The sequence below is a fragment of the Excalfactoria chinensis genome, chromosome 20, assembly GCF_039878825.1.
Source record: "Excalfactoria chinensis isolate bCotChi1 chromosome 20, bCotChi1.hap2, whole genome shotgun sequence".
NCBI lineage: Eukaryota > Metazoa > Chordata > Aves > Galliformes > Phasianidae > Excalfactoria > Excalfactoria chinensis.
Window position 1 is genome coordinate 4,060,452 of NC_092844.1, and position 124,160 is coordinate 4,184,611.

General features: G+C 46.0%; 5 protein-coding genes and 1 long non-coding RNA gene across 8 annotated transcripts; 2 read left to right on the plus strand and 4 right to left on the minus strand.

The window, feature by feature from the left end:
• Positions 1-7,633: 7,633 nt before the first annotated feature.
• LOC140261090 (uncharacterized) lies at positions 7,634-8,302 on the minus strand. Its single transcript, XR_011905667.1, has 3 exons — positions 8,194-8,302; positions 7,816-7,855; positions 7,634-7,725 (listed from the first exon to the last, which is right to left on the minus strand). It is a non-coding gene; the product is annotated as an uncharacterized lncRNA (long non-coding RNA).
• Positions 8,303-32,685: 24,383 nt separating this feature from the next.
• TTLL10 (tubulin tyrosine ligase like 10) lies at positions 32,686-62,309 on the plus strand. The gene is given in 15 exon segments (XM_072354600.1): positions 32,686-32,788; positions 43,894-44,079; positions 44,082-44,205; positions 52,708-52,814; positions 52,973-53,153; positions 53,925-54,043; positions 54,559-54,679; positions 54,861-54,946; positions 55,211-55,382; positions 56,217-56,388; positions 57,559-57,699; positions 58,101-58,217; positions 61,681-61,774; positions 62,012-62,230; positions 62,233-62,309. Coding segments are annotated over 15 exon segments (2,019 nt in total).
• An 11,637-nt stretch (positions 62,310-73,946) lies between these two features.
• On the minus strand, positions 73,947-78,175 carry TNFRSF18 (TNF receptor superfamily member 18). The gene is given in 7 exon segments (XM_072354601.1): positions 73,947-74,284; positions 74,286-74,404; positions 74,674-74,814; positions 75,712-75,800; positions 76,266-76,353; positions 76,666-76,797; positions 78,001-78,175. Coding segments are annotated over 7 exon segments (786 nt in total). The 3' UTR covers positions 73,947-74,242.
• Positions 78,176-83,971: 5,796 nt separating this feature from the next.
• Positions 83,972-90,953, minus strand: TNFRSF4 (TNF receptor superfamily member 4). 2 transcript variants are annotated; one of them, XM_072354132.1, is made up of 7 exons: positions 90,663-90,953; positions 88,928-89,050; positions 88,474-88,575; positions 88,009-88,075; positions 87,291-87,523; positions 86,830-86,955; positions 83,972-86,056 (listed from the first exon to the last, which is right to left on the minus strand). In XM_072354132.1, exons 1-7 carry the CDS (start codon positions 90,805-90,807, stop codon positions 85,989-85,991), a joined length of 864 nt encoding a protein of 287 aa, XP_072210233.1. In that variant the 5' UTR covers positions 90,808-90,953; the 3' UTR covers positions 83,972-85,988. The 2 variants fall into 2 exon arrangements, with proteins under 2 accessions (XP_072210233.1, XP_072210234.1); XM_072354133.1 differs by having other exon boundaries at positions 84,464-86,056; positions 87,291-87,388.
• A 356-nt stretch (positions 90,954-91,309) lies between these two features.
• On the minus strand, positions 91,310-103,348 carry SDF4 (stromal cell derived factor 4). 2 transcript variants are annotated; one of them, XR_011905665.1, is made up of 8 exons: positions 103,195-103,348; positions 102,303-102,651; positions 98,616-98,752; positions 98,300-98,413; positions 95,871-96,029; positions 94,871-95,046; positions 92,402-94,257; positions 91,310-91,633 (listed from the first exon to the last, which is right to left on the minus strand). XR_011905665.1 is itself a non-coding variant. In XM_072354136.1 (7 exons), the coding sequence occupies exons 2-7, from the start codon at positions 102,608-102,610 to the stop codon at positions 94,081-94,083; spliced, it is 1,071 nt and encodes a 356-aa protein (XP_072210237.1). In that variant the 5' UTR covers positions 102,611-102,651; positions 103,195-103,348; the 3' UTR covers positions 91,739-94,080. The 2 variants fall into 2 exon arrangements, 1 of the variants encoding a protein (XP_072210237.1); XM_072354136.1 differs by lacking the exon at positions 91,310-91,633 and having other exon boundaries at positions 91,739-94,257.
• Positions 103,349-103,730: 382 nt separating this feature from the next.
• B3GALT6 (beta-1,3-galactosyltransferase 6) lies at positions 103,731-108,857 on the plus strand. Its single transcript, XM_072354137.1, has one exon. The coding sequence runs from the start codon at positions 103,998-104,000 to the stop codon at positions 105,030-105,032; it is 1,035 nt and encodes a 344-aa protein (XP_072210238.1). The 5' UTR covers positions 103,731-103,997; the 3' UTR covers positions 105,033-108,857.
• Positions 108,858-124,160: the final 15,303 nt, after the last annotated feature.

Below are 124,160 nucleotides of genomic sequence, written 5' to 3' on the forward strand. Positions count from 1 at the left end.
TACCAGTTGCAGGCACTTCAGCAGGCCGGTGTGATACATTTTAAGAGCAAAACAGAAATGCTGTTGCATACAGATACCCTGACGTATTGTGTTTTCTGGCTGGTAGATACAAACTGAACGCATGTGCTTTCTGTAACCATAATGACCTAAGGAAGCCCCACTTGCCTTCACTCAAGTGTTAATTGAAGCTCAGGGATGAGGATTCTTTTTCTCCCCTTTAGCTTTGTAGTTGCTGAGAGGTGAGATACATCCACATATGACAATGTGGAAACACTGCCTGAGCTCAGCAGGGAAGCCTGGCTGTGTTAGGGGAACTTGGTGCCGGCAGAGATGTGAGAGTAGCTTCAGTCGGTTTGATTCCTTAAAAAGAGTTGTGCTTACATCTCTGCTTGTGCCAGACGGTGTACTGCTGTGGCTAATACAGTGCTGGTGATGGGGAGACATGGGGGGACAGACACCTGCAATCCACACATTGTCTTACTATACCTTTTCTCTAGCAGGAGAACCGCATCGTGTCTGGAATCTGAGGAGATATGTCTCGTGTTCCCCATCAGCATCCCCTGGTTTCTGCGTGAAAACCGAGAGCGCATCACAGCTGGCAAACGAGGCAAAAGAAGGTAGGAGAAGCCAATAATGGCATGTAGTTGTATTTTGGTGGCGGGCTGTGATATTTGATGTTTGAACCAAATCACGAATCAGCTGTGGTGGCGCAAGATGTTAGAGATGAGACAGAAGAGTTGTCAGCTCCAGGGACCCCCATCAGTGTAGAATGTGTTTTAGCACAGCCTTGTCTGATATGGGCATGATTACACAGTCAGATGCAAACATTCCTTTGGTGGCTTTGTCATTGTATTTGTTTTTAGAAGTTAGCAGGACTCGATTTTCTTTGCAAAAACCCCGTGGCCTTGATGGCAGGGCAGCGTGCCCACGGTCATGTGTCCACCTGCAAGGCGTGAGTCCTCATTAGCTCTGGGTGTAAACAATTGCTCTGTCAGCACAGACTGTTGTCCTGCCAGGTGGGAGTGAAGTTGATGAGGGTTCAAGGTCTGCATGTTGGCAGAAGAACCAGTTGGTCGTGGCGAGGCTGGACGTGGCTCCGGGCAGGCCGGTTTGGTGTCGGTGGACTCTGCACGTAGCGGGGGGTTTGAAGCTAGATGAGCATCGTGGTCCCTTTCAACCCAGGCTGTTGTGTCCTCCCTGCGCGAGCGGGGGAGGACAGGTATTGCTCAGGCCACGTAGTGTGTTTGGTGTCTGTTGTTTTAGTGTTAGAGAGAGTCATCTAGATGGAGTTTGGTGTTACATGCTGCGGTTTTCAATGAGATGGAAAGTCAGATCCTGGCTCTGATGTTACCCAGGTGTCTAATAAGGTTCCTTTATGTCGGTGGCTGTAGTCATAAGACTAGCAGTGATCTCTCAGTAGGTGTTTGTCAGTGTCATTAACATGGTATTAATTTCTGTAGGGTGTTGAGTGATGTACTCGAGTGAGGTTTTGTTTTGTTTGTACCCTTTGGGTCGTTGTCTCGTAGATCCCTGAGCAGGATAAACCGGAGAAATAGTTTATTTTTCTCGTGAGTTTCCGCAGGCTGAACTGAGCCTTGGAAGGACCAGAGATTTCTTTGTGTAGAATCAGAATTCTGTTAGCGTGTGGCAGGGAGTGACTCTGAGTTTGTCTGGATTTGAGCATAATCTGTTGTTCTCTGTATTTACTTTGGTGGTCTTTAATCTGAAAGGGTCATTGTTTGTTGTGTACTTAGATTTTTTTTGTATAGAGAATGAGGAAGGTTGTTGTTATGGTATGTGAATAGGTGGTCATTCTGTAAAGATACTGTGTTGGAAATGCAGTCAGCTCCGTGTCAGCAATCATATTGTGGTAGAAGGACAAGTCTGAGTCTAAGGGTGAGGATTTGCGTCCAGGTGTAACATTCCCTCTCTTAGAGGCAGGAAGCAAAGGAAAGGGGGAGGAGATGTGTGTCTTTTAAAGTTATGGCTACAGGAGAGCTCTGTGTTTATTGTAATGGCTGAAGCTCATTGCGGTCAGGCAGAAATCAGCTCAGCTCCCCGGTGCAGGCGGTGTTATCGGTCAGCACTTCAGGCATTAGTTTCCTAGCTGTTCAATTCGGATGAGGATGAGGTGGATAGGGAAAGGGTATATAATTTAATGCCTTCTAAGTATAAAAGGGGATGAAAAAAGCACCCAACCCCATGGGTGTTTGGGATGTCACAGGTTTCTTCTGTAGCTGGGATGTGTAGTCCTGATACATCGGGCAGATGGTGTTAATAATTTTTTTGTCTTGTGGGCATCGGTTTGAGTGGCATCGGTCGTGCCTGCCGTGTTATGAGGTGGAAACGTGGGGTAGACAGGAGCAGTTAGTCTCATTTTTTACATGAGACAGTGTTGGACGGTGTGAAGTTGCGGCCCAAATTCTCACTGCTTTCCAGGCTGTCTTTCGTTGTGGCAGATTCTAGGAACTGCAAGTGAGCATTGTTTATGTGTTTTTGTTTTTATCATATTGCAAGGAGGATGGCAGTGATACTAAGTTAACTTTGATTAGGTAGAGCGCTGAACCGCACAGTTTTTTGTCTGACAGCATTTTGATCACCAGCTTCTATTTTTTTTTTTTGTGGCATTAGAAGAGAAGAAGTTGGTTAAGTTCATGAAGTCAAACTTGAGCACAGTGTAAGAAAGGTGGTTTTTTTGTTGTTTATTTTTTAGAACATTAAGTTTAAAAAATAGGGTTTTGTCAGAGAATCCTCTAGTTGACAAATGGAAGTAAGGTAATGTTCAGCCTAAGAGCACTATTGCCTCTTTGCTTTTGTAATGGGGGAGAGGCTTTGTTATTTCTGAATAGGCATCAGCTGAGCTGCATTTCAATCAATGTTTTTGTTGCTGTTGTTGGTATCAGTGTTTTGTTATAACTTTATCAACTGTATCTTAGTAAGGATTTTGGTTGGGCAACAAGTTTACTTGGAAGTAACAAATAGCACCAAATTTGGATGTGTGTACTCTTTAGCTTCAGTGGAAGTTAAGTTTCCATTGGCTTTTATCAGAGTCAGTACATGTCTGTTGATATGAATGCTGTGTTGTAATGGATGTCCATAGGCCGGCGCCTGGAAACGTGGCTGTGCAATTTTAGCCTTCTGTTGTTCCATCCCGTGTGTTGCACTTTGGTGTTTGAACCCACGTCACACTCGGGTTACCTGGAAAGTGTGAGGTAAGGGACTGCGGTGCGATGCGAGAGGCTTTTCTTCAGGCTTTGTTTATTGACCATTGATGTGTAAGTGTGTGGTATGGGATATGGACTGTATAGTGAGTCCTTGTTAGAAGGAGTAGTGTAAATATAGCATTCAAGTATCACTTTAGAACTCTGGGTGGAAGTGAATGGGAAATAGTTTGGGCAGATACATATGGTCACGTATCTATGATTCAAGAGCTGGGTGTTTACAATGGTTCTTTTGGATATAGCTGAGTAGTGTTTGTTCTGTGTCGGAATGCTGGAATTCCATTGCAGAAGGATTGCTAGAGCATAATTAATTCCCAGAGCCAGTCAGAGCATGGCTTGCGATGTACTTGTGTTTGTATGGAGATAATGTAAGGACGTAGTCTTAGAGACATATTGCAACAGTGGCTGTATACTGCAACAAATTAGTATGGTTTTGTACGTGTTAGGAGTTAATAGCCCCCAATACAAGTTTGTGTGTTTCAAAGTGGTGTTTGATGCAGCTTCTTGTTTTTTTCTATGTGTTGAAGGGTATCTGCTTTGAGGCAGCTTGAACGGAGCTGAGAATTGTGTGAGCAGGTTTTTTAGCGTTAGAGTCTAAGTACCCATTTTCATTTTTCTCTTTTAGTCGGACTTTTTGAGTTGTCTTGTGCTAAAGAGAAGGTGTTTTTTGTAATAAGCAATTAATGATAGATGTGCATTGTGTTGTCAGTATTTAGTTATTAGATGTGTTTGTCAACATAGCTTGTTTTCCTTTTAAGTGGTATTTTGTTGCATTTGGGTGTTAAGGAATCTGAGAAGACTTCACTTCTGCTGGTTTTGTTCAGGATTAGTAGAGTGTCGATGTTAGTCTCTGCTAGCTGAGAAGGTGGACCTGTTCACCAAGTGAGAAGCCCTGCTGCTTTGGAGAGTAGCCTTGAATGAAGGTACTTAGAGAGAAGTTCCAAGTAAAGAAAAGGACATGTTAGAGGGTGAAGATCATAATATAAAGTATAAGTCAGAATGTGAGTGCTTTCTAACTTAGGCCACACTAGTTTTGGTGCACAATTGTATTGTTGCATTATTGCAGAGGCACAGAAGGAGATGCAATGTGGGGATATTAATACATTTTATTTCTTCCTGCAGCTCTTCAGATGAGGTAAGGAAGTGTATTATAATGTTTATTTTCTGATGTTATACTGACTTATTGTTTATTTTGTCTTTTTCTGTTTTAATAGAGTCAAGCAGCAGACTTCCCCATTCAAGCACAGGGTCGCAAGCTCTATCACCTCAAACAGAGCGACTGTACAGGGAAGCCAAGGTCCTCAAGGTGCTTTTGTGTAGAAGCACTTTGCATTCAATATGTTCTCTTGCAGGTCTTAGCTGAGTTGTTTCACTTATGCCTCCACATCAAGCTTTCCACGGTCAGAAGGAGCATCGCATCACTGACAGCAGCGGCTGGAATCTTTGGTCACACTGGGAGACCTGCACAAAAGGATCAGCAGTTAAACATTTGCAACATGTTAAGTGTGATCAAATAATAAAGGATATGGTCAGCAGACATAATATGCTAGCATAACAGTTACTTCTGTATCTACTTGTTATTTTTGGTTATTCATAGAAGAATGTGTCTTTTTGGCCAGCTAGACCTACGCTTTTAAACTAAGTGACTTGTCTCTTTATGCAGATCATGGGGCCCCAGTCTAAGTTCCATCTCATGCACTGCAGCCTGGGACTAAGGCCACTATCACAGCTCAGGAGCCATAAGTTATAGTCAGGAGGTATTCCCCTCAGGCCCCTCCTTAAGAGGGGCTGATCCCCCCACCATCCCCACTGAGGGGATTCTCCCATAGGTGGGTTTCCCCCTCAGTCCCCTGGGGGAGACTTATGTCCTGTTAGGGGCTGACCCCCACTCAGGGGGACTGCAATAGTTGGGAGGTCCCTTAAGTCCCCCCCAGGGGATGTGTATCCTCTGGGAGGGGAGTAGCCCCCACCCTATGGGCACTTCCATAGGGAGTCATGAGCCTGCACCTCAGTAATGCAGCAATGCATTGCATCAGCATGGTCCAACTACCCTGCGTGCCAGTCTCAGCACAGCTCACATATTCCCTAGTAGTGTGGAGGGTGCTGACAGGGCCCTCAGCCACAGTCATTATAACCCTAACCGGCCCTCCAAAATAAAATCTATTATCTCTTTAGAGATAGTGCACACCCTGGAGACCAGGTTTCAAGAAAAATATATAATATATATAAGTCCAAACAAAAATTTTCAACAAAAAAAACCTACCACTACTCTAAACTACAGCCAAAAAAACTAAACCGTCTAAAAACTAAACCAAACTAACTTCAAAACCTAACAACACCAAAACTAACCACACAACCAGTAATCAACCAACTAAAAAAGCCTTCCCTTACTACCAAAAACAACTAAGCTCACACAAACTCCCAAACTAAAAACCAAACCCATCCTCAAACTTCCTTACTCTACCACACTCCAAATACTTCTACCTCTACACCAAAAAAATACACAGGCACTCAACTGCTAAACTACTCTCCACACCAACAACGCCATCAATACATTACCTCACAACCATTCACTCCGACTACAAAAATCAATACAAATACATCCAAAAAACACTAAAGCCCTCACTAAACACAGAAAAAACCTCTTCGAGACCAAACCCAATGCCAACAATAACACCTACCACAAAAACTAAGCCCGCAACTGCTCCGCTTCCTATCCTCACAACAGCCTCCCTTGGTTGCCGCTGAAAAGCTCAACAACACACACTAAAACAACTCTGAAAAAGCAAATTCCTGACGTATAACAAACACCAAAGTCAAACTGCCACGCTCCAAAGACTTCTAATCCCACTCGACTCAAAGCCAATGTCCAGCCAGCTAACAACCTCCTAAAACACCCTCCATAACAACAGCTCTGCTCAAAAACTAAACTCCAGCCATCTACTTCCATCAAAAACACTTACAAAAAACAAATCCTCGACAACACTCAAAGACAACGCTAAATGCACCCCTAACCCTACCCTCCGGCAACACCAAAGCACACCAACACAACCACCGGACACCAAAACTAAGGGCACAACAACTTTGCCACCTGCTGCCCTTAAAAACACCCTCCCTGCACCACCACTAACAAAGCTCACGACAAACATCAACTACAATCACCCTGCCAAAGCACTGTCCTCAAATGGACGCAGCAGCCAACTCCAACCGCTTCCCTAACGTTGACCGGCACAGCTCTGACACCAGCAGCCAACTACAATTACTGCCTCACTCTAAACTCAAAACTCACACCAAGTGCCCTATAAGAAAAAAAACCACACACTCACCCTGCCGCGGGACTCCACCGCTCCACAGCCGTCAAGATGCGGGGTCCACCTTGCAGGACTGATGCCAGTCACAGGAGCTGCTGGTCATATCAGGAGCTGCGAGGAAAACAAAGAACTCAACGTCATGCCATACCGACTCTGGGGAGCTGGGGCTCCCCTCCACCGACACTCTGCATCACATAAACCTCAACCCTAGCTATCACATCCTCTCACCTCACCATCAAATCAATGCATGCTCAGCTACCTCCTGCTACATCACAGCTGACGCTCCACCTCCCAAACGAGGGGTGAGAACCACGGCTGCCGGCCTTCATCCTCCACACGGACCGTATCGGGATCTGGGGAGAAACGACGACCGGGGGTCGCCCCGCAGAGGGAAGCCCCTCGACCCCCGTCTCCGCCCGGAGGGTGGCGCCCGCGGCCCGGAAAAGACGCTCGCTTCGCTCCGCGTCGCTCCTCCGACGATCGGCTGCGTTCGGATCGGCGCGACGACGCTGAAAGACAAAAAGGTTATTGAAGCGCTCGCCGTACGCTCGCCGAGGCTAAGGCGTGCTCTGACACCCTCGTAACCTCCTGTGACACCATCAACGGCTACATACATTGAGGGGAAAAGCACCAGATGCCATTTACCTTGTATCAAAAACCCTGCACAATTCCTCCTGCAGTACCCCGCATATGAAGGCACACAGTTGAGCTGAGGGCGGCCCGACCGGCAGCACCGAGCCCGGCTGCAGAGCTCTGCCTGTCCGTAACGGGCCCCACCTCATTCAGTTCTTAATCTTCATCGGTGACCTTGATGAGGGGCAGCTCCCACCCTCGGCAAGAGCACCTGTGATGCAACGCTAACGAGAGCAGCTGGTAGATGAGAATGCTGCGCTGCCGTGTGGCAAGACCACGATGGGATGGAGAGCTGGGCAACCTGAAAACAAATAACCACTAGGATAAGGACAAACCACATTAATAGCTATTAAAGGGGCTGAAATAGCCAACAGGATCTTGCAGGGCATGGAAATGGGTATTGAAAAAGAATTAGCCAGCAGGTCCGAGGAGGGGATCCTCCCCTTCACCTCCGCCCTGGTCTGGCCTCACCTGCGCTACTGCATTCCTTCTGTGACAAAAGCCTTGGCAGAGGGGTCAGGCTTCACGGTCTCCAGAGGACCCGTCCGACACCTACAATCCTGGGATAAAAACAAAACAAAAAATCTACACGCTCACACCACCACAACACAGCGCTCGCCTCTGCCCTCCCAATACTGAGGGAACCTCACAGCTTCAGGCCGATCTCTGCTGCAAACCACCTGCAAAAGACTGAAAATGAAAAGGCAAATCAAGCCAAATCAAGCACGTGCACCTCAGTCACTGCTTTCACCTTCACTTCCCTTGGTGTCGCTCTTTACCCCCAAGCACCTACAGAGCCGCAGGTGGGGGACCCGTGGTCCCATCCTGCTTCCCCTGCAACCAGAAGGGGCTGTGGGCACACCCAGGGTTGTGAACGGCACTGGGGGGGGCAGCCCTGTTGAAACACCCCAGAAAATTAAGACTGAGAGCCCAGCAGCAACACCACGCTGACCCCCCAAAAAAAAGCAGAGGGATTGTCCTGCTGCAAAAGCAAGGAGCGCCTGGCTCTGGGGAATTAAATAACTCACCTCTGCGCTCCCATTGCTGCCACGGCTGCCCTGTGCTGTGGGCTGACCCATGCTGGAACTCTTACCCTGCCAGAACTAACAAAACAAGAGAGAGAACAAACACAATTAAATGGATACCTCCAGCATTTCCTTTCCCGAAAGCAGCCCAGTGCAATGCTTCTACCCCCAGGCCCCACCAACACCAGGATGAGGGACACGGTTCCCTCTTGCTCACCTCCATTGCTGCGATGCCTGAAAACTGCCCTCAAATAGCCCCAAAAAGGGCACGGTGAGAGCTGCTCTGCACAGGCTCTAAAAGCAGCAGAATCAACCCAGCAGCAGTGCTGGATCCGAAGCAAGCAGGGGAAGAGCGTGGCAGCAAAAACTTCCCAGCAACAGCAACCCCACGCCACCTGCAAAAAGAAGAAAAACAAGGTCAAAGCCCAGCAGCGTGACCCCACGCAGACTCCAAAAGAGCAGAGGAGCCCGGCAGAAAGCAGAGCCCAAAAAAGCCCAGCACTTACCCCAAACAGAGAGAGAGCAGCGTGGCAGTCCTGCAGCGTGCTGGAGCAGCCACCGAATGAGCCCAACGAGCTCCCAGGAGCCCTCCCAGGCTCCCGGCAAGCTCCAGTGGGGGGTTTATAAGGCGTTAAGGGCAAGCCCTGCCCCAGGCTGCGGATGAGGTGCAGCTGTGCTGGGGGGGCCTGGCCCCGTTGCACCTGGGAGCCTCGTTAGGGCCGGCCTGGGGATGGCCTGGCTCCGATATGCCCCTCTATTACTGTATGCGTTCCTCTCTCTGTGAGCTGTCAGAAAGAGAGGGATCGTCAAAGCCCCTCTGCTGCTCTGCTCTTTGTAGATGTCAGAACAAAGCTATTAAATACATCCATCACTGCAAATTAAGTGTGATTCCTTCAAATGAGTTTACAAACAATGCTCAAACTCTCCTCTCTGAAAGCAGCAAACGGGAGCTAATTAGATTCTCTGCTAACCGGCACCTCCGGTCCCGTACCTTCGCCTGGTGGAACCCAGCTTGGACGGGGAGCGGGAGGGCTCCGTGACGGTGCTCCCCTTCCCCCCGGCACAAAGTGGCTGGACCGATCTTCTGCACGGTCCTAGCATCCCCTAGAGGTTGCACGTGTATTCACATTAACACATTTTGCCGTAAGACGCCACAGATTTGGGGCCTGATCCTAATACCAAAAACTTGAGCGAAGAGGAAAAGACAGCACTGACGTAGAGGATCCCCAAAGTCGGCTTAAACAACACGCTAAGGATTTGCAACAATGAGGTGCTTAGGGTGCCTCAATTATGCCGTACACGGCACAATTAACTGCCTGCAATTAGGATGAGTGCCTTAATTACTGTGTTTACGTTCCAAAACATCCCCGCTCTGATCGTGCGAAGCCTCGCTCCGCTCCCGAAGCCGGGCGGAAACGTTTCGCCCTTCCCTGTTGTTTCCCCACCGTATGCTCATTTAAAGAGCCGAGATGGAGTTTCTGCAAATGATGAGCTCAAATAACATAAAGGAGCAAAGGGAGCCATTCTGACGCCTATTTTGGTCTGTTTATTTCATTTTATGCCTAATAGATGGGGATGTTTGCTAATCGCTTCGCATACCTTCATAATGATTCCTCCTATTTGCAAGCAGACATCAAATGGACTTTAAAGCCTCAAAAGGGATGCTTTCTTTGGCTCTGCCTCCTTTTCCCAGGCACGTGCATTGCTTCTCCCAAAGCCGCTTTCTGTATCAGTACTGAACTCCGTATTTGCAGCTGTGGCATTTCTCTATACCCCATCTCTCTGCAGAAGTTGCCCGTAAGAACCCCCTACAGGTGCCTCCGTTCTCCAGGTGCCGGGTTGCCCCGAGGACCTCGCCGCCAGGTGTCAGCAAACGTTCGCCACGCTCCAGCTGTGGGGTTTTGTTCCGGATCCGCCGGCTGTTCCTCTTTCTCCTTAATGGAGTGCCCTCCTACAGACCCAACACTTGGGATGGCTTTGGCCATACGACCGCCTTGCCCTGAAAAGGTTCGCCTATGCATTGCTTCTTGGAAGAAGGACTGCCCCTTTAAATGATAGCAATAACAGAAAGCAGCTCTTCCTCCTCCATTCTCCTTGAAAGTGGGGGCTTTGTTGACCCCAGACCGGTGGGATGGGGAAAGCTGGTCGTAAGAGCTCCGCTGACAGCTGTGCTTGTTTGATCCTCGGTGGATAAATAGAGAGACACGGGAGGCCAATGGGGTAGACGGGCGGCCGTGGCACGGGGGGGGGGGGGTTGGGAACGAGAAAGGGGAGCTGCGGGTGTAAAACGCATCTCACGCTCGGGGCATTGGGTGCCACATTGCCGCCATCCCTACGTATGGGCAGGTGCCTTCCTCGAAGACTCCTGGCCTTGGTGCTTAACGTTTCCGGCTGGGGAATTCCCCGTGTGCTCGGGTCACCGGCACCCTGTGCCGTCATTTCTCTCCTGATGACCTCTGTGATGCCTGTCCATTGGCAGGCCGCTTTTAAATGAACACGCAATGAAAAGTGATCTGCTTCCCGATGCCTGCCGTGTCCGTCTCCGCCGCCCGGCTAGTGGGAGCTACGGCCGGGCAAATATTGACTTGATGCAGTTAAAGGGGATGGAGAAACTCAGGCCTTTTGTGCTCTAATTGGAGTAAACGTTCTGATTATGCGAGTTAATCTCTGTGGGAGAGATCGTTTATCTGTTTGCCTTATCTTAACACACGCTCAAAAATAGGAAGAGGACGATAAGGACAGCCTCGTCGAGGCAGGGGAAAGGGCAGGGGGCGGAAGTCAGAGGGCGCGGGGATAAAAGCGAAGCAGCTTAGGAGGGGACGTCCCGAACCTGAAGGACGTCACTCAGCCTTCTGTTGGTTCCGGAGGGGCTCGGAGGCCGAAAGCTTTGCACGCTGAGGACTGTGAGGCTGCGTGCCGCGAAACACTCTACTCACAGAGCTCGCCCGGCTACCGGCCCCACATGGTTTAGTACTACTTTGCGTGAGGCCTTCGCTATCAATATCGCCGGGTCCGCCTTCGAGCCCGGCTTTTCTGCCCCGCAAACCTCCCCCTGACAAACGAGCGCCGCTTCGGGGCTCTCCTAGAGGAGGAAAAACTCCTAACATCCTCCCATTACACTTTGAACCAGAAAAAACATACGGACGGGAGGAGCCCGGCGAGCTCTTCGTACACACGGGAGCTCTGGAATAAATCACACTCGTAACACAAGTGGGCTTCTCAAAGGTAGAAGTGATGGCGTCACCGCGGCCCTCGTTCTCCCGGCACGCCCCCTCCTGCGAGCTGTTCCTTTATACCGGTTGCTTCTTTGCTAATAAGCTTTGAAAAGCAAGTTCGTTACTGTGCTGGCTGCCAGACTACGCTTTAACGAGCCTTTCTCAATGCCTCCTATCTTATCTCCAGCCCGATAAGGACAAAACGTTCCAGTGACAATGCTATAAATCACATTTTATTGATGCATCTCAATATGGGATAGCTGCCACGGTTTGATGGTGTCTGTTTGCTTTAAAAGCGGCCGTGTTGTACAAACACGACCCTGGGAGGCTTGTCGGTGACGGAGGGGGGTCCGAGGAAAGGTTTCTCTCGAGGCGATAGGGAGGATTTGCACGCGTTTGGCGAGGAGGGCGTCGCTGGTGGGGAGCCTTTACCTGTGCGTGTGCCGAGAGAGTCTTTCAAGTCACGCATCAATAAAGACACGCACACACAAACCCTGTGTAAATGGTGTTGAATGCGTTCCTCGCTGCTCCCTTTCCAGACCTGCCCCGTCATCATCCACCTGTATGGTTCGGTGGGGTTTCCCTTCCTCTCAAATCTTGCTTTTTTGCTTTTGCTGCCGGTGAAGGCACCTGTGTGACAACCACACGCATGGTCGTTTGTATATCCTAGAGATGTATGTGACAGCTAGGTTCGGGACGCAGCCTTTTGCTACCTCTATGGCTTCAGGCAGCCTCTCCTGTTTCTCGAGGCGTCCCCCATTTCAGCCGGCCCCTTAGCAAGGGAACACAACGCAGACAACAACGTGGTTCGTTAAAATTACTAACCGTGGGTTAGATGGATCTGCGGTTCTTGCGAGGCTGCCTCTCGGCCCTTTCGTTCCCCGTGAAAAGCCCCCCGGCTTTGCAGTGCCCCCGTCCCCCTGAGCCCCCCACCCCGGGTAGCCGCGCGCCCGTCCCCGTCCCCCCGCCTCCCCCGCAAAATTAGGAGCCCTGCTTCCGTGCGATACATAGACAAAGCCTACTCAAGCGGGCAGAATGTGCCGCGCTCTGTTTTTCCTCCCGGACCCGAAGTTAAAAATTATTCAGCGCAGAATTCCTGGCCTGTGAACCAGAGGCTCCGCACTGTACCAGGCAAAGATTTTCACCGGCATTCCGCTTAGCCGAGGCGGAGATAACAGCTCTGAGAAGCGCTTGGAATAAATCCGCTCTTTTTAGATTCCTCCGGGGTGCTCCTCTTCCGCCCTGTTCTCCCCGAGCTTCGAAAGGTATTGGGTGAACTCGGGGCCGGTGTTTACCCTGACTTTTATTTTACTTAACGTGAATGAGGCCAAACGAACCCAGGAGTTGCTTTTGGGGTTGTTGTTTTTGTGTGTGTGTGTTTCATAGATGGGAACGGTAGGAGAGAGCGAGTAAGTGATTGACTTTATCTTTTCTTAAGGAAGGGCTTTCTCAAGGGATAGCGATAGCTGCGCTCGGCGATGTTCTGAGGGTGCTTGGCAAACGGTTGAGGAACAAAAGGCGCTGCGGTCATTTGAAATAAGGCTGAGCGGTAGCGGGGTGGCTCCCGTTGCTGCCCTTTGCGCGTTAAAAGCTGTGGCTGCAGGTGACTTCCCACCTTCCCGAGTGCTAAGACAGCGGTACTGTCGCTCGAGAAGCAGGAGATAAATTGCCAGAGGAAAAAAAGGACAAGCATTTATTTTCTGCTTCTTTCAAAACATTAGGGTCTGCGGTCCAAGATCATCCTCTGGCAGCCAGAGGATGGACCTGCTGACGTGAACCCCCTACTGCTGCTTCCAGCTCTGCTGGCGGCCGAGTGGGGAGATCTCCGTCTCTGCGGGACGGATACGCTCTGACTCTCTCAGCAAAAGAAGGCTAATGTAAAGTCTGTGTGTTCTGTTGAGCGTGCGGTGAGAAAAAGGGGCTGTACGAAGGGGTGCTGTTCTGAGATGAGATGGAAAACTCACACGCAGGTTGAGCTGTGGGAGTACGTGCAGTCTGAAAGTGAAAAGGCTCTCCTCTTGTTTTATGGGATGCTTTCGTACGCGTGTGAGTGTCCGACAGCTGTAGGGGAGGGGAGTGATATACAGGAAGGAAATGAACTCCTAGTGAAGCCAGGCACGGTGCTGCACATTCAGATGATTGCTGCAGTGGGGCAATGGGGGGCAAACAACTTCAAATAGGGTCGTCGAAAAGAATATGGCCCCTCTGACACCGTGGCAAGCGTTTGGGGCGATGTGAACACAAAAAGGTTATATTAGGCCTATTTCGGACCCTTCCGGGTCACACGACTGTGACAGGTGTGCTGGGAGAAGAGGGAGGGCTGCGTTACGAAAGGTAACGCCGCGGAACTTGCCGTCAGCTTAACAGAACCCTAACAAAGCAACTGGAAACCAGGATGAAAGTGGAAAGAAAAGCATTAGAATTGGTACTGTTCAATTCCCTTATTTGGGACGTGTTGATGGCATCCGAGGTCTAAAGGTCTCGGGGTCAGAACACACGTTCTGCCAGGGAGTTTGGGAACCTTAAAAATTACAGTAATTCTTCTGTGGGGTGCTCGTGTTAAGAACAGGGATCGAGAGACTGTGTGTGACCTCGCTGTTACAAAGGTGTGGGCAGGGTATGTAAACAAGAATGGGAGTCACATTCGTGCAGGCTTTCAGGAACCGTCGGCTTAAACACTTCCTGGAGCGAGAGCAGGGGACGCGGAGGATCCACGCGCCTCTCCCCACTAATGCTGTTTTAGTGCCATTAGAATTCCACAGGTTTCTGTTAATATGCTTACTCATCGGTGCTTATGACCTTCCTTGGTGGGTCAAAACTCCTGTCAGACTTACTCCCCCAGCATCTACCTCCTTCCGCTCTTCCCAGTCCTGATGCTCCATCGCCGCTCCCACCCGAGCCTCACGCTGACCTTCGGGCCCCGCTCGGCCCCAGGATCGGCCTTCTACCTTCACTGAGCATGGACGGTCCCTACGTGTGGGTGTGGGTCTGGGGTAAGAAATCCATTCTGCAGAGTCACAGCCAGTGGGTAGAGTCGGTAATTGTAGGACCGACGCTTCCAAACGGGTGACGTAGCAAAGTGAGGGGTTAATGTGCCGCGGGTCGACTTCGCTCCGGCTCGACCCAAACGGCCAGCGGATCCGGTTCCAAGGCTCCGCCGAGTTCCTGCGCAACCCCTGATTAAACAGGAAAAACCTGTGAATTGTTGGTTTGGAATCCCGGGCTGGGGACGGAGTGTATTTGAATAACACGCATGCTTCGGGATCGCATTTAAATTTCTCAAGCCTCGGAGGAAAGGGAAGAAACCTAGGCCTTTCTACGAGAAGGGGGAAAAAGATCCGATCTGCTTACACCCCGCATTCCTTACGTTCCTTTGATAGTCTGCTACTATAAAAGCCCTCGGTCCCACCTATGGCACAAGGTTAGTTTTGCTGTGGCCCCACTAAATCTTTCTGAAAAGGCAGAGGTGACCCGACGTAACCGGAGGTCCTGCTTCGTTCGGACACCACTGCAGCCGAGTTGTTTGTGATTACGTATAGACCTGAGCAGATCCTTTTTTTCCCCTTGTTTCAAACGGGCTCCTTTTCCTGGTAAGAACTTAAAAGTGCCCTGGTATGGGAATGCCCTTCTTGGAAAACGAAGCTCTTTCCCCCCCCCCGCTCCCTCCCCGCTGTTTGAACGTGATGACTCAAGCTTGGTGCAAATCCAAGGCAAATAGAAGGTGCGGGCGCCGGCGGTCGGTTAACTCCTGAGCTGCTGTGAATGGAGATCGCCCAGCAGACCCGAGCCGCTTGCCAGGGCGTGGGCTCCGTCCCTCTCTTCCCGATCCCTTCTGAGATTCTCTGGTCTGCATGCTTTCCAGCCACGATGCTAAAGGAGTAGGTGGGAGCTGGAGGTTATGTATCTTCTGCTGCGTTGGTTATCAAGCAGCGGTCACAGCAGCGGAGTTAACGGCACCTGGCTCGCCGAGGTTTACCTTCCCGTGTGTGTGCTCAGAACGGGGCCAGATGTTGGGTTATTTTTGTTCCTGCAGTGCCGTTGCGTCAAACCTTTGGAATCCGTCGGTGGCAACGTGCCGGTGGAAGTTGGGTCGGGACCCGCAAAGCCTGAGCAAAGTGGGGCAACTATTCTTCCGCGTCCGAGCCGTGACGGTCCTCCAAAGACCGAAGCGGAGCAGTAGGAAACTGTGTTGGCGTGGGGGGAAAGGGCAGAGGAACCTACGGCTGACCCACGTGCGGCCGGGGTCCACAGAACAGAAGTGAAGGGCTTTGGAGTGAAGCTGAAGGGGGAACGCGTGGCAAGGCTGGGTCTTGCTAGCAGGTGGTGAGGATGCTGAACACGGATGGGCTTCTTCCCTTTTGGACTCGATAGCGTTAGCGGCAGAGGGAGGCTTTCCTTTGGGTGCTGGGAGGAAAACAGAACAGAACCGAAACCCCTCTGTATGGCGGGGCCATAAATGCCAAGGGAAATGTCTGCAGGGGATGCGGTGCGGCCCCGGCGCTCTGCGGTATTTAACTCCTTGCTTTCAAAGTGCATTTGGCCCGTCATGAACTCGGGGGGCGAGGAGATTAACTTCTGCCTTCAACGGAAGGCCAAAAATGTCATGCGCTTCGCTTATCTTCCCCCGAACACATTTCTCTAGCTCTGCTTTGAGAAGTCGTTGAACAAAAATACATCGGCAGCTCTGATGATTAACGTTGAAAATAAGGGTACGTTTTGCATATCTACCCATTAATATCCTGTCAGGTGTCTCTGAAACAAAGACAAAATGAGGAAGAAAGGCCACCTGAATACCGACGGCTTCCGTCGGAGCTGATCTAGGCTCGGCGATAGGCATTTCATAACCAAAAAGTGATTTGAATGGTACGGCTCCGATCACGGCTTCCTCCCTCGATTTGCCACAGCTCTGATTTATATTTGCAAACGAAGGCACGAAGGCGGCAACATCTGTTTGAATATGAAAATATCTCTGGAAAACAGCCTGAATGCAATGGAACAAATCCTGAAAAGGGCTCCAAAGAAATGTAATCGGCCGTGGAAACAATTCGAATGCTCCCCGAGGGGACGCGGGTGGCAAATCGAGTTGTTACGGTCATCTGTGAAAGGAAGAGAGAAGAAGCAAATCGAGTGCCCTACAAAGCTCAGTATAAAGGCACGAGGAGAGCTTATATTCCTCAAGCGGGTTATAAGTACTTCCTTCCGATAGGAGTGCTTCAATGGGCTTCTTTAAGGATAACGTACGAAACCAATCTCAGCCCTTAAGTGTCGCCTAACTTCGTACGGCTTTTTGTTTCATAGTTTGCATCCCTCGGCTTCCATTTGTCATTTGTTTTGCTGCTTCTGTTTCCCCGGAGGTACCTCATCTCTAAGGAATGAAATGTTTTGAGCCGATGCCCGGAGGCCCCGCGTTAATTTGTTTTATGGCCCTTTTCTCCGAACTCTTCCCTCCCGTTTTCCGCAAGCTGAAATTCCTTTTTCATCTAGAGTAGCCATTTGAATCGGCGAGCTGAAAACATCGCCATCAATCACGATCGTGCTCCGGTCTAATTTTCAAGTGTCCGAGTGATTTAGAAACTGGATTTCCATTTGTAGAAGCGATCAAAGCCCCTCTGCCGGATTGGAACGCATTTCGGAGTTTATGTCCATTTATCTGAAGCAGAGTTTGGTTCCTAAGCGCGTGCCATAACGATGTTCTGCCTTGGGGCCGCCGTCCTCAAAGGCGTGTCGCTTTCCAGCCTCTGCTGAAATCACAGGTTCTATAAGGAAAAAAATCAGGTGTTCCGAGATATGTTTTGCAACATTATGCTCTAAACTCAGCCGCAGACCGATCCGGTATCTGCAAGAAAAAAAGGCACAAATATCAGTGCTAAATGAAATTTAGCATCTCCTTCTCCTCCTGTGGTCTCTTTCCTTTCTCCTTCCCCCCACCTTCCCTTATCTAGGCAGCTCTCGAAGTGCTTGGAGGAATACCATCCTCTAAGCCCTTATTTCAGGCACTGACTGGAGCGGGTTTCTCTTTAAAAGAATTCAAGGCCGCTGGAGAAGCAGCTGCTGCTCCAAATTCACGCTCATATAAATGCTGTGGATACAAACGACGTGGCCCCGTCCAACCTCGGACCGCCGTGTCCCTACCAGAAGAGTTGGATCAGCCATGCCACGTGGCATCTCGAACTCCCATCCTTCCTTTGCCTTTAACAAACTTTGTTTTCAACAAACTTTTTACTCTTCTGATTCCCCCAGAGACAAAGAAACAACAGCGCCTGTAGGCAGATGTCACCCGAGCGGACTTAGGGCCGCCATTGGGATCTTGCCACCCTGCATCCAAGCTGCTGACCCGGCTCCTTGGGCTACACTCATACTAAGATTCAATAACAGACCTATTAAAAAAGGACAGCACATTCAACTGCACCGAGCCCTCATCGGTCATGCCTTCAATGATTGATAGAATAAAGCATTCTCCCGCAGCTCTGCGCTGCTGATTAGCTCATCTGTCATCTGGAGCCTCCTTTTGTTTCTGTCGATAAGCTACAGGTTAGATAAAAGGAGAGGTTGAACCCAGCAAAAGTCTTCTGTCTGATATAAATAAGGCTTTCACCCTTCCGGCAGCAGAAAAATGTATGAGCAGAACAAGTTACGCTCCACGAGACCTTCATCTGTTTGCTCCTTTAAGTTCACGGGGATTCGGGTGAGGTTGCACAAGAGAAATTGTGTATTCCTTGGTGTTTCAATAGCCTTGCAGCCTGACTCTTGCTTTACAGATACAACATCATAATCCCAGCGTGTAGCACAGACAGCATCCAGAGAAGGATGCGGTCTCCTCGGTGACCCCGTTTACCGCCAGTGCTGCAGTGGGAATCCTGCGTGCTGCGGCGTCGAATCGTGTCTGGGTTGCTTTGCGGCACCTTGCCGTAAGCGGCAAAAGAAGCGTTGGATGGAAAGCCACGAGATGAGTGATGGCTCTGGGCAGGTTCGTTCGTCATCAGCGTTATTACTCATTTCATACGTTGCCACCAGCTAACGTGGTGAAAACTCGGCAAGCAAAACGTGCCTAACAGATGGTTGCTTCATTGATTGAAAGGTGCAATCAGCTTTTACAAAACAGCACCTCGTTGCAGGAAAACGATCAGAAAGCCGTGGAATCGGTGACGAAAAGGACAGGAGGGCCCTGACAGGTTGCCAAGCCTGTTCGCCTGTCCTAAGTAAAATGAACTTTCCCATATCTTACTGCCATGCTTTAAGATGTACAGTGATTAACTGTGAGAAAACTGGTGTTCCTGGGGCTAGTCAAACAGCACGTTGAACCTACGAAAGGTTAATATTGCACCAGTCATGTTTTCCATTCAATACTTGCTAATTAACAAATATCACAGCCGAGACATCTCAGATGAAGCACTCAAAAAGCAGTAAAGAGATACCTGGAAACTAGAAGTATCACTGGAAGAACATTTCCTGTAGAGCTTTTTCTTCCCTTACATATATACATACAAACAAAATAAAAAACAATGGCAAATTTGGGCCACGACCCCTGGTTATGGCAGAGTTCTGCTCTCTTCACTGTGCTGATATCTTCCTATCAGTTCCAAAGACACACGTTCGTGTTTAGCCTGCAAACCCAGGGCCTGCAGTATTAAGGCTGAGCACCCCGTGCTCGTGATGCTCCACCTGCTTCACCACTGCTTCGTGCTGGAGCGGGTAGGAACCGGCCTTGTTTAGAAAAGCTCACACTAAGAGTACTTCGGTTAGGAACCATCAAACAGCTTGAAGAGAACTGCCCAAATCTGATTTCGTGAAACTGGGTGGCAAGAAGGTGGTTTTTCTGTCACTCTTCCTTCTTTTCCTTATTGCATTTGCTTTCGCTGTAACTATCCTTTCCTCCCCCCTGGCCAGCCTTCAACAAGAAGACTGACGGGAGGAGTAAGAGCTCAAAGCACTCTGCTGCCAAGTTCCTCTCCGTGCGGCTGTTGGTGGGTGACTCACGGGAGCTTTCCAGCCGCCGCCACCCCTTCCTGCCCGCTCCGGGCTCGGGGTGACTCAGGTGTGCTGGGAACTGCTCTCCCTGCCCCTTCTGTGGGGGCAACGTGGAGGGTGCCGGCAGGGAAAGGGACGTGTTGGAACTAGCTGCTTTGCCGGCAGCGAGGCTCCTTTTACATAGAGATTGCTTTGTTTGGAGCTGGAAGGTAAAGCAGGAAATTCAGAGTCTCTCGATCACCCCGAACAGCACCGCACGTTCCCAGTAGGGTCCAGTGAAAATCTCTCCTTGTCCCGCTGGGTATTAGCAAGCCAACTGCAAGGAAAGGGAAGTTTCTCTTCCCTTTGCACTTCCCCTGGATTCACGCCACGCAGCCGCAGCTGAGCGCTGCCTGCCTGGATACGCAGAGGGCGACGCACCCCGACCGGCACGGGTCTGTCTGTGCTGCCAGCAGTGGGGTGTTGGGACTGAAGGGCGGCGGCACGCGACCTTCTGGCCAAAGGAACCTTGTCCCGCAGGAAAAAATAGCAGCTTTCAGACAAGCCTTTTGCACGCCTGTTCCGGCATGCCGGCATCACTTGTGGTTATGCTCTGCCTTCCTCTTCCCTAGATCTTTAATTTTAGCCATTTTTCACATGGCGGTGCTGATGACTTAAGAAACATTTCCTTTAACTCGTCGGCAAAAGCTGCTGTGAGGTGCGCTTGCGTCGGGCAGGCTGTGGACGTAATGGTCTCCCCATCTGCTTGCTTCAAAAGAAAGGGGAAAAAAAGGTTCAACCCCGCCTGACAGCTGATGTGAGGCTCAGCCCTTCTCCCCTCCTCAGTAATCACATTATTCACTGGGATGGAAAACCAGAGCCGGTGTTAATTTCCTCCATTCCCACACCTTGCAACGCAGCCCGAGCTCCTGCCGCCTCTCGCCCTTTGGGGACCAATTACTGCAGGTGAAACCGAACGCAGGAGCAGTGTTGCTAGGGGTGGGAGATGGGGACTGGGACTTAACGCGACTTCGGGAGCCCGGCGAGAAATCTGGATGGGCAACTGTAAGCCTCATAGAAAGGAAAGCAGGAGGTGATTTGGAAATGGAATGTATGGCACCTGCCGGGATCGTCCCCAGGGTCTGTGATAGGCGGCTTTGAGGAGAGATGCTGCCTCCGGGGGAGCGGTGCGGCACTGGGGGGCTTCCAAGGTTTATTCCTGTGGACTTTGCAGTATTCTTTCCCATCCATACGGTGGTACTGTCAGAATCCAACCTGTTACTGGAGGTGGATGGAGGGCGAGCCTGAAGAAATGCCTGAAAAATTCAAACTAGGTACATTTAGGCTTCTGTGGATAGGCCTAAGGAGCGATGGAGTGGCCTGTGCTCTCCTCTCGTGCCTCTGACCCTTCCATTCCCTCCGACTTAGAGGGAGAAATGAGCCACAAACAGCTTTACAAACCTCAGTACAAGCAAAATCAGCTACCGTGGAGGCGATGCGGGATGGCACCGCGCTTTCCCTGCTCCTTTATTTCCCTGTTTTCCTCTCTCAGCTCAGAACACGTGGGCGCAGCTCCCGCTGCCTGCAAACATCTTGGATCTCGCTCGAGAAACAGCCCCTTCCCAGCTTTGTTCCTGTAATTACAGCATGACGCAGGATAGACGGGGGAGAGAAGGGCCGTAATTAGGATCCGTTCAAAGAAGCATTTCCTGCGCTGAGTGCAGATCTCCTGCCAATGCTGCTGCTGATGCCTCCCGACTGCTCGTCCTGCGTGCGGTGCCAGCTGTCACCGAGGCACGTTTTGCCTCCTTTTGGCTTTGTGCAAAACTTGTATTTTCTCTCATTCCCTCTCCCCATCCCTTTCCCTGATGGCGCCGTCAAGCGAAGCTCGCCGTACAACGGCACCGCTCTGTGCTGCTCTGGCATCTTTCATATCAAGGTTCAATGCTCGTATTCACACATTCCCTGTGAACTATCTGCATGTTAATTACTCTTCATTTTGTGGCTGGGCGTGCTCGTGTTTCTTAGGTTATTTTGACACATTCAGTCTAAAGCCGCGCCATTGGAGATTGCTGGATGCATTTCTCTCAGTGAAGGGATTTTCCACATTGGCAGACAAAGGACCGCTATCATTTCTGCAGCAAGGCTGTGGCTTCCAGTGCAGTGTAGGACCACACCTACGATGGAGATATGAGGACAATTCGTTTCCCAGATCGCTACGTTGAGGGTTCCTGGAATGACAAATCTCTGTTACAAGAAACATAGGCCAGGTTTTCCTTCAGTGTAGCGCCTTTGGGACAGGCTGACATCTGAGATTCATACAGCCAATACACTATTTCCTTTATAATAATAAACTGCTCCTATGGGAAAGATCAGCATCGGCCTCCTGCTGGAGAGCTGAGAAGTGTAACTTTGCTCAGCACATCTCTAATACTGAACGTGCAATTTGTAAAAGGTTACGGTTTCCTAACATCCAATGGGTTGGAGAAGCTATTTTGTGTTTTTATTGTTTTTTGCTATTTGGCAATCAAATGTGCACAGTCAGTGAAGCACCGCTTGGTTTTCTCATTTGAATGATCCATGCAAAGTTGATCTCTGCTTTACAAGTGGCTTTCTGCTCGCTCAGGGCTGGCCGTGTTGGTTCCGGGAGCTCCTGCAGAACTGCAGTGCTGCAGTGCGTGCTATCCGCCTACCTCCGGTATTGCCCACCAAACCGTGCCCCTCGTATTATGTCCACCCTTCCCTCAGACACCTCCATGGCAATGATTCCCCACCTCCCTGGGCAGCTCCTGCCAATGCATTACTATTCTCTCAGAGAAGAAATTCTTCCTAACGTCCCACCTGATGACACACTCCCTGTTTAAAGACTGTATAACATAGACCTCAAAGGCACCCTATCAGGTAACATGCCTGTCCCGCTGTATACCTGCCTGGCTAAAGCTGCTCCGTGTCAACAGACAAGTCTCTGTCAAAGATAAATGATCAAGATAATTGATCATCCTCCCCTGTCACACAAGCAAAGGGATTTGGCAACCGGGCCCTTGGACTGAGACACAGCTGGTCCCTGGGCACGGAGCGGTGGCTGCACGCTGTGATGCTGAGCCGGGCAGTGCCGGAGCAGTGGGATGCTCTGAGCCAAACGGGTTCGCGTCGCTCGGCGAGATGACCTGCGACTGACCCCTCCAGACATCGTCTCTGCTCTGCATGCTCGCAGACTAATGTTGTTTAGAGATTGGCCGAGCTCATGAGCTCATCTCATTTTTACAGATGCTCTTTGACTGCTGCGTGTGGCACTATAGCGAATTGGCTTCGAAATACCCCTCACGTCCCGCTTCCATCATGAAGACTCCAGTCCCGAGGCTGAGTTCTCTGCACTGCTCTGAGGGTTCTCTTGCTGGCGGCGGCTGCTCCGTGGCTGCTTGCCCACCCAGATGACTCCGTGGACGTGGATCTGTACTGACCTCTGCCTCAGCAAGCAGGTGAGTGCTGCAGCTTCTGCAGATGAGAAGGATAAGGTCTACTCTACTCTCGTGGCTCTAGAAATCCCCACGTGGCTCAGGAGGCCCGGATCGGGCCACTCACTATTCCAGCAGAGCCCTCCTGCCCTCGCCACGCAAACCACAGCTCAGCATGACAGCACCTTTCTTCACCCCAGACTGGTAATCAAACAATCCATGTGCATATCCAGCCCAACCCAGAGAAATAATTTGCACAAAACAAAGCAGCAGAGTTGCCTGCCCGCTAAGGCACGGCAGGCTGTTTGGATTTCTCCACTTTTAAAGCGTTTCTTAGCAGCTAGGGCTGAATGCAGCTGATTTTTTTTGATCGAAACAGGAGGTAGGTCAGGGTGTTAGGTCTGTTTTTGCCACGTAGTGGTCTGTTGTTTTAAACAGCGGCCTGTTGCATCAGACCTGAGTGAAAAAAAAAACACACAAGGAAACAAGAGGTTTAAAGCTGCTCAGGAAGGCGGTGTGTTTGTTCAGCATTGCACAGATTTCTGTGCCAGAGGAGATGGTTGCACGCATCAAGCCAGAAATTAGATGAGGTTTTGTTTCTTTTGCTGCATCGTTTTATCATCGTTACAAATAGCAGGGTCAGAGCTTTGCAACTGCTTAGTTGCGTTATTGTTGCGAGGGACAGGAGGGAGGTGTGTTTCTGTCAGGTAATGCTGCTGGTTTCTGCACCTGGTGCTGCAGAGTCGGGAGCGGGTATCCCGGCAGCGCTGGAAAACAGCAGCAGCTCTGCGGGCACATCTAAGTGTGATGCAGGCATCGCCTTCTGCTGTGGCTTGGCATGTCAAAGCAGCACAGCCAGAATCCTGGCGACATAAACCAGCAGCTTAGAGATAATCCTCAAGGACCCCGTCTTTAACAAGGGTCCATTTTTCCTCTCAGTTGGTTTCTGCAGGTAGGAAGTGCAGGGAATGGCTTATCGATGACAGTCATCTGTGCTGTGGGTGTGAATCAAGGTTCAACTGTGCCCAGGACGTTTGCTTAACCGCAGCTATTTGAACAGGGAAAAGAGCAGGCAACTCCTCCGAACCCAGCTTGGCAGACTCGTTGAGGACCCATCTCAGTGCAGCTGCCAGGACCCTTCCTGCACGTTCAGAGCTGCTCTGAAGAGAGGAGAGAGCTTCTGTGTGTGGTCCGAAGAAACCTCAGCGAGGAAGGTGCAAAAAGGCTTTGAACTTCATGGGAAAGATCTGGAAAAATGCTACGAAGGATTGAGCAATGCCACGGCCACAGACCAAACTGCACAGTGCAGGGAAGGAAGTGACCGGCCTAAGTTGTACCCAAGTTGGCCATCCCTAGACGTGCTTTCCTAAAGGCAATGACCAAACTCCTGCAGTGCTTGGCTTGAGCAGGTTTGAGTGTAATATCGTAGCCAACAATGTTCTAAGTAAGATTTCAGGAGGGTAGGTTTTTTTTCCTGCTGATCCCAACAACATACAGCTTTTTAGGGTCTTCTTGGTACATTTTGGGTCTTGCAGTCGGCTCTGCATTGCAAGATTCTGCTCCCTCTGCTCTTGCTGCAATCTGCACCTTGCGTGCGCCTGGGAGTGAAAATTATGCCCATTGTTCTACATTTGTGGGCACTCGCGCTGCAGTTCACTGACTTGATCTGCAGCAAACCTGTTTTTAACTGCAGATCTCAAGTGGAAGATTGTTCAGAAGGAAAGGTGTGTCTCCCTGATTAGCTGAGTTGAAGTCACCTGACCCTGAACAAATAGTTCCTGACCTGAATTTTATGTCGACTTTATTTACTTAATATAGAAACGTTAAAATTGGGCTGCAGTGAACTGCGTGTCTTTAACCATTTCTCTTCTTTGAATTGCTTGTAGACTGGCAGAGGATCGAGCAACATGGCGCCCTGCTGGGGATGTGGCGAGGTTGCTGCCGCATCAGTTTTCCTCCACGGATTCATCAGCTCGCCAGGTGGAGGGTTTCAAGAAAGCAGGTACACGCAAAGCTGTTGCAACACGTAATGGAAGCCCAATGGGAGGGAGACGCTTACTCACGGAGCCGTACCGCGGACTGATGATTCAGAAGCCTGCGTGCCACCAGCTCTGCACAGCCAGCTTGCTTGGGAGGCAGCGTGTGAGCAGGAGGAAGGTGCTGACTCTCCTGGTAGCGCTCACCCCTGGCACGAGGCGGTGGTGAAGTCAGGGCTCTATTTGCACTGTCACGCGATGCAATTAGGGAAGATCTGCGCCTTCTGTGACTGCTGTCTCGACCAGTGAGTGTATAATGGAATGGAAACCGTCTCCGTGTGGGCAGAGATGTTGACGGTGCCACTTGGTTGCCCAATAGGTTCCTGATTACACATTAAGCTGGTGCAAAGGGAAAAGGAATACTGTTTGCTCTAACGAAAAGATACAGTTTGTGGGTGAGGAGAAGGAAACCAGATCAATGTTCAGAGTTTCTTTGCTGGACTGTGACAGCCGGATGAGCTTGGCTGCTGCTGCTGCTGCTAATTCTTGATAGGCGTGTATAGACAAATAGCGTGTGAGCCATTCTTCCTCCTCGTGTGATCTTAGCTGTGTTTTCTCTCAGCCTCCCTTTACCTGTAATACAGGCGATAGTCTTTGAGGAAGTCAATCCGTCATCCTAACAGTAGTTGCATGGGGTTTGCAGCCGTTACCTGCATTTAGGCCGTGGCACTGGGGCATGCCCACGTGCCCTCTGCTCACCCAGCCTTGCCAGACTTGGCCTGTCCACTTGAGCAGTTCACAGTCTCACTTGCTTCTAGAAATCCATATCTGAAGTGCAAAGGTCCGAGCGAGGAGGGAGAGCTATGAGGGAGACAGTGCAAAATGGAAGTGCGAGCAGAAGGGAGAACGTTTGTCAGGGCTGCTTGCGGAGACATCGCCGTGGCCACCAGCGCCGGGCTCCGTTTACCTGCCCAGTTGCAGGGCCTGCCTGAATGTACTGGAGATTAGCAGGGCAGGAAAACACCTGCTTCCACTTAACCGATCCGAGAGGAAACAAAAGGCAAGAAAAGCTATGGCCTGAACAACGCGGGACTGGATGAAAGGTAATATGCAGCTTCAGATTGGCAGTTGGCAGCCATAACCCTCAATTTAAAGCAGCTGAGAGTCCTAGCTCTTTAGATCTGAAATCTTGCTGCCATGAAGATGAAAGACTTTGTTTTCCCTCCTTTTTCTTTTTTTCTTCCCCTCCTCCCTTTTTTTCTTCTTCTTTTCATTCAACTGTGGCCAAATGATGAATAGGCAGATGGGAGTCCGGGCAAACCCAGGTGCCAGGCTGCTGTGCTGGATAATAGGCGGCAAGGAGGGGCAGGTAACTGCCAGAAGGAAGGACAGAAACGTTCAGATCCTCATACGTGAGCTTAGGGATCCCCTTCCTCTTTCCCCTGGGGGAAGATGAAATCGGTTGGATGACCGCAGAAAAGGCTTCACAGTAGGCACAGGGCTGACGCTCTGGTGATAGAAAAGGCATGGGTTACTGCTCGGCACTCTGCAAGCAAGGCTTTGAGGAAGGCCTTTAAAGTTTCATTCTCAAAAATTCATGTGTTGAACTGACTGTTTAAGAAGGTGAGCAAACCCGGGCTCAGCATCGCTTGAAGTACGCTGTCAGCAGGCTCCTGGTTTTCCTCTGTTTGCTTTGACTGGAGCCAGAAAGCTTCTTCTGGCTGTTAACAAACTGGTTACACCGGGGATACCCACCACAACGCCGCAGACCGGGCCCCTTGAAGTGATTAAAGGAAGAGCCCATGGGGTTCTCTTTGGTGCCAGGGTAAGGTTTTTATGCTTGCGTACAGGGTAGGGCAGGGAGGATGCTTTACCTTTCCCTCCTTCACCGGCTTGTGCCCCGCGGAAGCGTAATTTAAGCCCGGCAGATCGGACGGTTGGCCCTAAGTTGGCGTGTTTACAAAGAGGGGGCAAACAGAAGGTAAGGGTTGCGAGATTATAAAACTTTCTTTCCGCGTTCAAATAAACTCGCGTTAGCCCGACTCGCCTGCCCACCTCTTGTGTCATCTCTGGGGCAGTAAAGAAGCAGTGAAACCTGTGACCTTACACACCACCACTGGCAAAACGTGTTTTTGCTGCAGCGTTCGGCTGCGTGCAAGCTGTCCCTCCAGGTTATTGTACCGCTGCAAAAAGCAATGTGCTTCTCCCCTCCTCCTCTGCTTGCTTAACTTGTTAAGACATGGAAGGTTCCTCCTGCTATGACTCCTATTCCTGACCTGACAGGTGGTGCCTTGAGCTGAACTTTGCTCTCGCAAACACGGCTGAGTTTCACGTATCAGCCTCCCGTGGAGCAGACTCGCCCATCTGCCCAGCATTTAGTAATTCCAGCAAGGTGTGCTGCCACAACCATCCCCAGTGCCGGGCCGAGCGCGGCCGCTCACTGCACAAGCGAACGAGGCGCATGGATTCCGTGTGCTTAATCTCCTGCCTCTAACTCTATAGATTGTGCAACGAGCTGCTGCCGAGCGCAGGTATGGAGATGAAAGAGGTGGAGGCGATGCAGGAAGTGATACTGCTGTCTACAGCCCTCACATGAAAAGAGTGAACACCTGTATGGATCTGCCCCGGGGTGACCTCTTCCTGCAGAGCTGCGCTAGGAACAAAGAGCTGTAATATTGGATCAGAAGTCCAGTGAGCTTGGCTGCCTGTTTTCCACTAGTACATAATAGGGACTTATCGAGAAGAAAGAGGAATGTGCCGCTAAGAAGAATGGCTGTGAGATGGTTTGTTGACAGGAGATGTTTCTTCCCAGAGCAAGCACTGCTCCATTTGAACCTTGTGGTGAAGAGCCTTTGCATCTTTTCATTATCTGGTCCAAAGCCATTCTATGCAGCAGTGGTTTGCCTTTTCATATGAGCGTCCGCTTCCTACCAAACTCTTGGTGTCAGTGACATCCTGTGGCGTAGGGCTGCATGGATGCGTATCTGAGTTTGGGGTGATTTCTGGAGCGGGGTTCCTGTCTGCTTTAGCTAACCTGCATTTATCCCAGGAGGAATTATTATTGTGAGTATTTAGCGTGCTTGCTGCCCTGTTCTCGTGGCCCAGATGCAGCCCATTTGTTCCAATAACCACAGAAACAAACGTTTCATCAGCAGGTGTAACGAGCTGCACATTAATCTTTTTTAAAGATGAAAAATACGTGATAAGGTCTTATCCTCTGTACTTCACGGAGATTCATAAAGTGCGGAGCCAACACCTTCAGCAGAAATACACCATTACGGCGTGCCAGGAATTAAATCTCATGTCTTAGGTAGCCTATATTTCTGGCAAGGGTTTGTCCAGCCTGGTGCTGTCACCTTGTCACCTCTTGCGTTGCAACTTGACTTTCTGAGGCCATAAAGCCGTGGTGAAACCTCATTTCAGCATACATGGCAAACCATTTGTTTACTATTGCTGCATCGGAAAAGAATAGGAGAGGCTCAGCTGGCCGGATCATTAAAAGGCACCAGTGGGTATTGAATGGCTTAGCCCTCTGCTTCATGTTCTTATGCTGTAAATCATTCATTGGGAACTTGGGTACGTCTGAATCCAGCCGGTACGTAACTATTTCTGATACAGATGGACTGTTTGGAGTTAAACAACTTTTGAAGAATAGAAATGAAAACTGTTTTCAGTTCCGCAGGCTTATATGGCAGTGTAATCCTCCGGCTGTAAATAGCTGTACTGATGGATATAAGAAGGTATGAAAAATCAAGGCACTGGGCTGGAACCTAATCGCGCGGATGTTCTGGCTCTACCTCAGATATTTTCTGTGTGATGTTAAGCGAGTCACTTCAGCTCTGTTAATCTCTCTGGTTCAGTTCCTCCCATACAGAACAGGATGCTTATTCTTCACAGCCATCTTCAAGCCAACATCGTGACTTCTGTAAGGTACGCAGGCACGGTGCCGATGGGCTGAATAATATCCCAGACTCTAAGCTGAGACGCATCCCAAAGACTGATCAGAGGTTCGTTGCATTAACACACATGAGATTGTCAAGGGGGATCTTCAGCGATGTCAAGGAACAAAATCAGCATCGCTCTCATTACAGTGCCAGATGAAAGTCTCCCCAGCGTGCGGCTTCTAGTGTGCAAAAGATGAGAGAATAACCAGCCTGAAGCAAGGTACAACAGACACACTCGGGTAGGACTGAGATGATAGAGAAAGGTTTAGGATTACCATCAAACAAGTATGTCATATGTAAATATTCCCTGTTTGCAAACAAATGGCTCTTGTGTACAAACCAAGGCCGGGGTGTAGATTATTCCTGATAAAAAGGTTTTTTGCTGTTGTTGTTGTGATAACAGAGAGGCTCATTTGCAGGCATTTCTGCAGAAAGATAAGGTTGACTTTTTCCATCGCAAAACTCAGTCTTCTGCATTGCCCCTGAAAGCCAGGTAGAAAGTAATAAATGAACAGAGGACAGAAAAATGCAACTGTGGGGAAGTGAGGTTTGGAAGGCAGAGCTGCCAAGCATCCCATTCTCTTGGGTTGGAACCGAGTGGAGCTCACTGACCGTTACTCAAACCTTGTGTTGCCCTTGATAGGACCCTGAAAAACAAAAAGGAGCGGTTCCCAGGATGCTAAACAGATAGGATGGAGATGAAAGAGGCAGTACGGAGGGGGAAAGATGTGAATTTGGTTTGGTTGGCCTGGGGGAGGCGAGATCCAGGTTTGCAGCACACCTGCTTACAGAGCTCGGCCACGGCCCCGGGGGCTGCGTCCCACCTCCCAGTCACGGTGCATTTATCCCATTGGGGAACAGTGCTGAGGAGGCTGGTAGTTTCCTATAGATTATAGATGCTATCTATGCTAACTACGCCTGACAACCAATCGGATGCTGAAATGCTGTATTTGGAAAGCTATTTATTAACTTTGGCTTTTAAATTCTTCCGAGAACGCACAAAAGCAGGATCAGATACTGCAGGCATAAATTTCCCCTCCAGATGCTGTGGGCTCGACTTGTCCCAGGCGAAAACCTGTGTCTGGAAGCTACAGCTCTAGCAAGGGAGAGAAGAAAAGGAAAAAGGCAGCATGCTCAGAAGCACGGCCGAGGGCATAAGCAAACTGCAGAAACCCTTGCAGGAGAAATCAGTCTTCTGCAACTAAAGGTTTCCAAGGTTTCTCTTGAGTTAGCTGTGAGGATAAGTCATTTCTTAGGGGAATTCTTCTGCCGGTTGGGTTAATTAACATGATAATGTGTTGTTTCATTAGCTACATCTTTCATGGGAAATAGGAGCGCTTCCTTCATAACAAGGAGAAAACATTTCACTTGTTTTTCTTTCTTCATGACACTGCTGAGAATTTAAGGAAAACTTCCTTTGAAAGGGGCTAAAAATGCTACGTAGAAAGTGACTGTTTGACTTTGCTTTAATTTACATGCTGATACCAATCACGATTAGCACTGAGCACCAGTAAACCCTTTTTGCACATCCCTCAACACTTTCAAAACAAGGATATGTCGTGGAAGAGACTCCACTTGTCAGCATCCCAGTAGCACTCTGTGCAGGGAAGGGGAAACGGGGATTTTTGTCAACATTGAGAATGGAATTTCTATCTGACAGGTCTAGGAATGAATACCAGCAGTCTGAGCTAACCTGTGCTGAGATTGATGGATTTCCAGTCACGGTACCCCTGAAAGGGCATAGGAATCCAGGGATAGGTTGCATGGGGTCCTGGGCAGCCTGATCTGGTAGCTGTCATCCTCGGTTAGAGCTGCATGATCATTAAGGTCCCTACCGACCAAAGCCATTCTATGATTTTATGAGTCCAGCTGTAGGTCTCTGCTATTTCTATCCTGCATAGCAGGGCAGTGGAGTTCTGGTGGGATTCTTTGCTAGTTCCTGAAATTATTCCTTGTGTCAAGACCAGACGATGGTGGGATCCAAGCTGCTGCTTTCAAAGATAAAGAAAGAATCAGCTCTTGTGGATTCACCAGCAAAATCATGCAGAAAGTCCCTGCATCTCTTTGTGCCTTAAGCTGCCCCTGTGTGCATGCTACGCCCTTCACCCGGGGAAAGCGATCACCCACCGATGCGCTGCAGCCGCAGGTGAGGTCAGCCAGGTGGATTTCAGCTAAATAATCACATTTCTCATCCAACAGGTTGACCGACAACAACCTGAGCAGTATTTCTCAGCACCGAACCGACAGCTCCGCATCACGCCAACATTCGGGGCGCCTGGGAGGAGCTCGAGGTGGAGCAGGAGCACCAGATCGGAGCCCATGCTTGGTAAATAATCAATTCTTTGTTCAAGACAGCAGCAGGGAGGCTGAATGCCCCGGAGAGGCCGCCTCGGCACAGGGCTGAGGCCCGGCCAGCCGCTCCCCATGGAGGACACACCTGTTGGGGGCCAGCGGCCGCAGATTGGCTGGGCGCGAGGAATGCACCTGCGCAGGGAGGGGTGAAGGACTACATGTAAGACGAGCCTGTAGACACTCGCCGTCTCTTCTCAATTCCAGCTTAAACAAGCAGCAGAGCTCTGGGCTGCGAAGAAAGCCGCGCGTGGTTTCATCTTTTTTTGCTTTCCTATTTTTATTATTATTTCTTTTTAATTCGGTTAGGTTTCAGTAGGCTGATACCACTTTGAGTTGGAGGTTTTGGTTTTGTTTTTTTTTTTTTCAGGTTTAGTTCTTTTTTTTTCATATTATTTTATGATTATTTTTCTCCTCCCTTCGCTGCGAACGCCTCTCGCTTCGAGTTCGTCTTTTCCAGGACACGGGAAGATCAGAAGATGAAAGCCCTGCCGTGCACCCGCGATGCTCGCTGCGTCCCTTTGGTTGCCCTCTCAAAGGCTGGCGATCTCGGTTTGGGAAAAGGTGCTGTGCATTCAGCACTGAAGTTGCATGAATGGTGTGTGTGTTCACGGTACTGGTAAGCCACGGCGTACAGGTACTGTGGTAGCAATGATCTGAGTAGCACGCGGCACGACTTCTTCAGTGCTTTTCATACCTGTGTTTCTCCTCTCCACTTTTTCGCAGGGTTCTGTCCTCTTTTCTCTTCCTCCTTTTCTCCCCAGGTGGATTAAAGAGGGTTTTGTTGTCGGGATCAGGTTTTGTCTGCTCAGTTCTGGGGGAGGGGGAGCGGCGCATGAATCCAGCGTTCATTTTCCAACCAGCCAAACCAGTCAGGGCAGGCAGAGCAGAACCAAGAAACCAAATAGGAGGGAGCCATGGGGGAAAGCCAGTTTCACCCAGGTGTCCTGGAGAGCTTGGAAAAAAGACTCCATCTGAGAAGGCTTACGGCAGCTGAAAAGCGATGGTATAAAACTAGGGAGATCCATACGAGCAGAATCATTGCATTTCAACGAGGACCCAGCTTGGGCAGTGCTAATGGTGACCTTTGAAATGCAGCAGGCTACAAACTCCTTTTCCTTTCCTTTATGGTGACTGCCATTTTTTCCACTTTGATTCTAAATCAACTGCCATCTTAACGTATTTTATGGCAATTACAAAATGCCCGGCCCTCTCGTTTTAGCCACATGTTTGTGGGTCCTCGGCAGCCAGAATTAATTCCTCAGCTTCTGCGCTGCAACTGAAGGAAGGAGATTTGGAACCCTCCAGACCACCTCGCTGAGGTGGAAGAGAAGGGAAGGTCTCTCTCTGCCTCACCCATCAGTTTCCGCTCATGGCACCGAGGAGCCATTTTGGGTTCGTTTTGTTTATTCTTTCCTTACCCGAGGCTTTTTCGTGCACGACCAAACGAGCACCATCAGGGCTCCTCGCTCTTGCTGCAGAGGGCCTGGTGCCAGCCCAACCAGCTCCTGCTTGCACTGCCTGCTCGGACACCGGGGAGACAAAACAAAGCACTTGGCTGCCTGGTGAAGTGCAAGCCTGCTCGTGGGCTGCTCCCACAGATGGGAAGATGGAGGCACCCAAAAAGCTCCCTTTTGGCTCCTCGTTGGGCTGGCAGCTGGCGGGCGACGCTGTTGACGTGGTAAATTTGGATGAGGAGAGGGAGGTGTTTTGTAAGCAAGCCGGCTCCGTGTGCAGTGCAGCCACCCTGATCAGGAAGAGGCGCTGGGCTGGCTTTGCAGACACTTTGCAGTCAGCAGAAAATGTTTGCTCACGCGGTCCCTCCACCCCTCCAGTCAAACGGCCTTCGAGAAGGTTCTGTGAGGCACTGAGCTGGGCTAGACAGTGCCAGGGAATGGGGCTCATCCGAGCCAGGGAGCCGAGCCTGCCCTGATTGAACGCTGCCGGATTTGATTGGTTTCTAAAACACCCTTAATTTCTGAAAAATGTTGTCAAAATTGCAGGAAATGCTGCTAGATTACTTACCCCTCCGTTTCACTGAGGCTAATTCTTGACTTCTGTCTTTTATTCTTGCCTGTATCTTCTCCCTGTAATTGCAAATATTACCGAAATCATATTCCTTTCAAAGAAAAAGTTAGAGGGCTTTGCTTTGTTCCAGACTCCTCCGACAGGAGATTAGTTTGTGCTTGCTGGACTCTCAGGGAACAGCATTATGACTGAAAAAAACCATGCCATATTTATGCACAAATACCAAGCCAGATATGAGCTTTTTATCCATTTCCCTTTGACTTTTCACATTCGGTCCCAGTCTCAGTCCTTTTCATTGGTTTTGATCCCCTTTTTTAATATAGCTGGCATTGCAGCTGTGAGCGTCTGGCGCTCGGTGCCCACGCGGAGCTGGAGGTGGTATGTGCAAGACTTCTGCAAGCACCTCTTCAAGGGCTCTCAAAATTAATTAATCTAATCACTGAATTATTAGAACTCATTACTGAATGAGAATCTGAGCTCTTAAAAGGCACCGTTTGACAGACGGGCGACTAAATTGAAGCAACCAAAAGAAAAGCGCAGGGCTTCGGAAAATAATAGCTAAATTCTGGATTCTGTCTCCTCCCCCAATTCTGCCCTGCAAGCAACGAGCCTGGTGAAGGCACAGTAGGTTCACATAATAATTATATTACTTGCCATTACCATCGTGGCTCTATAAGTACATTTCAGGAATGCTAGCAGTCAGAACGTACAAATCTGGCACCTGAGAGATGGGGCTGGCCAGCAGCAAACTCTATCTGCTAGATACCGTGATACCATCCAGTATTGCCAATGGATCGGGGGCTCAGTGCTTCTCCTGCCCTTGTTAACACCAACTGCAATGCTGCTTCATGCATGAAATGAGCTTAGAGGGCTGTGGGTCCTGGAGCTGGCCTGACCTGCTGACACAGATTTACGAATGCAGGCTGCTGTATGAAAACAGAGCTAAGCTTCATTTCAGAATGAAAAGAAAAATCCTCCCCAGAACAATGCTTTTAATTTAATGGGTCCCAAAGTGAATGAAAGGGCACGTTAAAATAGACTTAAATGACCACATACCAGCTGATGGTAGCTTTTGGAAGTTGCTTCCATTAGGCAGCCATAACACTGAAAGAACTCTCCTCTTTTGCGTGGAGGTTTGCTCATGTAGGAAACAGGGTTTTCTTCCCGTCCTTAATCTGGAAGAAAACAAAACAAAACCAATGTAGAAAGGCTGAAGTGCTAATTTTCCACATCTCTAACAAAATAAAGAGCATCGTGGGATTTCAAATTGAAAAAAAAAAAAATAATAATATTAATGGCGAATTGGAGGTAAAATATGAGCGCAATCGGATGTTAATTCATTAGAATGTCCTTACCATATTTTGGGCAGGGGAAAGTGGCCTGAGGAAATCACCTTTTACAATCGGGACGTGTATTTCGCATTAATCAGCTTTTCTTTTAAGGGCTCTGAGTCTGATAAGTCGTCATGAGAGGCTTTACTTTTGTATTTTAATCTTTGGTGGTGGCAGAAGGAGTGGTGATCAATAAGCCAAGTGAACTCCTGAAACAACTCGGACCGCGCTGATGCGTTTAAGCTCCCAGCTAAGCCTGGCTGTCCTTTCCAGCTCCAGGTACAGCTTTTATCTGATGGAGCTCGAGATATAAAGGCTTAAGTTTCACATGCTTTGTTCTTTTCATCGTCCGTGCCTATTGATTAAGGCTCACCCTGCAGGTTAACCAACAAGTAATTTTTCCCCCCACTGGAGCTGCATTCCTTTCCGGACCTGCAGCTGCCCGGGCAAAGCTGGGCACCTCCATGTCCCCCAACCCCCCCTCAGGCATATCTGATACCCGATTAATGGATACCCCATTGTTTTAGGGCTGGGGGAACTTTGAGAAGCAAGTGGGGGAGGCGATAGGAAGCAGAAAAGGGGAGGAGAAATAAAGGTAATGCAGGTACAAACCTAATTGCTCCTGATGTGTAAAAAAAAAAAAAGAGGGGGTGGGGTTCGCTTAAGTTCCTTGTTTTCCACTCCTCTTCAGTCATTCTTTCCTTTTTTTCTCAAGGCCTGAACATTGGTAATAGTGGTGATGATTAACTAAATGAAGTCGGTAACCTGGGCGACCATTAGGGTGGTTTTATATTTCATGGGTACCGCGTAGCCTGAGAAAAGCATTCTATTGAGGACTCAGAAAAACAAGATGGGACGTTTGGGGTTGTTCGGTGCCGGTTCGGATTTTGGTTTTGGGTTCCTCTTTGGATCACGCCGCGTTGCTTTGCTTTTTGCGCCCGGCTGTTTCACAACGGTAAGGCTCCGACCGCACTTCCCTTCCGCTCCCACCTTTCTCCTTCCTTCTCTTCATGACCTGTTGCTTCTGAAAGATCCCGGGTATGACCAAAGTGCTCAGGCCCAGCTGGAAAATACTATTCAGGGGAGAAGGAGGGAGGATTTATTTCTCAATATATCAGGCACATGGCAGATTAATCGCCTTGGAGATGTATTTATTTTTGACGATGCATCTCAGGCTTGTTCTGCTTCTGCTGCTATAAGTCAGTGCTATTCTCTCGAGACAAAGCATTTCATTTCGTGCTGTCACCACATTGCCTTGAGTGCACTAAAGGCAGGTGCCGTCTTCTGCAGAACAAGAAGTTCTCCTGACTCTCAGGAATTGCTCGTGGCACCGGCAGTGAAAATGTGAGCAGCGAGCTGCTGGGATGGCTCGCACCATTTTTTGGTAAACGTCAATAATTTATGTGCTCCATAGGTACTAAATAAGTCTTGCTAAAGAGCAGACTAGAAAAACGAGCTGGAATTTATTAGCTGATTAGTACGGTGTGGCAGAAGTAGGCTATCAGTTCCTAACTATTTTTATGGCGTGAACCAGACAGAAAAAACGCATGGGATTTTGTATTTTGAGCTGGCCACAGAATCCTTAATTCCTCCGAAATTTGGGCTGTGCCTTTTGTGGGCTCTGGCCCCAATAGCTGCTCATTGTGAGCGCCGTGTTGGCTGTGGTGTGCATTCCAACCACAGCCAACTCCTGGCAGGTCCTGTGGTAAAGAAAAAGAACCGTGAGCGTTCTCTCTTGTCCTGCAGACAGGCTGGCACATGCCAAAGCGAAGATCCGAATGCATTTATCAGAATATCACACAAAACTGCATCAAACCAATTCAGCCAGTTTTTTATAAGATCATTTTCCTGACTCGTGCTTGTTGCTATTAAACTTCTGCAGTAGCAGCTACTCCAGGTATTAAACCCACAGTTAATTCTTGGGTCTCAGATTTAGGATGATAAGAACTGTGTAACCTCTGTAGCTGGTTTTGGTATTATGGACATACATTGTCTTGAGTTTGATGCTGGTCCTTTGACTGCCAATGCAGCCACAAACCCCCCCCCATATTTCCTTGGAATTTGTTCTCTACAACTCACTTCTGAAACTCATTTCCCATATAAACTTTCTCCAATGGAGGAGAAGGAGTGAAATAGATGCAGTATTGGGTAGAAGAAAACACAGAGGTTCCTTCTTTTCCTCTGCATCCCATTAGTGGCAGCTCTTAGGCAAACCGAGCAGACTACTGTTATTTTAATAGGTGGTCTTGGAGATTATTTTGCATTTTTTGTCTTCTACAGCATTAGATTTTCTTTTTCCACCCCACAAAACCTCCCATTTCCGTCACACAGTGCCGATGGGTAGGTCACAAACGATAAGGAGTTTTAACAAGAAAATTCACCAACCGTTGTTGGGTCGATTAATGATTAATACCAGAGCAAGGCTTGAGGATTGTATATTAGAACTACATTATGCAGCTAAGAAAACCGTACCTTTGTAGTAGTCATCTTGGCATGCTACCGTTGCCCAGCTTGTAGGTGAACACTGCGCAGGGCTGCAGAACGTTGTGGTCTGAGTTCTTGTATTGTGTTTAACTCCAGGTATGTTCTGCTGGTGGCTCAATCTGCAGGTGTTTGGTTGTGGTGGAAGTGATGCCGAGGACGTTGGTGTAGCATGGGTTGATGCATGGTGAAAGCGTTGTCTGCTGCTCCATTGGAAGTGCCACGTTGGCACAGTGTGCCAACAACACATTCTGTTGCTACGCTGTGCACCAATACAGTCCGTGTTTTTAGTGGAAGCTGAACTGGAAGACATTACAAAGAATAGATTTAAATGCCAGGGAAGGGCTGAATGGCTTCACAGGTCTAGTCCAAGTTCTGGCTGCATAATATTGCTCCTTAGTAGTAATACGCTGGGAGTCGAATCCTGCTCTGGGCTGACATTCCTGAAGTGGCATGAATGAATAGCAGAAGAGCTGGCATGTCAAGAAAAGGATTTAAATTAAATATTTTTCCATTCTTAAACGGAGAAGTAGGAAATCAAATAACGGACTGGGGCTTTTCACTCTCCCATGGCAATTCAGACTGGTATTTATGTCTTTTAGCATGTGTGAAGGGAATTGGTTGATCCAGTTGTGTTTCTTTAAGGGCATGTAAAGTGCAGCAGCACTGCCCTCATCGATTTCATAGATTTCTTATCCTTTTGTTCACAACTGCAAATAGGAGGGTAAGAAATGAGGGAGCTCTGAACGAAGGGGGAAAGCCACAGCTCTCCCCAAGTCCTTGGAGAAGTGCCTGAACACTGCTATCTATCTCTGCTGATGAAACACAGCCAGTGCCCCTTTTACACACCTTGCTCCCGTGGCCCTGAACACATCCACTGCACTCACCTTGCTTTATGGAAGAAACTTTGACCTTCTGAGCAGCATTAGTGAAAGGGCAGCTCCAGTGAGAGCTGGAGATAAGCTCAGAGCTAGTTTGGCCTCAAGGAGTTTTTTTTTTCCTTACTGGGAAACGTGTCAAATTAAGAAGGGTTCAAAAGGCTTTAAAAGAAGAGGCCCTGAAAATATTCCTCTTTTTCAGCCCCTTCTGACTTTCCTCTTTGCTTACACACGTTGTGGAGAGAACCATCCCTCTTCATTCTGGATGTTCTCCATCTCTGGCGAGCAGGAGGGAGGAGAGAGCTGACATGATGCCGCTCCTCGGGTACCATCAGCACCAGTTTGTACATCTGGGTACACAAAGAGGCGTCCTGTTGAATCTCTTGGCAAGATTTGGACTTTATACCTTTTGAGGAACTCGTTCGTGGCATTTATGTGCAAGTCCAATGTCTTGAGCACGTCTCTTACTCAGCATAACATCTCTGAGATTGCTGAAGGGTCTCAGTTGTAAGAAATGGGCCTAGGGGAGATCCACCGAGCCCAGGAACATTGAGTTGTTAGCTCAGGATTTCTGGTATAGCTCTCACGTAGTTTTGCTCTTGGAATTGCAATATGTTACCTTATAGCTGGGCCACAGACAAAAATCTTCTGGCTGATTCCCAGAGCATCATAAATGAAATGCTGATTGACTTGAGTTGTCCCAATGGCATCTTCTGATGGCATCAGAAACATCAAGCAGGGCTGGTAAAGGCCAGGTAGGCTGATGCAGAGTGAGAAGGGTGGATTGGGGCCTTTTCCAGCTGAGCTCAGACAATCTGCAAGGGTGCAGCTTTTGCCACCTCTCATCTCACCGCAGGTGTGTAGCTTCAAATATGCAATCCCATCACTCCCTCTGAAATGATAAGACACATCACACAATAGTGCGTATCCATCCTTGCTACGAGCTTTGAGCCTGATAATCGATCCCCTTCCTTCTCTGAGCAGTTCATGAAATCAGTGCAGTTGAGGTGGTTTTTTTTCCCCCTGATTATAACCAAACGTCACGTAAATTCTCTAAATTGCAGCCATTCAAGAACATTTTTGCTCTCATATCAAACCAGCACAGTTCTGATTCACAGCAACCAGACCTGTTAAACACAGCCGAAGGTTCTGTTGTCTGGAAATCCTCCATTCTAACTATGACATCTAGGCTACTTCAGACAAAGAGCTATTGTTCAGCTCTTCTTGTTGACTTTCTCCATGCCGTGTTATTGAAGCAGAAAAGACACTTTCTTTTGTAATGGTTAAGAGGAGCACGTCTGTTTGCTGGCTGCCGCAGGGAAGCTTTACCTTTCCTGACACTTACCTAATAGCAAGGGGCCAATGGGGTCCAGTGCTGTCCTGTTAGAAGGGACAGAAAGAAAATCAGCACAAAATGCAAAGGCGATCCCAACCTTCCTCCATTCCCCACATTCTCCAGCAGCAATCTTTTTAGCTATTCCTAGTCAAAATGGAAGAGGGAACCCCTGGTGTAATTATATTCAAATGCCAATTAACAAAGGGACACAGCCCACAGTACAAGACTTGAGAAGCTGTGCAGGGCAGTCTCAGGTTAAATTTCTTGTAATGCAACTTGTTTGCACCAGACTTTGACTTGGCTTTCGCTTAAAAGCACCTTGAGGAGGTGTTAAAGGATCTACAGTGTAGTGACCCACCTGTAACATCAGGTAATGTACAGAAAGAAGTGACAGATGAACACAAGCTGGTGAGATTCCAGTTGCAACAGTGGCTTCCTCTATCATGTCATCACGTTTTGGTCCAGCTGTTTTTCTCTTCATCACCTTTCAGTTCTGATGTTTGGCGGCTGCAGTGCTGCTGAGATGCTGGGAATGGCTCTCACCTTCCTGAGGCTTTGAGATCTCCAGCAGGCATCAAAACGCAATGGAAGGTGCATTTGTCTTGGCTTTGCAAAGGTATTCAATGCCATTGCTGAGCCTCTTTGTGCTGAAGAAGCCGTAGTAATGTGTTTGATTGCATAATAAAAACGTAGCTAAAGCTTGCACAGTTGGAGGTACTGGAAGAAAGGTAAGAGTTATAGATACCTAAGTCTGTAAAGTCTTCTTGGTAAGTGACAGCATATGATCACTGAGGAGATCCCAAAGGAAGGACAGATGTAGGTTGTATTCTCTTTTTAGTTTGTTTGTTTTTCTTTCTCTTTTTTCTTCTCCGAACAGCGAGGCTTTCTAGCTTGTGCTATATCTGCTGCTTGTAGACCATGATCCTGAGATGCCATTACCATCTTACTGGGCAGCATTGGATGTTCTCTGTTTTTCTAATACTGCCTGGTAATGATGATTATGGTGTCTCACGTACAACGTGGAAACATTCGACAGCGAATTTGGAAGCGGAGGTCAGTGGCCAATAGAGAAACCCAAGCCTGATTGATGCCCACAGCTGGGGAGACTTGATGAAATGCTTCAGGTTATAGAATAAGGGGTAAAAGCAAATATAAGAAAGCCACCTTCCTGTAGAATCATCTCGCAGTGAGCCTGGGAACAGAAAACCGTGCAGAGAACAGAGCACAGCACGTGTTTGATATTGCAATGAATGAATACATTCACATGAAAATGCTGAGTATTGTAGCATGCAGCGAAATGCAAGTGCTCTTCTCCAATTATATTCTATTTACTTTCCAGCCATGTTAGCTTTCCAGAGAACAAAAGCAAACACTTCACTGAAAATTAGCATTGGAGTTTTCTAGTTTATAATTTTCCCTGCAAATCAGTATGTTTTTCTAATCTAAATATGAGATAATTTAAGGAACAGACAGCTGAAATCAATGGCAGAGTTTAGTTTTTCAGCATTGCTGTTATCGTTTGCTCTGTCTTTTCCACATCAGCTCCTCTGGACTTCTCTCCTCCAATAGCAAAACCATTTTGTTTTAAAACCTTCCATTTTATACAGATGGGGTTTTTTAATGCCAATTTCTCGCTTCTTAAGAACATTCTCTCTCCTTATTTTCATGATTTTGATGGACTGACACCACAGTGTGCTACAAGGTGGGATGGACCTGACTCTTACTCCCTCAGGTTTCTTTCCATTAATTGACGATGCTGCTCAAAGTCATTTGGAAAGAACTATCTCAGTCTAAAAGGCCTTACAGTGAGGATGCTGTCTTTAATGGTTCACAGATGCTTTTTGTTTCTTTCTGACAACTGAGGCAATACGGGAAGCTTTACTCCTCCACTTATCAGATATTGGAGGCACAGCATGAAAGCTATCCCCAAGAAAGGATATTACTGCTGATAGGTGCTTTTAGCAGACACAGGGTGCTGCAGGCAGGTGTGTCAGTGTCCCTGGCAGGTAGGAAGCACTCCAGAACACAGCAGCCCCACACACATACCCAGGTTCCTTTCAGCTCCTGTTGTGCCGTGGTGTTTAGTTCGTAGCACAGAGGGCTGCTTGGTGAACACCTATCAGAGTGCAAAGCCAGACACACAGCCTGGGTGAGATGTGCTGTGTGACAGCTTAGATCTATACAAAGCTTGCACGTACTGTGTGAAACACAGAGCCAGGGCCACAAAGACTTACAGGTACCTCAAGGCTATGATAAATATGCATGCAGCAGAGCAGCACGGCTCAAAGCAGAGCGCTCCCTGCTACTGAACCACAGTGCCTGAGAGGTATAGCCAGCTCCAAGGGAACAGGGAAGGAACAAACCCTGCTGCCCCTCCTGCATGGGGAGAGGGTCAGCAACAGCCAGAACCCCAGCATCCCTACCATGACACAGAGCTCTTAGGTGTAAGGGAACACTTCGTGGCTCAGAGCTGGGATAGATTTCTGCTACAGCAAACTTATGGAAAAAAAAACATAACATGAAGCAAAGAAGGCAGCTACCCTTCATCTTCATCATTAGCATTCATTATGCTTAATTACACCACCAAACAACTGCACGCCTAAGTCTCCTGTCTCCTCCTGTCACTTTAAGATTCAAATTTGTCTGCATCCCTCCGAGTCGCACCATACAATAAAGTAGCATCAATGGACTGTATTGAACACTAGGCCATCTCTGACACAATTTTGTGCCCTTCTCAGTGCTGATTTGTTTGTACGCCAGGTTTAGGTTTGTCATTTTAACTGATCGGAATGACTCGGAGTGCTGTGAACCAAAGGGGAGAAGGGAGCAAGGAAACCAAAGAAACCAAAGGAAAGGAATCTTCCTGCTCTTACACTGTACTGAAATAGGACCTCATCTTGTGTTTCTATTCTAGATCTGCACCATCTTTGTCTCCTGAAATCCACCACGACCTTCAAATTATCTTTTAGTACCAAACGTCTTCCTTCTGCCTATCTCCTTACCCGGTAGATCATTGACGTGCCTGGTGACATAAGGCAATCTTTCTGCTCCATAGATGCTCCATTTCTCCAGCTGCTGGACAGAACGTGGTCCTCTGTGGGCATCTTACTAGACAGTGCTGGATTTCTTGGATCTATTCTAACACTGTCTGGTAACGATGTTTAAAGGGTGAACCAAACAACACCATGCATCAGGAGGAGTTCTCGCAGAAAGACGCTGTGCCACAATTTAGGCCACACCGGAACACTTGGCCAAGAGGGTAAGGATGTTGGCTATTATACTAATGAGTATCTTTAGAGGTAGCAAATGGTTGCGATCATAAATACTTATAACAAAGAAGCTGCTTGAAACCACCATCCTTCTAGGTGCTCCTGCTGCAGTAAAAGAGGTGAGAAGCGCACACCAGCTCTAGCACACAAATGCATGCTTCCTTAGAGGCACAGCACCCTCCAAACAGTGGGGTTAGAGCTATTGAGTATTTGCATGGCCCAGCTCTTGTCCAGGGGGCTGACAGGTTTGCTAGTAGCCAGCCGTGCTTGGCTGTGAGAGGTGCTCGGGGCAGGATGCTGGTGGTAAAGGTCGTTCTTCCCAATTACAGTTCAATTACCTCCATGGCTGAACAGCCTGTGAACTTTCAACCTTCTAACCTGCCCCAACGCTGGCAGCATATGGAGCAGGTGGGTTAATCACTCTAATCATCCCATTAAGAAACAAAGCTATTTCACCCAGGCAAGGAACAAGTACTGAATGCTTACCCTGCTCTACCTAACCAAGCAGAGGGACCTGAACGTACCAGCCAATGTGAGTTAATGGTACTCCATGATTCAAATCCTGGTGAACATTTGGGATGGTTTACCTCCAGAGAATAAGAATTCACATCAGGACTCATTAACAGGCCACTGTAGGAGCTGAGACTCACCCTTTCATGAGGATCATTGGTGCCTTTCAACTGCTGGGGTTCCTGGGGACCCGCTTTGGTGTGGGAGAGTGCACAGACCTCATGCTGGTTTATCACAATTGCACCCATTGGTTTTCAGCTCCTTTCTGTAAGAAACATAGGGCAGCATTACGCATAAGCTTGGAGCTTCTCTCCCCAGTTCTTTACATAGGCTCACAGGACTGCTCTGTGCTTGAATTACAGCACTAAAACCTTTTCCTCACCCTCAGCTTAGTGCTAATCCCCTCCCTCCCTCCTGGATAAAACAGCTACAGCAGCCCAGGGGCACGCAAGCAAGAAACTCTCTATGCCTTTTCAACCCTGTCCAGTGTGATGCCATACCAAAACTGCCGTGTAATACAGGAACAGCAGAAAACCAAACCAAAGGCAGCTCCCACAGAGGTGCTCTTGCCTTTGCACGTTGCAGTTCTCAGGAACAGGAGAGCAGGAGGGAGCAGAGGAGCATTCTTTGGTGATTAGCCTCTGTGTGACTTATTAACTGGCTCACAAGGGACTGAGGAAATGGTGTGAAATTTGAGTGATTCCGCAAATTGGCTTTTAACGAGCATTTAAATAAGATGAATCGGAGCGCGCACCCAACTCCCATCCATCTTCTCAGAGCTCAATATGGATGCTAACCTTGGATGGATTAAAATAAAATGAAGATAACAATAATTGGGCATCCCTGGCATGCGCAGGGATGTCACCTTCAGTTAATGAAAAAGGAATGGAACCAAGGAAATTCCCCTGCCCTCCCTCAGGCTGATTTATGCCTAGGAAAGAGTCCGCTCAGCCTTATCTGGGCAAGAACAGTGAGTCACGGGAGTCAGGAGCAACCCAGCGAAATCCCCTCAGCCTCAATATCTTCCCCTCCCTCCTCTTCTCCCACCAGTGTTCAGCTTGCTTAGCTCAGTTCCACAGCTGGGTGATTCCACGGGCAGTACTGAAGCTCACTGCAGTAGAAGAGCAAAGACCCGGCCTGCATTAGGCTCAACTCTGTCTGGGGGTTTAGTATGATGAGTGCACAGCTGTGGGGTGCAGCTGAACCACATCTGCATCCCTGCTGGGTGATGGAGCTGCAGGACACGGGGATGGTGAGCACTTCACAGCAACGTGGATGCGGAGGATGGAGCCGGTGGTAAGTTCAGCAAGTCCTTTACAGTAATTTTTAATTCTCGTGCCAGAGAACTGCAAACAGTTGGGTTCTCACGATTGAACTGCCTGTACTTCAAGTTAAATATTTACTGGTTACTGATGTGCCCATGGGAGAGGCCCTCAGCCTTTTCCCCACCCCATCACTTTAGCCCTGGAGCTGGAAGAAGTGCTCTCACGTTGGTTTCCTTTAGCCTGAGTGCCTGCTGATTGCTGTCTTACCAGGCAAAGTTAGATCTAGCTATTTCTGTCTAATACTGTCTGGTAATGCCGTCAATCGCATTGGCAAAAGTCTTCGCCTTGACAGAAACACGGGGAGAAAAGCTTGCTTTGGTTGGAAGAACCAAGGAGGTTCGGTACCTGGGCTGGAAGCTCATTCACTCACACTGTGACACACATGTAGGGAGATGAGGAAAGTCAAAGAGCTCGCAGTTAGCACGTCGGCAGGGCAGGCTGATAGGGAAGGCTCCTGTACAGCTAATTGTACGTTGGTGACTTTTGGACCTGTTATCAGATCTCTCTGAAACATGATGGGCAGAGCTGTACCAACCCTGCAGCACTGAGAAAAGCCTTTCTTCAGGAAGGACAACCTGTCAGAGGCCAGCATTGCTTGAGAACACAGTGAGCACAGCTGGGCTGAGCACCAGGTCTGCAAAGCCCCCAGTTCAGCACATCTTCTGTCTGGGATGTGGTTAAGTGATAAGGTGGACTTCCTGAAGCGTGCTCTGGTTCTCTACCAGCTGAAATTTGCTCTGACCCACAATGAGAGCAGCGATAAGCTGTGCCAGCAGCAGCATTTCAGAGCAGCACAGCAGGGATGTATTCCCAGCCTCACCTGAGCAGCACCCTGAGGCACGAGAACGACGATGGCGCAGCTCTCTCAGCCAGCTCAGTCTCACTCAATGGTCAGGAATTTCCCATTAGGAAATCTCCTTGCCCCAAACTGCTCAGACAGTGCAGATGGTATCTGTGTCCTGCTTACCGTGACTCATGCTGGCAAGTCTCATTTCGCAGGGTACAAGGCGATAGCCCTTTCCATAGCTCAGCTCTTTCGCGGGAGACTTGTTGCTTCCTTTGATATATTGCAGCATCTCCTCAAAGCCAATTCCATACGATTGCAAGTGCTATCCCTGAACTGCAGCTGCTGGATTCGTTTTCCTTTCCTCTGTGTGCACTCCTCATCCAACACCTCTACGTTCCTGTTTCTCTCTGGTGCTCTAGTGTCCTTTTGGAGTGAAGGCATTTTCCTTGACATGAAACAAGCCTGACCTTTCAGCAGCGCTGCCCTTTGCTGGTTATCTTTAAGAGAAGTGAAAACAGGAACTACCTCCTTCTTCAAACGGGTTCTTGGTAAGTGGTAATAACAAGAAACAAGCGAGCAATGCTGTGTCCTGGTTAGCTGGTTTCAAAGGGTGAGTATGGACAACACGCTCTCAAAGAGCCAACATACTACTGAACTTGCTCTTTCAATGCCTTAGAGCTTATGCTATGTTTTTAACCTCTATGTTTAATAAAAGAGTTATTTGGAAACAACACAGAATTGTGCTTGCCTCCCACCATATACACAACATTAGTAATGCTTCCTAGTGTTGCTCATCATCATGAGCTCCAGAATGGGCTGTGTTTGCTGTCACAATACCATACAGAATGCCACCATCCATTAATGCTGCACCCTTCGTCTCACCAGACCAACACATTGAATACATTGCAATCCAGCTGCCAAGCATTACCTGCATGTTTCATTGGGAAAACTCAGACGCACGCAGAAAGTAACTTGTTCAGACAATGGCAGGAGAAAAGAACCAGGAGACTTTGTTGTAGTCTCCAAGTATTCAGGCGTCTCATTTGGCTTTAACTTGCCAACATTAATGTTTAACGTACTGCCATGGCAATGTATGCGCTTAAAAGAAAGTCCAGCATCTCCTTCCCCCTCCTGTAATTAAGGATTTTATAAACAAGCGAAAGCAAAACAAGGATTTCTAAGAGGCAGCTGAGAAAAGGCAAAGAAAAAAAGCGTTAATTACCCCCAACATTTTGTGTGAATCAAAACATTTAACTGGAGAAACAGCTTGAACTCTGCTAAATACTCGGTGACTCATCACGGAGCAATAAAAAAGTTCAGTTCGTTCAAAACAGCTCCTATAAGCACAGGGAAAGCCCAACCGACACCAAGCACTGCTCTCAGTATGGCACGGGTATTTCACAGCCCAGAAGCAGCCCTGGGCTCCCTGCAGAACGTTATTTGGATGCTGGGTGCCATTCAGAAGCTGTGCTGGGAGAAGTGCTTTTCTCTTTGTCAGTTTATTCCTGTAGAGGTGGGTGGGGTGAGCTGCCAGGGCTGTAAATTTAACGAGCACCTCTTGGCACAACGGCTGCAATCTGAACTGATTGGGGAGCAAAGTTCAGGACATTTACACTACAGAAACCCCGAGTGCTTCATATGATTTTTTCGCTCCATTCAAGTAGATTCAAGGGCAGGTTCCTTAAGAAATAACATACTTGTACCAAACCTTTTTCAAGACAACAGTGGTTTCTTTCCCCCCCCTCCATTGGATAGCACACAGGATCACTACTCCTCAATTCAGGTTACTGTGCCCCAGAGGCCAGCAGGGCACTCAGGGTGGGTCTGGAGGAACCAAAGGGTCTGATATGGAGAAAGGTTCCCCTTTAATCTCCGTGTCCGAAGGCAAATCACTTAATGGGCTGTGTTAAACCATTACCTGGATCCCTGCAATTGGGAGCCAACGCCAGGGAGAGGCTGAGCAAACATTCTGGGGAGAGAAGCAGCCTCATTTGGATTGCTAATTTTATTTGCATACCAAACACCACTTTAAACAAACCCATTTGGATTTCTGTGTGCGAGCCTAACTCATTATTCACTATCTGCTATTTGATGACTGGGAGCCTACCCTTTCAATAAACACTTGCAGCGTGTGAGAAAGAGCTCTGGCTGTAAGGAGCCATGAACAAAAGTGGGACGTAAAGTTAAAAACACAGCAGCTCAACTCGCTGCCTCCTCCTTGGCCTTTATCTCCTTAAAGCAGGGCTTGGAATCAGGGCTGCTCTAGAATTGCTAGGAACAAAGGCACTGCCTATAAACGCGGACAACAGGCAAAAGACAAGAGGAAGCTTGAGCTGACTACAGTAGTATGCTCAACAAAGGGAGTTAGCATGTGTTTAACTCTTACCTGACAGCAACCAAGAAGCTGGGAGCTCTTGGGTCAATGGAAATAAATGCTGAAAGTCATTTTTCCCCCTAACTCGGGGGTGAACAGCCATTTGTGAAGCCCAACAGCCACTCCACGTTGAGGCTACCCGCTCCCTTTGGCCTTTTTATGGCTATTTAGTCACCCTGGCCATCAACACGTCCAGCTGAGTTGATGGGGGCTAACTGAGCATCTTATTAAGATGCACAACAAGGGGATCGTCCTCATCTGAAGCTGCAAGAGGCAGGGTGAGCAGTTCCAAATGGCCATCTATGCCAAACAAATGCTCTCCGTGGTGAGAAAATATAAATAGCTCTCAGGATGGCCCGTGGGATGTTCCTTGTGGTTTGTGCAAGGGGTGATTGACAACATGCAGGAAAATTTGGCCCCGTCTGATGGTGCGAAGCAACTGCTTCTGTAGCCTGCTTTGCAAGGAACTCACAGCGAACAGATGGGGCCCTGTCAGGGTTTGAAGAGCTCACAAGGCAAAGAGAGAAATAACCGGGCTGATACAGAGCCAACAGCAATCAGGTTGCCCCAACACTCTGCTTTAAGGCTTGCTTCTTCTCTCCTCCTCGTGTCCATCTCGAATTCTGTAGGAATTCTGGAAGTCATCTCTCCTGGCATTAAACCAGCGCTGTGTTTCTGGGATGGTTTCCTCCAGCTCCCACTGGTTTCTGTGAGTTATTGCCTGCTGCTGTTTCCTGGCTTTTCTTCTGGCACAATATAACACAGGTAAAGCAAACAGGTGGCAGGTAAAAGGCTGATCGTTACTGGGTGGCACAGAACAAAGGCTGGGCTCACAAAGGCTCCTATCCCTGGCACATAGCGTCACCCAGCCTCAGGCTTTCAGTGGTTCTGTGGCCATCCTGGGAGATAGGAAGAAGTGCTGGAGGCTGGCACAAGTCAATGCTGTGTTGCTGCATCACTGGGATAATACATTGGTTTGATGCGGCAACAGTGCGATGCTCTGCAATGCAATGCATTGCTGCTCAGCAGCAATGGTGCAGAGCAGAAAGTAGTTGTGTTATCAGAGTCCAATGGGCAGGAAAGCAAAATGCTGTTCCGTCTGCCTGCACCATTCCTGCTTTTCTTGAAGCATTCACAGGGCTTACGTGCAGCCTGGTGTCACTTCTATCCCATAGCTACCAAATGCAGAGGTTCTGCAGCGTTACCAGCTGGTTCCCTTGAGCTGCAGAGCAAACATCCTGCACTCAGCCAAAGCACACTCCTCCTTCATTGCAAGCAGCCCTCTGCTTTGTTCTTCACAAAGCCATCTGCTGCAACAGAGCTCCTACAGAAGTGCATTTTGTGTGCCGCTTGCAGCCAAGCACCTGCAGCACCAAAGAGCCATCCAAAGCACGGCCAACTCATGCAGGTCTTTTGCAAGCCTCAGGACCAGGGTGGGTTGCAGGGCCTACCTCAAATGCTGTGCTGAAAACAGGTCATGGCAATAAGTGGGAAAAGCCAGGGAAACGGGAAAAGAGTTCATGGTCATCTGGGTGGGAGATGGAGGGACGCAGAGGTGGCAGGAGAGGGAAATGGCTGGAACGTGCTCAGGTGGAGCCCTCAGTCTGTTTGTGGAAAAGGTGAGCAGACTGTTCCCTGTCCTCCTTGACGCCTACCAGCAGGTAATTGGCCAAAGTCACACACAAAAGCTGTTTGCTTTCTCTCTTTCCCACCTTTCTTTCTGCCGCTGCCACACCTGAGGGGCTGGGTTTGGCTGGAGCCACTCGTCCCTTCTTAAATCACAGCCCTGAATCAGAACAGGAGCAAAATGCGAGGCATGGGTCAGCACCAGCACAAAGCAATAGCAAGAAAGCAGGAGAGATGCCCAACCATCAGCGCTGAAAGATGGCCCCTGCTAGAAACCCATAGAACCATTTAGACTGGGGAAAAAAACCTTTTGATTATGAATTCCAACCATCAACTTAACGCTGTGATAAATCTGGAACCACGCAAAACGAGCTCCCATTCAGCAGCCAGCACCAGAGCTTGGATCGTCTTCTCCCACCTCCACAGCTCTGTTCAGAATTCAGGCTGGGGTTAATCATTAATTCCCCCAAGTCTGCAGCCCACATGCCTGCTGTGCTGGGAGCAGGGCAGGGCGCAGCCCCACCTGTGCTTTGGTTTGGGGTGGGAGGCACAAAGATGCATTATTTAATAAACACAGCTCAGTAACTCACAGTTATTGATTACTGTGAAAGTTCACAATACAGAAACAACTTTCCATCGTGCAGGTAAGGAGACCAAAAGCTTGGAAGAGTTGTAATGCATTTCTCACACCTCTCATTGGCTCCTCCTTTCCTGATGGTGCTGTGGCTCCTTGGACAAGCACACCGCCGTTGCTGCTCAAAAATAGCAATGCAACAGATATCAATGCAACACAATAAAACCCACTCAGATCAACCACATTTTGGCTCCATGGATACTCTGGGAATTGTTTTGTGTGCAAGAGCTGGGGGGCAGCAGCCTCCCAAATGCCGTTTGCTATTCTGACCCTCAGCGTGCAGCCAAAAAGGGCACTCTGTGCACACACAGCGGTGCATGAGTCACTCCCCAGGCAGCTCCAAAGGCAGGAGATCGTCCTGATAGCGCCCACTCCCACAGCTCAGCACCTTCCCAGCAGGACAACCTCAGGCCTGAACACCACAACCAGGAGCCAGGGGAGCTCCAAAAGCCTTCCCTGCTCAGCTAGCTGTAGCTTTCCATCCTCAGACTGCATCCATTTATAGCAAGAAGTGCTGAAAAGCCCACAGCAGATGGTAGGAACGGAGTGATCTTTAAGATCCCTTCCAATCCATGCCAACCTATGGGTCTATGACAAGCGTGATATTACTGCAGTAACACTCACTGCCACATGTTTGTGCATCGTGCGCTCTGATAGATCCAGCCATTGGATGGTGAGGAGAGGAAGATGCAAAACCTCCAAGCTCTGCATTTGCCAGGGTTGGTTCCTTGTCCTTCATATGGTGCCCACAGAGCTTACAGAAACCTAATTCCCAAAACCAAGGTCTCAATACTGTTTATATAGCAAACCATGGCAAAGAAACTCCTTTGGCAGAAGAACTACCTTGAATTAAACATGCACAGTCTTAGCATAGCTAGAACCGTGCCCGTGCCAGCAACACGCATTCTTTGCTATTGCACATTAATTTTTTGAGAGTAGTTTTCCAACATCATAAGGATTGTGCAGTCACTTTGGCTGTCATTGCTGGGCAAGTTGTTTGAAACTCAGCAGATTTTGGAAGCACTGCATTCCTGCAGGCTGAGTGACAGCAGGACTGAATGCCTCCAGCCTGCCCAAAGAAGCAGCTACAACTCCCCCTGCGCTACGGTTAGCACTCTGATCCAAACAAAAAAAAGAGCAGGAAAAGTGCATTTAAAATCATCTGCGTTAAGCTCACAAAATGCAGGGTATAAATAAATCCTTCAGGTTCCTCTGGTTATAACCTCTTAGCTCAGTGCCTCCTTCACTGCAGCCTCTCCCCTCCAACGATGAGGCAACAATTTCCTAGAGGGTGTTAACGCTGGTTGGAAGCATTGCAACACGTCCACTCTCTTCCTGCACGTTGCTCCTTGGGTGACCGAGCTGGGTTGGATGCCAGAGGGAATGCAGGAAGGTGGAAGAGACAGCCAGGACAGAACCCTGCCCTGCTCTGCAGGAGCTCCATTGTGTGCAAGAGCAGGAAAATACAGAGAACGTTCCCGAAGGTCACAGTGACACCAGGACGAGTGCCAGTGTATTCAGGCTGCTTGGAGAGAGGCTGACGCTGAGCCAAACCTCACCTGCCAGCCTCTTTCTTCACCCCTTTTCTTACTGGGGCAAAGGGAGGCGTCCATACATGGAAACACTTTTCTTTTGCCCCTCTTTTGCTTTTGGTGGCATTGCAGGTGCTGCTGTTCCACGGGAGCCCAGGAGCAGAGCTGTTGTGTCTGCATTCACCGAGATGACTCCTGCTGAAACGGATCTGCCAAAGTCACAAAATCAGGTCATTCCATCTTAAAACTGGCAACTGCGTTTGGCCAGGACTTGGAGGAGGAGCCAAACCCATGGGGCTGTTGCTTTTCTTTACTTAACCAAGCATTCCCAGACTCCTTGAACCATGCAGAGGGGTTTGGGATGATGTGGGACTGCAGGGCTACGCTCCTCCTGCCTTTCTCTCCTCTTCCTTCCCTTCTCATCCATCCCATCAATCCCCACTTACTGGTGGCTGCAGCTCAGTGACAGAGTACAACTTCCACAGGGAATCAGTGACCAATTCTTGGCAATCCTTGGGGAGAAATGTCCACATTTTGCCTCCGGGATGCTCCTTAGAAGTTTGCAGAAGGATTTGCCCCCCCCCCCGTTCATTACAGAAGCAAAAAGCCTTAAGAGGACTTAGAGCACTGATTTCACCCTGCTGGCAGCTTTGATCATTTGACTTAAGTCCTGACAAATTAAACAGCACGTGGCACACTCCAGTATTTGTAGAACCCCCAGGCATTCCAGCAGCAGAACCCCTCCCCAGGCAGCTGTTGCTAGGAGCCGGGCTGTGTTTTGTAGGCTGCAGGATGGCAGAGCAACGTAGGTGCCTGAGTCGCTCATGGGGCCCCAGCACCCCTCCATCAACGCTAACAGGCCACCTGCACTCCACTCCACAACCTGCTCCATCCCAGGGCGCTTTTGTGCTTCCCAAGCTGCTCACGACCTGTCCAGAAGTCAAATGTACGTCCTCCAAGCTGAAGAAAGGACAGGGAGCAATTAAAGCTCTCTTAAAATATTTAGAAACGGCTGAGAGCAGGTTAGCATTTCCATTCACTCTGTTAGCACGGGGTGTGGGTTTGGCCCTCTGTAGGAAGGCAGCAAGGTGAGGCTGTGCAGAATGGCTCCCTGATCTCCATGCAGCCCTTTGGACACTCGTCCTTGTGTCAAACAGTTGCCAGCCCTGTATCCAACACCTTTCCTGGGTTATGGCTTCTGTCTCCATAAGGAACAGCTCATTTTCTGTTTTCACATCAATTGCAAAGACCAAGAAAACAGGTTTTTAAGCTTCAAAGCTTCCTATCATTTATCCCAAGGCTGAACAGAGTCCCAGAGCTGCAGGTTGCACCCACAGCCTAAGCCTGCAGCTCAGGGCCACCCAAAAGCTGTAGGCAAAAGCTGGAGACAGCGCAATCCCAGCTAAACACCAATAGCGAAATAAGGGGAAAAAAAATCTGCCAGGGGTGAGGAAATGGATCAAAAGACAAGGACCCCTCACACACTTCCCAAGCGCTGACCAGGATCTTTCCTCTTGCAGTCCAAGCTCTCCAGTGGCCTCTGTGCCATCCAAGAGGAAGAAGAAGACCAGAGCTAAAGGACGGGGCCATCAACAACAGCAGGCACGGTCCTTACCAGCTGACAGAGGTAAATCTTGTGCCCTCAGTTTTCACCCTTAGCCATGCCAGGTCTTACAGCCAAGGTCTGAGTTGATACGGAGATCAACAGGGTTACGTTTTCTACACCTGGCCACCAACTTACAGTGTTCTTGCAGGCAGACTGCACACAACTTAGACCTTTTTCAGGTAAACCCCGTGGATGTATTTTTCCTACCTCTGCAGCGGAGCTTGACAAAGCCAGACCTTGTGAGAACAGAACGTGTGGAAAGGCAAACCTTCCAGAAAAGCAGCCAGAAGAACTGATACGAGAAGTGCCAATGGCATCAGGACCATACTTTTATATCAGTGGATCTAACGGAGAAGGACTGTAAGTAGATTCTCAGCAATGTATGACAGCACATTAAACTGCACTACAACAGCCACTGGCATGGAATCTTTTCCCTTTGACTTTACGTGTGGTCAGAATGAAACATTCAAACAATAGCTTAAGAACAATTCAAATGGCAAGTGCTTAATGGAAGACCAACTATAGTAACGTAGCTGTTAAGCAAGAAACTAAACACTTATTTAATGAGAGTTCTCTAGGTTTCACATAGCAAATCTGCCAGCATCATCCCAAGCTCTAGGCACCACTGCAGTTAATCAACCTTTCATTGCCATAAATGCATTAAAAGCGAAAAATAAGAAGACTTTTATGCCCAAGAAAAATAGTCAGATCAGAAATTCCATCATTTACTTCCCGAGTTCTACAAATGGCTTTTCCTATTGCTATCTGTCATCTCTTCCTGCACTCCTAAGCAGAGAGGCTCCTTACTGACTCCGGACCATAATGCACAACATTCCTATTCCACGGGTACCACTTCCATCCTAATTGAAACAACCCCGCTGAAACGGTACAGGTTCTCATTAATGCTGCAGAATTACAACATCCTGAACATCGTCAGTCATGAGTTCAGAGCAGCAGGTCCACTTGCAGCCACTCTAATTAATGTTTCCCACCTTATTCCCCCACCCAGGGGTTCTTGGGGGTGTTAAGTCAAACTCCCAGGGAAACCGATAGGAGTCGAGGGGATGTGAGCTAATTCAGTCTTCATTGCTGGAAAGGAGGCTATTTTGCTATTTTGTTTTCTACACGCAGTGTGAGCATCTATTGCCAGAGCAAAGGCTGGCAGCGTATCTATGACAACAGAAGACAGGATTACGCACTGAAATGGTGTGAGATCAAGTGCCGAGAGACCTATTACCATTTCAAAGAAGGTAGAGGTGCCATTGGGCCTCGAGTGGGAGAGGGCAGTGGGGAAAAGGAGAGAATGCTGGACTTGTGGCTCTCGGGGCAGAGGTCACCTGCGGGGTAGGAGAAGCAGGTAACTTCAACTTCTTGGCAGACCTCAGTGGGGATATTGGAGCTGGATTGCCATGGTGATTAAAGAAAGGGTTTTAGACAAGAGAATGGCTTGGGGAGAAAAGATACCATTGAAATGAACTGCACACAAAGCATCATAATCACTTCTGAAATGCAGCCCTCCCTCTGTGGGTTGGAGCTCGCAGGCGGCAATAGGACCGACACTGTTCTGCTGCACAGCAGCAGCTGGCACCTCACCAGCCTGGGCAAGACTTTGCATACATATAGAGGGTGCCCCACATACACAAGCACCCCCTGCTACTGCCTTCAAGTGAATTGGTGAGAGTCAGCAGCGCCCAGATCAGCATCATATCCTCCAGGTTCTGCTGCATGGGACAACGAGGGCAAGCTCTCTTTTCCCATCGTACAGGCGAACAGCTGCTCTACCAGATTCCCAACAACAGAGTCCTCACCAGCAAGACTGGGCTTTTATCCTGCCTGCGAGAGCAAGAGCGAGTGATGAGCAAGATCAGCAGGAGCTCTTATCCCAAGTAAGAACTCTCACCTCATTGCACCTTGAGCAGAAACACGCGCCGAGCAAAAGTGAGAGCGCGTAAAAAAAGAGGGCACAAAATATAGGGGGATTTGTTTCTTATTGCCTAGAAAAATCATTTCCCCAGAGGAATGAATGTGTCAGACAGGGTTTTCAGCTTGTATTTGACTCTCACGTAGGTTACTGAAGATGGAAGAATTCTTTCCAGAATCTTTTCGCTTGGACTTAAAAGAAGAGAGAAATGCCTTTTTTGAGCATTGTAAAGGTGAGCGGGCCTCATCAAGGTAGCAACCACCTCAAACAACTCTATATCCCTCTAAGCTCATAAATATCATAGGATCACTAAGGTTGGAAAAGACCTAAAAGATCATCCAGCCCAACCATTCACCTATAATAGCTCCCAATATACACAGTGATACTCCTTGATACGAGATGTGGCTATCGATGATGTACATACAAAGCCCACTAACTTGGCACACCAGCGTTTCACACCCCACACGTCGCTGTAACAGACTCATTCTCTTTGCAGAAGAAGAGATTTGGATCTGCAAACCAAGTTTCTCTAACCAAGGGAGAGGAATTTTCCTGCTGAAAAATCCCAGCGCTGTCACCACCCTGCAAGCCAAGCTCTGCAGCTCTGAGGGAGACCTACCCAGTAAGAGGGTGCCCTGCAAGGCTCCCCAGGCAAGAATAGTGCAAAGGTAGACCTTGAAGCCAGGCAAATGTATGAGTAGCGTGCTTAATTAAGCCATTAAGCCTCAGTGTATTATATTGTTCCATAGGTACTTAATGTGTTTACACCACATCATCAACCTGTAAGGTTTTGTTTAGTGGGAGATGCCATTTCTCTGGTTAGTCTGTCCTGTACCCACACTTCAGCCACTTCAGGGTGGATCTTTGCCATCAGATTTGTTTACCTTTGTCTGGCAGTTTAAGCGTGACTTCAAAAGGCCAGGTGCTACTGATCCGTGCATGACAAAAGCCTTGTGCAAAGTTATTTAAACTAGGCACTATCCCACCTTCTCAGACAATGCAGGCATTTTACAAACTGTGCAGCTGTTCAATCTATTCCGCACAATTTAATGATACCTCTCAAATACCTTCTGAAATATGCTATGGAAGCCTCAATCGGTGGCTTGCAGTCATTAAAACACTGGGTTTGGATTGTTTGCTTGGGTGTCCCTTGCAGGAATGAAAGAACCATCCAGGTTCTTCTTGGTAGAGCATGACATCACTGTGGCCATAAAAGCAGTGGTGCCACAAAGGGCTCTTTGAGTTCTGACATAAACTACGTATATTCCCCAGTAAATATTAGTAAATCTTTAATTACCTTCCACTCCAGAGGCTCAGCACCGTTTCTCTGCCTCTAGCCCATCTTCTGGCCTCTCCCCTGGGTTCCGTCTGCACCTGAAAGAAGGACAAACAGCTTTGTTCTATGGTGCAAAACCAACTGGCTGCATGCAGGGTTTTGTGTGAGCTTTGAGTCGCCGTGTGTGACAGCTGCCTGTTGGTGACGTGTCTTGATACCCTCACAGGTACATTGACCAACCTCTGCTCCTGGAAGGGAAGAAGTTTGACGTCCGGTCCTACCTCCTCATTGCCTGCACAGCACCCTATGTGTTATTTTTTGCCCAGGGCTATGTCCGGCTGACCTGTAGCAATTATGATGCCACATCTGATGATCTGACTGTTCATCTCACCAACCAGGTAAACGCAGAGCACCTAGGCTGAAGATATCCCTCGTGTAGTCAGAATCCATGCAGCCAGGAAACGGAGATGGGCTTATGGTCGGGCATGGCACCAAGGCTGAGCAGAAGCAATACTGCAGGAGGGGGTTCATTCTCTGCAATGGACCAGTTCTCTCCCTATGCTGTTTCTGTCCCTGGACCGTTTTTCCTCCAATATTCTCTCATAGATTATGAGTCTTTTAGGAGAAACCCCTGACTGTGGCCTACCTAGAACAAACGACCCTTAGTCTTGGCTAAAGATTTGGATGTTCCTGTTGTGCTAAATGTGATAATCACAAAGATTTAAGGCGCAGATGCATTCCTCAAGAGCCATCAATCTTAAATCTCTGCCTTGACTTCCCTTCCTTCTCAAATGAGGTCTATGCAACAAAACCGTTCTGGCTTATATTCCCATCCTACTTCTGAAGAAGCCTTTCTTTTTTACATCTACCTGAGTTTTTTTCCCCTTCCTGTGAGGCTCTGCGGCAGTTGGGATCAGACAGGAAAAATGGCTTGCTCTTACAGCCCCTCTCCCAGTATAACGCTGTGTCTGGGAACTGGCAAAATACATCTAAGGGCAAGATATGCTTCAAACAAACCCACTTCATTTCTTGTCGGAGTTTTATGGTTCCTGTACAAGTGCAGTTCAGCACAGCAGATTACAGCTGCTTCCTGCAATATACGCTTTTATCACTATGCTGCTTGTTTTCCTGGAATCGTTTGTTTGCTCAGGTAGAGAGCTATCCACATGGGAATTCAGGTGCTCGGGTAGGATCCCAAGGCACAAGCAATATTAAACAAAGGACAGGTGTTTATCAGCAGCACACGAATTATCTGGGAGGAGGGAAACAAAATCTACAGGAGCAGTTGGTAAGAGGCCAGGCTTCAAGTGTCACAGTTGATTCTGCCCCCTGTTCCCTTCCTACCCCAGCAGTGATAAGTTCCAGCTGACCTAGGGGTTAATGAGACAGAAGAACGGGCACCTGCTCAGGGTTAGGTTTGCTGCTGCTTCCCTCCATGTCAATAACGTGATCCTGGCTCTCCACCCCAGGAACATGGCAGGGTAGAGGGATGTCTGCCATGCATGTTTCCTGTTGCACCTTACTGCCAGAAACATAGTCCTACCCTCACTCTGTTCCCCACCTTGCAGTACATGCAGAAGAAGAACTCCCTCTACAGCCAGCTGAAGGATGAGACAGTTTGGAAGATGGAGCACTTCAACAGCTACATTAATGAGAAGTTTGGGAAAAGCAATGGCCTCCCACGGGACTGGGTTTTCACTGTGTTTACTGTGAGTACAAGCAACCCCGTGGTGTGCTAGTCTGCCTAGCCTAATTAGGGTGATGGGAATAGGGACAAAAGCCTCCAGTTCAAGGGAGTCCCCAAGGAAACATATGTACCAAATGAGAAGGCATCGACAGTCCCATGATAACGATTTGCCTGCAGGCGATAAGTAGAAGTCAAGACAGAGTTTAATTTCAATGGTTAATAAAATGGGCAAACTGCTGATAAAGGGAGGGGGCTTCCTTCTACTCAAAGTGGACAGACACACAGCTTCCAAAGCACAGCCTCTGTCCAAGTCTAGAGGGGATGAAAAAGCATCCCTAAGCCAAGAGGAGACCGATGGCTTGAAGTGACTCCCGTGCCCTTGGCATTGGCAATGATTAGTTATCCCTGATCCCTATCTTTCAGAAAAGGATGCAGCAGATCATGTTGCAGTGCTTCCTGGCAGCCAAGCACAAACTGGATCGTAAACTGGGCTACTTTGATCTCATTGGCTGTGACTTTTTGATTGATGAAAACTTTAAGGTATGAATAACGTATTGCCAAATACTAAGTACGATATTGGCCAGATGTGTAATGCCAGCAATGTAGGATGGTTGACACAGAACTCTGGCACTAGGAATTAAACAGGGCGTTCACTCAGCCAGCCGTGAAGGGCAGGATTCATTTCTTTCTCCAGTTCCATTGTCCCAGCATCCAGATGTGGCACCTATGCAGCCCGGTATTGCACAAAGAAATGCCGGCATTAACAGCTCAAGAGGGGAAGAAAAGTATTTACTGCAGCAGAAACTGCTCTGTGCAGAATTGCCACAGGAAAGTGGAGTAGTGAAAAATACAGGAATCTTAATATCTCCTCAGTTCCTAGCGAAAGGAAGGGAATTTTAGTGCCATTCAGTATTATTCGCTCTAGAAACCAAACATGACAGATAATCAGCCAGCATAAATCAGTTTGCAACACCTCTAAATGCCACACGAAGAATACTGATTTACACGAGATGAGAATCCAAGAATGAATTTGCCATCACCACCCCGCAGAATCAGTTATCGATTCAGATGTCAGCATCAGCACCTCCCCATTCACTGTGGGTTTACCATTTAGCAATAGGTGAGCCTGTCGAGTCTATGAAACCTGCTAGAATTACAGCTCACACTCATGAAGAGTGAGTGAAATGCGGAGAAGGAAAGCCAGAAGAAAGAGAGATGTTAAGTACAGGGATTGGGCTGCTTTCAGAGCAGGCGGTCCTTCAAAACCACCTGGTCTAAGCATAACAGAAAGCCATCTGGCAGATTTTGCTGTTGCTAAAGCAGAAAGGAACTCGAACTTATTCCAGCAAAGTGCAGGGGGAACAGCAAACCCAATGAAAGAATGGAATTAATGTATGCAGCACTGGGCAAGGCACCCAGACAATGGCCTCCTTTGTATGGGGAAGTCAACGGCAAGGGGGAGCAAACGGGAAAGACACAGAAACTGGTGCTTCTCAAATTTCAGAAGCAATTGTCTTTGGCAATGTTGGCATGCAGAGCACTGGCTGTGCAAACTTGAAGTAGAATGGAAGATCCAATATCGCTCTGTTGTGGCAATCCCTACGTGGCCAGTTAAAGACCACGGTGATTAAAGACCATTACGTCACCACGCATCTCACATATAGAGAGAAGAAAAAACAATACAATGCATTTCTTGACAGGTATTCTCTATAAAAGCGATGAGGATTTCAGGACACTTAGTGCTGATGTGGTCAGTTGGGACTGCCATCCTATTTGACAACACGAGTAGAATTTGCTTTGCGTTAACACGGCCTCGTGTTTGGTTCTAGGCCTCATCGTGCTATTCCCTCTGCTTTCTTTTCCTGCTATAGAAATGCCCCCCAGTGTCACTCCTGATCATTTCTGAAGGCCCCGCAGCATCCCCAATCTAGTTCTTGAAGGCGTTTTCCTGCCTCTCAGTTCTTAGGAGCATGGACCATGAAAAGCAGAGCCTGCAGAGACACTAAAGCTTTCAGCAGAGCTTTGTGACTTCATGTGCAGGATGAGAAGGAGAGGAAAGAGAGCAAAAGTGATGGATGTAGTTTTACTGACACTTGTTTTTCCCCACCTTTCTGGTTTCTGGGGCTTTCCTGTGCTGTATTGTAAATGCCAAAGTTAATACACAGCTTAGGACGCAGCCATTTAAGTGCCCAAGGAACCTGCCTTCAGAAAGCATTGCATCAGCTGTGCAAAAGGGCTTTGCAAAGGAATGCTGGGAAGATAGATGCCTAAATTTTTTATCAGCCATAAAGGGATTCAGCTGTCTATCAGCAGAGAGCAGATTTGAACGCAGATAAGCCATTTGCCACTTTGTGACAGGTATATATAAAATAAGATAACCCTTGCTAAAGTAGAGACGGTCCCTTTGATGGGGACGACGCAGCTTTCCCCTCACCCCAGCACTATTAGTGATACCACATGACTGCAGGTCACCATCATGGAAAATCTGACAAAAACCAGAGAAAACAGAACCCATTGGCTACATACCAGATGCAGGGAGGAGGTTCAGGTGCTCAAGTTCTACATGAAATCCCCATGAGTGACACGATATGCTGGATCTCGGCTTTATTCTCACTGTCCTTCCTGAAACAGAACAAAAGAGGTTTAAGTGCATTTTAAACAACTGTGACACGCTCTGGTACGGTAATAGGGAGTGTAGGAGACAGACAGTATAATAGATGTGAACGCCTCCTCCTGTTTGTTTTGAAGGAGAAGAAACCAAAACCTAGTCAAGACAATTACAAAGGTTCATTGAGTTTGTCTGTCAGCAGAAAACCTTATGAACTTTTAATAGGAAAGAGGAAATTTGCTCAGAAATAAAAGAGAGTTTGCCAAGAAAAATAAACGTAACGTCGGTGCCCTCTGTTGGCATTTGCAGAGCAGGTTATTTCTCAGCAGCTGTCCCAGTTCCTCTCTGGAAAGAAAGAAAGAAACCACAGACCTTTCAGCAGCCTCACTTAGCAGCCTTCTCTGAAATACCGCACTGAAACAAATGCGCATATTATTGTTGCATTTTATTCTCAGCAAAACGAAGTGCAAAAGTGAAAGCTATCGTGGTGCCAAAGCTTGCCACCCACATCTCACAAGTCACTTGCAGGCAAACTCACTGCTGCTTCAGGAAAGGAACGACAACATAAGCACGACTGCAGCATATATGGTTTTAGACATCAATTAAAAGAGAGTAAAATTCACTTGGGGCTCTTGAATGATTAAACATCCTTCCTGATAAAAAACAGACCTCAAATAGTTCCTATACGTCCTCTATGGTTCCTATACGTCCTCTATGCAAGATGCAGGACCATATGGTAAAGGCAGGAAGCAAACAGATGAGTTTCTTTCATGGCAGGAAAAAGAAATAGTAAACAGAATCCCATTGAATTCAACTGTTTGCTTTCACTTAGACTTGCAACTAGAAGTGCCACAGCTCAGCACTGCAGACTCCAGCGTATCAAAGAGAAGTAGAGTCGAAGTTGGTATAGATGTGCTCTATGGCTTCTACCTAAAACCAAAGCTTATCCAGGAAATCAAGGCCAGGGGTTAATTGAGAGCTTGGTGCTGTGTTTGCTTGGTCTTGACCCCCATGTCCACCCCAAAGCAAGGACATGATTATTAGATTCCTTGTAACTTCCTTCCATGGTACTCAAAAAACTTGAAACCACTACAGAAATTGCTATGTTAAGAGACAAAACAATGCCTTTGCACACCCACAGAGCAGCAGCTTAACCTCAAGAACATCAGCTAGAAACATAAAATAATATGTAGAGTCATTCTAAGGTAATGAAACGCAATGGTTCCTCCAGTCCTTGTGAAAATGCTGCCTTACCTGCACTCTGTGCTCAAGGATCATGGTGGGATTTATGAGTACTTCTGCACTTTCAGATGCTCATTAAGTCAGTAAAAAGGCATCGCTGCAGCTCTGAGGAGATCCCATCCTGATTTCCTGGTTGCCATTCACCTTTCCTAGGTCTGGCTTCTGGAGATGAATGCAAACCCTGCATTGCACACCAACTGCAAAGTCTTGAGAGACATCATCCCCAGCATCATCTACGAGAGTCTCGGTAAGCAAAGAAGTCACAGGGCGGCCGGTAACAAGCAATCACATCACACCATTGGTGGGCAGAGGAAAGGCTGCTGCTGATAGCATTTGTAGCTCCAAAATACCCCTGGAATAAAGAGAGATGTTGCTGCTGAGATTGTAGCTCATACAAAGGGAAGGGAAAATTCTACCCGGTGTAGATGATGAGTTTGGGTGCGTGTTGCCACCAGCCCACTTTGTAACTGCACATCTCTTCCAGATCTGGTTCTCGAGATCTTCACCAAGTGCCTCAAGGGACAGAACGTGATGCCCTTGAAGACACTCTGCCACTTCGTGCTTCTCTACAATGAGGATGCTACAGACCTAGGCCAGAAGCAACCTTGGAAGCTCAACACTAGGTTGTACACAGGAAGGTACCTGAGGCCACAGACAGACAGCACTGCTCACTGCAGGTACAGCCCTACCAGAGCTGCACGCCTGTCCCCAGGAGCTCAGCTGCTCCAGAAGAAAGGGTGCCTCCTTGCTGCATGCAAAGGGCTGTCAGCAAGCTGTCCTAACCATACCACACATGCAACAGTTTGATCACCGCAGATAACCACACTGAGTCACAGCGCAAGAGGGTTTTCACAGCTTCAGAGGGATTAGAAAGAAAATAAAACTTAGGTTTTATGTGCTGTGCGTGTCAGGCTCTTTTTCACCTGGTAGATACAGATGGGTGTCAACCTCAGCTAGAAAACCAGTAGCTTATAATGCTTATCGTTCTGCAGAAAGCAGTGCTTTCATCAGTCAAGGAGAGCTGCTGAAAGACCAAACCCAAGGCTGAATGTGGAACCCCCTCAGCTGGCCCTGCAGCTCCCCATAGCTTGTTGCTGTCTGCACACCCTCCTTCACCAGAGGTGCATTTAACCTCACTTCACTAAGAACCTCTTTCGGTTTTCGTTTGGCTGAGGTGACAGCGACGCGTTTATCACATCAGGCCATCAGCTCTAAAGGAAGCGATGACGCCTTGGGGGACCTAGGAGACAAGAAAGGGGGAAAGAGCTTTGAAACCCACAGGAAATGCTTTCACATCTCGGGTGCTGCCACTTGTAAGCCAAGAAGAATCTAAATGAACAGCAAGTGCAGGGTTGCGTGCGTGCTTCCTTCCCGTGCTCACCCCGACCGACTGCCATTCATGCGATCCCTGCGTTGCTGCTGCTGCAGCAGCAGCTTTGAAGACGGTGCCGGAGGACGCTGAGCCAGCATGGGATGCTGCAGCCTGAGAGCCAGGCATGCTGGTTCTGCAGGAGAAAGCCAGGATGAGGTGGAGCTGTTGAAGACAGGCAGGACCAGGTAGGGAGCAGTTCTTTGAGGGGTGAGAAACACCGACGGCCTTTGCTCAAACAGAAAGGCATTTAGCACTGGCAAAACTGTGACACAGAGGCTGTTTTCTGCTTGCTAAATATGACTCCCCCCCGCCCTGAGAGCTTTTTCTTCCCCTTTTCTAGCCAGAATTTACAGTAACGCTAAATGTCAGATGCTTCTTCTAAACAGAGCCTGCTTACTTCCTCTTAATAGGCCCCATTAGGTGACAGCCTCATCTCCTCCTGCCATGGAGGTAACCCTCCTACTGGGGGCAACCACCTCCTGCTCAGCTTGTGCTCTGTTGGAAGCAGATGGTTTTGGATCCCATTGCAGCCTGCAGGCCTGGCAGGAGGCTCAGAGCCATCAGCAGCCTCAGCCCTTCCCACATCTTGCTTGGCAGATGCCTTGACCCTCCAGTCATGAAGGTTCAGCATCATCCCAAATGAGCCATGGTTTCTCCCCTTTAGCTAACCCCCAAGGTTGTTGTCTGTACCTCCTTACCTGCCACGAACTGAAACAAAATGCATTTCCCCTCCACTTTCTTGTGGTCTTTTCGATCTACGTTGAGCTTCATTTCCTTCCATAATTTCAACAGGAACTGCAGTTATTCTTTCCCTATCTACTAAGGCACACAGAGTGCCCTCATCATCTCTACAAGTTCTTCCCACTCAATGCCAGGGAAAAACTGAAAGTCTAAACGCTATGATGAATTTTAGGCCGTGATATCTGCTTAAAGTAAAAGGATCTTTGGCAGTATCTTCATCATAGCTTCAGCTTTGCTATCCCTTGACGTGCCTGTTTTCTGCATCTGCTGCATATTTTTTCCCCTGGAGTTCACTGAGCTGCACCCAGCCGGTATTCCAGCTTAAAATAGAATACTCTAAAATACACAAAATTCATGCCAGGAATCCAGAAACGTGTCTGCTGACTGAGCATGAGTTATTCTCTCTCTTTCAAAACAACCCATGTAAATGCTTTCCTATGCCTTCCCACCATCTCTTCCATTACAGAAAATGGTCCATTTCAGACGGACAGAGTGAGGGATCCCTCCAACCTAAGGACCCTGCAACTCCCACGCAGACAGAAGGGGTGAGTATGAGCAGGGTCATGCAAGCAAAGATTCACATGGAGTACACCAGGGAAGAAACCAGTTTTTGCTCTATAAATTCACATGCAATAAAGTCCATCACCACAATCAGTGCAGGAATATTTCCTGGGACCACGCTTCATCCCCATTGCTGAGAGAGGGGAAATGATCTATACAAGCCATATATATATATCAACATCCAAATCTCCTGTGGTCTGGACCACAAAATTACCCGCTCTCTCTTCTACCTTATTTATCAGCATTGCTTGACTCTAGATTTCACTATTTTTTTTCCTCTTCTAATTCTTACAGGATATTCCTAGCATGAATTTAGGAAGAAACACTCACTATTTTGTCTCTTATTTCGTTCCCAGGCAGAAGCACTGTGGGGAAGAACACAGGAAGAGCTGCTGAACTTGTTGATCACTCAACCCATCGCTGGCTGGGAAGGAAGGAACATCCTTTCTCTTGGGGAGATTGTTTGGTCCTCCTGGGTTTTCCTGAGGAGTTATCACATGGAGGTAATCATCATCACACCATGACCGTAATACACAAGGGATTTTTCCCTTGGGAGACAAAAGATGGGCTAAATTTGAATCTCAAGCATCCTCTGCCCAAACTACTGTCAAACCAGTGCTTGACCGAAGCCACAATTTGCCCTGTCTTCCCCCCCATCCCACCAGGAGTTAATGCCATTACATTCAACTTCTATTCCACCAGTGGCAGCAAGAGCTGAAAGGATTTCACAGCCACTCGCTTGAGCAGCATGACTTTTTGTTCATTCATTCTGACAAAGATAGCCTTTTTGTCAGAGGCTTTTTTTTCATCCTTTTCCCCTAAGAGATAACATTGTAAGGGTTGCAAATTCGTAGGTGTGTGACGTTCAAGCCCTCTCCACGGGAACTGGAGCTGAGTGGTGTAACCACTGAGGTGTGACAGTCATTACAGTGGGGCTGACGAAAGCAGAAGAGGGAAATGAGACCTGTTCTATCTTTGCCGTGGGTTCACGCCTCTTCAAGCACACGCTCATTTATCTGGAAAGATAAAATAAAATCACAAAGTAGAGTCTACGACACAGTAGAGTCTACGACACAGTAGAGTCTACGACACAGTAGAGTCTACGACACAGTAGAGTCTACGACACAGTAGAGTCTACGACACAGTAGAGTCTACGACACAGTAGAGTCAATCATTTTGAGCTGGAAGGGACCTTTGAAAGCCATGCAGTCCCCACTCCCCTGCAATGGATAGGGATAGCCACTCACAGTCAGCACGGCACATGGTGATGCACCACTATTGCATGGGGAGAGAGGAAGGCAAAGCAGAGAGCTTAGAAGAGGAAGGCAAAGCAGAGAGCTTAGAAGAGACGTAATCCCCTTTTCCTTCAAAAACAAATTGAAATGTTGTGGAGGAAAGACATGACTGGTCTTATTTCAACAGGAGATGTCCGAACGCTGCCTTGTGCTGACCTCCTTGCACTTGCTGATTCTTTCTGTGGATCAGACAAAGAAGGCATTTGTTTATGAGGTAAAGCACAAGAACCATTCGGTGTCTTGCATTCACGCTGGCTTGCAAGGTTTCCCAAACATCTCTTTGCTCACAGCTCTAGCCTATATGCACGGCAAAAGGAAAGCTTACTCCTCAGTTCCAGGCCAGGAGCTCAGGATGGAGCTCACATGTTCTGACCCCACCAGCCAAGGCAGACACTTCACTAATTTCAGTGGGGCTTTGGCATATTTTCTAGGACAGCAGCTCAAAATTCTCTATTTTTCTTTTTTTTTTCCAGCTTATTTTGAATAGGAAAGAGCGTCTGCTCCAGAGATTGAAGAGGAAGTGCCAGCTTCTATTTATATTATGTTCTATAATTTTAGCTGGCCTCTTATCACAGCCGCTTTGCTTTCCCAAGGAGAGGGAGTGCAGCTCCCTACCAGCAAGCTAAGCATCAACCAGAAGGCATCAAGAGAAGGTGATAAGAACAGGAGGTGACAGGAGAAGGAGAGTTAGGAAAGGTACAGCAGTGAGCAGGCACAGGGTACAAAGGAGATGCATCCAGGAGAGCTGCCATCAGCACTGCAGTGCCTCCTGATGGCTTTGGTACCCATCTGTGGATCCTAAATGTGATGTGGGAAAGAAAAGACAAATTAAGAGACATCCAGCTGTATGAACTGAGCTGTATAACATCGCATCCCGTTCTACGTCATTCTTGGTTATTCTCACCCATTGACTTTTATACTCATTCCCCACCACGCCAGGGTCTCGTTCCTCTTGCTGGGATGCACCTGAGGGAGGTTGTGACTGCTATCAGCTACACCTTTGAGATTTCTGGTAAGCCTGTTGGACAGCTTCTGTATGGGCTGCAACAGTCATAGAATTCACTCACCAGGTTCAAATGCCATCCTTCTTCAGAGCCAGGCCATGTTGTGTCTTTGCATAGGGCCCATGTTGGAGTCCCGGCTCATTTGCTGTCAGAATTCAGCCGACTTTGACAAATGGATTCAGCACCTCCAGAGCCAAATCAAGATGGCAAATGCTGACTATTCAACCAGCCCCACCAATAATATCTCTTTCCTGGTAAGTCGGTGGGGAATAGATGTAAAGAGAAGGGGCCGAAAACAGGAAACAGTGGCAGCTTTGGGAATGGATTTTCAGGGATCTTTAGAATAGAGGCTGGAACTGAACAGTAACTTTATTCATGAATGCTGTAGATTCTGTCTAGGCTAAAATAAACTTGCTACGCACAACACTTTTATCACTGAACACTTACTTGAAGTTCATGAGAGGTTTTCAGCACGCTGCTGATTGTTTTCCTCCATTAGATGTAGCTGCTACACTGCTAAAAAAATACATCGTTTTTCCTCTTAGTTGGAGCCAAAAAACACTTTTCAATCCACACTGTCACACGGTCCTATAAATACAGACAAAACACACTGCAACATCCACAAGAGTCACAAGATGGCAGGATTACGCTGCTAGCACAGCGTGGATGTGGCTTGGGGCATCCTCCCCAAAGCTTTCCATCCACATTGTTGTTCCTAAAGCGTAATAATTAATTGGAAAGCCAACTTGCCTTTCTCCCCCTCCCTAGTGCTATCTTTTAACCGTGCAATTGAGCTTTCTCTCTTTGTCTTTAAACATCCACACAGCTGCCCTTCATGTCTAGCATGGCACAGTCTCTAGGGTAGCACTGTACTTTAGCCAAACCTATCTTGTGTTTTGGATAACCTAAGCACTTATACCACCCTGTAATCCTAATAAACATCAGACTTTGTCCTTTTATCTCCCTTTGCTTCATCTTAATAAATAAACAACAAAGGTGCCGTGTGATGAGCAGTGGAAGAAAAGGGAGCTGATGAGACATCTCTTGTGTAACACCATTCTGAAATGGGAAGGCAAACCAATCCAGCACCTGGGAAGGATTCGGTATCTGACCATGGTGCAAATGGCTACTGGCTGCACGGGGGTAACGTATTCTGCTCTGATATTTGGATGGGTTTCACCAGGTTCCAAACCAATGAGGTTTCAATAAGGGCTCACGTGAGAATGGTGCCAAAGAACTCTCTGAAGTTTAGTTCCCCCAAGGAACGTTTTTCAGCATTATGACTGTTGTCCCTGGTGTTATTTTACCTTTGGCGGGCTACAGAAAAGGTAGCGTAAGGTTAATGATGCTGAAAGTCCCTCAGCATTAAACAGACAAAAGGAAATACAAAAGGGTGTTGTTTTTTTTTCCCTAAGAGCCACTTCTGAGAACTCAGTCCAGACACTTGCACTCAACTTCCAAAGAAGCTGGGAGGGGGAGTCCATCATCCCCTTCCTATAACACAGGAAGGACCACGTTTTCTAAGCGCTCTATTAAAGGAAAATGCCTGACCTATTTCTAAAAACAACTAAAACAACACAGCTCATCTTGTGATATCTTATCCAAGCTAAGAAATACAAAGAACAGTCTCTGCGGCTGGCACAGTACCTAAGGTGCTGCAGGCAGCTCCGTATTAGAGGCGCTGTCATGACGTCTCACATCACCCCTTCTCCACAGGACCCCAAGGAAAGGCTGCTGATCCTGTTCCCAGAAGACCTGCTTTTCCTCTCTGTGGATGAGGAGAGAACTACCATCTCCTATGAGGTAATGGGAAACAGTAGAGACGGTCAAATAATACAGGACTAAGATCTGGTGAACGGCTTTGGGTGATGAAAATAAATAGCAAGGAGAAAAAGGAAGAACACACGGAAAAACAGTGTTTTCCTTTTGGTTTTTTGAAGGGAAAACTCCCCTTGACTGGAATCCAGGCAAAGGAGAAATCCACTCTGCAGGGGAGGTTGCAGCTTGAAATTACAGGTAAGCCCAAGAAAGGAGAGAACAACAGACACAGGTTCCCTCCAAACATCAGAAGACACATCTTTACCTGGAGGGTGATGCAGCATAAGTTGCTCAGAGAAACTATCCTTTCAAAAACCCTTTCCAGTAGCAGTTTCTGGAAGGAAAGACTGCTTTTATAAGAAACAAAGAGCTTTCCAATGCCCACGGATTCAGCACTGAATCCTTCTCACCACCGTGACATTTGGATCTACCGCAAGAGATGGTATCTAGTTAACATCAGGTTCCACTTCTGCTTGCAACCAGACAGATGCTCTGTAGGGACCTTCTTGTGTTTCTCACTGCTAAGCTGTAATAGCTCTCTATATTTCCCTGCTCAGTCCAGCAGCCAGCCCAGTCCCAGACCTCCATCTTTTCCATCATGGGGAATCTCAGCCTACATGTGGTTAGAAGCCAAATGAATTTGACAGTCAGATGCTGGCTGTAGGGAGAAGATCTAACCTTGTGTGGGAGATGCCCTTGTGACTTCCCTTGCTATAGGCATTTGCATCCAGCTCCTAACTGCTCCCTGCTCATGTCTTGCAGGAAACCTGACAGAACCAATCCTTATCAGTTGTTCCACGGCAGAAGACTATGAAAAATTACTTTTCCACCTACAGAAGGTATTTTTTTTTCAGGCATGTTTGTGACTCTCCAGTGTATAAATATTTGGCAGAGAATATTCACATTAAAAACCAGTACATTTGCATGATAAAAAACATGTTCTGGCTATCTGTTCCAGCCAGAGGAAAACCTCGCTACTGTGACACTCCAGCCGCCACCAATCATCCCTAAGAAATCCAGGCAACATCATTAGGACCTCGGCAAACACTGACATGAAGAGGCTGCATGAATAGGATCCCAATAGAAAGTGAAGAAGCTGCAAAACTGAATAAGAGGGGATTAGAAATTGGAAACCAAGCTTCTTTCAGACCGAGAGGTGAATAAGGACCTGCAGATGAATTATTCTATGCTGGCTGCTGTTCTGAATGAGCCTTTGCAATTGATGTAGGACCTTGTGATTCTGACCTCAGCTGTATATATGCCTCAGTGAGAAATCTTTCTCAATTTGCTCGCTGTATTTATTGCCTGATCCCTTTCAGACACTGTAAAATACTCCGTAATACAAATAAAACCATTAACTTGTGCTTAAAACCATGCATAGAAAGCAGCATTCACATGTAACAACCTCCCAGCCTCATGCAGGTAGCCATTGCTTTGAAAAACCATCGCTTTTCTTTGAATGGCAGCACAGAGCAATACTCTATTGCGAATAATAGGGTGAATAATCCCCTTTCCAATTGCTTTTCTTCCTTACCCAAACCAAGGACACGTCCCCATAGCCTCCTATGGGGCCTTCTACCCTCCAAGAGGAACAACCCAAACACACTGCCAAGTCAAATGAAATCTATCCATTTTCATGCTTTCATAGTATTTGATTTGGACTTTTGAACACCTTCAGAATCATCTTTATAACTCTGCATCAACGTGGCAATGAAAACAAAGCATTGCTGCAAACTACAGTAATTAAGCATTTCATCTCATACGTGCCTTCTCAGCTGCCTGGAGGTTAATCATCTAAGTGATGATGCCTGCAAAGTCACCTGAAAAAGCTTTGCATGGTCCTACGGTCCCTATTTTATCCCAGCTTCCCATCCACACAGCCACCTGTAAATCAAGAAAACGAAAAGCTTGGTATAGTGTAAAACCAGATAAATCAACAATTCTGGAAGAAAAAAAAAAAAAACCCCAAAGAAAAGTTCCTTTGAGAAGGAAACAAAAAGCAAAAAGAACAAAGAGGAAGGAAGCCCCGTGAAAATACTTTTACCTTCTCCAGTTTCAAAATCCCAACAACCTGCAGCAAACACGAGCAGGCAAATCAGCATAACAAAACTCCACCTGCACGAATCCTCCCTGACTTTCTTTTTGAGCAAAACCTGTGCTATGAGAACGTGGTTCTGTACCGCAGGCAATTCTCTCATCCTGTTGCTTTTTCACTAAAATACTTAGAAATTCCCAAGGCTTGGTAGGGCCCCAAACACCTCTGATCATTTATCAGCAAATCTTTTCAAGCCTGCATGTGTAATACGCGCAGCAGTTTGAGATGAAGCAAATGACTACATTAAGGGCTATTACCTTATTCTCCTAACTGCTACGCCTGCGCTTCCTAAAGCTGTGTGGGAAGGTCTTCAAGCCACTTCTAAGTATCAAACTTGGTCATAGTGGAGGTTTAAAAGCTTTTTGCTTTAACGGGGATAAGCGTGTTCCATGTTCACACAGAGAAAGTCCTGAAGTATAGATTCAAGCAAAGAAAATCTAGCTGTAGACACTTTGTGGATGTGAATGACTGGAGGGAAAAACTTCTCATAGCCAAAGCCCACATCAAGTGAGCAAGGTGAAGCTGAACCGAGAACTGGAGAAAATAGAAACATTGGGATTGAGCTGAAAATGAGGCCACGGTTCAACCCAAATGTTGCCCAAATGCTGTAAGTGAGCACTGATAAAATAAACCTATGGCTCTTTCTGGATGGAAACTGAAACAGAGGTTTCTCACAAGCTCGCTCTTCTGAGCAGATAGCTTTCATTTTCTTTGATGCAAAGTACAGCTCCTTTACTGGAACGCTCCAAGGCTCAAATGATTCACACTTTGGGTTTTTCCCTTTTAATTTGAGCTCTAAGAAGTCAGGAAATCGGTTGCTTTTTCCATCAATTACCAGCCATAAAGGCAGGTGGTTAGGTAAGTATGAAGCAGAACTGCTCTTCAAGGTAGGCATATAGAAATCTGAGAGGCAGCTGTGCAAATTTCCCGTGGGTATTATGGCTCCATTCATCATCATTCAGTATTAACTGGCAGTAATTGTTGGCTGTTCAACACCCACAACCCAGGAAGTCTTTCCACTCCTCGCCAGAATTTGCCCAACGTGTTGCCATAGGCAGGGCCTTCATCTAGATGCTTCAATCTTTCTTCCTCCAAAAGTATCTTCTGCCATTTGTTTGCTTGGCCCAAAACGTTGCTGTTTCTCTGCCATTGCCAGCAACAGAAGAAGTGGTCAGCGGAGCTTCCTGTGACTTTGGTAGCTGAAATTCTGGCTTAGCCACCAGTCAGGAAATGCAAAGCCACTTATTCAGAAAGGAGAAAACACACAAAGGCACCAACCAGAAACGTAGCAGAAGAGTTTGAGGGCAGGTTATTGAAACAGCCACAGTTCCGCAAGACAGAAATGAGCTGGAAAAGTAAAACCGAATTACTCTCAGGAACTCTGAAGTGACCTGAAGATTAAAACCCTTTCTTTCCAGTTTGCTTAATTATATCAAATAAACGCTTAATTCAATTGTCGAGTTTATTTTACCTTTGCAAAGGGTCGCGGCCCAAGTTCTAATTAATTACATTAAAAAATGAAGGGTCCATACAGAGCAGAGAATAAACATGGCCAGCACAGGAGCAATTAAGAAGAGCCTTCACCAGCGGGAGTTCAGACTTCTGAGTATATCAGATCCCACAGTGCACCTGCTTGTAAGGCAGAACCAATCTTGCACTTCAAGTGTAAAACTCACACATCAGACCTTATAAGTCCTGTTTCATCCAGTCCGATGCTTGGCTCCTTTCCCTGAATGGATCTCCAGTTGACCTCAGTTAAAAACCTGCATATTTCTCAAGGCAAAGGAAGAAAATTCTTTTGAAATGACTTTTACATGGCAATACCTATGGGGAAAATTATCAGCAATGCGCTAATTAACAACAGAAGGATCAAAGAAGGCAAAAAATACACTGGAAGTACTAATGAAGTTTCACAATACGCTTTCGAGGTTGAGAACCGATACTCTTTAAATGACAGGAAAGCTAAGGTACAAGGACATAGCAGTCCTACATGCAATAACAGGGAAGCCAAAAGATTAAAACTGGAGCTAAGAAGGAATGTGTTACAGTGGATAAGGATTCATGCTTCATTTTCCCCCTACAACTATTTCATCCCGTCTTAAGATTTCATGGTGCACAACACCAACAAAAAGCAACAGCAATGAGATAATTCCTCTTGATATAATCGCTGAGGAAATGTTCAGCAACAAAAGAACATCCATAAATCATGAAATTAATCCTTTAGGTCTATTCAAGCTTGCCAAGAAGCTCCTCCTTTTGAAGAAGGCTTCAAGAAAGGCCAACTGGAAATAAACAGCCTTGGAGCACAGAGCTACATGACTAGGTTAGAAAGGAAATATTCCACTTTTCAAGACCCTCCTTATCAAGAGGTTGTGCAACTCACATCAACAGAGACAACACCTTGTATGGGGTGCAATATGAGATATCTACAAGCTTTTACAGGAAGGCTGACTCAAACTCCTTATTGTCCAGAACTGGATTAGTCACAAGCTTACTCCAGGTAGCTTTCTCCAGAGTATATTAAGTCTTGTCTTTCTCTAAACAACACTATTCTCACTGGAGTCTTTCAGAAGCCTCTTTCATTTAATTCATTATTCCAGGTACCAAAGTTTATAGGGCTATTGAGCTACAGGGGAGAACAGGGATAAAAGTTACTTCTGTCGCAACTGGAGAGTGGTCCATGGATTAATATTAATGGACCTCTGCTGCCTAACAAGGAGGGGCCTATGGGTAATACTGTATTTCCTGTAGCCCTGGGGGGACTCATGGTGGAACATCAGTCTTTTATGTACCTATCAGCATGTGGAAGCACCAAACAAGGGTGTGCAGAAGATGCAAAGTGAAATAATAATGACAGAAAGGGTCCCTGGTTCCAATGAACATTAAAAAGAGTTAAATTAAAATCAACAAAAGATTAAAAAAAAAAACAAACAACCCAAACAATAAAACCCACAGCTCAGATAAACTGTACAAAGCAGTGCAGCTGAACAGAACGTCAGCCTGAGTTAGCAGGTTCTTTGTTTCTAAATGCTAGGTTTGGTAAGAAGAATCAAAGCGAAACACCGCATCCTTATCTCTAAATTGGAGAAAGACAGACCTGAAGGGCAGACTATACAAGGGATAAGGTGGGATGGTTGCAGCCAGAAGGCTGTGGTCAGTGGCTTTATATCCAGGTGAAGGCTGGCAATGAGTGGTGTCCCCCCAGGGGTCTATGCTGGGAACCTCAACATCTTTATCAGTGACATGGACGGTAGGATTGAGTTCACTCTCAGCAAGTTTACAGATGACACCAAGCTGAGCAGTGCAGTTGATACGGCGGAAGGAAGGAATGCCATCCATAGGGACCTGGACAGGTTTGACAAGTGAGCCCCATGAGAACTCAATGAGGTTCAACAAGGCCAAACGCAAAGTGTTGCATTTAGATCGGGGCAATCCCTGCTATGTGTACAGACTGAGAGAAGAACTCAATGAGAACAGCCCTCTGCAGAAAAGGACTCAATGGTTCTAGTGGATGAAAAGCTGGACACAAATCAGCAGTGGGTGCTTGCAGCACAGAAGGCCCCATTTCCCTAGAGGTGTTCCAGGCTAGGATGGATGGGGCCCTGGGTAGCCTGACCTAGTGCCTAATATAGTGGTTGGCAACCCATTGTAGGGTAGCTAGACTAGATGATCTCTCGGGTCCCTTCCAACCCAAGCCATCCTAGGATTCTGTGAAAACTGTCCCAAAACCCATTCCTTATTTCTATGTACATAATGATGCTTATGCATCCAGTCCCTCCCTTCTGTTTGTTTTACAGCTCAGCTCCTCATCCTCACAACGCGTTGCAGTTTATCTGTTCTCAGTGGAGACTCGGAGGTTGGAAGTAGTAAGGTTTATCTTCCAGTATTTTGTCTCCATGTTCTTCTTCTGGAAACTGGCAGCTGTAAGTCTCTTCTCTGTGGTGGGGTGTTTGTGGAGACAACAGCAGCTTCGGGTATATACTTTCCACATCTGCAGTGAGAAAAAGCAAAAGCATTGCACATGCAAGAGGCCTTCATACAGCACAGTTGCCCCATTACCTTTTCCAGCAAAGATCTACTCTGAGAGGGGCAAAGATACAGGTGAAGCACTGCATCTTAGTGAAACCAAGTAGCTAATCCAAAAAAATCATACAACAAATCAGCATTTTACTCTACTTATTCAATTTGCTCCCTTCTGAATCTGGAGCACACACTGTTCTCCAATGAAGAACCACAGGGAGGCCCACAAAGTGCACTTACTGTCAGCTGCGGGGTGTTTTTCTTTCTTCAGCGACCATATGCAGAGATGCAAGAAGAAAGTCAGCAAGATGAGAACAAAGAGACCCACCGCTGTCAGGATGGCCAGGATAGTGGTGTACAGAGAATCACGGGTAACACTGTCTGCAATTAAACACGCAATACGGAACTAAGAAAACACGTGCCCAGACAGATGTCAAAGGAAAGGCAGTGCTTCCAAGGAAATTTCAAGGTTAATTTCATCTTTCTGCAGAAATTCGTTTGCCTGGGATAAAAGCAGTACAGTTGTTAGCAATAACACTGAGGTGCTCGCAGGCAAAGGTGCAGTGGATCGCTATCTGTGGTACAAAGCATTGACGCAAAAAGCAGCACTCTCCTTTGCTCTATCTGCTCTGTTTCCATTTTTGCTCTTCAGGGGGATTCGCCTTCAATGTGTTCTTGAAAAGCAGTACAGCAAGCCAAATTTTCACACTTCTGTCAGCCTCACAGAAATTAAAAGTAGCACCTTTCAGCAGTTCCTCTCAGCAGAACTAAGAGTTTCTCTGAATGAAGGGCCCGGATCTGAAAGGTACCTCCAGGGGTAAGGGAAAGGTAGAGGCAGAAGCTTTCTCTGATATTCAGTACCTGCAAAGCTTGCAATCCTGTGCAGTTTGATCCACAAAGAGACGCACAGTTTCAGTTCTGAGTGTTGTGGACTGAATACTTATAAAGGAAGTGAACGACCCACTAAACTATTGTCTTTCTGAGGAAAATCTAGCAAAGCAGCAACAGAGGTTCAGTGGAAAACTGAAAGTTCCCTAGTTGTGCTCTCTATTCAAGGACAACTGCTGGTCATCACCCTCTCTTTATTGCTGACAGTGTTCCCACAGCGTAATCTTTGCCTGGGTCAACAATCCTACCTGCATTAATACTGGTAACAGTCATTTTCAAAGCAAGCTGGCATGACAGCAAGCTCTGGGTAGTACCCATGCAGGGGGTTAACAACTGCAGACATTGAAAGAAAGAGGAGGTTCAAACAAACAAAGCACTGTAAGCTGATACCTTGTTCCAAATATTTCACGAGGTAGCCACATAATGAATTGTGTGTGCTGTTGCCTTCCTTGATTGTTAGAAGGCCAGAACTTTCACAACTAAAAGAAGAAAGAGGATAATATTTAGAATGCAGCTGCCTTTTCTTTTGTTCCTCCCCAGCCTTTTTCCTTGGCTTCCTTTCTTCCTTCCCAAGGCTCTTTTCATAGCTCATTTCCTTTGTTTCTCTTTTATAGCATTGCAGGTAAAATTATGGCTGCCCCCTAAGACAACACCAGATCAAAATTGCTTACATGCATGTTTCTTCTAATCTTTGGTACAACTGATGTCCATATTTGGCGTTATTTCGCATCAGTTTGTGCTGGACTTAAAAGCAAGCTCAATACACAGCAGCTTACTTTAAGGTTTGCTTTGAGATTGGCTAAAAAGCCAGAAGATAAATTTTAAAAGCCCAGTCATTTAATCTCATTGGTGATCTCTTCTTTGATTCAATTTACCCATCTAATTATTAGTATTTGACATAGTTGGCGTGCGTATCACCATGGAACAAAAATATCAATACTTACTCAGTCCAGCTCTGGCACCAGCTGTTCTTACCATTAGAATAGGTTCCTTTCTCACAAGGTTTACATGAATATTTATAGTAAATTGTGCCTATAAGAAAAGAGAACATAAATTAATAGTGGTCAGTGCCTTTAACAAAGACACTGAGGTACAAGAGCTTGGAGGACTCTTCCTGCTTTATGAATCACACTCCTGGAGAGATGTACAAGCAGCTCTCGCCAGTTTTGTATCTTTGGACACATAGGAGTGTTAGTCACTGAGACCACGATATAAACACCATTTCTCCTTTTTATATCACAAGCATTCACAAAAGTGGATTGAAATAAGTGAATGAAACTGTGGCTCAGCAAGCTACTGATATTAAGCTTTGTCTCTCAGAGACATTTGTGTTTCTCTAGTTACCTCGCTTAACCAGCTCCTCGCCCTCTGGACATTCAGTTTTCTTGCAGGAAGTACAGGGCCTATCAGCACAACTGAATCCTTGAGGACACTTGCAGTCTACGTCATCTATTCCTTCACATAGGCTGTTGTCCCCTGTAAAGAAGAGAGAATTTAGAGTTGCTTTTGTAACTGAAATGCATTTCACTGCGCATGAAACACATTAGTAGCCCATCCAGCCAACTCTCAGAATGCTGCCAGAGCTCTTCTCAGCCAAGCTCAACATCATTAGAGCAGAGATGCTCAAAAGACCCTTGGCCAGTGAAGCTCAAGTTTCCTTGCTGTGCCTTTACTTAGGCCTTAGGGCGCCTAAATCTGAGCCACAAATCCAACATGCTTCCTATTCTCTGTTTCCAGAGGAATTCTACTGTGAACTTTGCTTGCTCTCCACAAACGTCAGCTCTAATTCTGAGGCTCCTGGGTTCATGAAAGCAAAGGAGCGATTACATCTACTGATCCCGCTAGCAAACAGTTCTATCAAGCAGTTCTTTCAACAGTGGGAGACCAGCTAAAGGAAAATACTATTCAACTCAAAGTTTTTTTGTGACCCCTAAAGAAAAGAAAGAAATAAATGAGGGAAACGTATGAAAACCCACAGCAAGTCGCAAAGATCGTTTCCTGAGATTGGAGATGGAACGTACGAGGTCTACCAGGAACTGCCCACAGTTTCCTCTGCTCACCTCTGGCCTCCTCTTATTGGTTTTGATAACGTAATGAAAGTAGACGAGAAGAAAAAGCTTCAGGATGCTTCTCTCTGTGTATTGCTAATGGGGGATTCTGGAGCAGATCCCACTGAGCAACGACTCTCCTACTGCACCCTATATAATTTGATGCCAGTTGGAGTAGAAACACATTGAGGTCTTGATGGAACCTCTGGCAAGGGATATGTGAGAAGAAACAGCCTTTCTGTCTGCATGGAACAAGCAACTCTCCAGCTACTGAGCAGAAGCAGCCCATAAAGCAGAAGGGATCCTCTTCTTCACTGCGCACACGCAGCTTATTCTGCATCCCTGAAGAAGTCTCAATAAGGAACTGAATGACATTGCTTCTAAAAGCTCATTCGGTCCCTATTCTCCAGAGTCCTACTTGTGATAATGAACACACTGCCTCCTACAATCCCTTTCCTACTACAAAGCAAGAAGCACAGGCACATAAATCTTCAACACACGTCCACTCTGAAGCTAAAGCACATTCTGAATTCAGTGCGGCAGGAAGGAAATCCTCGTGGTTTTGTTTTGCATACACAGTTAATCAAAGCACATACACACATGAAAGAAAACAAACGCATCGTTCCCTTACCTGTGCTGGAAAGGCATTTGGGGCAACATTTCTTGACATCCTTAGCAATTGCTCTCAGCTCACCATCAGGGCACGATGTTGCCTGAGTCTGTTGTGCCCAGTGCCACAGGTACATTGCCAGCAGCAAGCAAGCTTGAGTATTAAGGAGACGGGCTTCTCTTCCACGTACAGTCATGTCTCAAGCTCAACAGCCCCAAAAGCAAGCGAGGGTGGGTTTCTATCAGGACTTCCCCTGCAAAAATTCTCTTCCACCTGAGTCTATGGGAAGGTAGTACCGCGGTTTTTGTAGTTGTGCTTGCTCTTCCTGGTTCTTTAAGGGGCGGGGAAAAGATTTTGCTTTGCACCACCAGATGCTGAGGGCTAAGCAATCATGCACCAGTAACTCGAATAGGGATAGGAGTAAGATGCAGAATCACATCATTTGATTTGATAATTCACACTAGTTCGGCAGATTCTTATTTCCCGTGGCTGATGTAACTCCATACAAACACCATGAAACTAAGAGGAAATAATACTGCTCCAAGATCAGCCAAAACAGAACAGAGTTGCAGCAGGCCTTGCAGGGACCCATGCAGCTCCTCCACCCTCACTTTCCTGGGATGCAAGTAGCAGAAAACAGCTCCTCAATAAAATCACACCAAAATTACACATAGGTACAGATACATTGCCTGTAATCATGACTTGCTGCTTGTCTCATACAAACACAGACGCACACGCTTCCATCACTGCTTTATGCTTAGATAGCTTGCTTTTCTGTGGTTACACTTATGTGAACAGCAAGTATAGCAATAGCAACATTCAAAATCCAACCTTGTTCTCAACTGAACTGATGAATTCAGACACAAAGAGCTCTGAACGGATTCTTTTCCACACTGCATATGATGACACATAGGTCATGGCAAAAGAGAACCAGACTTGAGAGATGAGTTCCTGTGGAAAATACCATGCCTTGGCATTTAACTTTCTCTTCATAGGGCTTGTTATATTGTTTCTTTAGTTGAATACAAGCCAACGATGCCTAAATTAGTTCCCCACACAGATACTATTGTTGTTCCTTTGCTGTGTTCTATGCTTCCTTCCTGAAGACACATCCATAGGTCTCAAAGTGTGGTCAAGCAACACATGCTTCACTTAGTCCTTGGTCTATTCAGGCATCTATCTGCCTGTGTCCCTGTCATGAGCTGGAAGCAATCAGATAAATCTGGCACGCAATAGATCCTTCTAGGTGGAACCTTTCTGCCAAGAGCTTGCATCCCCTCTAGCTGCTGCCAGCCTAAAGGCCAAGAACATATGGTTTGGTGGTTTTCTTTTTTCCTCCAGAAAACACCCTCAAAAGGCCAACTGTGGTTCTTCTGAAACTGCAAACCTGCTAATTCGTATGCCAGCCATGCAGGAGATCCCCTCTTGTTCCCTCACAGTTCTGACAGTCTGTGCCACCCATGCTACATGGAAACCCAGAGACACTCAGCCTGCTGCTGCCCAGCTTGGCTACCCAGACACTGGAAGGCACCATTTTTGGGTTCAGTTACCCAAATTAGGGTTCCTGCCACCAGCTCGTTCAGACAGCATCACAAGTGTTGGGCAACACACAGAAAGCTGCTGGTAGTGGTCAGAGGGCTTCTCATGGCCAGAAAACAAGATGCAGTCAGCAGAACACAGGCCTCTACCTCATCCTCTTATGGCAAAGGCCATAAGAGTCTGCAGTCCTACAATCAAGTCAAATTATTAGGCTAAAGCACTGAGTGCTGCAATATGTTCTACAGGCTAATCGGTTATGACCACCTCTGCAGGTATTTATATTACCCCTATGTGTCAGAATAAGATGGAAATAAAGAGAATTTCTGTCAGATTCCTGACCATGGTTACGTTAAGATTTATCCCAGGGCATTCTAAGTGCAATACTGCTGGTCTGTAACACACATCAGTCACTTGTTTTCCTCCATATTGTTTTGCAATAGTGGTGCTTTATGAATTGGTCTTCACACGTCTTCATTCTTGCTGAACTACGACAGTTGTGTACAAGCACTGCCAGATGATGGAACATTACAGTCAGAAAACTGACAAACACAGCAAGAGTAAAACAGTAGTGTCAGCAGTGACCTTTCAGAGACAACTCAATTGACCGCCTTCAGAACCTTCGGGGTTTTCTCTGAAGCTAATCTTACCTGTCTCTGAGGTACTGACATTTCATCTGTTGACTCCTTTCTTGCTCAGTCCCATACGTGACACATGTCAATGCTGCCAGGCCTCACGCCGTTGCCTGAGCTGGATCCACACCTATAGACAGAACAAATATCCACTTCAGTAATCAAATCAGCAGTAGTGCTTATCTCCTCACCTCCAGCTTGGTGGTTCTATTAAGAAGCAGCTACAGGCTTAACTAGACGATATTTGACCAAAACTAGATGCTTTAGTCACCAGTATTCCTTACAGTCTGCAGTTTCCTAGGCAAGCAGAAGTTCTGTGGCCTGCAGTTCTTGTCAATCCATAAAACCTGTGTTCAAAACTACAAGGCCATAAGAAGCAACGTGGCCTTCACGCTTGCCTGAGCATATATTTCATGCCATTCTTTCTCCTTTGCATGAAGTAGAAAGGCATAGCTGGCACAGCACTGCCAAGAACAGGCAAAGAGATGAAGCTATCAGCTGAGGTGTTTAGAAATACCTTGGGGTTCAGAGTTTGCTGCTGCCATTGTCCCTTCAAAGAGACACTGCAAGGAACCATGCTGGAATTCAAGCTGAATGGTCTCTGATGCTTTAGTTCCTCAGCCTTGGATGAAGGGGTCAGTCTTTTATGACAGTCTTCAAGAAATGAACCTTGATTCTGAATCTTGTCCCACGGTAGATAGCTTCATCATTAACTAGAGAATTCACGTAGTTAGAGCCAAATTCTGTAAAACAATCTGCCAGTCTTTATTATAGAGTCCTTTACTATGCCATAACAGCTACAGGAAGGTTATCTCACAAGTGGTGGCCTGACTTGCTGTGCCAGGGAGCCTGAGCAAAGCAGCAGCTCTAGAGGACTGCAAGACATGTATAGAAGCAGATGGGGTACGTGGTAAGCATGGTGTCACAAGGGACATTAACCTGTTGACTCCCTTCTTGCTCAGCACGATATTATATGACATACAACAACAGACAAAGACCAGGGAAGAGAAAGTTTACAGAACAATAACTCAGCTGCAGTTGGAAACTAGAAGACAGAAGTGTCACACGCTCCTTTCAGTTCTGCTGGGCTAACTATAGCCCAGCCTTGAGGCTTTGGACTAAGCAGAACTTGCAACCTCCCAGAGCCTGGGGTACTTGTAGTGCCTGTTCAGTGCCTGCCCTCTTTTGGCACATGGGGAGCATTACTGCCCTGCAGGCCTGGGACAATAAGGCTGAGGCTGTAGCAGCATAAGTAGTTCACATGGAGCCACATGTGGGTTTTCCAGACAAGTTCAATTTTTCTCACCTGGAAAATACTGACCAAACTTCTGGATCTTACCTTGAAGCATTAAGGAGCCTACAGCACATACAGCAGAGCTTTGCTTTAGCCTGTGAGATGACTCACCTCTCTGGATTGCCTACAGCCTAGCCACCAAAAGCAGCAACTCCTGGAAAAGGTAGGAGCAGAGGTTGTAACGTAACAGTGACATTTCATAAATGGAAACTTTATGAAACCAGATAGAGGCAAAAAAAAAACCAACACCTCACACTCCTTGACGTTACCAAGCTGTGCCTTTGCTCCCCAGCTCATCACCGGGCACAGTATGTTATCAGAAAACGTGATCTTTCTGAAGTCTCTCATGGAAAACTTGAGTCATTTTGATACGCTTCCAGGTCAAAGGTAACGTGATAACGACAAGAAAGTGCATGATAGAAGAGATCTGCAGTAGGCACAACAGTGGGCAGTCGTCACACATTTCAGGAGGAAAAGATGGAATAGACAAAAGAGGAAGATTGTTTTTCCTCCTGTTTTCTGTAGCAGCCTCACGACCCAACTTCTATCTCCGCATGGAAGGAATTTCAAACACAAAATGTAATGTGCCAGCCCCATGGCCTGTAAGTCATGGTTAGTGCAGCTAAATATTGTGCAGTTGAATTATTAACCCAAAAAAATGGCTTTATCTTCACTTCAAAACACAAAATCACAGGCATTTTAGTCTGTCTTATAGGTGGTTCTTAGGACAATCAATAGGGCTGATTTTTATTGATAACACTCATGCAGAAAGTTCTGCAAGTGCTGAAATGCCTTCCCAAATCAGAGCTCTGGCAACTAAAATGCATTTGCCTTACAAAGCCTGCAACTTTACCAACTGCTTCTCCAATGCAGTTCATGTTGTAAGCGTGGTTTGCAGAATTAAAGAAGCTAACTAGCATCCAATAGGAAAGAACTGACACTGTGTTATATTGGAGAGAAACAAAAAGGAGTGTAGCCTTATTGTTATCAGCTCAGAGGAGCAGCACAGCTCCACCTGTACTTCTGAAAAAGGGAAGTCTGACGGTTGAAAAACAGCAACTCACTTGGTGACAAAGGCTCCTGTCTTTGAGAAGGGAAAGTTCCACTTCTGGCACGTAAGATGACACAAATGTGGGCAGAAAGCAGCTCTAAGGTGTTCAGGATACAATACCTATTATTAACTGGGGTTTTTTACGGCTTGCTTGTTCCACAGTTTTCATTCTGGAATGAGAAACCCAATCAGACTTTTGACATGAAAGCAACAAGACCTAGCATGATATCTTATATAGTTTGATACAGAAGTACTACACAGTACAGCCAGAGCAGGTGGGCTCATATCACATCATCACAAAAGCCTTCAGCCACCTGGCATGCTGGATTTTCTCTCTTCAGTTTCCCTCACTGATGAGCAAATGCAGGCGGTGCTCAGCTGCCCTAGCTTGGCTGTGCATTTCCAGGGCCATCACAGCAAGCCCTTCTCCAGACAAAACAGATCACCCACAGACCCTGGTTTCCAGGAAATCTAATTGAGAGGTTACGGGAGGACTCAAGAAACCAGTGCACTTCAGCACGTTCCCATGCAGCTCAGCCAGAAGGCAGAAATAAGTAAAATTCACAGAATCAGCTGCAAACAAACCCACACACCGCAGAGCCTCTCCAGTCCCACACCAGCACCTCCACCAACTCCTCCTCTGCTCCTGCAAGCTCATTAAGTATACGTGTGCCCTGCTCAGTTACATTGAAAGCATGGTACTAACGTTAATGGCTCCCAAGTGCAGCTTACAAACTAAGTACCGTTCCTGAGAACTGGTTGGGCGTTCCTAGGAATCCTATCTCAGCATCATTCACTGCACCCTGTCATCCAGTGCACAGTGAGATGATGGTATCTAAACCACAGTGCACTTCTAAAGACCTCTACATTTAAATCTTGGGCTCCAAGTCTTTGAAGGGGCTGAGCCTTTTTAAATCTTGGGCTCCAAGTCTTTGAAGGGGCTGAGCCTTATCTCTAACATTCCAGCAGCTCTCAGGCCAGACAGCTACCATGTGTGATTTACAGAGCAAACCAGCTTGCTTGCTTCACCCAGACAGCCAGAAGCAAAACACCATACTGACCTAAAGCCTGCTAAGCCACAGGGTTGATTGTATGGCATTACACTTGAAGCAGCTACATCCCAAAGCCATTCTTGCAGCTTAGGGTCACTGAGATCAGATCTAAACCATACAGTAATTTTTACTGTAGGTCAGGGTCTGTGGCATCAGGCTGTACGCACTGCAATCAGTGCAACAACAGGGCCTAAGTAAGCTTAATTAGCAGGTAATAGAGCACCTTCCACTAGTGCTAATACAAGATGTCACTCCAGGGGTCAGGATGAACAGCAGAGTCTCAAAGGTCCCCACAGGACTTTAACAAAAGAACTGGACCACAGGAATCTTGTTTAGTAATCAAATGCCCCAATACAGAAACCTACTGAGAAGAGTCAATGCACATTCTATGCTCCAACCCAGATCCAGTCATACAAGCCATCCATGTGCACCTTGCCACCACCACAATTTATTTGAGGAAGTCACTACTGTGCTTCGTATATAATACATTTACATACATGGTATATGCACTTCAAAATAGGAAGCCATTAAGTACACCATATGTATAACATATAACAAAACGTATGTTTAAAAACATGATTCTCAACCAACAGTTGTATTCTTGAATACATTTCCTTCCGCATACTTTGGCATATGCTTTAATATCGCGTATACAAAATACCTGGTACACCTAACAAGTTACCTACTAAAGAGTATTTGATGTGAAAAATACATCTGAACTACATAAACTTCAAGCTCACTTCAACTTTTACACCGAGGTATTTAAATTACAACAACAGCTATCCACAGTAACATTTCAGTTCTCTCTCAGGCACTACATTTGCAGTGTGCTAAAACTCTCTCCAAGACAAATGCTGATTAACTTGTGAAGAAAACCCACAACAGAAGTAGAATTCATTTCATACAGTACGCAGGCAAACAACCAGGCCTGCTTTCAATCGCATGCAGGCCACTTGAAGAACACTTCTTCAGTTCTGAATGGAAGTTCCACTGACAGCACGTTGAAGGTGAGCATCCATACAAGTAGGCAAAGCACAGTTTATGCATCTATCCACCATTACACCATCTTCATACACCATTGCTACAGTGCAACCCTCATAGGCCCATATGGACAGCGCTGTTAAAACTTCAGCTCTTCTTATCCAGAAGTGAACATCTAGGGGGTTACTATCACTAAGCTATCATTCACTAGCATAAGTTCTCCATGTCCATGTACATCTAAGATAGAAAAAGGTTTTCCCCAAATCCAGACTGCTGTCTGGAACCAAGCTTGCTCCTGGGTTTCTCCCTGCATCCACATTCCTTTGAAGTAAGCAATCAAATCTGACAGAAGCAGCCTAAACTATTTTAATGCATCGAAGTTCAAGCTTGACTGAAGCAGCCTTGTAGAGGACAGCCACGCCAGCGTGTTCAGCACAACAGAACATCCACAAAGAGGAAACAAAGCATGCTGACTGCAGAGTTTATAGACAGAACATGAGTTATTCACAGCAACTTCTGAAATCTTCAGCATAGGCAAGTTGTACCCTGCCTTTCCCCCTAGTTGGAACTACAGTTTCCATTAATAACATTCTAAAAGATACCATTCCTTTTGCCTTCTGGCAGCCAATGCACCTTCTACTTTTGATACACATGAGGATCTCTATAGATGTTCTTGGGGATCCGGAGCTATTTGGAAGTCATGAATAATTCTATTTATTGGTCTATGGGGATACTGCTCAATACTTAACATGACATCTTCTCAACGGGTCTGCCTCAAAGACAAGAAGAAAAGAAAGAAGTGGCATTAAATAGCCATTTCTCAACAGTCATTTAAAAACCCACCACCAGAATTGGCAGCTATGATAACTACCTCTGGAGACACAGATGACATATAGCACTCATTTTGAGTGAGAAGCAAAAAGGCTGAAAAAATGGAAGCAAAGAGGAAGCTGATTAGGTTCACTGGTGGAGACCCTGCACCTAAAAGGCAAATAACTCCATTAGGAGTTAGTCTGAAGCACTCAAAAGGGCTGCACTGAGATACGCTCTGCATAGCATCTCAAAGTTGCAGGACAAGATAGAAGTCCAGTTATTAAAGCAAGTCTTTTGATCTCCCATTTGTCAGTCTGCTCAACGATCATCTCTTACTGCTTCATGACTTTCTGCCTTACAAAGACGATTGGCTTCCATCACATATACAATTGGTTAGAAATGCATAAAGGACTGTATAAACTCAAGCATGGCACCAGCGACGCTGCATGTAGGAGCCATCTAAAGAAAAGGAACCATGGTTCACTAAGAACAGCTATGATCCCTAAGGGCCACTCAGAGAGACCCAAAGGAACTGAAGTAGAACTGAGCAGTTAACACACACCCACACATACAGCAACTGAAAGTTCTGTCACATTTGTTATTGCAATCGATTGGCTCAGAAATGCAGGATGCAGTAAAATGATGTGGAGTCAGTTTTTTATGAGACTGGAATTGGAGTCAACTTGTTCTTCCTGGATAGGAATTCGAAAGCTCCTTTCTGAAAGACAGAAAACAGAGAAATACTGTACAAAGCAGAGGATGCGTAGGCATCCATGGGCGACACGTGGATCAGTGGTTGTCCTTCCAGCCTGTCCAAGGAACAAGTGTAGGAAACAAGGAAAATATACTTTCTAACTCAATGAAAAGTAAAAGGCAAAAGAGCCAGACTGCCACTTAATTACAAATTTAGAGGTCAGTTCTTCTCAGTCAAGCCTTTCCTGCGTTTGCAAGAGTCACGTGAAGGAAATTTGCTTTCACATAGGCAAAATAATTTACAGCCTACTCCTTAAAAGAGCTTGCTTTTGGGTCCTCACTGTTCTGAATTGAATTCCATGCACAGATTGGTTTTTCTTTTTCTTGTTTGTTTTGGGGTTGTTTTTTTGTATGGACAATGGGGGAAAGAACATAAGAGATAAAATGGGAGAGAAGTACACAAATCAAGTCAAACAGTTAATGATGTAAACGCTCCAAGGATTCCCATCAAAAGCTGTACAGGAACAATTTCACTTAGTTTCCATCAGCACGCTATAAACTCAATCCTTCTGCACAGCAACAGAAAACAAATCTCTGCTTTATAACAACACCAACATGAACCTCCATGTCCTCCAGCACATCAGGAGGAAGAAGATGATTAAACATGACCATTAAGCACAGATGACACTGCCCTGCTCAGCCAAGCAGACTTCATTATGATGCAAATGACCAAAGTCCAAGTAAGGGGCCCTGGTTATTCTCTTTCCTATGTATTTTTCTCCCTAAAGAGTAACTTACTTTGATGGTCATTCCTGCAAGGCATCCTCTTGTTCTCTCTCTTGGCCGCTTGGATAATCAACATGAAAATGGATACTCCAGACACTATAAGCAGTATCAGACAAATAAGGATAAGTGATAGAGACCCTGGAAAAACAAAAGAGAAGAAAAAAGTATTAACAAAGACTTATGATTTTAGATGGAATTTCCATGGCTTTCTAGCATCAAAAGGAACCTGGAACTTCAGATCTTGTATAAGCAATCAGCTAGACCATCAGTAACCCTGACCACAAAGACCAAAAATCCCACATATATCAAGAAAACTAGCAGATAGCCTGGAATCCTGCACAGGCCTTGCTTAAAGACCGCGTAGAATACAGATAAGTGTTCTGAGAAAGACTGATTTCTGATGAAATCAGCTTCAAGTGAAAATTCTCAATCAGCTCTCGGAGTGACTAGGCTTGGTCATTCCCTCTCCTTACCCCAGTTAGTGCCTGTGGGGTTGTTCGCATCCGGGCAAACAACAAAAGGGTTCACACTGGTTTTGGAGGGTGAAGGCGCTGCAGTCGATGTATTATTCCTGTAGTAGTTGGTGGAAAGATGCAAAGTAGGTGTTGCACTTTGAGAGGTAGCTGGCTGTGTCACATTGTCGCTGCAAACAGCATTATCTGATTTTGTCCCTGCTCGAAGAGTCTTTTTCCCAATAGCACTGCAGCTAGAGATGTAAAATACGTTACTTAGTTTGTCAAGTAGTTACAGTAAAGACTTTATAAGCCACCTCCGTGGAACAAGTGAATGAAAAACTGTGAACCTTGTTTTATCGATGCAAAGTTGGGCTTCACCATTTCTAGGTTCTACAGATACGTAAATAAGAATTAAGTTAATCAAAAGCTATTATTGGAAAAAATGAAGTTCTGCTGCACAGAGCAGCCTAGAAGCACAGAAGCATTTGGTAAGGGAATTTTTTGTTACAGATGTCTCTAGACCTTTAAAAAGGGGCTGCATCCATTGGTGCTCCATGTGAAAAAGAGGAAGGAGCAGAAGGATGCCTCAAGTCAGTGCACAGACCATTCAAGACCAGCAGCATAGTTTTACTGTATGCCCTGCTGGTTTATTGTACAGACCGTGAGTTGGGCATTAATTGCTACAGAGTAAAACTCAAACCACTGTTCTGAATGTGCTGGGATAAGCAATACGTACTTGGTCCAAGGCCGACAGATTTCATTTCCTCCTGTGGAATAAAACCCTTCAGAACACGGTAAGCACACTGAAAGAAAAAAGCAGAATTTAAGCTCATTTAGCAACGTAACCGTATGGCAGCTCTGCGGTAGTTACACTAACAGCTTCTAGAACAGATCCAACAAAACCCACAGCCTACAGAAACAGTAATCTACCCTGGGACAGAAGTAATACGACATGCTCAGAGGGTCATTTTAGTCTGCAACTCACAGGGATTTCTGTTTTCTCTACAGGCTAATTATGAATATTACTGGGAAGAGCATTACAATTTCTGACAGCTGAAATTACAGAGCAGCAGTTTGCACAACTTCCCTGCTACAATACTTGCTTAGAAATACCAATTAAACAAATGATGACGGCTTTTATACTAGAAATAGCAACATCTGAAGTGGAGGCAAGTCAGAGTCTCATACACCCCTAACTTACCACTTCCCAGTGTATATCTGCCATCTGGCATGTAACCAGGAAGGCACTTGCAAATCCTGTCGGAGGTCTTCTCACACTTCTTCACTTCCACGCTTCCCTTCTCTAGGAACAGCAGAATAAAGGAGAAAATAGAAAGCATCAATTAATCACTGCTCATCAGTGCCTACCAGCTGTGTGTAGAAACAGCCCGCAGACACTGCAGAAGACAAAGTTTGGCAACAGCTCTTGAGATATCACTTTTCAGGCAGTACAAGCCTGCTTCCTTCCACCAACGTCAACCAGGAGACATCAGCTATTGCAATGATAACCCATGAAGCTTTTTGGACTTAGCCTTGTCAAGAGACAGGCTGTTTGTACATCAGCCTTTGGGAAGCTCAAAAAGATGAGAAAGCACATTAAGACCGGCTCCCTCCCAAATTCATATCCAGAACTGACCATAATGCAACTGACTTACTAGTGTTGCAGACCGTACAACTCATGCAGAAGTTGTGATTGTGATTAGTGCTGAAGTAATTGTCTTGACAGGGGGCACAAACTGTGTCTGTTGTCGCTGTGCAGCGGTTTCTCATCCTTTCACCTAAAATACACAGAAGGAGGAACTGATTGTTATAAGGAGGAAATCCTCTTCATTATCATGTACTGGAACAAACTGTCCAGGAAGTCACAGTTTCACTTACAACTCCTGCTGAAATATTTAGCAGGTTTACACATGCCAGAATCCCTAAAATAGCTGCTCTATTGCATCAGCTTAAATTAAGCAGTAAAAACAGGCTAGTAGGAGCTCGGCAACTTGCAAAGAGTCGAGATTCCAAATGAGTCTCCCAGTGCATTTGAAGCATCACTTCTCCAGACCACTTCTTCACATGGTTTAGCTATGAGATACGTCATGCAATTCAACTCAAAGCTGGCATTCTTAAAGCCCATTCATTAGGCATGAACAAACAGGGCTGTATTTTAATGTTCATCTGTATTAGCATCAGTAGCAAATATTTTACTAGCTCCACTTCATATACAGAGACAGAACAAGATGGAAGGCAGGCATTTCTTGCAGCTCCAAGGAGCATAGGTGCATTACACGCTGCATTTATAACCAAGCTCTGAACACTTGCCCCCTCGTAGATATTAAACAGTATCATATCAAGCACAATCACAGAAGATCAGATTTATGCACTGGGATGCCAAGGTTAGCAAGCAAATCCGCTTGCACAAAATGAAACAGCGGATTAACAGCCAAATTCAGAGCAGGAATCAAAAATCCCTCTATCTCACTATCTTATCTTCATACAGCACAGGCCGCAGGAATCATGAACAGCTTTAATGACCAGGAGTCTTACAGTTGAAGTTAAATGCTACCCTTAACTAATCCACATTCTCACAGATTGCTTCTTTCTTTTTCACCTTCCGTTTGTAGGACGAGGAGAAACATAATAATTGATACAAAGAATTGCCTGTATCTTCATGCAAGCATGGAATTCCTTAAACTGAGCCCCAAAACACTCAGATTTCCATAGTTTTGGGAATAACGCAGTATTGAGATTGCCTCAAGTTTAAGGTTTCATATCGAACTCAAACTTATCACAGCTGGCATCTCAGAAGACAACGCCATGTTCAATTTCTACTGCGACAGACTGCACAGTACTGATTTCATATAGCAGACAGTTACGGAAAGAGAAAGCGCCTTTGAAGAATTTGCTCACAGACTAACAAGAAAAGAAAGTTGGGCGCCTATCATTTATAACTCTTCAATTTCTGTTTAATAGTTTACCTAAAAAGCACCAATAAGCCTTGCTAGAAAAGAAAGCTTAAAAACCATCTATAGCAAGACAATAACCTAAAGGGGTTTTTTGCTATTATACAGGATTTCTGGGTTGAAATCCTTTTTCATAGGTAACAATTCCTCCCATCTCTTCTCAGGTAACACTCCCACAGTGAAAACTCAGCACCAGCACAGAGGGAAACTGAGTCACAGAAATGAAATGTCGCACTCCTAGAGAAGATACATAAATCCAGTAAGTTACAAGATAACCTGTCCCTTTAAAGTGAGGAAAAAACCCTCAAATGATATTTTTTTTGTGCTATACTTCCAAATGTCTTGATGAAAATATTCACATTTTCTATCACTTGCAAGTTATTAACTGACTGGTATCCTATCAAACAAGTACAATCAACATACAGTGAAGGTTACTTACCAGGTGCACAATCCTTGCAGCATTTTGAACCAAAAGGATATTCATGTTCTTTGCATTTCAAACCCAAGCAATGGGTGGAAGTGACCACCAGCAGCAAGAACAAGACAGTAGAAAAACGCAAGTAAAAACCTGCAGCCACCATCATGTAAACCCTACAGCCCTAGGAAAGGAAACTTTGTTCTGTCAGCAGCAAACTCTTGGAGGAGCTGATTGTAAATCACTGGCAATCAGAACAAATTCTTATGTCAGCTGCTGGGAAATTCCCAGTGTGTTCCACGCCCTCACTTTACTTCCCACCCCGTCAAGCCCAACTTGGGTAGCTCAGAACTGTATTCAAAGGCAGAAAGACAGCATGCTAAGTAGTATTACAAGAAGGCTATTGCACAGTCTTAAAAGAGAGCACCTCTAACCAGGTACACATCTCTCTGCCAACTGCTAAAGCAAAGTTTTAACATCAGGAGAGCTAGAAGAGACGCTCCTTGTTATTGCAAAGAGAATTAAAGCAATAGAGGCAACACCAGAAAACCATTACATACCAGTGCCACAGGCAAAATGAAACCGCATACAGAGACTCACTTCTTAACAGGCAAGAAACAGATTCTCTCCCCTCAGTGCCATGTAACAGTAGATCTATCACTTTTACTCCTGCCTAAAAACCAATGTTGTTAGTACCTTTCTCTGCTTAGTAGAGGCACCTCCGTATCATCCTCCAAGCTAGCAAAAGCTGTGAGATGTACAGTTTACTTCTGGACTTGTAATATCACACTCCCTGTACTGCCATCGGAGAGAGGTACGTATGCTCCTGACTCAAAAATAGAGACTGGTGTCACTTTTACCATTAGCTCCAAAGGAAGGAAATTTTTCTGGTAGAGGTGTGCTCTGTGAAAGCAAAGGATGCAATATTCACGTATCAGCTGCCTTTGATGCCTGTTTTGTTCCACACAGCACAGACACTGCAGTCCACCTCTCACCTACAGAAGGACATATAGTAGAGAACAAGGTGATCACACTAGGAATTAATGGCTTTCGTTTTCCATGATCATTACTGGAATTCTACTAATACAGAACCCAAATTTAAAGGCTTTCCCATGCCGAGAGACTTCAACAACTCCTACACAAAGCCCAAATAAATGAGACATTCCACAGTAACCAGATATTTTATTTTATCACTTAAAAACACATCTAGACCACCTCAAGGGGATGTATTGTCCATCTACATGTAAACACGGAAGAACTAACTGGAACAGACTTGGACTGCCGCAGTTAGCCTGCAGAACCAGAAAGGTCTGAACAGCAATATCCCTTCTGTGAGTGCTTACATGTGGCAGGGGAGACAGAATACTAAGGCAAAAGGGTACTTTTCTACTCCTCCTGTTATCCCAGCATTCCAGAAAACAATCACTGTGGAAAAGAAGTTACGCCTAAAAGCCAATCCTTCCAAAAGGAAGAACTGAGAGGGAAAGTAAAGCAGCTGAACTTAACCACCTTCACACTCAATCCGCACGCACAAGATATCCGAACCTCTTTCTCATGTAATATTGCACTTAGTGACACTTTAGCGGCTTTATGCTTCATGACTCAGTTATTCCCCCAGCAATAATTAAGACTTCTTTTTTTTTTCCACTAAGAAACTGAAAATGCAAACTCATCATATTCAGAAGCAAGGGATGGTTAAGAGTCTGCCAGCTACATTTAAACTGAAAAGCCCTAAATTGTTACATCAGCAATGAAGCACTCACATTCTTGTTAAGGATGCTTTAATACAAATGAAATTCTCCACTGATGGGTTTCAATTCTTCCCATTCATTGAGAAACCTAAAAGCAGAGCATTTCCAAACCACAAAGAAAAAAAAACTCAATACAAAACGATATATGTATATAAAGACTCTGAAACAAGCCATTGAACAAAAAAACAAACCAAAAAAAGCAGGGAATACTGAAACAGAAAGACAGTAATACTTATATTTACATTATATTAAGAGAATAAATTTAATCAAATATAACATCTTATTGGGATTTTTCAGACAACCCCTCAGAATGAGGGCTTTTACAGTAAAGATTAAACCAGCGTAAAAATACTTTATGGTGACAGTAGTGGGTATGACTTTTGTGTTGCACGAGACTGTCAGGGATTACCCCAAAAACAGACTGATTAAAGAACTTCCCAAGCGCAGACTGCACTTGACTCTGTCAAAAGCAATTCAAAAGCAAAGAACGTATTTCTCCCAACCTTAACGTCTGTGGGCATCACTAATTCGGGCAAAAACAAGTATCTACACCAGTCTCAACAATCACTTTGAAGTTCACAACTAGGTGAAGCCCCTTTGCCTTGTGCAACCTCTGAAATGCATGCAAAAATAACCTGGCACCAGTTTTCTTTTTAAGTAGATGCAGAAGAGCTTCTCTAGCATTTTAAGCGAGCACTTTTCACAGCTCTTAAAATTCTGTTACGGCAGGAGAACCTGGATTAAATTCTCAACAGTGCATAGCTAGGTTGAAATGCCTTGGAAAACATACTGGATTATCACAGATGAATGAGGAATCTCAGGAATATGGCTATCATCTTTTCTCCTGACTCATGAATACCTGCAACAGTTACTGGAAACTAACCATGAGAACAGCATTTGCTGGAACTAACTCATGTAAAAAATCAACAACAGTGTTTAAGTGAAGTCAAATCCAGTAAGAACCGAATCTCAAGACATAAACAATGACAATAAGCGAGTAACCCATTGATACTGAGTACAGATATAGTTACATGTGTATTGACCACACAACTGAGTGAAAAGTAAGAAAAGAACTGAGCATGACTGGAAAAAAAACACACACACACAGCAACAACAGCCCAGGCCGCAGCATCCTGATACAATTTACTGATCTTCTTCATTAAAGAAACCCACAAAACTTTGAAATTGATTTGACCGTAAACAAAATACAAAGGGATGATTTGCTGAGCAAAACAGTGTTCCCAATCAGTCTATGAATGGATACCCTCATGAGGTTAGAATATTTATCTGAACCATAGTCCCCTTTACAAAAGTCTTTCAGTGTTTATTGGTGATTTCCCATGGATCAGCAGCTATGAGGGGCAACAAAACAAGTTGAATATTTTAAATGCCTCCACCAAATGCAATTAAGCCAAAAGCAGCTGGAACTTCAGCTGGATTTACTGCATAAAACAGGGTGAACTCACGTAGTCCAGTACCTGCCTCATTATTTTTCGGACTTGGTTTTCAATTTTACATACCAAAGGCAACAAAGCTGTAGATCTTCTATACGGACGGAAGGTTTTTTTTAGTACAACACAGTATGCATATAACACAGATAGCAGCAAGGAAACTTGGTGAGTGTTGAATTTTTTCTGTTTTGTTTTTCAAAAGCAGGAAAGTGCTTCAGAGCTCTGGAAAAGCGAGCGAGGTCAGAACTCCTCATGGACGTTCCGTGCATAGTCCATAAGTTTGCTGCCTGTGAAGTATTCGCTGTATTTCAGGATCTCCTCCAGCTCTAAGTGATGGTTTTGATTCTCGTCTGCGACCGCTATCATTTGCTTTGCTTCGTTTAGGGCATTGTATTCATTCATAGGATCCATATATTCCTAGAACAAGAAAATCATCAGCAATCACTACAAGCACATGCGCCTTCTGGTAGATTCTTCAATGGACATAATTATTTGGAAAGAATCCCTACGAGTCTAAAGAGGCCACGAACTAGAATCCACACTTTAAAACTTGATTTTAATGTAAGAAAAACACCCTGAGAGACACGAGATCTCTGCTGTTCTCTAGTCTAGGAGGCCCCAGGGCTGCTTCATTTTACTTTTGATACAAGGTTTTTGCTTTCTTTTTTTTTAAATGAACACATTGCCAGTTACTTGTTCTGCAAGTATGACTCACTGTCCCACTAAATGAAATCCGTGGCTTGTTTTCATGCACTACATATCCATGCAAATATCTACATTACAGAGAAAACAGAGCCTAAAAGCATACCTATGAAAAAGAGCAATGCTAGGAAAAGTCCTCCTCCTCCAGGAAAAAGCATTACAACATCCTTCCTCTGAGCACCACGGAACAGTGCTACAGTCCAAGATTTGGCAGACTGCTAATTCAAATACTTCTGGACTTCAAGATCTCTAAAGCAGCCTCAATCCCGTATTTAAAAAACACCTCTTGGTTTTAAGAACGCTAGAACTGTTTTTGATGGAGACTTACCTCCAGCTCTTCCATTGTGACAATGCCATCATGGTTAGCATCAATGACCTCCTCAAATTCCTTCTTTCTGTCTTTTACCCAATCATCATCAATGTCTTGAGCTTGCTGGTTCTCTACAGTACCAACAGGTAACGAAATGAACTCTGAAAGGGTAAGTTTCTTATCTCCATCTTGATCTACAACAGAAATACACAGTAACTGAAACTTACTTGTTTAATGTCCATTAGAAATGAGATATTTCTTCACATTAGAGGTGTCACTAGTACAGCTGGCCTGGTTTCCACAGTCCACAATCCTGACTATGCCACAGAAGAACTGGCTACTGCTTATACCTCTGGTTAACAGAAGGGTTTATTATGGCACCCGCACAGTGTTTTAGAACCTGTCAGTATGCAAGAAAAACCAAAGTACTCAACCATGTCTGAAAGATACACCAGCTGGCAAGGCTGATTGGTTTTATAGCTGCTATTCATTTTTATTTCGTTATTTTTAATTCATCTGTTGCAACATAAAGTGTTTGACAGCTGCATCCACCCTCCTATCAGAATTCAAGTAATAACATTGTATTTCCATTTCCAGCAGCATATATCACAATTCTTTACGTGATTGCTATGCTGCAGAAACACAAAGCAAGTATTGCCTTCCTCACTGACCATTCACATCAGAATATTTTCATATTCATCAGATGCTTTCTCCTATTGCTACAGAGACCCTATAAAGCAGCAGCCTTTGAGTGTGAAGTGGTTTCAGCTGAGCTGCTCTGGAAGAAGCACACAGAAAACCTTAGTTTTCTAACCAATGCTGTGCTGCTTTTTAACAAACAAGAGGTTAAATCTAGTCTTGAATAATATACAGACAACTCTACAGAGATGCCAGGATTTATGCTAACAGCGTACGTATAGAACAGATTAAGCAAGACATGCCAAAACTCCAGACTGAGCCATGACACTACAGTGACCTAAAAACACCTCCCAAGAAAACATCTATTAAAATGATGTACCCAAATCTCGGATGATTTCTTTGACCATAAACTTCAGCATTCCCCTGCTGTGCTCTGGATGAAGAAAGGATAAGAACTCTTCTTCGTTCAATAACATATCAGGAGGTGGGTTGTCAGCCTGGTACCACCGATCCTTCAGGTTATCCAAAACTTCCTGTGCTAGAAATATAAGAAGATTAAAACCACATGTTTAACCTACTCACAGGTTTTAAAATGTATCGTTGTCTATTAATCACTGTTTAAACAAGGATGACCTATGAACCAGCTACTTCATATCTCAACTTCCAAGGAAAACTGAAACAGCGTCTCGTAATTCAGCCTAAATATTTGAATTATTGAGTGGTTAACGCTACAAAATAAATACAGATGTTAATACAAAGCACCAAGAAATACACTTGGTTTCCAGTTAATTCAGGATATAAGCACTCATTACTCCTTTTGGCTGCCTTATCAATCCTGTACCAAAAAGCATGTGCTTTGCTTCTTAGTAAAATGAAGATAAATATTTCTGCTACAAAGAACAAATGCGAGTCTAATCACCCACATACAAATAAACACAATAACACCAGTAATCATTTTACAGCTCCACCTATTTCATCTTACATCATGCCAACAGGCACTTTTAAGTGAAATTTTCCTAAATTCAAGTGGGGTTCATAATTTAAACATGAGTTTCCACTAAAACCACACCAGTGACTTGATGAAAAGCCACCCTGCAGCTCACAGCACAAACACTACAAGCAGCGGTGGTCCTGAACGTAACCAAACAGGAAAACAACACCTGTGCAGAGCATTCTTTCTCTGGTGTAGGCATTTTCTAAATGACACATTGGAAAAAAAAATACACTCTGTGGCATAGCATATCTGTAAGATGTACTAACAAACATGAAAAATGAAGCACGGGCATTTCACAAGTTGTAAAGAAGCTCTGAAGAACCACGTTCATTGCACAATGTATATAATTAATTTAATAAGCTGTCTTCCGTATCTCCAGCATGCCTTTGGTTGCGTGAGTTACAACAAAAAGAGAAGCAGGCATGTTAGCATCTACACTTATTTTGGAAAGATAGTTGCAATTACAAGTTCAGCCTTCAGTATGTGGGGTTTTTTGTGTGAAGAGTAACAAAATTCTTTGGAGTCCTAATATGAATCTCAAAGTCAGTTTGTAAATGGAAAGATTTAGTTATTTCAAAAACACCGGTTAGCACAGGATAATCAGATTATGAAACATTAGAAGTCATAAGAGAGGCCTCCACTTTTGCCTGCTTTTCAAGTCCTTAATGAAATTCAACTGTCACTGATCAGTTGAAACCGCAGTTATCTGAGTAAGTTAAATCAGGTTGTGTCCCCAGATTTGACCTGACTTCTAAACTGTAATGTGCTAGAGATCATCACCAGCTTCCGCCTAAAACCCAGACCTTGCCTTGATTCCCATTGTTCAGTTCTTTTCTATCGTACAGACATTAAAAGTACTTTTACTCGACACTAAAGAACAGAAGTAAGTTTTGCTTATCATCTTCAGCAAGCAATGGAATTAATTTGGTTCTCCCAAATAAGGCTTCCTACCCAGGTAGAAGAATTATATACATTTTTCCCCATATTCAGTACATGATTTATCTGATGAGCATTCTTGTAAACTGTAGCTATTAACCACACTGCCATAGAACATGCTGTACAGGTGTTTTCCCTGCCACAGAACTCAAAGTCCCATTTGCATTTTAGTTGCTTTTTGATAAGTGGAAAATAAAACCCATTTTTAAATGACTAATTCCTGCAAGGAAAGGCTAAGGCTCGACGTTTTACTTAACAATAAATTTGAATGCTTTTAGATGTGGGCAGGTTAATCTCAAGCATTGCCATGTTTGCAACAAGTCAGATTCAAATGAAAGTTTCAAAAGTAGTAAGGAAGAAATGATAAATCTCACTAATCTGAAAAATCTCTCAGTAAGGAACTTAAAGGAAACATGAAACAACTGTTAGGTAACCTTCTGCTATTAACTTCTAGAATCCTTTGCAGTGCCCGTTTGAACAGAACACCATCTGACATACACAGATGCACACTATTTCTGCATACATACTCCTCAGTTTTAGAGCAGAAATCGGGGACTTCCAGCTACTTGTCATTTGAGGCAACAGGGAAGCTGACCATTAAACACAGATACCTGAAACTTCTCACATATGAAGTAACAAATAAGGAAGCAATGTTTGCAGTGTTAAATATTTGTATCGAGAGCGTAGTGAGTGCAGATGTGATTTAGAAACAATTCTAGTACTTCTGCCTTATGTTTTACACGTTCTACCTTTAGCAAGAGGCTGCAGAACAACCAAAATATTACTCCAGCATTAAGAACAGATCTGATACTCAGGCTCTGGGAAAGCAAAAGAACAGAATTAAAACAACAAACCACACTCCAACAGCCTCCACTTACTTTCTTCATCTATTTTCAGCTCTTCATTGTTTTTGATCTTCTCTGCAATTTCTTTCTCATTAAATCCTTTGCTTGCCAAAAATTTGATTTTATATTCATCCCAGGAAACATGACCTGTAAGAGAGAACCATACTCAGACATGACTTAGTATAGTAAAAAAACATGGGAACTTTGGGTCTCATTTCTGAACAAGACCATCACAATAAACTTTATGAGAACTACCACCTGATTCACTTTCCTATTTCCTTACAGCAGATGGGCCTTGTGAAAATAATCTGTTTATGTCACAGGAGGCAGAAGAAACACTTTATCTTACCATCACCATCAGGGTCCACAGCACGGAAATGCATTTTATTCTCTTCCACGGCTTCCTGGAAATGTTCATCTGTCTTTTCCATGATCCAGCGCTGCATCTCTTTAGCACTTATCTTTTTATCATTATCTATATCCACTCTGTGAAAGAACAGCAGACAAGATTTACTCCTATTTTTTTAAACTGAAAGGATTACATTGAGGATTAACACAGAGGGCTGCATAGACTCTGGGTTATAGTAGAAAAGCTCCCTTGTTTTTCACATCCATCCTTCTGCAAGCAGGTACAGCTAGGTAACTGCCTAGTTCAAAAACATTCTACCATGTTTCACTTGGCTGTAACTTAACTCATTTCAATACTATGCCTTTGAGTACATTTGTAGAGGAAACTACAAATACTGATGATCTCCTAATGGTTCATAATTGTCAACTGCCAGCTCTTGCAAACTTTCACTACTGTGACAAATTTCTGCCCTAAGAATCTCTCAAATCAGTAACTCCCCCTCCATTTAACTTTGCAAATCTTTTTTTCCCTTGTTTTTCCAAGGTCTCTGAAGCTTACAGATAAGCTGCCTTTACACGCCTGCCTCGATCACATCATATGTTTTGCAACAATTAAAAACAATGGAAAAGGTGAACATCCTTGGTGCAAGGACTTCAGAGAAATTTCATACTTCATAGACCTTATAAGTGGGGGGGAAAACAAAAATCAAGTTGCCTCGATGATCCCTTGATCTCCAGTAACACACTACAGGCAATACACTTCAACTCTTAAACGGGCACGTTGCAAAAGCTCTGCACGTGCATTTGTTCCCATAGTTTTAGTGCTAGCAGGCTCACTTTGCTCTGCCTGTACAGTGCTACTAAGCAACGCTGCCAGACCTGTTGAGAAACACTTATGCTGACATTTCAGTCAATGAGATGAATAAAAGATGCGTCCAACCTGACAGCCCACTGCTCTACCCCATGTACTACCAATACTGCTTTAGCAAAACAGACTGCCAAATGAGCAATGCCATTAATACTTATTAAAGAGAATACAGAAATACAGTTGAACAAAGACAATAATCTGCCACTTTGGGGGGTGGTGTTTTTTTTTAGCATACGATTATTTAATTAAAAAAAAAAGGTAACAATGTTTAAAACTGAAATCAGTAACATTTAAAAGGCAAGATTCTATTTAAAGCAAAACAAAACCACTCTGATTCAAACAGATAAAGGCTGCCAAGTTGTTTTTTTCTTTAAATTGAACTAGTCTTAACACTATTTGAAGCGTTATCATTGAAACTCAAGCTATTAAACGTGAATGCATTTAAATGTCACCTAAATGTTACAGGCTTAAGACAAATAACAACGCCAGCATCTGATCTTCTGAAACACATTATCACTGTTTCTAAATATTGTAAACGCGTTTTGACCTATTTATGCACAGACTCAGAAAGTCTTCACCAAACAACAGCAAGATGAGTACAGTGGTCACATTCCACTTGTGTCATCTTGCACTCACCAGGTGAACAATGGGGGGTTTTTGATATGGGGTAGGTGCTGAGAGAAATGAGAAGGGGAAACAAAGTGTTTCCCACCTCAATGTTTTATGTTGTAGTTTCTTCAGATCAAAGCTCTCAAACTTACTGCTTCCACATTGTAAGTAAAAAGCAGAGCCCTATAGTAAGGGCTGCATTGAAGATGTCAAGCCTGGAAGAACAGCTGTTAAACACCTGTGTCCCATTTCCCAAGCACAAGCCATTGAAAATCAGACTCTTGTGGCCACCTGTCCAAAGGTCTGAAAGGTTGTTAATAAATAGCTGGCCACTCAGATGATCAGATTCACACCTTCAGGTCCCTCAAGGACAACGGTGCAACATGGGGGGAGCGAGGCAGCAGCAGTTCACCTACAGAGCTGAAGAAAAGGTATGCCTTGATCACCAAGTACTTTACAGCTGGTTTCTGCTGCATCCAAATAATGAAAAAGTGATCCAGAAAATGATTTTAAAAACTCAAAGTCATAGGAAAGCACTACTTAAATCACAGGAGATAGAAAAAAAAGTACTCAGATGTGTTTTCCTAACAAATCTACAAGTGCAAATTAGGGAATACATATTACCTAAAACCTTCCAAAAGCTTAAATAAAAACTTTTTAAACTGAACAATGCAGAACCTTAATCAAAACAAAAGATATCTAAAACAAGACAGCTTAGAACACTCCAATTAGAAATACAAACACTACCGTGCTATGAAACAAACTTGGAACTAGGCAAGGGAGCATTGGAAAGAGGGATGTGGGATGGCAGAACCGTCCAGCATGTACAGTCTAAAAGAATACATCCATTAACATTAAATAAAGGAATAACACGTCTTTATGTGGTAGTAGTTAACAAGAAGGTGTATTTGAGCCTCTGACCTCACCTATTACCATCAAGATAAGGCACTCTGCTAAAACCTAGACTTCTGCTTATGAACCACATAACTGGGGCTGTAAAACATCAGCAAGATGCAAATCACAGAAGGGCACTCAGCTTCCAAACTCATAAAAGCAACTCCATCACCAAAGACAACCTAACTGAGAAGCCATGCATATTACACTACTAAACAAAACTCATGACTTAATCAGTTTGAATTTATGAACTTGAATTAGTAGTGATGTGACTCAACTTACAAGACAACTTGCCCTTAAGACCAACGCTCACCAAGCTGAATTCCAGAACCCAATGCTGTTGATTTCACAAAATAAATGAACAGCTTAGATCGGAAGCAACCTCAAAATCACCCAGATCCAACCCTGATGCTATGGGTGAGGTTGTTAACCACTATATCAGACACTTGATCAGGTTGCTCAGTGACTTAGTGAAATCATCATCACCATAAATAGATTCAATTGCTTTCAACTTCTTTCCTCCTCTTCCTTTCCTCCCGTAAAAGGCCCACCTACGTATGCCAAGCTGCAGCATACTGTAAGAAATGCATAGATAACCCAGCTCATTTAAGTCGAGATTAGAGCATTGCTCAGAGCAATTGTGAATGACATATTACTAACCCCCATGAGAATATTTCTAATAGACATACAGCAGTAAAGAAACTGAAAGCTTCTCACCACAATCTTGCTATTTACCTTTATATATATCCTAATCAAGCTAGCAGTCTGAACACCATACTGTGTAGTAAAGAACTGTAAATAGACAAAGCAGCCTGGTTCTCCTATTTGCTTTCATTGCCTTTACTCAGGAGAACAAGTTAAAAAGAATAAAAAAAATATAAAGCAGTGTTGATTGGCCCCTTTTTCCCCTGCTAATAAAAATGTTATCTGTTAAGCCTTCTCATTTCATGTCAAGTATACAAACACCACCACATCAACCAAAGTAATCAGCTACAATAACCCTCAATAGCGATCATGGAAAATAGAGCTAGCTCTGCCATCTAGCGGTGCTGTGGTTCAACCTGGCAGCCGCTCAGCACTGCACACCTGCTTGCTCACCCTCCCTAGTTGAGATGGGGAGGAGAACTGCAAAGGTACCAGTGCAAGAACTCACTGGCTGACACAAAGACAGGTTAAGAGGTGAAGCCAAAGCTTAGCTTTACATTTTTGCTGCAGTTCCTTGGGGAGACAAATACCATCACTCTACACTTACAGCAAAGTAATGCAATATATTATTACATTTTTTAATGAGTATAGAGAAATTACTCTGAAGCTTACTTTGAAAAGATGACCATGAGCTTCTTCCTGTTTTTCCTGGGTTCTGAGTCTTCCTCAAACTCTTCCATCTCTTTTCCCAGAAAAACTTCTTGATGAAATTCTTTGTTGAGATGCCCGTCCATCTCCATTTTGACCCCATTCAAATGATCTGGAGGCAAGATCTCATTCTCATCCTTGCTGTCAGCTGGCTTCTCTTTGAGGGCCGAATTATTTGCAGGCCTTGCATAAACATCCATCAGAAGAAATACAAACAGAAGGGACAAATAGAGAGATCCCAAACCGCAGAGAAAGGCCTGCCTTGACATCATTGTTTTTCCTTCGTATTTAATCAGCCAGTATTCTGAATAACCTAAAAACAAAAAGGAAAAAAACACAATCAAGTTAAAAACTGCAGAACATCACGTCATTAATAAAACTTCTCCCCAAGCCCAGAAGAGCATATAAACAAATATAGTAAAAGAGGCTTCTTGGGGGAGAGCACTGGCCTCTCAGTGGGGCCCTGGACAGTCTGACCTGGTTGGGAGCACCCAGTCCATAGTAAAGGTTGGAAATGGATGGGTTTTAGGGTTACTTTCAATCCAAATTATTCTAAGACTCTCTGAACATAAAGCCTTATTAAAAGAAACATATGCAATAAGAAACAGTGTCAGATCTCAGCCTGCGTGTGGCTGTAATCTCTATCAGAGGAGCCACGTACGAGTTCACAGGCCTCAAAGACAGAGAGTTCCCCCCCAGTTCCCCACATACTCATACATGGACATGGAGGGCGCATCCAACCGGGGTAGGCCTGGCGTGGCGCTCCACTAACGCTATCATACCCTCAGAACCGTAACAGAGCGGTCCTTTGCGGCCTCGCCACCCTTCCAACCATCTCACCCCTCAGCTCCGGTACCTGTCCGGGACGCGGCGGCTCCTCATGCCCAGCCCGTCTCCTTCCAGCACAGCAAAGAGATACAAACAAACCCCGCCGCCCGTTCCCACCCCTCAGGAGGTTACAGCCACAGAGACACGACCGGGACGAACCAGCGCTGCGCCGGAAGTACGTCACACGCCGTACGTGGGTGAAGGGTGGTGGCTGCCATCTTGGAGTCGGGCGGGAGGCAGGCTGTGGGCCTTTGGGCTGCCATTTCCCCTCTTGGCTCTGTCTCCTGTAGCCAGATTTCGAGGTCTTGATAAAGACGGAAGGCAGAATCCCTGCTGTTGTGGCACCGAGTGTATTTATTCATACTCGGCTGCTAAACCTTGTGAAACGAGATCCATTTACATATCAAACAGCTCTCCTCGCTCCCTCCGCGCCCGCCCCAGCGGCCTACGTGGCGCAGCGATCCCTTAACCAAAATGGCGGCGCCGCTTCGCCTGCCCTGTTCCAAGATGGCTGCCGCCGTGCGCCGCCGTGTGTGGGCCGGGGCGGGAGGCGGGGCCGCGCCACACGGCGGCGGCGGGCGGAGCGGCAGGGGCTTCGCGCAGCGGGGTCGTGCCGGAGGCCCAGCAGGTAGGGGGGGCTTGAGCCGGTGCTTCTCTGCTCTCGAAAAGGCTGTTAGGTGCCGTGGAAGGGCAGGCAAAGCGCGGTGAGGGCTCCCGCAGGAAGCTTGTCCCCTCTCGGAGGCCGTACCCAGCTCAGCTGCTGCCGTTCCCGCCTAAATTTGTGGTGTTGTGTGTGAGGGGGGAGTCCGGGCCTCGAGGCCTGCAGGCTCCATGAAGCTGCTGCGCCTGCTGTGCCGCCACAAGACGGCCCTGGGGCTGGGAGGCCTGTCTCTCTTTGCCGTGGTTCTGCTCTACCTGGCCAAGTGCACCTCCGAAGGCCTACGGCCACTACCAGCCCCCCGCGGGTTACCCCACCAGCAGCCCCCTCCGCCATGGGGTGCCAGGGGGCCGCCCGCCATCCCGCCGCCCTCCTCACCTCAGGAGTCGGCCTTCTTGGCGGTGCTCATCACCAGCGGCCCCAAGTACACCGAGCGCCGCAGCATCATCCGCAGCACGTGGCTGGCAGCGGCCGGCCGACCTCCTCACCACAACGTCTGGAGCCGTTTCGTCATTGGCACGGGTGGGTTGGGGGCTGAAGAGCTGCGGAGCCTGGAGCTGGAGCAAAGCCGCCATAGGGATCTCCTTCTCCTGCCAGAGCTGAGGGATTCCTACGAGAACTTGACCGCCAAAGTGCTGGCCACGTACATCTGGTTGGATCTGCACCTTGATTTCCAGTTCGCCTTGAAGGCCGACGATGATACGTTTGTACGTTTGGATGTGCTGGTGGAAGATCTGAGAGCCAAAGAGCCGCGTCGCCTCTATTGGGGTTTCTTTTCTGGCCGCGGTCGAGTGAAATCTGGTGGCAAATGGAAAGAGAGTGCCTGGGTGCTCTGTGACTACTATCTGCCCTATGCCCTAGGTGGAGGTTATGTGCTTTCTGCGGATCTGGTGCACTATCTGCGGATCAACAGAGACTACCTGAATATGTGGCAGAGTGAGGATGTCTCCCTGGGAGTCTGGCTGGCTCCTATCGATGTCAAAAGAGTGCACGATCCTCGTTTTGACACTGAGTATAAGTCACGGGGTTGCAACAATAAGTACATAGTAACGCATAAGCAAAGCATCGAGGACATGCTGGAAAAGCACCAGACCTTGGCTAAAGAAGGGAAGCTCTGTAAGGAGGAGGTTAAGCTCAGGCTTTCCTACATGTATGACTGGGGAGTGCCACCTTCCCAGTGTTGCCAAAGGAAGGATGGCATCCCCTGAAATTCTGAGGAAGGAAAAGGCAGATTATTACGGGACTCTCTGAGCTGGGTTACTGTTATCTGGGGAGAATCCCAATAACTAGGGCTTAAAAATTACTCAAAAGATTTTGCACGTTTCATTACGTCACAATCAATGAAACCCTGAAACTCCTGAGAGCTACTGGTGTGGCATGATGTAAAGCTGTTTATAAAAGAGCAAGATATGACAAAAACCTGGAAAGGCTCGCGTTACAGGATTGAAGGCAAATAATAGGTTGCAAGACGGATAGTAGAGAATTCTGGGGGAGGTAACTTGGATCAAAAGCTGCTAGAAATTTTATAACAGGTTCTGTGATATATTTGCTAAAGATCGTAGCAGGCCTTTACACTATAAGATCGTGAAACTAACATCTGGTATTTATTTATTGGCAAGAAACAATTGTCAGCTTGGCGAGGTTTGAAAACTCGAGTGCAGCCGCAGATTGGTTGCTCTTGCCAGTGGGAACAGGTGTCTGTCACAGGCATTCAAGTAAGGAGAACGATATTACACCAGATATTCATGTTAGGGGAGGGAGAGTCTGTCTGTTCTTTGAAGAGTGCTTTACAAGAATAGAATTCCTAGACCTTTCTGTGTAATTTGTCTTGTTTTGTTGTTATTTTAAAGACATCTTGTACATAAATTATCTGGCAGCTACAGAGTAAATCTATTTAGAAAGGTGGATGAGTTACATACAGCACTTGGCAGGTATATTATTTGGGGGCACATAGTTATGCTACAAAGCTAGTTTTTGGTTTAGGCATAGGTGTTGTTCTTAGCTTATTGTCCACACCCAGTACGTCTGAAGAAGCATTCCACTCAAACAGCAAATAATCCCAGTACATCACATTCAGATATTGTAGCCTTTGGACTTATATTATTCTAGAGCACTTGGGTACAACATACATTAGCAGGATTGGGTCTCAGTGGAGGGTATTCGGAAGTCAAATTGGATTGCCCTAATTTGGATAGCTCAGATAAGACAGCAAACTCTCTATATAGTCAAGATTATCATTTACAGGCTGCTCTAGTTATCAATTAGAGGAAGGGTGATGATTTTTCCCTTAAATTTTGAGGGCAGCCTTTTCTCCTGTTTCAGGAGCTGCACAGTGCTCTAAGGAAACAAACTCCCTGACAGCCCCATTCCCTCTTTCACCCCAGTAGTATCTCCTAGGGGAACAAAAGATAATTTTACTGAAGGTCTAAGTTAATTACTCAAGTGATATGTCAGTAAATAGGATTATTTCCCTTCACCCTGTTTGCTGTACAAAGAATTCTAGCTCTGACAGAGCTTGTCAGCATCGAGCACAATACTGAGCAGTAAACACAGACTGGACTTTTCTCTACTAGTAGAACAGATCACTTACACAATTTCAACCTCGAGCTTTTAGGCAAGCCTGTAATTCCAACCCTTTTGAATGGCAGATGCTCCGGATCTTTCAGGATGAGCAGTTTTTACTTCTGTGCCTGAATGGCACGTTCCCAGCCATCAGTTTTGCTGGTTGTTGCACGCAGCACTTTCATACAGTTCCCATGATTTCCTCCTCTTTCCGGTCTTGTGTCTGCTCTCACCTGCAGGAAGGCACAAATTGCAAAGGAAGAAAACAAAACATTGCCAGTATCTTTAGTTTCCATTTCTTAAATTAGCAAGTTAGCAACTCATACCAAAGGAATAGAGGATGTTATTTTGTTATTCTTCTCTTGTTTTGATTAAATTACTGGGGATTAAGAAGAATCTTCTGTAAAGGATGATTCCCTAGTATGAAAATTGGAGTGAATCCAGCTTCCCTCTGAAACAGATTTAACAAGATACTGGAAATAAGTTATTTTAGCACGTATCCATTCCCAATGCATGTCCACGTATTGACAGGCAGATGTGCTTTTCAGCAAGTCCTATCATTGCAAAACAATTTAATACAAGTCCTATCATTGCAAAACAATTTAATACAAGTCCTATCATTGCAAAACAATTTAATACAAGTCCTATCATTGCAAAACAATTTAATACAAGTCCTATCATTGCAAAACAATACTAAACAGGAAGTTGAAATCGGTTCTAGCATCTTACAAATACCTACTTGTTATTTGGGGTCAAGCAGTATTGTGTGTATATATGTGATTAAATGCCTGTAATGTGAGTATTTATATATATTGGAAACGTGTTACGTGTAGGAAAAGTAAGGTAGTTAAGTGTCATGTTTTAAATTCGTTTACAGAAGTATTTCAGTGTCCATGAGAGTTGTGTACCAAGCAGTGCTTGAGATTGTTGGTGTATAGGCTGTTATTTCCAGTCCTGGGATCTGAAGAGTGGGCCAGAAATCCGCTGTGTGTCAGCACCTAAAGCCACGTTGGTGGGAGTTGTTTACAGTGTTGACTTGGGTGCTTACCTGCCCCTGACAGCTGTCACGGGGGGTGAGTCTCCTTCTGATCTCTGACCCATTGAAAACACGATGCACACAAATACTTGAGAGTTGTGAAGTTCTCTTGGGTGGTTTCTTACACCTTCTTTATTATATCAGAATAATGAGCACTTCAGCTTTTCTGGGTATCAGTGATGACAGTGATGCACTCTCGTGCAGGCTTCAGTGTGTAAGAAGGAGTAGCTAAATCATTCCTACAGTTTCAATTAGAAAACCAAACTGACAGATATCATTCCTCAAGCTCAGTGCTTCTTTTCCTAGCTGTCTAGTCTTGTCCATGTGATGCTTGCTCAAATACAGCCCCTGCATGTCGTGCTTCTGACAAACAATATGTTTTCTGTAGTTGAAATACCTCATTTTGAACGTTTCAATCTGTATTTCTTATCTTTTAACGCTGCGTCTGGGGGTGGGGATCTCCATTTAGTGCTAGCTTAGCAGATTAAGAGCACAGCAGGGCAGGTGATTAAGGTTTGCATTTCTATTGCTTACTGTTCGGCTCCAGCATCAGAGTTGAAACATGTTCTTGCTATTGCTGCCTGCCTGACAAACTGTCAACACCTCTCCTGCTCTGTGTTTAATTTAGAGCACGCTGCCTGCAAGACTCCCATCTGTTGCCACACGTACCTGTGCAAGATGTGCTTTTGCCCTGGAACTGGATCTACTTTATGGCAACATAACATGCCTGCTGTTACTTTCTAATACAGTCCACTTAGGTAGCGTCCAGTAAAACATGGAGCTAGAGCTCTTCCCTATGGTCTACATGAAGCTGAAGGATTCTATGTGATAAGTGTGCCTTTATGAAATGGAATGGGGTTACTGTGCTGAGTATATTTTAAACAGTGGAATGAAATTGCACATTTTGTTTCTGCAGCTATAAACTTGCTGTTTGGGAGTAGGGAGCAGCACAGTATTAGCTCAGCATTTACATAGGGAATAAACTGCTAGAAACGTGTGATTGATGATGACAACATTGGTAACTGTGTAAGTATATTGTATAGGTATTTATGTCCCTCCATACATGCTGTTATTGGCCAAAGGGGTCTGTGAGCTGTGATTTTTAATTAAAAAAAAATTACTTTTGCTGTAGAGGTGACTGCTTGTCCTGCTTAACAAGTATAATACAATGCTAGGATTGCTTAGTAACATGCAATCTTCTATTCTACAGAAACGATAATTTCAATGGCAAATCAAGTTTATGAGATCTTGTCCTTTGCAAACCTAGCACAGTTGGTAAAACCACATTTGAAGCCCCGTTCACTTTGAGATATACATTGAGCCCACATGCTGCCTGGAGCCATAGCAGAACAACCTTCAGTTCTTGGTCTCCATCGGTTTCTGAGGAAGGCATGGAGAAATGGGCTGGACCAACAAAGCTGCTGGGAAGCACTATGAATTATGCATTATTAGGACCTAACCACCCTGTCTTTAAGTTATTGTCTCAGACATGGCAGGATCTCATTGCTCAAAGCGTTGTTACAAGCACAGTCATCCAATTCCAAAGAAAGCTACTTGAGAAACAGCTCCAAAGCCAAATGATCTAAAGTAAATGAAGGCACAACTGCAAAGCCTTGAACCTAAGACGAGGAGTTATTTTGCTACATGATGTTAGACGTGGCGAGTTCCAACACAAATGATCAAATTGCTGTCGAAGCAAGCGTTAAGGAAGGACTGACAAATAATGCAAGTTAAGGAACTAATTCAAAGCACACCACCCAGGTCATCTACCAAGCCAGATATACACTGGGGTTTCTGCCATTTACTGAGCAAGCCCTGGGGCTGGCTTTCCATCAAACACTGGGGTTATTTGCCCTAAACACAGCAGAAGGGAAGCAAACAAATGGGGCTGAGGTGGTCCCATCAGCTGAATGCCTGCAGCCAATGCACAGCACCAGGAACACCAGGTCTCGGCACATCACAGCCATCTGCCCCAGGTTGCTCCCACACTCATGTCCTTATCACCACCCAAACACTCCACATAAACAAACAAACCAGACCAAAACAAACAAGGAAACCCACAGTGCTTTTCCCTAAGGCTTTTAAACCCCATCACTGCCCTCAAGGAGAGAGCTGGGAAGGAGCCAAGGAGCTGCAGATGTGGACCAGACCCAACCATTTCAAAGGGACATTACAAGCAGTGTGGATGTTGCCCATCTGTTCGTATCAGGCTCGCTTCTTTTTGCATCTTTGCAAAAGAACAAGTTAGGGAAATGTTTTTAGTTGCTAAAGTCAGAACAGAGAGGAAAAAACCCGTTGGGAATTCCTGTTCTGTGGGTTGCTTGCCCTATGAGATTCAGTCGCTAGGTGTCACCATGCGTCTTTTAGAGCACAAAAGGGGATGAGTTCCTGTTTTAATTGACTAAATTCAGTTTTTGGGGGCCTTCATCAAGAAATGATCTGCAGCCTGATCGAGCTGCACATGTCTCTGTTCAGTGCAGAATTGAAGACCAGACGGCCTTGAAGGTTCCCTTCCAACTCAATCCATTCTATGAAATCAATATGAGTGTCACCAGCTCAGAAAGCAATAGATTCCAGTGTTCAAATCTCACTGTTTTAAGGGAAACTCTCCCCTAAAATTTTTGAGGAAGAATTTGGTTCCTAAAGCCTCCTTCTTGAACTTCGATTAAAGGAGATGCAGAAATGCAGTGTATCAAGACTTCCCAACTGCAAGGCAGCACGTAGGTTGGCATAGGAACTAATGAACACCACTTAGTTTAAGGCCACATCCCCACCTTCTGCTGGTCCCTCTAATTCCCTTCTTCGCTTGACAGCCAAGACAAGGGAATGTGAGCCCTCTTCCAGCATCTGTTTATTTTCCAGGCTGATGTGCAGTACTGAAATCTGAAGTGTTGGGTAAGTGGAGGAGTCCCACACCAAGTGCCTCCAGTGCAAAGTGCACTGTATTTAAACAACAGCGGGGGCTGGAAAATTAATAACATCGCCTTTTTTAAATAAAGAGAAAGGTTGTTGTTGTTGCTGGTGATCAATTGATCTGGGATGGTGCCAAATGGCTCCAGTTGGCTTTGAAGCATCATAGCACAAAAACAGAGCAGATCCGAGCCACAAGAGTTACAAATATTTACCTTATGAATTTACTTTAGGGAAAGACTCAAGCCAGAGATAGTAGATCTTGATTGCAAACACAGCAGCAATTGAGGTGCTAAGAATCAGAGGTTGGGGTCTAATCTTTCTGATCTTATCTTGTCTAATAAATTTGTCTTTCTTTTCCTGCCTTGACCTCAGCAAAACAAATGCTCTGTGCACCAGAAAACACCCATATACTGCAGAGCACAACGTGACACTGTTAAGATCATGGAGCCAGGAGCTAACCCAGACTTAGAGAAACGTCTCTATCTTTTGTCATTCCTTGGCCTGCAATGCCCTGAGCTCTGTTAATTGGGCAGAACCCAATGGAAATAGGGGTTGAAATGAAAGCACCGACTGCTCCGTGCCTCAGTTTCTCTCTCAGCAAAGCGATAACAGCATGATCTCCTCCAAGGGCACTGTGAAGCAAAGCTATCAAAGACCTTCAGCATCCAGGCACGGCTGGATCTGGGGAAAGCGTGTGATTATCTTATGCCTTACTAAGAGCCAATCTGGCTCCTGAAAAGCTCCATCAAAGCAAAACCCAGAGCTGGAAGGTTTATGAGGACAGGGAAAGGGGTAAGAAAACAATAACCAAGATCTAATTTCTTAGGAGTAACGGATAGTCCCGGGAGGATATAATTGAAGTCTGTAATAGCTGCAGATAAGATCAGGCTGAGTTACTATTTTCAGCCAGTCTGAGACATCAGGACTGGAGGCACCGAAATAAATTCTATAACCTGAGACAAATGAAAGGCAGTCATCAAGAATCTGCAGGGTCTCAGAAGGAGAGAGAGAGAGCAAGAAATGCATAAATATTGCAATGGGTCGAACTAGCCACCAGGCAGACTGTGCTATCCTGGCTGTCCTAAGTGCTGAGGTCACCAAGGAAGCAAGAGGTGTTTGTTTGGGGAAGGTCCGAGATGAAAAGGAGGAGCCTGATGGGGTAAAATGACCTTGATTTTCATTCCAGCTGTGCCGGGGGGGAACTTTATCCTCATTACAGTGCACCAGCAACAGCTCTCCGCTCCATTTGCTTTTGGAAATGAGCAGAGCACGACAACAAAAGGGCCAAGTTCAGAACAGGGAATTGCACCAGGCTGATCTGTAGGAGCCCACAGAAGTGTGCTGTATGAAGAAAGCTTTTCCTAGGGGGATCCTGGTCACTGTGCCATGATCCATAGGCCTGGAAGTGCTCATCCAAGGACCCCAAAACACACTCCCTGCACTACCAAGGCAACAGGGCATGCCTTTAGCTGCCTCTTTCCAAACAAAAGCTAAGAACCCAAAGCAATGGGCTTGTTTAGGCTAGAGAAGATTAGGAGGGCCTAATAGTGAACTAGCAATACCTGAAAGGTCATCAAGAAGATAGACCGAGACCTCCTGTATGGCAGGAGGACAAGAGGCAACGGGCCTGAGCTGAAATAAGAAAGGTTCTGAATGGATTTAAAGAACATTTTCATCATGCCAAAAGCACTGAACCAGTTTGCAGTGCAGTCTCCATCTAGAGAGGTCTTCAAAACCCAACCAACCAAAGCCCTGAGTAACCTGGTGTGCCCCCAAAGCTGAGTTAGCGGTGAGCAACACGTTGGGCTGGAGATCTCTTGAGGTCTCTTCCAGCCTGACTTCTCTTAGGACTGACAGCATCTGCCTCCACTCATCGTTGGCATGCAGAGATCAGCCTTGGCCAGGGCACATGACAAATGGGAGATTACATCACCGGGCAAGGGAACGCTTGGGAGACATCCCATCATTCGCTTTACATCAGTTCCACATTGGCTTGTGCAGAGAGCACCCCACCCAACCCATGTGGATCTGCTCACTTCCTACCTCTGACAGCTTGTTTATTCAAAAGCATTTGGCTCTCAATGCCTTGCAGATGAAACAAGAGATCAAAGGCCCTAATTTCCTTTCCTCCCACTGCATTCCCCTTCCACATTCAGGCAAGGGTTCACGTTGACCATGGGGCTCTTCATGGCCTGAGAAGCACAGCTCTGAACAGACATTGAACAGCAACTTCCATTGAGCTCAGGCAATAATTAGGGATCCTCATTGCAAGAGAACTTCCCAGGCTCTACCTGCCCTGGCCTCAATCAGGAAGGTTGGTGAGATGGAGTGATTTCAGACAGGAACATCACATGAAGACCACAATGACAGCAGCACAGCATCCCTCACACCCCAGCACACTCTGATCCTCCCATAAGCTTGACACAACAGTCCCACGTGCCCACTCCTTGAATTGTTCATTCCCCTCCTGCCTGCAAACAACCTGTGATTCACTGATTTCTTTCTAAGCAAACACGCAACCCCTTCCATGCAATCAGAGGTTGTTTACTTCCACGCTTCCCCTTTCATGTGAGGCCTGTGGCTTTCCATTTCTCTTCAGGCATCAAGCACTAATTTCACTTGGCTTTTGTCAGAGAAATGGGCTGGAACAAAGAGCCATAAACAACTAGATCAGTAACACTTATGTTTATTTAAAAGGCAGTTTTGTGGGGCTTTTTTACCATCATTTTTTTTTTTTTCTTTTTAACCCTTGAAACCCAGGGAAGAAACACAGTTGCCGGGCACAGCCAGAAGAAACCAGTGAAATGAGCTTGGGTTAACAGTGCAGGTTGGGCAGGGCTGAGAACTTGAAGGGCACAGCCAAAAACCCACCTGGATTTACAGTCAAAACTGGAGGTCTCACTTGAATGTTAATGATTTTCCACTCAACATTTTGTGGCCGTGAAGGTTTTCTCCTCATTGCCACAAAACAGGTGGAAATGAAATGCCCCTCTCAGGTGGGCCATTGGGTCTGTTTTGCCTTGGCTGCCTAACAGAGCCTGTGCCCAGCCCTAAATCAACCCTTGAGCTCTGCATGGAGAGCACTGCAGCATCCCACTGCTGAACCCTTCTCTTTCTGAAGCTCTCAGATTCGTACAGAGCATTTTTTTGTCCTTGGGGAATGCTGGAAAGAAAACAGTGTTGTCGATAACTGTGAATTGCACTAATTGGGATATTTAATACTTGGTTGCAATTGCGCTGGTGCTGAAACCTTTGTACCCCGGCTATAAAAGACCCTAGTGTCAGAAATACAGTAGAGTTTTTCATGCCAACTGCTGTTCTGGGTTATGGCTCCAGTCTGGCTGCATTGCTCGGTGAAATATGTTATTAGAAAATTAAACCAACAAAGACGACGTTACAGCAATGCTCAGTCACAGCCCAACCCACAGAGGACTGAGACATCCATCACAGAGCAAGGGATCTCATCCCAGGTCTGCCTCAATGCTGGCCTCATCCTGCAGTGGCAAGGAAGTTTTTTGCTTCCTCTCCTCTGTCCCTGTTCCCAGCAGTGTGCTGGGACACAGCAGCCTTTGACAAAGGATCTTGCTACGTGCCCTCATCTCCACTCAGGGCCGCTTGCAAGAAAGATGACATCACCCACTCCTAAGAGCCCATCCAAAATACAGCAGCTATGCCAAGGCCACCAGCAAGGAAGAAAGCTTCCCAGTCATGATGCCTTTTTGTTCAGACTGGGCTCATTTTTGGATTGCTTGCTGGTGATGGAGGCTTTGTGGCCCATTGCATTGAGTGCCGCATTTAGTCCAACTCATGCCATGCTTGCTCCAGACACCACAACTCACACACAGGGCTCTCCCGGTTGAGCCAAAACCCACTGGAGATGCATGAAATTTCACAGTCAGGAATGAAAGAAGAGAAACATTGCCACCCCACATTCTGAACAAAAGTTGATCTTTGCAAGCTAGCATTAGTTAGCAAAGGGAGCTCAGGTGCTGGGGCAGAAGATCAGTATTTGATGTATTATTTCCTCTGTCAAGAAACTGATCGACCCACTTCGCACCTGACTGTTTGTTTATTCTCCACTACATTAAATGAAACCTATTGGCTTTCCTTTTTAATCCTGTGTACTTGCAAGAGCTGCAGAACAACAGAAAGAGAGCGTGACCGTCAAACCTATGAGGCTTCCCCCCCTGATTCTGCACTGCTGCTCAGCCAAGCTTTCTACACAGGGGCCAAGCCAGAGAACTTTCAGTGGTAACCCAAACCCCATCCCAAGGGGGTTTATGGGCAAAACAACACCAGGCAGTGTCCTCTGTGTCTGGTGTGGCACTGCGAGCGGGCGCCGCGGTAATGCTGTGATTTATACCTTCATTTCCTACTCTCATCTGTGGTTTTAGGTCCCCAGCTCTGTAGCAGCGTGTTCTGCACAAGGATACGGGCTCATAGAGGAAGGATGGAATAACAGCGATGTGCACAAAGCCATTTTTTTTTAAGAAAACCACAAATTAAAAAATAAAATAAAACCCACCGACCAGAAGAAAACGAAACTCCACACACACAACCCAAAAACAACCCACTCTTTTTTTTATGCCTTGTTACAGCTGCAAGACTTGCAGTCAAGGAGAGGACAAGTTAAGAGCATTGGAAGCCTCTGGCTGTGGATGAAGAGAAGGGAAGCAGAGCAGAAGGCCGCGTTATGATGGGGACAGAGGAAGAGTGCAGTGAAGCTGCAAGGGCTCAGCAAACATAAGGCAAGCTCTGCAGACGGCTTGCTTACCACTGCTGAAGGTCACCAGAAAGGGAAAGCAACAAGTTTCCATTTTATCAAGCTGCCGTTCCTATTCTCAGAGCTTCTATCAGCACATTTCCCAGCTTAGGAACTGCCTCGCTGCCCATTGAACCAGCTTGGAGGGCTGCAGCCACCTCCCAGGATCACAATACATCAACATACCTCCATTTGTTCATCTCTGTGGGGCTGTTTTTCTGCGTACCCCATGATTTCTACCCCACCTCACCCTGCTTTTACACTGACCCTCTGGAAAAACGCTATCTGCGCCCAATGATGTTGATTTGGATATGCTGAAATTGACTATTGTTAATTCATCCAATCCTTCCAGAAATCAGCTCGGGAATTTCTTTCTTTCATGTGCAAAGGGCTCAATCTATTTGCAATATGGAGCGTTTCGGTGCTTCGCTTTGAAACAACATTCCATCCAGAAGTCTATCTGCTGAATCTTAATTAAAAAAAGCAGCGATGGGAAGAACCCTAAACCAAGACAGCATGTTTAATTCTCTCCTGTTGTTTTGTCTCGATTCAAAGTAAATTTTCTTTCCAAAATTCCCAGTGAGTCAAGAAACAGGAAAAAAAAGCCAATTTTCATGCAGTTTTGTTCTACATCCCACCCATAGCAGAAAACTGCCCTGTACTTCAAGCGCTGGTCTAGCTGAGCTGTGATCTGCTAGAAGCCATCCCTGCAGTGAGCGCAGGAATTAACTCTTCTTGCTTCAAAATATAAGGGAAAAAACAAAGAGCAAACAATAGGAATCTGAGCACTGAACAAGGAGCAACCAGGTCTTGAAGAGAAAGAGAAGCCCGGAAATACAGGATGCAAAATGAACCACAAACACCAAGAGCAGCACCTGACTTTCTTTATAAAGCTCAAACTGGGAGCTCAGGAAGGCAAAAAAGATGCTGCAAAGTTGTTTGCCTCCTGCAGCACCTCATAGATGGTTTTCAACAGTACCACTGAATCTGTTGCCCTATAGACCTTCCCTCTGCACTGTTACCGTAGTGCTCTGAGAGCAACCTTAGAGAATACCTTCTGGTGCTAAACTGCTTCATGAATATGCCCTGCTTCGTTAGGTTGGGTTCTATCTCTTGTTTCCTGACACCTTGGGCGATTTCATAGACATCTGAAGGACCTGCAGCATGTTCTGCAGAGCAGCAGACTTAGAAATGCTGCTTTAACCACTAGCAAAAAAATCAAATAAAAGAGGTAGTCTGGGTTAGCTGAAACCCCAAAATCCTTCCCAGACAATACAACAAGTTGTTTTCTGCCATCTGGTGTCCAGAGACCAAAGGCAGATGTTACAACTAATCAGAGGCATCCAGATGGTCATCAGCCTCAGGATGTTTGTCTTACACTGCTCCACAGCCAAGAACCAACAAGCACCCCTCATCCCCCAAACTGAACAATCTTACCAAGGGAAATACCATCTGCATGCTCTCACAGGGATTGAATTAGACCTAATTCATCTGGAAGGAGCATGGCTTGGCATTTGGGAAGCTTCTTATCCCATCAGAAATCTCCAAGTGCTTTGATAATATTCATCAAGCCTCATTAAGACTCACATGCACATCTGGAAGGCGAGGAAGGATTCCTCCTGCCTCAGTCACAGAAGAAAACACTGAGGCATAGCAAACCAAGATGACTTGCACTGGGCATGGCCGTTGGATCTTAAGATGTGAGCATATAATACATCACTATAATACATTACTGATGCAACATCATAATTCTGGGGTCTCAAATCTTTCAGTTTCTGAAGGCTTATAGTAGGCAATGTGACAAGTTTGTTGTCAAACCAGGAAAACCAATGAAGAACACAAGCTTCAATCTTTCACTTCCAAGTAACCATTCTAATCTCACCACAAAGACACAAAATAGGCACCTTAGCTTGCTGCAGGTCACGCTCTATCCAGGAGCTTCCAATCTGCACTGCCCTCTTATTTCAGGATCTTTGACCGTTTGCTAGTCAAATCATCCTACTTTCAGATGGAAAGAGACTCAAAGTAAAGGCTTGACTCATGTCCCATAGGGGTCTTCCCATGCAGAGCGTGCAACCAATCCCATCACAGTTGATTCCAAACAAGATGAAGTTTATCTAACAGGCGTGTACCTACTGCTAGGGGATGCAGGCACCATTCTTGTGTTGCATTATTATTATTATTATTAAGTTTGAATGAATTCTATGCATCTTTGTTATTTCCTTTGTAATTCAGATGATCTAAAAATTGCCCAAGCCTCCACTGTTTACTTTAGAAACAACAGAAAATGACTGCCTCTCAGTCACATGTATCCAAAGACTTTTTTATTGAGCGCAATTAGAGTTCCTTCCATGGCTAATTAAATTCTCCAATGAAGGAAAACAAATTCCCTGGAATGAATATCATCTTGATTCATTTTGGGTAAAGCCAGGCTTACATGCTTCTCCCACTCTGTTCTCTGAGGGTGTTGGCTACATTTCTGATATCTTCTTGTCAACACAGAACAAAGCAGAGGAATAGCCCAGTGCTGGGCTCAGTTCACTGCTTTGCCTTATATACCTTCCCAGAGTGGTCATAGTCTATTCAACTCCTCTTTACACAATACAGCCTGTTGTATAGACACCTGTCTACTCGTCTTAGTCTTTGCTGGACCTTTTCTAGTTCTACTCTATGCCTATCTCCTCCCCAGTAGGCAATGCAGGCCTACTGTCCACATTTGGCAGTCAAATGAGGTTAAAGTCAGCCCAAAGCAGACAATAAATCATTATCGTGGTTAAACCATGAGCAGATGCCTTTGGAGGCCATCCATTCTGAAGGCAAATTCCTTCCCTCTCTGACGTTTGCTTTCCTGTTTACCCTTTTCTGAGCCTCCAAAAATGGTGCTCAATTCTCCATCATCTTGTGACACCGAGCTCCTCGAGCCTCCAATCATCTCCTGATGGTAAACACCACCAAGTTCCCTCATGTGCTGGAAATTCTCCTCCTTCAAACTTGCATCAGCTAGTTGATGGTTGCATTTCTGTGCAACATCATTCCTCTTCCATGCCGCACTGATCGGTGGTGGGTGCACTCCAAGCCTGAGGCTGATCTGCTCCATGAAGAAATGATGGTGCCTGACTTGCCCAAGGGTTAGGAAATTAGAAGGATCAAATGCTTATTTCTTACAATAGAAGCCACAGGAGTTGTTAGCCTTACAGTTCCACATCAATTCTGCTTTGAAGATGGAATTGTTTCCTAGGCATTGTGCCCAATCTTAGTTTATTGTGAACAGTTCTAAATATGCTACAATGTTTTGGTCCAAGTTTAAGCTTTGGGACTAAACCCCTTGTTCTTGGAAAGCTTCCCTTACAAATTCAGCCCTGGTTATTCCCAGCTCTGTGCTGAAATGATGTAAAACAAGTAAACTGCTTTCACCTAGGTGTCAGGCCAATGCAGAACAGAAATGCTGTGTTAGAAACGGAATGGACGTGATCTCATCTTGTGAGAACTGCAGTTCTTGAATCGCTGCTGTTTGCTTAGTAATGTGTGAGTTGTTACGTGTGAAATTGCGGGTCTACCGAGTCAATTAACTTCATTATGCCATGAAATATTGAAGAATTTAATAGTAAAAGGCTGGCTTTATGCAGTGCTTCATATTGCCAAGAAGTTGAGCTTGTGTGCGTGCTGAAAGACAGGACGCAGAAAGGCCCAGAAGATGGGATGGGGCACTGTGCAGCCTGATCTGGTGGGAGGCAACCCTGTCCATGGAAAGGGGTTGGAACTGGATGATCTTTAAGATCCTCTCCAACCCGACCATTCTATGATTCAATAGTTCTGCACAACCAGCTGGGAAGATACGCTCCTATGTTTGCACAGATCGATGCTGACATCTTCTATGGACTCTATGTTATTCTAGGTTTATCATGACCTCCAACAGGATCCCTCTCTCACTAGCACAAGGGCAGCCCTCCTATCAGGAAGGATGCCAGAAAACACATGGGGCTCTGGCTTCAATGCAACCAAGTTGTTTCTCTCCCATATGCCCTATCCATTGACAAGGATGAGGCATCCTGTGCGCCAAGCATGAAGAAAGCAGTGCAAGGTGAAATCTGTACTCATGATAACAGAAAGGAAAGCCCTTTCGCCCCGCTGCCTGCCTCCCCTTTCCCCAGCTTTGGCAAGCTCTGTAATCAGCTCCCACTGAGGCCCTGACTGAAGCAGAAAGAAACACCACTTAAGCAATTTTCCAAGCTGCAACATACAAATAAACACATTAGCCATCTTTTCCTCAGCAACCACAGAACATCCTCCCAAAAGCAACACAGCAAGTCACTTATTAGGGATTTAACGAGCTGTGGAAAAATAACACTATTCATTCTCAGCTACTTATTCTCTGTCCTCTCAGAAGCCATAACTCAGGCCACCACAGAACCACACAGGCAGTGTATAAACTCGTGGGCACAGACACAAGCACACTTCAGCACACCAGATTCCAAAGAGCATTTGCTGGCCTGTAGCTTTGGCTCTGACCTGGTTTGACTCCAGCTCTGTTAGCCCTAAATCCAACTTGGATTGAGCTCTTAAAAGCTGCAATTTACGACCAGAAGAACGGTGGGAAGAGTTATCCCCTCTAGCATTAGATTAGTTACACCCCATCTCTACTTTGTAAGGGCCGTACATATTTCTACTGTACTTTTTTCCCCAGGATCTCAAAGCACGTCATGAAATGAGTTATTCATATGTCAGAAATCCATATCCAAAGGAATTATGTGTTTTCTGTTTCTCTTTATTTTCTTTGGTCTCCAAATAGAAGCTGATGCTCACATGGAGAACACAAAAGTTGCATTCAAATAGCTTCCCTTTTTCTTACAAATTAATTTGGATGCAGCTAATGATCTCCAGAAAGATTCAAAATTCCCTGTCTGAAATGCAAACCAGATCTGGAACATGGGGTGGGATGAACTGTCTGCCATCCCATTAAAGATTCCCATACTTGACACAAGTCAGATGACGCACTGACCGAAGTTGGTCGCAATCACATCTTGAAGCTTAGCAAAAGTTGCTCCCTAATCTGTTTGGTTCAAAGAACAGCAACAAGCTAACCACGAATATCAGATATTTACCTTCTGCACGTGGTCTGCTAATGAAAACCTGTATAAAACCACAAGTTTGTTCAAAAGCTGGTCGTATTCCATCATCTCTGTTTGTACTCGGAGAGCAATCTCAGGCACTGCCACCAACAGCCCTTTTTCCCCTTCATTTGCATTAATTACGAATATACCATTGGCATTCCCCAGATGATTAACCCCTCTGTACCCTTCTGCAAGATGACAAGCTCTGAGCCAACAACATATCTGAGCGTGGTACCTGAACCCATGCACACAAGCAAGCTTGCTGTGCCCAACACAAAGGGCCAACTCCCAGCCATGACCAACGTTTCCATTAATCACATCACAAAGCAACACTTCCTCCTTGCACTGAGCATTTCTTTGCTGTGAGCAGAGCTTTAGGAACGTGTGACATTTTTTTATACTTGGGATCTTTGAATATAAACCAAATCAAAGGCTTTCAAACATAAAGGCACAAGCTACATCACTCTCATCCTTTCTGGATGAGCCACAAATTCCATTTCATAAGAGTAGCAATCACAGCCTGAACGCACCCAAAGCACTGAGCTGGTTGTAGGCCTGTCAACTTGACTACTCACCCCCAGACAAAAGAAATACCTATATTTATTTTTCTGTGCATTCCAGACTATCAGATTTCTGGCAGTTTGACTTCAGCACTCTAGGAATTGAGAGCCATGGGCCAAATACGACACTATCTCTCTGCTCTCTTAATCTTGTTTTGCTGGGAACTGCTGCTGGCCTCAGGCAGTCTCCAAAGGATCAACTCACTTTCTGTCTTCTTCTCATGTCACCCCCCAATGGGGTCTGACACCCCAAGCAGCAACACTGAGATGAAAAATCTATCTGGCTCAATGGACACAAGGAATTGTAGTGCAAGACAAGCAAGAGAATTTGTTCTCAAAAGCACAAGATCTAAAGCATCCAAGTTCCCAACTCTGCCTCTCACAAGCTGATCAGGAAGGCGAGAAAAAATGAAAGAGAAGCAAATATTCATTAGATTGTTCTTCAATTCCTCAGTTTTTCAGACCAAACACAAATTGATGATTTTTATTCATATAATATCAGCAATATCAAAGCTCTACGCACACGACACCCTTACAGCGTAGCCACTCTCATGCCTCTACAGATGTTCCAAGAAAGGAACTGCCCTTCTCTTGAGTTTAGATACGTGGCTGGGGAAGTATCAAGCTGTAAGGGAATGCCAGGGAGCCAGACCCAAGAGTCTGTAGAACGATAAAAGCAGACCTGAGCCTCAAAGGGACCAGCTTTCCTTTATAGGAGTGCCAGTGCTGGCCCAAGGAGCTCATTCTGCAAACAGAGTCTTGGCTGGCACACCAGAGACCTACCCAAATCATCCAATTCACTCTTCCACATCCAGACAAGCTTTGGACAGGTGCTCAATAGCCAAGCTAATTAAAACCACTCTTGCAACATCTGCACAAGGCCAATAAAGCATTAATGACCATTCCTCCAAAGCTCTGATAGAGCCTGGGGATGAGTCTTCCAAGCACCCGATGCCATGCTGGGATATGGGGAAGCCAATCCCCTAGAGGCAAGACCAAAACCACTGCAAAGCCTAGAACCTTTTATTTCTCACCATGCAAACCACTGAAGGCCTAGGGAAGAAGAGGCAGTTTTCATTGCTCTGCCTGAGGCCGATTTGTACCACAGACACTGACAGAGTTTGGGGAGTGCCCTCTACACCTTCTAAAACAACACCCTATTTCCAGGAAAGCCTTTTCTAGTGGTTGGCAGCCCTGCCCATGGTAGGAGGATTGAAACTAGATGATCTTTGAGGTCCTTTTGAACCCAGACTATGCTATGATTCTATGGAACATCCTTCCAGAAGTAAACTTGCTTGTTGCAGCCATGCTGCAAACTGAAGCCCCAGGGAGGGGAAAGACACTGGAGGAGCCCATTTAAGCCACACGTTGCCAACAATCGAGCCTCCAGTCACAAAGCACTGCTTCTTCTGAGGCTTTCCTCCAAGGATTACTCTCAAGAGCTGAAACGGGAGAGAAACACGACGAGCAAAGCGATAAAAATTGGAGGAGGTTGTGTTTGTTTCTCCAGTCAGTTAAGCGAAGGGTAGAGAGGCGCTGCCAGACCACACAGTTCTGTTATTCAGGTATTTTCTTTTTCTTTTTCTTTTTTTTTTTAATAAAAAGAAAGAGAGACAACTTCGTTTTTCTTTCTTGGCTTCATAAATACAGCGCCTGTGTGGTCTCCAGAGGAACACAGCAGTCTGGGCTTTCCCACTCCTTGCTTCTCTCCCAGCCACTTTCAGGCACCGCTTAACCAACCTGGTGGGAATGTCATTGCGTGGGAAGGAGAACCCTGCACATGGCACAGCACAGCTGCTTCACTCCTCAAAGGACAGCCTCCCTGCCTCTCTTTTCTCTTGCTGCCAACCTATTTCCTTGTGCCGGTGGTTTGAGCCTGAAGTTCAACACCCACATCCAAGGCTGGGGCATGCCAACGGGTCAGGCCTACAGGGCTGGTGGAAGTGCAAGGGCCAGCCCTTGCTTTACCAGCTCTTCCTTTACCACAGGCCTGGGAGAAGCATATTGCTTTGATTTGCAAGCAAGGACTGGCCTCCTGCTGCCCTCTGTGCCAGCAGACATGATGCCCAAGCTCAGGGCAAGCAGAGGAAAAGAAACAAGACCCACATGCTACAAAGCACAAGGCCCTGAAGTCCAGCTCATTTTCCTGCGTTACTATAATGCATTATCACTATGTCAATAGATAATAAATAGCATATGTTGTTATCAAATAGAAGTCCTCACATACCACCACATGGAACAGCAGGCTTGCACAGGTTCTCCATGGCTGTATACAGCCATGCTTAGCTGATTTGTGCTGTTTTGCCCAAGAAATCACAGCAGCAGCATTCATTTCTACTGCTTCTGGACTACTTTGTTTCTGGTCCCAATCAGCTATCTGCTCTAATTTCTATACTTAATGCAGAGCAGAACAGCCTCTGGTCCTCTCCATGCAAGCCGTGGGACCACTCCTGCCACCCCACCTCTGCAATGTAAAAAGCACGCAGCATAATCTTCCCTCCAGCCATGAAAAATAAAGTATAATCTTAAGTAAATATTAGCGTTCCACTTATGTAAATACAAACTGCCATTGAGGGCTGAAGCTCTGATCCTGTCAAAACCCCTGGCTGAGCGTATTTCTTGGGGAAGGACAGCGAGGGTCAGGAGTGAAAGGTGCTTTGGTGTTTGCTGGGAGTTTAGGGGAAAGGTTCTGGGAAGAGAATGGGACAGTAGGCACGTTCAAGAAGACCTGACACCAACTGTATACCCACTGGAACTATGGCTTCGCGGAGATGAGCACTTGTCTACATGAAAGATAGATCTTGTTTCATGGAGTATCATTTCACCTCTTTCTTCAAACAGCTTTAAGGAGGCAAAGGGCAAAAAGCAGCCAGCTGTCTGACAGTATCTACAGTCTTGTTGAGCACCAGCTCTTTGGAAGGTCTGCTCAAAGACCCATTGAAGATAAAGGACTTATTTAGCTAATTTGACCATAGATCTATCCACTCTTGAAGTCCTTAAGCAATCATTTCCCACAGCTCAGATCCATCTCATCCACTCAGTTCAGTGTATTTGTCTAACATAGTCTGGCATTTTCATATCTCCCCTTTATCAGCTGCATACAGGTATTTCTGATAAGTTCATCCATCACAGAGGATGCTTGAAGGAACTGGCATGGTTACTTGCATCTCCCATTGCACATCACTGAGTGGATGATGGAACACGAAAGCTCTCGGGGCTGTAAATTAACAACGATGACTTGAATCTGGAAGCCACAGGGACACATAACATCTTATTTCCAACTGACTTAAAAGGTATGCCTAGTTCCAAGGAAAAACTTGCCAGAATGGGATAACACAAACTCTACTGATCAAAGGCAAATATCCCTTGGCCCTCTCAGGCTTCCCATCACC

Excerpts from the sequence above, each read along its gene's own strand:
- TNFRSF4 (XM_072354132.1), bottom strand. The coding sequence starts at position 90,807 with ATGATGGTGGCTGCAGGTTTTTACTTGCGTTTTTCTACTGTCTTGTTC. Across the intron at positions 86,956-87,290 it reads CCCCACAGGCACTAACTGGG|GGTCTCTATCACTTATCCTT; the intron begins GTAAGGAGAGGG and ends TTGTTTTTCCAG. Across the intron at positions 86,057-86,829 it reads TTGCAGGAATGACCATCAAA|AAAGGAGCTTTCGAATTCCT; the intron begins GTAAGTTACTCT and ends TCTGTCTTTCAG.
- SDF4 (XM_072354136.1), bottom strand. The coding sequence starts at position 102,610 with ATGATGTCAAGGCAGGCCTTTCTCTGCGGTTTGGGATCTCTCTATTTG. Across the intron at positions 98,753-102,302 it reads CTCATGGTCATCTTTTCAAA|AGTGGATATAGATAATGATA; the intron begins GTAAGCTTCAGA and ends GTTCTTTCACAG. Across the intron at positions 94,258-94,870 it reads TCACAATGGAAGAGCTGGAG|GAATATATGGATCCTATGAA; the intron begins GTAAGTCTCCAT and ends TTCTTGTTCTAG.
- B3GALT6 (XM_072354137.1), top strand. The coding sequence starts at position 103,998 with ATGAAGCTGCTGCGCCTGCTGTGCCGCCACAAGACGGCCCTGGGGCTG.